At 42.1% G+C, this 102,703-nt stretch overlaps 8 protein-coding genes and 2 pseudogenes across 10 annotated transcripts in view; 4 read left to right on the top strand and 6 right to left on the bottom strand.

The window, feature by feature from the left end:
* The first annotated feature begins 4,038 nt into the window (after positions 1 to 4,038).
* LOC139377290 (ADP-ribosylation factor-like 14) lies at positions 4,039 to 4,945 on the top strand. Its single transcript, XM_071120297.1, has one exon. The coding sequence runs from the start codon at positions 4,067 to 4,069 to the stop codon at positions 4,679 to 4,681; it is 615 nt and encodes a 204-aa protein (XP_070976398.1). The 5' UTR covers positions 4,039 to 4,066; the 3' UTR covers positions 4,682 to 4,945.
* A 7,199-nt stretch (positions 4,946 to 12,144) lies between these two features.
* Positions 12,145 to 16,578, bottom strand: LOC139377289 (zona pellucida sperm-binding protein 3-like). Its single transcript, XM_071120296.1, has 8 exons — positions 16,198 to 16,578; positions 14,368 to 14,480; positions 14,185 to 14,288; positions 13,727 to 13,904; positions 13,429 to 13,546; positions 13,264 to 13,349; positions 12,769 to 13,004; positions 12,145 to 12,505 (listed from the first exon to the last, which is right to left on the bottom strand). Exons 1-8 carry the CDS (start codon positions 16,576 to 16,578, stop codon positions 12,279 to 12,281), a joined length of 1,443 nt encoding a protein of 480 aa, XP_070976397.1. The 3' UTR covers positions 12,145 to 12,278.
* A 1,909-nt stretch (positions 16,579 to 18,487) lies between these two features.
* LOC139377288 (interleukin-12 subunit alpha) lies at positions 18,488 to 20,164 on the bottom strand. Its single transcript, XM_071120295.1, has 7 exons — positions 20,143 to 20,164; positions 19,751 to 19,905; positions 19,567 to 19,653; positions 19,380 to 19,439; positions 19,091 to 19,207; positions 18,850 to 18,894; positions 18,488 to 18,643 (listed from the first exon to the last, which is right to left on the bottom strand). The coding sequence occupies exons 1-7, from the start codon at positions 20,162 to 20,164 to the stop codon at positions 18,488 to 18,490; spliced, it is 642 nt and encodes a 213-aa protein (XP_070976396.1).
* An 811-nt stretch (positions 20,165 to 20,975) lies between these two features.
* Positions 20,976 to 40,438, bottom strand: LOC139377287 (schwannomin-interacting protein 1). Of its 2 annotated transcripts, none has more exons than XM_071120294.1 (7): positions 40,357 to 40,438; positions 34,752 to 34,864; positions 28,842 to 28,959; positions 28,383 to 28,586; positions 22,960 to 23,083; positions 22,571 to 22,664; positions 20,976 to 22,235 (listed from the first exon to the last, which is right to left on the bottom strand). In XM_071120294.1, exons 1-7 carry the CDS (start codon positions 40,360 to 40,362, stop codon positions 22,184 to 22,186), a joined length of 711 nt encoding a protein of 236 aa, XP_070976395.1. In that variant the 5' UTR covers positions 40,363 to 40,438; the 3' UTR covers positions 20,976 to 22,183. The 2 variants fall into 2 exon arrangements, with proteins under 2 accessions (XP_070976395.1, XP_070976394.1); XM_071120293.1 differs by lacking the exon at positions 40,357 to 40,438 and adding an exon at positions 36,956 to 37,076.
* A 5,544-nt stretch (positions 40,439 to 45,982) lies between these two features.
* LOC139375965 (major histocompatibility complex class I-related gene protein-like) lies at positions 45,983 to 52,364 on the bottom strand (annotated as a pseudogene).
* Positions 52,365 to 64,760: 12,396 nt separating this feature from the next.
* On the top strand, positions 64,761 to 72,421 carry LOC139377286 (glutamate-rich protein 6). Its single transcript, XM_071120292.1, has 10 exons — positions 64,761 to 64,775; positions 64,855 to 64,983; positions 66,545 to 66,631; positions 66,894 to 67,063; positions 67,392 to 67,459; positions 67,647 to 67,813; positions 70,152 to 70,234; positions 70,331 to 70,483; positions 70,581 to 70,803; positions 72,143 to 72,421. The coding sequence occupies exons 1-10, from the start codon at positions 64,764 to 64,766 to the stop codon at positions 72,407 to 72,409; spliced, it is 1,359 nt and encodes a 452-aa protein (XP_070976393.1). The 5' UTR covers positions 64,761 to 64,763; the 3' UTR covers positions 72,410 to 72,421.
* Positions 72,422 to 82,024: 9,603 nt separating this feature from the next.
* On the bottom strand, positions 82,025 to 86,456 carry LOC139375963 (thioredoxin reductase-like selenoprotein T1a; annotated as a pseudogene).
* Positions 86,457 to 87,279: 823 nt separating this feature from the next.
* Positions 87,280 to 91,479, top strand: LOC139375964 (stress-associated endoplasmic reticulum protein 1). The gene is made up of 3 exons (XM_071117953.1): positions 87,280 to 88,079; positions 88,435 to 88,510; positions 90,225 to 91,479. Exons 1-3 carry the CDS (start codon positions 87,996 to 87,998, stop codon positions 90,263 to 90,265), a joined length of 201 nt encoding a protein of 66 aa, XP_070974054.1. The 5' UTR covers positions 87,280 to 87,995; the 3' UTR covers positions 90,266 to 91,479.
* A 1,961-nt stretch (positions 91,480 to 93,440) lies between these two features.
* Positions 93,441 to 98,959, top strand: LOC139375962 (phosphate cytidylyltransferase 1A, choline a). 2 transcript variants are annotated; one of them, XM_071117950.1, is made up of 10 exons: positions 93,448 to 93,787; positions 95,450 to 95,548; positions 96,206 to 96,326; positions 96,474 to 96,573; positions 96,767 to 96,883; positions 97,097 to 97,248; positions 97,365 to 97,443; positions 97,542 to 97,684; positions 98,360 to 98,548; positions 98,755 to 98,959. In XM_071117950.1, the coding sequence occupies exons 2-10, from the start codon at positions 95,538 to 95,540 to the stop codon at positions 98,947 to 98,949; spliced, it is 1,107 nt and encodes a 368-aa protein (XP_070974051.1). In that variant the 5' UTR covers positions 93,448 to 93,787; positions 95,450 to 95,537; the 3' UTR covers positions 98,950 to 98,959. The 2 variants fall into 2 exon arrangements, with proteins under 2 accessions (XP_070974053.1, XP_070974051.1); XM_071117952.1 differs by lacking the exon at positions 95,450 to 95,548 and having other exon boundaries at positions 93,441 to 93,787.
* Positions 98,960 to 100,932: 1,973 nt separating this feature from the next.
* Positions 100,933 to 102,703, bottom strand: part of LOC139375961 (AP-2 complex subunit mu-A-like) — a 10,624-nt gene continuing 8,853 nt past the window's right edge. Inside the window, exons 9-12 of the mRNA XM_071117949.1 lie at positions 102,532 to 102,667; positions 102,224 to 102,321; positions 101,982 to 102,093; positions 100,933 to 101,864 (exon numbers count right to left, since the gene is read on the bottom strand). Of these exons, the coding sequence (XP_070974050.1) occupies positions 101,730 to 101,864; positions 101,982 to 102,093; positions 102,224 to 102,321; positions 102,532 to 102,667 (481 nt within the window). The 3' untranslated portion in view covers positions 100,933 to 101,729. The remainder of the gene's footprint in view (positions 101,865 to 101,981; positions 102,094 to 102,223; positions 102,322 to 102,531; positions 102,668 to 102,703) is intronic.

Below are 102,703 nucleotides of genomic sequence, written 5' to 3'. Positions count from 1 at the left end.
TGAACTTCGACTTTACCTTTTTAGGCTACCAGCATACTACTGCATCGAAATCAATCAACACAACCAGGGTTTGATTGTGATGTGTCTTTTTCTCTTTCCAGACTGAGTTTGGAAATACACTCATCTATTTCTGTTTTGTGGTGGGCTGTATTTGTAGTCAGCAACTTGATGGGACCGTTTGGCATTTACAGTAATATGAAGATAGAAATTCCACCGTGCAAAAACTGGTTGAATTAACGTTGTTTCCATGACATTTCAACCAAATAATGAAATGTGATGACATTGAATCAGCGTGGGAAACGGATTGGATTTAAGGGAATTTCGTATTTTTTCACACAGCTTTTAACCTAAATCCAATGACATGGGAACATTTTTTGTTGATTTCACATTGACATTTCACATTAGTTGACAACTGCGCCCAGTGAGTATGGAAAGATCACGTGTATATTTAAACCAAGCATAAGTAATCTGGCAACACAATCTCACACTCAATTCTTGCAAATATGTACAAAAACTATTTCAGCAGATTCTGTGGGTTTTTGTGTGTCTTAATTCGTGTGAAAATACACTTTTTTGTGCAAATTAATTATTAGGAAAATACACATTTTTGTGCGACTTCATTCATAGGAAAATACATTTTTGGAGGGCAAACTTCGGAAATATCTTTTGAAAGTTGTTAGAGAGATGATGGTCAATGGTGTTCTACACTGCATTTTTTTGTGTCCCACATTTATTTATATTTTAAAAGTAACGCGTTAACAACACAATATAACGCAATAGTAACGCGTTAACAACACAATATAACGCAATAGTAACGCGTTAACAACACAATCAACCAGGTTGTCACCAAAATTATTGTAATATAACAGTAGCCTTATGTTCTTATTTTTTCTTTTATATACCAATACTGTTTTCTATGTTACAAGGCTCCACTTTTTAATTGTTTTTTTGTGTGTATCAATGAAGATACTTGATTGGGGAATGGGGATACATTTTTATGATGGGAAATGATAAAACACACACACACGAACATTTACACACATACACACACACTCACATTGTTTGTACTCATGTTATAGCCAACTCCTAGAATTTTGTATGAATAATTTATCAAACATCTGTATCTAGTTGTCATGTATTCATTATCTATAACTGGTTACATGTTTGTAGTTTGCATTTTTCTGTAATGATTAACATGGTTAAATAGTCGTAAATCTCTGCTTGATTTAGCTTTTGGTATATTTGGCATTTTTATACACATTCTGTATTTCCACTGAAGAAAGCAATAATTAACCAACACACTACTGTAAATAAATGGACACCGCCTGTTATAAAACGGAAATCGCTCTCCATAAAAAAAGCTCAGTCTGAAGCCATTCAGCTATGGGGTTCACATAATAATGATACAAGTTATATCACTTTAAAAAGGGGGTTATTTACAACCTATGGGGTATAACATGTTGGGAAGAGAGGCATAGGAGAATATGAAATGAATTAAATACCCTAACCCTAGGCTATGTTCAATGTCAGCAGCAATTTCCAGTGAGAAATTCTCAGTCTGAAAGCCGTTATTGGGATATGGGTTTCACAGGCCTATAATACTGATATAAGTTATATCACCTTAAAAAAATGTTTATTTATAACCTCAGGGGTATAAGATGTTGGGCAAAGTGGTATAGGGGAGTTTGACATATAACCCCTAACTTGAGTTCAGTCTTCACCAATTAGAAACCAAGAGGGACCTAGCTTCGTCCTTCCTGACTGGGAAAGGCTGTAGAAAATCCTACAGCCATCTCATTAGATCAGAACAGGATGGATCAACAGTGATTCATATTACTGGTTTGCATCCAATTAAAAGGATAGTTGTGTTTTGCTGCATAACACACATTATTTGTCTATCCATATGATGTGGATCATTGTCAGGTTATTAGCTCTATAAGCTTCAGTAACAACAGAACACCATGGTTTGTAATAGCACTTTAAACAGGTAGTTTGTAAATGTGTAAAATATGTTTGTTTTGGGAACACACTAGTGAGTTAACTTATTTAAATGAGACAGTCACAGAGGATTTTCTTCTGAATAACTGTTCAGGGCAAAGCACTTTCCATTCAGCTTCGGGCAACTTTGATGTAAGGCTTGATCACACCTGTAATTACTACTTTTATCCGTCACACCCATTGTTTCTTAACCATTGTTCACTAAGTATATCAATGTAATTACACCCAACACAATGTTGAAAAACAGAATGCTTCCCAACACTAGATCACATAAATAGGCATGAGCTGGACGTGATCCCACCGCTGCCACCAATGTAGCAGAAGAAAGTGAAAGCTTCAACAGGGACTTAGACAGGGCTAGACAGGGCTCATACGTGGCAAAGTGAACTCTAACGGCCATTACCATGAAAGCCTAGTATTCCTCTGGGCAGAGGCAGTAGGCCTATAATGCCTTGTTACAATAGCCTAAGTACATAACATGATTGACACGGTGGTAATAATCATCATGAAACGGCCTTGGAAGTGCCATAAGTGTAAACCAACATAATTCATTATTTTACATGAACCTGTTCAACTGCAATGATATGGCTTAATTGATCATAGTCCAGACTTGTTATAGTTGCAAATACCATGCAGCTGCACCAGGGGAATATAAACCAAACATATTTTTCTTTGCAGGTATTCTGTTTCCCCACATTTATTGATGAATTAATTTCCCATCATGAAAATGTATCCCCATCTTCAATCAAATACCTTTATCGATACCACAAAAAAACAGGCAAATACAGCTTTTTCTCCAATCTGGCAACCCTCATAAAATCTGACATAGCACCAGTATCCCAAAGCATAGAAAACATCATAGGCATAAATAAAAAACATAATGCTACTATTTTATTATAAGTATTTCAGTGATAACCTGGTCGATTAACAATATTGGGTTGTTAACGTTTTTTATATATATATAAATAAATGTGGGACAAAAATAAGCAGTGTGGAACACCATTGCCCCAAATGCACTGCTCCAATAACTTTCAAAAGATTTTTCCTAAGTTTGCCCCTAAAAAATGAATTTTCCTATGAATGAAGTCGAAAAATGTATCTTTTGCTACGAATTAAGTCACACATTTTTTTTGGTATTTTCACACTAATTATTAAGCCACACAAAAACGCACAAAATTTGCTGAAATACTTTTTGTACATATTTGCACTAATTGAGTGTAAGATTGTGTTGCAACTGAATATGACCAGTTAGTTTAAATGTAATACTAGGCCTGAAGGCTACAGGCAGCAACTGAGAACCAAGCAAAAATGTGTTATTTCTTTATTTCTCTCTCTTTCATCTAAACACCTTTGGAATTGTTCTCCATTGTTTGATATGTAACTATAATGTAAGTTATATTGCCTGCTTGATGGTTTTAATGAGATTTAAGGTATCTGTATCTGTCAGATTGAAGTGGAAAATGCAATATATTCTATATGGTGTCCTAATGGCCCATATATTATTTTAGCTATAGGCTAGGCTACACATGACATAACCAATGGTTGCCATGGCCTTAAGTACATCTGAATGACATAATGATATACTGTTATCTGATGATATAGAGGGTGCGTGCGTTCGTATCCGTGCGTACACTTTGTTCAACTTTACGTAAAGGTCAGACCATTCGAGGTGACGCTTCAATGTGTCTTTAGAGCAGGTTAAATACCATGCACATGGAGGATTTTACCATGTGAAGTGTGATAAAAACATTAGGCTATCAAATCTGCGCATGTGTCACATTGTTGTATTGTTTGTGTCAACAGCGCACTGATTTGAGTCACGCTAGACTGGCTCATTTGGTGGATAAGTTCCTAACCAAACAACAGTCATATCTTGCTTCATATAGGACCTACTTTGACCCTTGCTTATCGGTGAACGAAAGGTTTATAGGTAGCATGTAATCGCTTACCTGGTAACAGAAAGGCAACGCACTGGGTAAACACCGCAGCTCGAGGCAGAGAACAGTGATATCACTGCCTCTCCCTGACTTGCGTCTTTGCCAAGTAGTCGGCTTACGCTTTACCACACATGGGACAGCGGGGATCGAGACCCCAACCCGAGGCCCGAGTTCTCCTATTGGGTCTCGACTCAGCGGGGAAATCAACCCTTCTTTACAAACTGAAATATAACGAATCGGTCAATACCGTTCCCACCATCGGTTTCAATGTGGAGATGATAGAAGCCAAGAAGAAGAGGGAGACAGTTGCTCTGACCGTGTGGGACGTGGGCGGCCAGAATACAATGAGGCACTACTGGAAGAGCTTCTATCAGGACACTGCTGGACTGGTGTTCGTGGTGGACAGCTCAGACAGGCGCCGGTTGGACGAGGCCCGGCGGGAACTAGATCACGCCCTGAGGAGTGAATTCTTACGGGGTCTGCCTGTGGTCATCCTCGCGAACAAGCAGGACCTTCCCGAGGCCGTATCTGTCACGGAGATAACGGAGCGCTTTCACCTGAGGACGATGAGCGTTGAGCGGGACTGGTTCGTTCAGCCCTGCTCTGCCGTGACCGGTGCTGGGCTTATAGAGGGCTTCCAAAAGGTGGCACACCTGCTCAAACTACCATCAGAGGACGTTCAAGACAATATTAAAGAGACAGTGCAGTATCTACGATCAAAATCAGTCACGTCAATGGGTCTGTAATGTTTGCAATGATAGGATATGTCAAAAGTTATTGACAAATGATGATAATTTGTTTTTATTGTTTACGGATGAAGATCACATTTCACTATGATCAATGTGTTTCTTGAAAAGGTTGTCACAGTGCAATAGACTACATGGAAACTAAATCAATCCACGAAGCTATTCAATTGACTTTAAATCAGCCTATGACATTTTTTCCAAATAAGTTTAATACGTTTGTATCAGATTATTTCCTCTGAGAAATATGGTCATACATAATGTTAAGTCGCCTATAGACCTAATAATTAACATGTCATTATGGACTTTGGGGAGCAATGCGTAAAAACGCACCCCAAATGGTCAAATTCACTTTTCATCTTTTATGTAGACCTATAACCTAATATATATGTCTTGTATCTAATAAAATGTCTTCCCTACATGCTATATCTTTTTCCCACCTAAACATGTAAGGCCTCTTTCACACGTATTACATTTTTGCGTAAGGCTATATGGCACTTCTTGCGTACTAAAACTCAGGAGTGACCGATTTGATTAATCTGTGTTAGTTTAACATAATAGGCTCTAAACAACACTTGTGAGAGTTATCAAACGTCATTATGCTGACAGTGAAGGTCAGTTAGCCTGGTTCTCTCAGCGATGACATACTGTTGGAGAGGCGCAGGTGGACGTGTCCGGTTCCTGTTCTTGTCCCGCTTGCTCCGTGGTCTCCAACCGACCTCTGTCCCCCTCCCGCACGGTCTCCTCATATGTTGGCAAGTACTTCACCTCATCGTAGGCTGGTAGAGAGACAGGGGGAGCTAGGTCAGTAGCAAGGCTATGCGATGTGTAGCTCTCCAGGAGCGGGTCCTGAGATACGGTTATCCGTCCGTTCAGGAGCGGGTGCGGATCATGGCTGTCAAGCTGTCGCCTGGGTCTCGAGCAGGCAATCCGCTGGATGAAGTAGCCCAGGGCAAACAGAAGGAGCAAAAGGAGGACCCCGGAGAGTTTCCGCGTAACCATTGCGATGTTGTAGAAGGTGCTGTGAACCGTGTGCCTGCAACAGCCGACGACGACACTGTCGTTACCGTGCGTGCAGCATATTTGGTCGTCTCTGCAAAGGATCTCTCCACAGTTTCGGAGCGCATGTCCAATGTTTATAACAAATAAGGAGAAAAATGTAAAGCTCGGCGTGTGACCTTTGAGATAAAGACACATTATTCTTAAAGAAAATGCTAGAAGTCTTCTGTTTTGAATGTAAACATGTCAAGTTGGTTGGAACGACGTACGCTATAGTTTACTAGAGGCAATGTGCAATGAGCCAAAACCATAGATCGATGGCACTGGGTGAGCCGTAGCATCTGAACATGCGGTGTTGAAAAATGAATCTGGAATTGTCATCCATATTGTCTCTCCGAACGTGTTTACATAGCAAGCTCACTGAGCCAAATGCTTGTAATCTAATTTCTGTGTCTGATTATAAACGGATGACCTCCATCACTAGGGTACAAAATTGATTGTGGTTTATCAAATTAGGCCTTTTATGCATATAGAGCGTTTATTTTGGTCAATTTCTCTTTTGGTTCAAAACAACCATCGCCAGACCATTGTAGATAGTATTGACTGGAATACATATCTAGGCTATGGGCCTTTTAAAAATGTGCTTTGTTGAAATAGTCAACTCATTGCATCATCCGAAGACTAAGTGCCTTTAGAGTGCACTTCAGTGTCCACTTTCAGGGCATTAAATCCAAATGAGCAATTATCTGCCTGCTATTAAATCATTAGCGAGCACCCAATGGCCAATTGTTGGAGGGTTGTCATTAGATACAGTAACTGTTACAGGTAAACAGTTGGCGCCGGCGGACGGAGAGATCAATTTGTTGTCTGAATTGTACTCAAGATCAGTAATGATAAACCCAGAAATCGATAGGCTACAGTTTATGTTCGGTCTTGTTGTAGATGAGTGATAACTCTGGTGCAACTACAACAAGGCTATTCGATATAGGCCTACGACGGCGATCGTGAGTGACTGGCTCTCCACGGTCCTGACACCCGTTTTGGGCGTACACTGACCTATCTATGGTACTTAACAGTAACGCAGTAGTCTAATCTTGGTTACCCAGAAGTATATTTTCACAGAAATGTGTGTTGTTTTTACTTTGTCATTCTTGACAATTGTCTACCTGTTTAGAACAAGCACTCTAGCATCCAATATTAAATGGGGAGTGGAAACAGCGCAGGCCAATGTTCCATGGGGAGTGGAAACAGTGCAGGCCAATATTCCATGGGGATTAGAAACAGTGAAGGCCAATATTAAATGTGGAGTGGAAACAGTGTAGGCCAATGTTCCATAGGGATTAGAAACAGCTCAGGCCAATGTTCTATAGGGATTAGAAACAGCGCAGGCAAATGTTAAAAGGGGAGTGGAAACAGCGAAAGCCAATGTTCCATAGGGATTAGAAACAGCGCAGGCCAATGTTCCAAAGGGAGTAGAAACAGCGCAGGCCAATGTTCCATAGGGAGTAGAAACAGCGCAGGCCAATGTTCCATAGGGATTAGAAACAGCGCAGGCCAATGTTCCATAGGGAGTAGAAACAGCGCAGGCCAATGTTCTATAGGGAGTAGAAACAGCGCAGGCCAATGTTCCATAGGGAGTAGAAACAGCGCAGGCCAATGTTCTATAGGGAGTAGAAACAGCGCAGGCCAATGTTCCATAGGGAGTAGAAACAGCGCATGCCAATGTTCTATAGGGATTAGAAACAGCGTAGGCCAATGCTCCATAGGGAGTAGAAACAGCGCAGGCCAATGTTCCATAGGGAGTAGAAACAGCGCAGGCCAATGTTCTATAGGGAGTAGAAACAGCGCAGGCCAATGTTCTATAGGGAGTAGAAACAGCGCAGGCCAATGTTCTATAGGGAGTAGAAACAGCGCAGGCCAATGTTCTATAGGGAGTAGAAACAGCGCAGGCCAATGTTCTATAGGGATTAGAAACAGCGCAGGCCAATGTTCTATAGGGAGTAGAAACAGCGCAGGCCAATGTTCTATAGAGATTAGAAACAGCGCAGGCCAGTCTTCCATAGGGAGTAGAAACAGCGTAGGCCAGTCTTCCATGCAATGTAGAAACGATGGGAAGAAGTAATGCTGCATCTCCATTCGTAGGCTATCAACAACCTGCATGACAAGGACTTAAAGGTGCATTCTGCAGATCAAACAAAACAGATTCTGCGCCACCTTTTGAGTAAATAGTTTAGGGATGAAGCTGGAGAAATCCAATGTAACCCCCCAAATTCATAGATAAAGCTATGGATGCAAGGACTGACCATCCATGAGATCAAAATGATAGTTTAAACAATGTTTGAAGCTATACAGTGTTTGTTTACAATTTCATTGTTTACAAATAATGGAGTAAAACAAGATTATATTTTGGGTTCTGATGGTGTATACAGTTGAACTAATACGTCATTATTTATAAGTTATATTATCCAAGAATCAATGGCTACATATAGTTCATTAAAGGTAAAAAAAATAAATAATAATAATAATGTACAGTCATGGCCAAAAGTATTGGTACCCTTGCACTTTTTTTCAAATAATGCACAATTTATTTCGGGAAACTGTTTAAATAAAACAATATTTTGGTATCCACATACTGAATGTACATCTTTGGTTTGCAGTTTAACAAAACAAAAAAATCAGAATTTACTAAATGTTAGCTAATTACACAAAGAAATCCTAAAATGGCCAGGACAATATTTTTGTCAGTTGTGGTGAGTTGCAGGTGCCTGCAATATAAAATGACTAATTCAACCAGTTTGAATAGAGAAAAGGACTCATTCTCCTGTTTTGTGTCACTGTATGTACCGCAATGAACAGAGAGAAAATAAATAAAACCAGATAATTATCTGAGGAAGAAGTCAGACACAAGATTGTAGCCAAGCATGGACAATCTCAAGGCTACAAGTTCATCGCCAGAGACCTTGATGTGGACAGATGAGACCAAATTAGAGCTATATTGTAAAGCACACCATCTCTGTTTACACAAAACAAAATGAAGCCTTCAAAGAAAATAACACCTTCCCTACAGTCAGACATGAAGGTCCAGAGATGTTCTGGGGGCCTTCAACATGTGCATGGCATCATGAAATCAGGAGAATACCAAGGCATTTTGGAGTGCAATGTCAGAACCAGTGTCAGAAAGCTGCATCTCCGTTGAAGGTATTGGGTCTTCCAGCAGGACAATGACCCCAAACACACTTCAAAAAGCACCCAGGAACGTTTCAAGACAAAACGCTGGACTGTTCTGAAGTGGTCATCAATGAGTCCAGATCTAAATCCCATTGAAAATGTATGGAGGGATCTGAAAACAGCAGTTGGGAGAAGGCACCCTTCAAATCTGGGAGAACTAGAGCAGTTTGCTCAATTTGGAGTGGACCAAACTGCCAGTACAGAGGTGCTCATCGATGGCTATAGGAAGCGCTTGATTGCAGTTATTTTGATGCAGTTACTTGAAAAAAATGCAAGGGTTCCCATATTTTGGCTACGACTGTAGCAATCGCAGATTAATAACCTTTAATAACATATATCCAGGCGTTGTAAGATCTGGCAGGCGTCAGCAACACAACGAGAAACACGCCCTGTTACTTCCAAGTATGGGTAGAGGCGGCCCAATTTGGCGACCAGAATATGGGCGAGTGGGTGTGTCAAACTGTGTTCGTGTGTGTGTGTGTGCGCGCGCGCGCATGTATGGAAAATCAATCAGCTAATTGGGCAGAATTGTTGCCACTCAAGACCATTTTGCGTGACTGATTGGGCTGCACGACAAGTCAATAAGACTGCAACCAGTGCACCAGTGATGTATCAACCTGCCTGCCGACGGGAAGTGTTTCCTACTGGGTATTAGGCTGCGGTCGTGTCGCCGGCGGGAGCTAACGTGGCCATTTTCTTCCACTCACATGATTTATTTTCAAGTAGAATAGCAGCCTACACAAGAAATAACAAATAATGATAACCATCTAGATGTCACATTGATACATACATAGCCTACAAACTACTACTCAATGGGAAGGGCATGAACGCAACAAAACCGGGACACAGTGCCCGTTGCTCTTGCTTGACAAGCACTAGCCTACTGATGGGTTTAGTGTTGCTTCACGCATACCACGCATAAAGCAACACTACACCTATCATCGGTACCTTTTATAAAAATTAACAATGTCTTCAAAGCAGAAGTCCAAACTCTTGCGGTACGGTAGCTCAATGTACAGCAGTTCATACAAAACAGCTCAATCAAAACCATCTCATCAATGGAGTTAAGGTCAGGGCTCTGTGCAGGCCAGTCAAGTTCTTCCACACCGATCTCGACAAACCATTTCTGTACGGATCTCGCTTTGTGCACCGAGGCCATGTACTGCTGAAACAGGAAAGGGCCTTCTCCAAACTATTGCCACAAAGTTGGAAGCACAGAATCGCCTGGAATGTCATTGTATGCTGTAGCGTTAAGATTTCCCTTCACTGGAATTAAGGGGCCTAGCTCAAACCACGAAAAATAGCCCCATACCATTATTCCCCCCCACCAAACTTTACAGTTGGCACTTTGTATTGGGGCATGTAGTGTTCTCCTGGAATCTGCCAAACCCAGATTCGCCTGTCAGACTTCCAGATTGTGAAGCATGATTCATCACTCCAGAGAACGCATTTCCATTGGTCCAGAGTAGCGCTCGGCCATGGAAACCCATTTCATGAAGCTCCCAACAAACAATTATTGTGCTTACATTGCTTCCAGAGGCAGTTTGGAACTCAGTAGAGTGTTGCATCTGAGGACAGACGATTTTTACACCCTACGCTCTTCAGCGGTCCCGTTCTGTGAGCTTGTGTGGCCTACCACTTTGTGGCTGAGCCAATGTTGCTCCTAGACATTACCACTTCACAATAACAGCACTTACAGTTGACCGGGGCAGCAATTTGACTAATTGAGTTGTTGGAAAGGTGGCATCCTATGACGGTGCAACATTGAAAGTTACGGGGCTCTTCAGTAAGGCCATTCTACTGACAATGTTTGTCTATGGAGATTGCATGACGGTGTGCTCGATTTTATACACCTCTCAAACGGGTGTGGCTGAAATAGCCGAATCCACTAATTTTAAGAGGTGTCCACATACTTTCGTACATATATAGCGTGTAAAAACATGTTAAATATGTCAATTGTAATGTCAATCTGTAATGTCTTTTCCTGTGTCAACCCACAGTAAGACTAGCTGTCGCCATTGGCGTCAGCTAATGGGGATCCTAATAAATCAAATTAGTTCTGGGTCCGCTCCAAAGACCAAGTGCTAATGCTGCATTCGTAACCAAGTGGGAAGGTGGAAATTACCAGTTGGAAGTTCTAAATATCAGTTGGATACATTCACTATTGTCAATCCGTCTGCGTTGGCAGTGATACGGCCTCTGGGCCTAGCTCGTCGTGCACTGCACCGAACTGTTAGTGATTTTGTTTATACAGGACCTCCCACCCACCATCAAGTCAAAGCCCTCCGTGTAAGAGTATTGCTTCCGTCCCTCTCCTCGCCCCAGGGACCCTCTGCACACTAGTCACCCGCGGAGCAACGTTATCCATCGCCCCACAAAAGCCACGGCCCTTGCAGAGCAAGGGGAACTACAAGGTGTCAGAATGACGTCACCGATTGAAACGGTATTAGGGCACATCCCACTAGCTAGCCATTTGACACCGGTTACATCCACATTGCAACATTTGGGAAGCACACAGCAATGTGGCACTTGATGTCCTCCGAAGGTTCTGCTATGTCATCACACCTTCCCTACAGAGCCTTGAGCACATTTAAAGCATAAAATGGCTTTAATGGGCAACAAGCAGAAACCATAAACTTAAAGTACAGCCATCACATCGTCGTTCAATAACCTTAAAGCTTTGTTTCTTTCATCTGCCGAAAAGCAGGGAATTTTCTTAGGAGACTTAAGCGCTCAGTGATGATTAGTTTCCCCACTGGTATTTACTAGATGGGCATTTAAATAGATTTGCCCAGTTGTATGTGGTAAATGCCACCGTCACGCTTGGTCATGAATGCAGGGCGTCATGCATTTCATAATCTTGCAGTTCCTTATGCTACAGACGAGTCATATTTTACACCTGCTACATGACAGGAGTGCTGAGAGCAGAGGGTCAGACTAACACATGCTGGCAGCAGAACAGTGTACGTGCTCCCGAGGCAGCGGCTTAGACCGCTAAACTACCCCAGAACCATAATTTGACACACCTATTTCTTGACTTAATGATCCAGGGGCAAGCATTGATGCAAACTCAGAAATTGAAGAGCTAAAAACAAAATCAAATAAGAAAACTACAGATATAACATTTATTTGCATTGGCCATGGTAATGTGAAATGAAACAGCAGATGAGCAACATTCAAAACAATTTGAATTCACATAATTCTTTAAAAAAGGACCAAGAACTTGGTTAGTGGTTTAAGCCAAGGGTTGGTCAATTGCCATCATAGAGTGAGTTGCATTCAAGTTCCACAGTAGACTTCCTGCACAGCACCCTTCAATCCAGTGAGATGCCATCTTGTGTGACTGGAAAGACTCAGTGTTCACAGCAGTGCCTCATTCAGAAAGCGTGCATTTCCTGCCTTCACTTTTGCAAGTACCACCGGTGCCCATAGAGATGTCTGTTGTAGCCTCCTGCAGCTCTTTGGGATGGACTGCCACCGAGTCTAAGGTCTCACCCGGTGTCAATTTTGAGCGGAGTGTCGTGGAGTCCGTTGCCAAGCTGATAACTTCCTGAGTAGGGACAACAATCAGGGGCCCCAAGATGGTAGTCTTGCTCCACTCTGAAATAAAATTGTTTTAGCTAAACCTTGAGTTAATTTTAGAAAACATTGAATGTCATTGTGACAACCAATAAAACAGTTCAAGAAGTGTTCAAAATCTTTTTCCTGAATTCTAGCTAGAGCACATTGCTGGACCGTTAATCTTAACATGCAACCAAAAATCACATGGGAGAAAAGCATAGGCTGGAGCAAAAGCCAGTACATAGTAAACATGCAATGCATCTAGATTGCCTCCGATTGGCTTTGCATCATCCGTAACCCACCTTCTGTTGTGTCCGTTCCCCTCTTCCAGGCACCAGAGTAAGGCTTTTTGGATCTGGGCTCAACCTTTTGGAGCTGCTCTGTGCGCTGGCCTGGGCGAATGCGGAAGCTGGATGAATTTGGTTTGGGAGTAGTAGTCTTGGTGTTGGTTCTGGTCATGGGGGCAGTAGGCTCCGCAAAGCGTTTGGAGACTAAACAACTTATACAGACCTGGTCGTTCCCATCTGCTGACCTCCAGCTGGAATGAGAATGAAGATCTGGTTCGATTGCAGCTCAAAGTTAAATTTAAATAACTTGCCCTCATTAAGGCCATGCACAGTAAATACTTGACAGTATCCATCCTTTAACCTGACAATAATTTAAGGTATAATTCTAAAGTCAATATTGTACAGAATAAAATCCCCTGGCAGTGCTAATGAAGAAATCATTAATGTTTGCAGCCTACATACATATTTCAGTTTTAACAAGAGGCAGGATGCCAATTGTCCATCTCATACCTGTTCTCAATGAAGGAGCACGCGCGACTCCTTGATTTCCCAGAAAACATGGCGGGGACAGCTTTCAGATGGCAGGTGATGAAGATCTGTGGTGACGGAATGGATATCAGAATGGCCAAAAAGGTGCAGAACATGACAAGACTAAACACAGGAGTGGGCACTTGCCAAATTGGAATTCTCCTGGTAGAATCGGAAGGCGTCCAGCATGAAATGCAGCTTGTCATCCTGGACCCTGGGCATGTACCGTGAATTAGAGCCGGTCAGCTGGGCATCAGTGAGGCATCTAAATTAGGCAAGACAGGGAGCTAGGTGTTTAGGGAAAGGAATTAGCCAACTAGATGGCTTTCTACTATTGTTTACCCAACCACAGTTGAGCCAACAGCCAAGCATTGGAAAAAATTAAATGTATCCTACGACAAGCTGAAGCAACAATCACCAGTCAATACTTTCTAGATGACCTTACCCATAGTACTCTATGAAGTTGTGTCTAGGGTTTGAGTCTGCGTCAGGAGTTGCCGTGGCCACACAATGGTCCACATAGACGCGGAGGGGCATGTGGTTGCCCATGGTGACAGCTGCCTCCAGGTGTATGGTGTCACCCAGAAAGTAGGCATTCGATCCCCTTTCAGAGCGCCAGTCATCTGTAGAGAAGGTGGGGATGAGCATGCGCAACCAGACAGCCATTTGGGGATGCTTATACTAGTGTTTAATACCTAATGTTATTGGTTTGAATTTCATAATACACCAGTCACATTGAAAGGAGATCGATGCAAACATTATCAAATGGTTTATGCTGAGAATATGGACACTGGTCTACACTGGCAACTTGCACACTAGAGTGCATGTTTGTGTGAAAAGGTTAAGGGCCATGAATAACTGAAAATGTACAAGTTAATGAAGTGAACAAAACAAATATCCTACCCGTGATGAGGCGGAGGCTGAATTGCAGATGGTCCTCAGCAGTCACTGTTGAGGCAAAGGGGATCCAGGTGGGAGCCAGGGCAGCACTGTCAACAGCATACCTCCTAAAACACATTCACATTATTTAAGTGTTTAAAAACCCATCAAAATACTAGGCATCGATGTTTACTACAGGTAACTCACCTTCCGTAATGGCATTCGATGGGAATCACAGCCGATTCAAATCTGACGACACCAGAAGAGGGTGCAGGTGAATAGCTGAGCATATTGGAATAAACCAGCGCCGTCTCCATAAACTGTGGAAGAGGTGGAGAGGTTAGGGGTGTTATATGTGCAGCTTGAAGATTCATAATGGAAGTAGTGCAAATGTTTCCTCAAGTTGCAACTTGAGCGCTGTGTATATGCAGATATTAAACACAACTCCTGAACCACACAAACCTTAGGCTAACAATATAAACTCTGCAAAAAAGAAAGCATACTGTCACGTGCATTTATTTAAAGCAAACTTAATGTAAATCTTTGTATGAACATAAAATGCAACTACTGAGACAAACTGAACAAGTTCCACAGACATGACTAACAGAAATTGAATAATGTGTCACTGAACAAAGGAGGGGGTGGGGTCAAATCAAGTCAGTATCTGGTGTGGCCACCAGCTGCATTAAGTACTGCAGTGAATCTCATGGACTGCACTAGATTTTATTGCTGTGAGATGTTACCCCACTCTTCCACCAAGGCACCTGCAAGTTCCCAGACATTTGTGTGTGTGGAGGGGGGGGAGGAGGGGCATAGCCCCTCCAATCCAACAGGTCCCAGACCTGCTCAATGGGGATCTGGGCTCATTGCTGGCCATGGCAGACCACTGACATTCCTGTATGGCTGGTGGCATGGTCATGCTGGAGGGTCATGTCAGGATGAGCCTGCAGGAAGGGTACCACATGAGGGAGGAAGATGTCTTCCCTGTAACGCACAGCGTTGAGTGCCTGCAATGACAAGTTAAGTCTGATGCTGGGACACCGCCGCAGACCATAACAGACCCTCCACCTCCAAATCAATCATGCGCCAGAGTACAGGCCTCGGTGTAACGCTCATTCCTGCGACTAAGCGCGATTCCGACCAACACCCCTGGTGAGTCAAACCCACGACTCGTCAGCGAAAAGCACTTTTTGCCAGTCCTACGACGACGTTGTTGCCGGTGAGGACCTGCCTTATAAGCCCGCAGTCCAGCCTCTCAGCCTATTGTGGACAGTGAGCACTGATGGAGGGATAGTGCATTCCTGGTGTACTCGTGCAGTTGTTGCCATCCTGTACCTGTCCCGCAGGTGTGATGTTCGTATGTACCGATCCTGTTCAGGTGTTGTTACACATGGTCTGTCACTGCAAGGACAATCAGCTGTCCATCCTGTATCCCCGTCTTAGGCATCTCACAGCATGGACACTGCAATTTATTTCCCTGGACCCATCCGCAGTCACATTCACACAGATGAGTAGGGACTCCAGGAATCTTTCCTCTGGTGTTTGAGTCAGTAAAAAGGCATCTTTAGTGACCTAAGTTCTCATAATTATCCACCATCTGTAAACTGTTAGTGTCTTAATGACCATTCCACAGGTGCATGTTCATTAATTGTTTATGGCTCATTGAACAAGCATGGGAAGCGGCGTTTAAACTATACAAATGAAGATCTGTGTTATTCGGATTTTTAAGAATTCTTTGAGAGACAGAGTCGTGAAAAAGGGACGTTTCTTTTTTGCTGGGTTTATCATTGCCTTGCCTTGGGCCCTTTCTAGCCATGTAGCCATGGATTCACGAAACCATGTGCAGCTGCGGAGTCCATGGCCAACTTCCTTTCCATGGAAGCGTTTCAGGACATTCTTTAGATAGCCCTTTAGCTCAGCCCCCCTGCAAGAGTCCCATAGCCTTGTGTAAATTGTTTAATACGTGAACCTAATTCGCCTACATAGAACTGTGGCACGATTAACTTAAAATTTAGCTGCAATTTTCGAAAAACTTACTGCGAGTTTGGTTCCACATGCGGTCAACTGGGCAAAGATGATAAACTCTGCCTCCCCCGTTGGCACCGCACTGCAAGAATCTTCAACGCCCTTGCTACCCATTTGATTGGAACCTAGGTGCAAATCGCTGCCGTCCACCAGAATGCCTATGTCAAATAGGTCAGCTTTCACCACGACTTCAAGAGAATCTTCGTGGCACTTCACGAGGACTGTTCTCGGCCTAGGAGGACTGGTTGGCTCTTCACTCGGTTTAAAGGATTGGGCCTGACTGACATCTTTATAACTATAACCACGAGGATTAAAAGGCTGATAACAATCAGCGAGGAAAGAAATTGACAGCAGGGTCGCGACCCACCACGGAGATTTTTGCATAAACTCCATTTGTGAGCTTGCAATCTGAATGTAGTTTGGCGGCTTCGCAGACGCACTGAATTGCATAAACCGAATTACAAACATTTATATGACAAAAATCTCCAAGCGTAGACCAATCATTGAGAACAGGTGGGGTTACCGCACCTGTGTCAAATCAGCGGTAATTAAAGATGAAAAAGTCCTGTGTAACCTAATGAATTTATTTTGACAGTACCGTGCACCTTCCACTGGGTGTCAGTGGTACATTTCCATTGAATGATAATGACTGATATTTGTCTGTGTAGGCTGTTATGGCCAGGCAGCATGTCTGTTATTCTCGCCATCTTCTCAATTTAAATTGCTGACCAACCGCACCCCTTCACCGACGGTGCAGTCTAATGTACCAACCTTGTCCTCGTGCCCATCACATAAACCTAGCATGGTTATCGTTCGAAAACATCCAACAATGCTCACAAATAGACATGTTATTCCTCGTCAACATAGTCTTTATAAATTCACACCTGTTTGAATTTATTGAGGTAAGACATTTATTACCCAAAGGATAACTTATTATTGCACCTGGCCTAGCTACTAATAATGGGAAGAACATAGGCCAATATAGCCGAACATTAGGCCATTTGTGAGCTCAAACCGAATGCAAAAATCTGACTTTCGAACAATGTGTCAGTCAGCATTTTCGACTGCATGCGGGCTCTCGAGAGTGAAAAAAGGACCAATGCGAGGGAGTCACTTGGCTGTGTTCAGTTAAAACCATACCACCCCCGAAAATAATAGAGTATAGGAAGGCCTAGTAGTAAACTACATGTCATCATGTCTGCTTAATCTATACGCCTACACAAATGTATAGTCGTTTCTGAACTTTCTCTCTGGTCTTCACTTCGGCCTCAAAATAACCGCCCACATATTCCACACAGTTACAGTAGGCTATGATTCCAAGTGAAATTAATATAATTGACCAGTGTAGGCCTACAAGAAAGAGCATATTGGGTGGTTTGGGCACCACCCAAGTCAGTGATATGGGGTTACCACTGTGTATTTTGCAAATAAATGCAAATAAATCTTACTGTTTCCCATCATTTAACTCAGTTTAATGTATTGACTATATATGGCAATACACACACACTATTTTTGTGGGGCCAAACAATTTATTCCCATTCAAAATCCTATTTTCCTTAACCCCTAACCCTTAACCTAACTCTAACCTTAACCCCAACCTTAACCCCTAGCCCTAATGCTAATTGTAACCCTAAACCTAACCCCTAAGACTAAAATAATGGGGACCGGTGATATGTCCCCACTTGTCCAAATTGTCCTTGTTTTGCTAACTTTGTGAGGACTTCTGGTCCTCACAGGGATAGTAAAAACCGCAAAACACACACACATGCAAATAGACAGAGAGAGATAGTTTGAGTAAAATACCATGAAAACAAAGAGATAAATAAAACAGCTGGCATTAGGCTATTTTAATTCACTGCTTAAATGCATTTTATTTTGGAGATGTTCAAACAAAAACTGTGTAAACATTGAAATAAGTTATGTATGTATGTAGAAAATAAATATTTTAAAATCATAAATTAGGCAAATAAATAATACAACCCATTAGGTTGATAATAAATATCACATTTAATATTATTTAGCTTTTCAAGTTAAAAAAAATCAACAAATAAATACTTAGATGAAATACTTATATTAAGTCATAAATATTTGACTCCTGTAAATTCTAAATCCTCAATAGCTTAATCAGACTGTTATTTGATTATAATATTAAAGAACACTTGTCCACAGGACAAGGCAACTTTGTTATGGTCATGGAATTGATTATTTTTCCCTTGGGAGAATGGTGATGACGACGATGATGGCGATGAGGAATAGTCTCCAACAGCATAGGCGCTTGCCAGGTCCATGATGACATGCCAACTTACTTATTGTGTTCTCCAGCATGAATATATCCAATGATTCTGTTGATGGTTACGGTGCGAACCTGGAGCCCCTTCAGCACTTTACACAAATGTACCCTTTCATCAAAGGAATTTTGGTTAGCAGTACCTTGAGTAGGCCTACAACCTTGTGTATCCTGAAAAGAAACATAGTGCACACTGTGTCAAGTTAACTTTATCTCTATTTGGTTACACACAGTTGACATACAAATGACCATATTTGGTTAGAAGATATTTTAGGGACCATTAATTCCACCACCCACATCCCAATGTAATCCCTGCTAATTTTAGTCCGTGAAAGGCCTCTTTATGTTAGTCACGGTTGCTTTTGAGAATCTCTTACCTGCTGAGAGGTCCAGACTCCCAACAAAGACAAGGGGAAGCACTTCTGTTTAAAAAACGAAAGCAAATGAAAGGGTGAGAGAAGAGGCAATATATGTCAGTAGACTTGTGTATCCTAAACCTGCAGCTACAATGACTTTCGTATACAAAACTGGTTGTGTTAGAAATATCTCGAAAGGCTATTTTTTTAGGTCATGTCCTCTCCATGCCAGTATTTTGGCATAGTTATTCCCAGATTTTACCTCCTTAATCTCTCCGAGGCTCTGCAGCACATTGGGTCCAAGCAGTTTAGGGTCAATAGCTTGTAGCATGTCACTATAACAACGCAGATCCTCCTCAATGTTCCTCAGACACTTGTCCTATGTGATACACAGGAAAAATGACATGTCAAAAAGTTACCAATATAGGCAGACAGTGTGTTAGATTTGCCCCCTTTAGACTGTAAATAAACATGCCATTTCTTATGGGAAAAACTGTTGCTCTGGGCAACAACAGTAATATGTAATTTATAGACAATAGCAAATAGCCTACCTGATCAAACTTTACATTTGTCACTCTGGAACATGTTGAGTGCTGTTGAGTGCTTTTGGTCTGTCAAACAAAGTATAGATTATTCAGCAAAGGATTTCAACATTGATCTTATATAGCCTTATATAGGGAAATTCACATTATTGTCTGAAAAAATTGAATACAGATCACAGAATGTTATTATTCTTACCTTTGGCGCACACACTTGCACCGTCTGTGTTCTCGTGTTCAACTCCATACCCTGGTCCGTGCAGTTTATTCCTTTGAACAGGTGTTCCTAGTATTGATACGAATTTAATGAATAGGCTGCAGATATGAATTAAATAAATAGTCTACCATCAAGAACAGTATTGGAAAATGTGCCTGTGTCTCACCTGTGCAAGTGCGTCCGTGATGTTCCAAAGTAGTGTTTGCGCAGTAGTAAGACAGTTGTCAGTTATCGGGCGGTTGCGTGACACCACTGGGCTGGACATGTTCACGTGCCAGAGAGAACAAGTGAGCGCGACCAAGAGCAGCCAAGTGGCAAAATCTGACAGGTTCAAGAACAACGTAGAACAAATACTTAAAACTTAAACTTTCTATACAAATACATTTGTCAATAATATGCCAATCATTTTTAGATGATTTTGCAATATTCTCATGCAGGAAAAAAATATTCTCAGATAACCTGACCTATTCTAACTTTAAGCAAATAATAAATAGGCTACCTACTTAATAACAATACTTTTGTTAGAAGAGAAAGAGATATAGGCTATAGATTACTCACAAAGCTTGGCGTTTGGCATCATGGTAGTAACAATGTATATCCTTGGTTTATCCTAATTCTTTTGTGTATCTTGCTTCATCTCTCAGTGTTTTTATACTTTCCTGAGCAGGGAATTCCCTACCACAATAACAATGTTTGAAAATATAAATTGAAAGTAAATCAGGTAACAATGTCACAGTGTGTCATTTTCCTAGATGCCAGTGATATCAATATAATGAAACGTTTTCCCAGAGTGGAACTGGAATTAACATTAACTGCAGTTGAGTTGATTGTATTAGATGTTTTGTTTGTGGCCACTATAACCACAGCAGTTTCTCACAGTTTGGTAGAAAATATGTGGTCGCCTCCTCTGCTCTCTAGTGGTTGGCTAGGCCTAGGTCTAGGTAATGATTCAGTATGGGCTTTCACTATGGCCAAAACTCAATAACATAAGTGTTTGGAGCATTGTAGTGCAACATGAGAAAGTAGGGAAGAAGCTGCCTGTTTTGCACACACATGCAACAGTCATTTGCCTATATTCAGATATGTCATAGCATTAATGCCAATTTAATTATGTAATTGTTAACACCCGTAGAAGAAAATAGCTAGTAGGCTACCCTAACCTTATCCAATTTGTAGTTTGGTTTGTATTTATAGGTTTTATGTGTTTATATATATTTATAAGGCACATGTAGGCTAATGTAGCCTTCTTAGGTCCCCCAAGCATCCTTCTGTACAATTCATTCATTCATTTGGACTGTCTCATCTACTGTCAGTTAGATCTGGTTCAGATGGCTATCAATACTGACCATAAGAACACAACATTGAACTAATAAAGACACGCACTTCAAACGTTTATCTATAATTTTAATCTCTGTACACAAAACGTTTTCAGAATGCAGCATAATACAGTTGAAGGACCTTAGTATAATACGACAGAGAATAATAAATAAATAAAAAGAGCTGATGGAAAATGACACTCTCTAAATGCTGAAGATGGACTAATCATACTGAACAAAGATGCCATCTTGAGCCAGGCCACAAGGCATCCAAGTCTCTTTCCTGCTCAACAACGGGTTCTTTATTTAGTCCAGACCGACCAGCTATCACTTTACCAGTGTCAAGAACAGTCAGCTCAGACATCTTTAGTTCTTAACCATTGAGATTTGACTTTGTCAATAATATTTTGTCTTAAAATAATTTGTTTTTCTGTGGAGTAGCATTTGGGTCACAAAGCAGGGATCGAATTACATACTGACCTTTGGTCGTGTCCTAAAAATCTGTTAATATTTTGAACATATGGGTATCAATATTAGTTAAGCACCCTCATTATTTGAACTCTGCCACAAAAAACACCAAAAGGACTCTTATCTTCCATTTAATTTAAAGTGCAGACAAAAGTAAGGTCATTGCAATCTGTCTGTAAACATTTGGCAAAATCAAGGATCAACCAGTAAAGCTTCAAAACATCAGAATGTTTAAACAGGTGGAATTATGCAACAACAGCTGTACTACATCCATTTGTGTGTATAAATTATTCATACAAGATCTGTGTAGTTGCCGCAATGTTTATACACTGGGAAGCCTAGGAGCTAATTCCTTAGCAACAGCACAAACAGCTATGTGTGTTTAGTATTCTACAAAGCACCACGACTGGCTGAGCGGGGCAACAAACAGAACCCTAGTCATCTTCTGTGATCAAACTGTCACTACCACACATGGTTTATGACTGGGGCCCGGAGTTTTGCCTGAACTCTTAAAACTCAGGACTTTGTATGACTCCCGGTTGGGTTTGGTCCATCTGTAGCCGTGGACAACAACCCTCGTTCTGGAGAGTTAAAGCATATCCAGGCTTTTGTTCCAGCACTAAAACAACCCCGAATCAACCATTTGCCTAGTCATCAAAGGTATTAATCAGTTAAATCAGGTGTGAAAGTGCTGACCTGGAACAAAACCCTGCATGCCTTATTGGTCTCCAGGACCAGGGTTGTTGACCACTGCTCTGAGTTGGTTCTGGCTGTCATGTGACATAGGTGATGATGGGGACAAGTGACTATGGGTTTTATTTGGAGAGGGTTTTCTCTGCCATGTGTCTCTGGAGGCTCTGAGCATGCCTGTGACAAGAGAGAACAACAAATAACAGGTACATTAAAGAATGCATGAAAAATCATCATTAGATTAGATTAGATTGTATTTTAGCGTAGACTTTCCATGGCATTTGACCTCCAGAACTAAGGTTACTACAGAGGCCTAATGGTGGTGCTATTAGTGGTGTTGGTGCGCAAGTGTGTGTGTGTGTGTGTGGGTGTGTGTGTGTGTGTGTGTGTGTGTGTATGTGTGTGTGTGTGTGTGTGTGTGTGTGTGTGTGTGTGTGTGTGTGTGTGTGTATATGTGTGTGTGTGTGTGTGTGTGCTTCTATGTTCACAGTACTGTACAATATGATCTTCACCTGGTCAGGTCCTCTATGTCCACCAGCATGGCGTCCTGCTCCACATGGAGCTCATCTCTCATTAGCAGCAGCTGCACCAGCTCCTCATTCAGGCCTGCAACGTCACCACAACGTTATCTTAACATCCTCATAGCCCCTGGAACAACAGAGTTATGATTGTGGTGATGAAAGGTAGATTGGGTGTGTACCACAGGTGGCTGGGGCCACCTTAATTGGGGAGGACGGGCTCATAGTAATGGCTGGAAAGGAATTCATGGAATAGTATCAAACACATGCATTCTATGGGTTTTAATACCATTCCATATATTCCATTCCAGACATTATTATGAGCCGTCCTCCCCTCACCAGCCTCCGGTGGTGCGTGTGCATACGTACATGTGTGTACTCACTCTGTATCTGCGAGTGCAGGTCGTTGGTGATGACCTGAAGCTGGCCCAGGCTCATGTCCCTCATGTCTGCCCTCCTCAGACTCCTCTTCATCAGACCCTCGCTGATATGGGGCAGGTGGGGCAGCTGCACACAAACAGACATGGGGACAACGTTAGAACATTAACTAGACAAGCAGGGGAACATTAGGTACAGTCATGTTTAGAGAGAAACAAGGCAACATACAGTGCAGCCTTGAGTTTCTCCACATTTTGTTATGTTACAGCCTTATTCTAAATTATTTAATTTAAAAAAAATCCTCAATCTACTATACCCATAATGAAAAAGCAAAACAGTTTTTTGGGGGAATTTTTGCAAAAAAATAAAATAAATAACAGATACATGTATACCTTATTTATGTAAGTATTCAGACCCTTTGCAATGAGACTCGAAATTGAGCTCAGGTGGATCCTGTTTCCATTGATCATCCTTGAGATCATCTTTGAGTTATTTCTACAACTTGATTGGAGTCCACCTGTGGTAAATTCAATTGATTGGACATTATTTTGAAAGGCAAAAAGCAGTCAATATAAGGTCCCACAGTTGACAGTTAATTTCAGAGCAAAAATCAAGACATGAGGTCAGAGACAGTATTGTGTCGAGGCACAGATATGGGGAAGGGTACCAAAAACTTTCTACACCATTGAAAGTCCCCAAGAACCCACTGGCCTCCATCATTCTTAAATGCAAGAAGTTTGGAACCACCAAGATTCTTCCTAGAGCTGGCCACCCGGCCAAACTGAGCAATTCCTCTGTGGAGATGGGTGACCCTTCCAGAAGGACAACCATCTCTGCAGCACTCCACCAATCAGGCTTTTATGGTAGAGTGGCCAGATTGAAGCCCCTCCTCAGTAAAAGGCACATGACAGCCCGCTTGGAGTTTGTAAAAAGGCACTTAAATGACTCTCAGACCATGAGAAACAAGATTCTCTGGTCTGATGAAACCAAGATTCAACTCTTTGGCCTGAATGCCAAGCATCACGTTTGAAGGAAACCTGTCATCATTCCTACAGTGAAGCATGGTGGTGGCAGCATCCTGCTGTGGGGATGTTTTTCAGTGGCAGGGACTGGGAGACTAATCAGGATCAAAGGAAAGATGAACGGAGCAAAGTACAGAGAGATCCTTAATGAAAACCTACTCAGGACCTCAGAATGGGGCGAAGGTTCGCCTTCCAACAGGATAACGACCCTAAGCACACAGCTAAGAAAACGCAGGAGTGGCTTCGGGACAAGTCTCTGAATGTCCTTGAGTGGCCCAGCCAAAGTCTGGACTTGATCCCGATCGAAGATCTCTGGAGAGACCTGAAAATAGATGTGAAGCGACCCTCCCCATCCAACCTGACAGAGCTTGAGAGGATCTGCAGAGAAGAACGGGAGAAACTCTCCAAATGCAGGTGTGCCAAGCTTGTAGCGTCATACCCAAGAAGACTCAAGTCTGTAATCGCTGCAAAAGGTGCTTCAACAAAGTACTGAGTAAAGGGTCTGAATACTTATGTAAATGTGATATTTCAGTGGAAAAAAAAATATATATATATTTTTAAATCGCACAAATTTCTAAAACGTAACAAAATGTGGAAAAAGTGAAGGTGTCTGAATACTTTCCGAATGCACTGTATTTGGGCCTTTGGGGTTAGGGTGATTACAGTGCTTTCAAAAAGTATTCACACCCCAAACTTTTTCCTCATTTTGTGTGTGTTAAAAAGTGGGATTGAAATGGATTTAATTGTATTTTTTTGTTACACACAAAATTCTCTAATGTCAAAGAGCTTTGCACACCTGGATTGCACAATACTTGCACATCATTTTTCACATTATTTAAAATCTTCAAGCTCTGTCAAGTTGGTTGTTGATCATTACTAAACAGCCATTTTCAAGTCTTGCCATAGATTTTCAAACCGATTTAAGTCACAACTGTAACTAGACCACTTGTGTTTTAGGTTATTGTCCTGCTGAAAGGTGAATGTCTCCCAGTGTCTGTTGGAAAGCAGACTGAACCAGGTTTTTCTCTAGGATTTTGCCTGTGGTTAGCAATATTCAATTTCTAAAATACTCCCTAGTCTTTGCTGATGACAAGTATACCCATAACATGATGCAGCCACCAGAATGCTTGAAAATATGAAGAGCGGTACTCAGTGATGTGTTGTGTTGGATTTGCCCCAAACACAATGCTTTGTATTCAGGACATTAAGTCATTTTCTTTGCCACATTTTCTGCAGTTTTACCTTAGTGCCTTATTGCACACAGGATGCATGTTTTTGAATATTTTTTTCCAGTCCAGGTTTCCTTCTTTTCACTCTGTCATTTAGGTTAATGTTGTGGAGTAACTAAAATGTTGTTGTTTCATCCTCATTAAACTCTGTAACTGTTTTAAAGTCACCATTGGCCTCATGGTGAAATCCCTAAGCGGCTTCCTTCCTCTTTGGCAAGGGAGTTAGGAAGGACATCTGTATCTTTGTAGTGACTGTGTGTATTCATACACCATCCAAAGTGTAATAAATAATTTCATCATGATGAAAGATATTCAATGTCTGATTTTTATTTTATGTTTTACTCATCTACCAATAGGTGCCCTTCTTTGCGAGGCATTGGAAAACCTCCTTGGTCTTTGTGGTTGAATCTGTGTTTGAAATTCACTGCTTGACTGAGGGACCTTGCAGATAATTGTATGTGTGGGGTGTGGCGATGAAGTAGTCGTAAAAAAATATGTTAAACACTATTATTGCACACAGTGAGTCCATGCAACTTATTATGTGACTTCTTAAGCACATTTTTACTCCTGAACTTATTTAGGCTTGCCATAATAAAGGGGTTGTATACTTATTGACTCAAGACATTTCAGCTTTTGATTTTTAATGAATTGGTAAATAAATAAATAAAAACATAATTCCATTTGGACTTTATGGGGTATTGTGTGTAGGACAGTGACACAACATCTCAATTTAATCCATTCTAAATTCAGGCTGTAACACAACAAAATGTGGAAAAAGTCAAGGGGTGTGAATAATTTCTGAATGCACTCTATATGCAAATAATTCAATCCTTTCTGTTGTCCTGATCTCAGAGCAGTTTCTTTAGACCGGGGCAACTTAAATGCCATCATCTCACCATTGTTTGTTTAGGTACTGACACACACATCAACAAGTTCAGTAAAACTCCAGTCAGGGGGGAATTCACTCGGTCTGACACACAATGACTGTATGGTCGTATTTACAACTCATTCACCACAATCTTTGGGGCGGGGAAAATATAAAAAATTACATCTAGGTAGCTCCCAATTTCTTAGAAGTGCTAAAGCTTGTTCCAAAAAAGCACTAAGTCGACTACCAAGTTTATTCCAGTAAATTACTAGGTCGACCAGCTGAGGCTAATAAACGCACTGTCCCGCCACGGCTGCCTGTCAGGCCTCTTGCACGCACACTGTCATAGTCACACACACATAGTCACACACACATAGTCACACACACACTGAGGACGGAGGACAATCCAATCCGGATGCCATATCCTAATTATCTTTGTTTGCAATCATAATAAGAGTAACCTGCTTGCTCATAAGTTAATTGCTTGCTCATAAGTTAATTGCTTGCTCATAAGTTAATTGCTTGCTCATACGTTAATTGCTTGCACATACACTACCATTCAGACGTTTGGGGTCACTTAGAAATGTTCTTGTTTTTGAAAGAAAAGCATGTTTTTTGTCCATTAAAATAACATCAAATTGATCAGAAATACAGTGTAGACAATGTTAATGTTGTAAATGACTATTGTAGCTGGAAACTGCTGATTTTTAATGGAATATGTCACGTATACTCCCTCTCTGGCCTCTAGGTCATCAGGGTGCTGATTATCCCGCACACCTGTCCCCATCGTCAAGCGCACCAGCACCTCATGACACTAACCTGGACTCCATCACCTCCTTGATTATCTTCGCTATATCTGTCACTCCCCTTGGTTCTTTCCTCAGGTGTTATTGACTCTGTTTCATGTTGGGGCGTTGTTTGCGTTTTGTGTTTATAGTTTTATTTATTAAAACACTCACTCCCTGTACTTGCTTCCCGACTCCGAGCGTAGAAGGCCAGCAAGGCCAGCATCCCGGAGTCGCCTCTTCACTGTTGATGTTGAGACTGGTGTTTTGCGGATACTATTTAATGAAGTTGCCAGTTGAGGACTTGTGAGGCGTCTGTTTCTCAAACTAGACACTAATGTCCTTGTCCTCTTGCTCAGTTATGCACCGGGGCATCCCACTCCTTCTATTCTGGTTAGAGCCAGTTTGCTCTATTCTGTGAAGGGAGTAGTACACAGCGTTGTACGAGATCTTCAGTTCATTGGCAATTTCTTGCATGGAATAGCCTTCATTTCTCAGAACAAGAATAGACTGACGAGTTTCAGAAGAAACTAGTCTAAAGAAGGCCAGTTTCATTGCTTCTTTAATCAGTACAACAGTTTTCAGCTGTGCTAATATAATTGCAAAAGGGTTTTCTAATTATCAATTAGCCTTTTAAAATGATAAACTTGGATTAGCTAACACAACATGCCATTGGAACACAGGAGTGATGGTTGCTGATAATGGGCCTTTGTACAATAATGTAGATATTCCATTAAAAATCAGCCGTTTCCAGCTACAAGTCATTTACAACATTAACAATGTCTACACTGTATTTCTGATCAATTTGATGTTATTTTAAAGGACAAAAAATGTGCTTTTCTTTCAAAAACAAGGACATTTCTAAGTGACCCCAAACTTTTGAACGGTAGTGTAAGTTCAAATGGTTTGAAGTACAAGTGTTTTTCCATCACCCTGGGCCTCAGATCACACAGGAAAGAGTTCTCAAAGGCCTCAGGAACTCATGACAATCCAATCTGGAACTGGCTGAGACGGCAGAATTTCACTCTCTGTACCAGGAAACATGAAAAAGTCTCATTGTTCTCATTGTTTGACTGAAAGTGGTATCAGTTTCATTTCAACCAACATCTGATCTTGAGAATAATTGGCTTCTTAGCCATTACATTATAGGGCTTTTTAGCAAGTGCTTTTAACACCAACAACTGTAAACGGAAATACCATGCTATTCATTTTGTACTATGCCCTTGCATCTAAGATGTAACTTGATCTCGCATCTTGCATATTTAATGTAAATGCATGTACCCAGAATAATTCTAAATACATATTTTTCTGACATGGGGAAAGATAGAGGTTGTGTCAAAGGGCAGTAGCCTTAATTCTAAGCTATGTCAACACTAGACATGTGTGCCTTAAGCTGCGGCTTAGACCGCTACACCACCCTAGGTATTAAATGTGTTATTCTGACTGCACCATGGCCTCAAGTGTCCTCTCTCTCCAGCCAAGTCAACTTATCAGAAATGACAGGTCTACAACACACACACTGACCAGGTCGGCGACAGGCGAGCGGCGGTGGATCTGGATCTGTCTCTCCACCTCTACCTGCATGCGGGCCATAGGGCGAGCCAACGCCAGGGCCACCCGTGCCTCCTCTTGGAGCCGCCGCTGCACCCGCCAGAAGCCACAATCCTCCAGGGGGTCTGAGTCCTCCTCTCCCGTGTCCCGGTCCGACAGGGATGAACTCTGCTTGCTCTGGATGGACGCACACATACATCACAGTAAGTACACATACACATGCTAGTTATACAGAATCATAGATTGTAATGTAAATACATGCATACTTCATAGTCATCAAACCCAAACACATTGGTGTGTGTGCTCACACACACATTCCACAGTCAATTAGCTTATTTTTCTCCCGTTAAGTCCTGTTATGTCAGGTTCCAAAGTATCAGTTGTGTGAATGAGAACACACGCCACACACACATCTACATCTTTAGCGTGTACCACAGGTGACAGCGGCGTGTCCAGGCTGGTCTCTGTCCTGCTGTCCTCTGCATCGCTGTCCTTGTCACTGTTGCTGTCATTCACAAAACACACCTGCAGATTCACACCGCTTTGAGGCCTGACAGTGAGAGAGAGAGAGGGACAGGAGATAGAAAAGGAGATAGAAAAGGAGAGGGGGAGAGATAGATTGAACAATCAAATCACAGCCTGAAAAAAGGGGAGCAGGAGGGAGAGGCATACAGTTAGATGAAGCAAGGGGGCGAGATAATCGCTCAATTCCAAATGTATCCATATAACCCCACCCCTGATCCATATAACCCTACCCTGATCCATATAACCCCACCCCTGATCCATATAACCCCACCCCTGATCCATATAACCCCACCCCTGATCCATATAACCCTACCCCTGATCCATATAACCCTACCCTTGATCCATATAACCTCTACAAATCCTGGCTGCATTTCATTCACTGTCCTTCGCTAACCTGAGGTCTGACTTTCAAAAAACATGAAAGGTGGAGCTATTGCTTTTACACCAGTAACCCAGTTATAGAGGCGGCAGGTAGCCTAGCTGTGAAGAGCATTGGGCCAGTAACCGAACGTATGATATTTTAGGAATTCCCGAAATGTTGTTGCTAACATTAGCTAGACCAGGAGTTAGGGTTAGTAGTTAGGTTAAAGGGTTAAGGTTAGGGTTAGGGAAACGGTTAGCTAACATGCTAAATAGTTCCAAAGTGGCTAAAAAGTAGTAAGTTGCTAATTAGCTAAACTGCTAAAGTTGTCCATGATGAGATTCGAACACACAGCCTTTGGGTTGCTAGAAGTTCGCTGTATTTACCTTCTGTCTTATGCAACCATACCAACAGTAACATATTATACTAACTTGAGTGTCCCGGATTTTTGTTTACTATGTTACCTTGGGCATTGTGCGGTTTCGTTTGGTAACATCATATATCGTCACAAGCAATAACAAAAAGGTAAATTAAACAACCAGACCCATAAAATGACATAATAATTTCAACCATTGAAATCTCTCAGCCACAGTGATGACGAGTCAAACAGACTCTCAGTCACCTTCAGTAAGCAAGACTTTTCAGTCACCATAACAGTCCATACGTCATTCATTCAAGAAGCTCTCACTAAACAAGATGTGAGAATGTGGTAGAAACCTAGACTCCTTGCTTCAAAGTAGGAATAGGAACCGCACTCAACCCCTAAAAGCCTGTTAGCAATGCTAACATTGGAATTTCCACCTTACAATGTACCGGTAGGTACACTTTGACCTCAATTACGGGTCATGTGACTAGAGAACGTTCAATAGGAACAGTGGACAGAAAGAGGCAACACTTCTTTATTTCCAGTAGCTTTACCACAGACAGATGAGCACTTCCCTAAACTGGACTGAAAAGGGGCGGTCCCCTTTATTTAGGATAAACACCAACCCCTTTTCCAGGAAAATGTGTAGGTGTAGGTACTCAAGTTCACTCGTCAGAGAGACTTGCCGTTTCTGAAGGCATGGCGTAACCTTGTGTGTCTATACTCATAAACCTAGTGTGTGGGTGTAGTTTGCTTTGGGTTTGTGGGTTCAGTGGTGTGAATGCACAGTATTTTAGTGTGTGACATTTGTGTCATTTGAAGTTTGAGTTTATTTTATTTTTTACAGGGACACTGCACATTAATCAACGTTTCAGTAAAAGTGCCGGTTTTAGCCAGCTGGCTAATTTTCAACCACAGTCCCTGGGCAGGTTATTAAGTGACATTGTGCATTTGTTTTTGTGTGTTTGCACTATGCTATGAGCTGATGAGTATTTATGAGTCAGTGTGAGAAGATTACATTGATCAGTGTGTGCATGTGCTGTATGCTTATTACATCTGTATGCTTCCCCGTTCAGCCATTTACAGTCAATGACTCTCATCTTGCCCTTTAGAATGAAGTTCTGGTGTTACTGTTACTGGGTGAAAAACAGAGAAAACAATGTAGCTTTCCGGGAAGCTCTTTCTCTATACATTTTCTTGTCTCCCCCTGTGGGATTTCCTCCGCTTAAATGACTCATTTCAGGGAGGATAAACTAACACTCTGACATGAATATAACATTTTAAAAAGGCATCTGCTGCTTCCAGACAAAGGGCCAATCCCAAACATCCCCCTATCCCTTAGGCCAGTGGTTCTGTTGTTGCCCGGAAGTAACTTGCTCAATGGCTTGGTAATTATAATGAACACAAATATAAAAGCAACATGCAACAATTTTAACGATTTTACTGAGTTACAGTTCATATAAGGAAATCAGTCAATTGAAATAAATTCACTCGGCCCTAATCTATGGATTTCACATAACTGGGCAGTGTCACAGCCATGGGTGGGCCTGGGAGGGCATTTGGGAGCCAGGCCCAGCCAATCAGAATGAGGTTTTCCCCACAAAAGTGCTTTATTACAGACATAAATACTTTTCAGTTTCAACAGCTGTCTGGGTGGCTGGTCTCAGACAACCCCGCAGGTGAAGAAGCCCAATGTGGAGGTCCTAGGATGGCGTGGTTACACGTGGTCTGTGGTTGTGAGGCCAGTTGGACGTACTGCCAAATTCTCTAAAACAACGTTGGAGGCGGCTTATCGTAGAGAAATTAACATCCAATTCTCTGGCAACAGCTCTGTTGGACATTCCTGCAGTCAGCATGCCAATTGCACGCTGCCTCAAAACTTGAGACATCTACGGCATTGTGTTGTGTGACAAAACTACACATTTTAGAGTGCCCTTTTATTGTCCCCAGCACAAGGTGCACCTGTGTATTGATCATGCTGTTTAATCAGCTTCTTGATATGCCACATCTGTCAGGTGGATGGATTATCTTGGCCAAGGAGAAATGCTCACTAACAGGGATGTAAACAAATTTGTGCACACAATTTTAGAGAAATAAGCTTTTGGTATATTTCTGGGAAATTTTATTTCAGCTCATGAAACATGGGAGCAAAACTGTTGTGTTTATATTTTGGTTCTGTGTACTGTGAGCATGCTTTTCCTGTATGTTTATGGATCCTTCATAATATCTGGCATGCTCACGTGAGAGATGTAACACCTGGCTCTGGTCTACTTAGGGAGGGATCGGAATTTACAGCATGGTTACCTGGAGGAAAATGGGCGAGGGTCATCGCTTATTACATTTCAGTCAAGGGGAGGGTTTAGTATTTTGTAATTGTAATTGATGGAATGTCTATATTTCTCAGTGTTTTAGAATTAGTTGCTTATTAGGATATTTATATCGATGTGTGCCCGATGCCGCCCCTCATCTCTGATTCTCTGCTATCATGTGCGCCTATAGGCTATTTAGTGTGGTCTCAATCAAATGATCCATAGCCTATAGGCTACGAAGTGCATGCTCGGAGAAGCACAGAGCAAAGTTGTATTTCTAAGATAGCTGCTAGGATGGTGTAAATAAAACTAGGCTGCATTGGACATTACAACCCTGAGCCCTGGCCTGTTTGCTCTTCCTGATCAAAAAAACGTTTTTCTGTACCTAACCAATGGCTGTGCTTTGTAGGCCTACGATTGCAGTTCAGGAGTAGAGTCAAAGGCTTCTCCCGAAAATAATTGATGATTAGGCCTAGTCTAAAAAAATGTACTCTTGCGTGCAGACTAGTCTAAAGCCTATGTTCTGTTCAGTTTGAGAAGGAGAGGTGAAGATAACTACTTTGATAGCTTGCTACTAACTAAAACTGATTTGAATAAAAACAATATGTTTCTTGCCATTGATGTATTTATCAGAGTTATTCTCTTCACAATTAAGCCAGATTTCAGTAACGTACATTGTGGTGCTGAAACTTGAAGCAGCAGCCGCAGCACAATGAATCCGAAATGGACAGCTCATGGTGCTGAAAGTAGTCAAATTCCAGTAGGCATAATTCATTTAAACTGTCTTAATTTTAGACTTTAGACTTTACTAACGACAAGAGGGCTTTGTGTTGGAGCCTGTTTCTTCCTATTTACGAAATATGAGGTCGGTCTACCTGTTTTACAGATTAAATTAGGCTATAAACTGTTATATCCATAGATTTGTCGGTCAATTCCTCCACCCGCCATACACTCTTTAAATGGCCTTCCTCCTTGTCGGTGAAGGGCTGTAAAGTTAAAGAGCATTTTAAAATGTACAGGCCTACCCCTTGTTAGTTGTGAAGAAAATAAAACAGATCTCATTAGTGCTTTAGCCCGCAATGCTTTATGCTAGAAACAAGCTGTAAAAGACTCCGGTAAGACGTGACTCGGATGCATATGGGGATATTTTGTTTTGTTTCTTTCAGATGCAGAGCTACAACCTTCTATAGCCGAGGAGACAAAAACATGGACTTTGCTTGGGAAGTAGTATAATTATGTCACTATCAATTGATTAAGGTATTCACTTCCTGTACAACAGGCCTGGAGTATGTTTTAACCCAGACAGCTTTTAGGGAAACACTTGTGACCTTCTCTCGTTGGGTTAAGCAACAGAAGAAGAGTAACGTTAGCCAGCAGTTAATGCTTACATTTGTTTCCGTCATGAGGCCTACTCTGTGTGGGGTGGAAAGATAGGCCTCATTTGTTTCCGTCAGTAGGCCTACTCTGTGTGGGGTGGAAAGATAGGCCTCATTTGTTTCCGTCAGTAGGCCTACTCTGTGTGGGGTGGAAAGATAGGCCTCATTTGTTTCCGTCAGTAGGCCTACTCTGTGTGGGGTGGAAAGATAGGCCTCAGTTTTGAAAGTACCATGCTCAGATTCCTAATGACATTTCAGATTAAATTATTTGCAAAAAGGGACAGTTTCGTTGCAAACACGACACACTGATTTGGCATTAAGAAATATGATCAAATGAACACACAGGCCTATCTCTCTGTGCATTCTTAGCCTGTAATTTCGGTAATTTGTGTGGTAATAAAAAAGATTCAGCTAATATGTACATGGCATAGAATTGCATGACATTTTTATAAAAGGCCATTTTTTCTCGGACCTGCAAACATGATGATAGATTCAAGCAATGCTTTTACTATAAAGTAGATATTTCCACCCCTAATCTTGTCCATGGTTTGTCTGCAAACCCAAAACCTTCTGGCCCGCAGTTCTTTGCTCTATCAAAATTCATGCGCTGCCATCTAATGCTTACAGGATAAAGAACAGTTTCTAAAACTGCATATCTAAGGCTCTGGTCTGTCCAAGAAGTGAGGTTAAAAGGTAAGCATGTTCTCTGCTATCCACTTTATGTTTTATTATTATTTTTTGTATAGGGGAGGGTCATTTGTTTTTAAGCTTCAGGGAGGGTTTAGGGAAAATATATTTAGCTGAAGGGAGGGCTATCCATTTCTATTTCAGAGAGGTCTGATTTTCTCCATGTAAACCTTATTATAAATAACGTTCACTCTCTTATTGTCCCCCCTCGTTCGCCAGTGAGATGTTTTGACCAGGGGAAATAAGTAGACCAGAATGGTCCCGCCCCAAAAAGAAAAAATAGGGAGTGGGGTGTATTGATTTCTCTACCCTCTCTGCTCTCTATTCAAGGAGTAGAATGAGGCTACCCCTAGAGACGATGATCAGTTTTTAACAGAAGGAATGCTGATCCTAGACCTGATCCTAGACCTCAGCTAGAAAGTACGTCAAACACTCACTGAGCTCCACAGCATCACACCATCTAGTGGTGGAAAGGATGCAACACAACTGACTCAATATTTTTAGTATGGCGCTATTATCGCATGCTGATACCGCAGCAGCTAAACCTGTCCTAAAACTATGGGCGATCCCATATTTCGTAATAGTACAACACACACTAAATTAAACTCAAAATTCCAAATGAACCTACCTATTTCAGATAAAGAGCACAAGCAAGCAGACAGACACATGCACGCACACTATCTGGTATACTAATGCATTATCACCATCAGACAAACCCACCGGGAGGAAATGCCATTCTTGCTGCAGCTGGTGTAGATGGCTGGCTCCTCGTCGTCATAGAAACTGCCAAAGGCTAGCTTCTGCCTGATGGACTCTCTGTCATTCCTCTGGGCCTAGTGGAGGCATATAGAAGAAAATACAACAATACCACAATAAACCTGAAGTAAAAATCCTGATGATAAAAACAGGTATCAACCCAATGATAAAGATGAAGGATTTTAATTCATTGGCATTTTTAAGAGGCATAGAAAACTAAGATGACTGGACAACATTAAAATATAGCCTACAACATTAAAATATATAGTAGGTGGGCCAATTAAATAAAATGTGAAAACTATAGTCAGTATAACAACGAATAGCACTTAGTATACTATTGCTTAAACCAAGGGAATAGAGAGATGTAGAGTTGGGGTATGGTCATACAAGCACACAAAGAGAAGAGATGGGTGGAGGAATGGAGGGAGGATGAAGAAGAAGGGATGGATGGAGCGTTTTAATGGAGTCTGACTTGCTGGGATGCTAAATCACTGCGGACTCAGTGAGTCGTGGAGAGAAGGGAAAGAGCAACGCAGCCAGGCGGAACACACACACACACAGATAAATGTCCAGTCACCTCGCATTGATTTTATCTCATCTTTCTTTGTCCTCGTCTTTAATATCTTGTGTCATCTTAACTCTCATATACTCTCTCCTCTACTCTTCCTCTCTTTACCTGGTCTGTCCCATCTCCCATGTCTGACTACTTTTTGATCTACCTGTATCTCTATTTTTTTGTTCTTTCTGTTTGTACTCTACACCCACTACATCCAAAGAACATTGTGTCCTGGGCAGGTTGTTTGTGTCATATAGCTTTTAGGTTGACATACAGATCCTTTCTTCATAGAGGCCTGCTTCTGCAACCACACAGATAGAGATCCAAGGGAAACATGACTTTCCTATCCAGATTTTATGTTTACAGTCTGTGACTGCACCCACATCCCTCAGGGCCACTCACAGTTTGGGACATCACACACGTATGCACACATGTATGTTACACACACACACACACACACACACACACACACACACACACACACACACACACACACACACACACACACACACACACACACACACACACACACACACACACACACACAAACACATTTAGACTCTACCCAAACTTCCTCAAGCCCACTTGTAGACTGTGCCACATCAGCTGTGTACACACACACACACACACACACACACACGCACACACGCATAGTGATTAGATGGTGCTGTGATGTAACGTCATAAATCACAGATGGACGCTCCCATTGTAGAAGAAGCAGCCAACACTACACCCCCTCTAGTCTCCTCACACTGGAGACCGAGCCAGCTACTGTCTTACTGGGTAGATAGACCATCTACACACAGCCAGGTACTGTCTTACTGGGTAGATAGACCATCTACACACAGCCAGGTACTGTCTTACTGGGTAGATAGACCATCTACACACAGCCAGGTACTGTCTTACTGGGTAGATAGACCATCTACACACAGCCAGGTACTGTCTTACTGGGTAGATAGACCATCTACACACAGCCAGGTACTGTCTTACTGGGTAGATAGACCATCTACACCACAGCCAGGTACTGTCTTACTGGGTAGATAGACCATCTACACCACAGCCAGGTACTGTCTTACTGGGTAGATAGACCATCTACACACAGCCAGGTACTGTCTTACTGGGTAGCTAGACCATCTACACCACAGCCCATATGAAACATAAACAACACACACTGTATGATGTTTTCGGTATCTTAACTGTAAAAAGCATGGCATTAACATACTCTCAAACAAAGTCTCACGCATTGTACAAAATGTACACACCAAAATGTACACACCACCTAGGCGAAACACTAACATACCTCACACGTACACATACACCTAGCAGCACATACGCAGAAATGCACACCTCCAAACAACGTAAACAGCAGAAATGTACACAGACAGGATGGCAATCCAAAAACTACAGGCTAATTAATATATGTAGTCGGAAATAGACGTGCAATCTTGTAAAATATACGCACGGACACACCCTGGTGTGATACAATCACACACACATAAATACATAACGCACAGATTCATCTAACATACCTATATGAACCTAACATACAGTATTTCAATACATGTAAACACATTATACTACAAGAACATACACACACCATACAAACACACACCTGGTAAACACGTTTCTCCTGGTGCACCATTCTTCAGCACATTGTACAGGCAGCAGCCCTACCCTTCCATACACTGCAGTGAGCCAGACCCAGGAGACCCACTCATATGCCTCAGCTACATGCAGAAGGGAGGAGGAAGAAGAGGGAGAGGGGGAGGGAGCGGGATGGATAGAGGGAGGGGAGAGATTCTGCTCAGCTGATGGAAAGACGTAGGCGCTCTCCACTACTCTCCTCTGATGGAAAGACGTAGGCGCTCTCCACTACTCTCCTCTGATGGAAAGACGTAGGCGCTCTCCACTACTCTCCTCTGATGGAAAGACGTAGGCGCTCTCCACTACTCTCCTCTGATGGAAAGACGTAGGCGCTCTCCACTACTCTCCTCTGATGGAAAGACGTAGGCGCTCTCCACTACTCTCCTCTGATGGAAAGACGTAGGCGCTCTCCACTACTCTCCTCTGATGGAAAGACGTAGGCGCTCTCCACTACTCTCCTCTGATGGAAAGACATAGGTGCTCTCCACTACTCTCCTCTGATGGAAAGACGTAGGCGCTCTCCACTACTCTCCTCTGATGGAAAGACGTAGGCGCTCTCCACTACTCTCCTCTGATGGAAAGACGTAGGCGCTCTCCACTACTCTCCTCTGATGGAAAGACATAGGTGCTCTCCACTACTCTCCTCTGTGTGACTGTTTAGCATGGCTGCTGCTTTCTATACCTGCTATCTGCTCCTCCGTCTCTCTCTTTCTCTGTATCCTCCATTCCCCTTTCTCTTTCTTTCTTACATTTTTTAACATTACAAAACATACACAAGCAAAAGGGCTCACGAGTGGCGCAGTGGTCGAAGGCACTGCATCTCAGTGCAAGAGGTGTCACCACAGTTCCTGGTTCGAATCCAGGCTCTATCACATCTGGCAGTGATTGGGAGTCCCATAGGGGGGCGCACAATTGGCCCAGCGTTGTCCAGGTTTGACCGGGGTAGGCCGTCATTGTAAATAAGAATTTGTTCTTAATTGACTTGCCTAGTTAAAGAAAGATATAAAAAAATACAATTGACATACATCAAACCTACCCAGACCCAGCTGTTTTCACACCTATCTCCTCAAATTGCACCATTTTGTTCCTCTCCGTCGCCCACACCCTTTCAATATTTAGATAATGAAGCATATTATTTGCTAGAGTTACAGTTAAGTATATAGATTTTGTATAAAGAGAATTGACGAGAACAGAATCGTCCAACCCATCGGGTATCTCACTGCACCCTCATACGCCATGTCTTGAAATATAACGACAGACGGATTAAAAGTAGATTTACATTGGAATACTTCTGACAGACAACTTTCTAACTCGGCTCATAACTTTTTGACTTTATAGCATTCCCAGAAGGCCATGGATTATTGAGTCATTGTTAGTTTTACAATTAAGACATGACTCTGCCGTCGTCTCTTCTATAATACATTTTAAACATGAATGCATACTGAACTAAGCTTACGTTTTCTGTTAACTGTAATTTCGTTATTTATGTTCCAATTTTCCCTCTAGATTGTGCCATTATTAGAGATTTTTAAGTCTTGATTCCAATAGTTTATATTTTTTTCTAAGAGATTGTCAGTTACATAGAGGTTTTTATGTATCTTACCTATCATATGAATATCCTTTTCTGACTCAAATCTCTCTGTCTTTCTATACCTCCATCTTTCTATCTCTCCATTCCACCATGGGAACACCGTGATTGATAGAGTGTGACACGGAAAGATGGCATGATGGAGAAATGTGAAGGAAGAAATTCAAGGACATGTTGAGATAGATAAAGAATTAGGATGGGAGTGAATGGAAGACAAACAAAATCAATGGTGGCGAGACCAGGCTAATAGGTGTGTCCAAACTTTGGACTGCTCCTGTATGTTTTTGAGTGTACACTTTGCTTGTTTTCCTCCTGGAGAATTGGTCTTCTTTCTTGACCATCATTCCTCGTGTAGTGAATCATAAGACACATAGAAGGCAAACACGCACGCACGCACGCACGCACGCACGCACGCACGCACGCACGCACACACACACACACACACACACACACACACACACACACACACACACACACACACACACAGAGGCTGCTGTGTCACTATGCAGCAGTGGCTCACTGTGGCTGATTAAACGAATTAACCTATGAGTCATACTCCATCACTTCCCCTCATCTATTAGCGATATACTGTGACTATAAAAGAGTTTTAGAGGAAATACTAGTGGTACATGGTACAATTGAAACCCAGTGACAAGATAAATGTGTCACAACACTCTTTAATGGTACCCCACTTCCTCATGACCTCTGATTGGTCAAAGGATGGATCAGTTTCCAGCTAATTGCTTACTCTATTCTATCACTGGCTGGCTGAGGTATGCTGTGTTATATTCAGTCTGTGTTGGAGTGGAAGGGACTAAAGAAAAACAGTGCCATCAACTGGACAATCCGTTCACACACACACACACACACACACACACACACACACACACACACACACACACACACACACACACACACACACACACACACACACACACACACACACACACACACACACACACACTCTATCTTTCATCACCACCATCATAACACAGAGATAAAGAGAGAGAGAGAGCACTTACAGTAATGTTTAATGATCTGCTTGTTCTCCTTTGACAGTTAGCCTCAGCCACAGGAATGAGAATGTCCTGCAGCTCATCAGCCCAGCTCAGACTGTTAACCATCCTGCCTCTGCCCTTTTCTCTTCTTCCTTCCTCCATCTCCTCACATGCATCTTTGTTGCACTCGCACCACTGCCCTGTGACCTTCTTCCTGTAGCCCTCTTCCTCTACATCCATGTCAAAGTCCTCCATTAAATGACCCTGACTGTGGAAAGAGCCTGGTTCAAGCATGGGGGTGGGGCTGAATTCTTGGTTGGGGCCTGAGGCAGGCCTGGGATAGAGGTCAATTCTTATCTCCATCCTTTCCCCCATTTTCCTGAGAGGAAGAGGATGAAGATGGATAAAGGAGTGCTTTTGGTATGCAAATGTTCTCATTAGGCAACACAGCAAAGGTTTACACTAGGCTCTGATGTCATTTGTGCAACATCATACGTCGCTCACAAATAGGCCCCCATACGTGATTACATCTAATGTGACGTTGAGAGAGCAGCAAAAAGCTGACCGGATCTCCATCTGAACATACTGTATTTAAACATCCTTTCAGAGTGATGGCTCACAGAGTACCGATAGTGTTGCTACGACAGTGTTACTCAAAGACAGAGAACGGTCAGCAAACAATCAAATTACCATGTGAGTATCATGGAGCCATATAATGTAATTCTGACATGCCATCACATATCTATTACCCATGCCAAAAATAACACAAAAAATGGTACTTACAGTCATTGCAGAGACACACTTGCTTCTGAAGAGACTAGTGATCGAAATGCCAACCCACCGAGGGACAGCGATGAGCCGAGAGTGAAACCATTGAGCCGGATGTAAAGACCGCTTCTGGACAATACAGGGAGAGATGTAGTGTGATCGCCCAAGGATATTAGTCATCTCCAGAATCCGTCGTGGATCACTAGAGCCGGAGACTCAAAGCCCTACGGCAACTAACCAGCTGACATTCAAGACTTCCAAGTAAAGATACATGAAGACCAAAACCCCTGATCTATGCTAGACTTTCAAAGACGCTGACACTTCATGTTCCGTAGTTCTTGTGACTCAATTCCAGGGATGACGACACAGCGATGTTCAATTGTCTGTGTGTGTGTTCTGTAGAGTAGATATGAAAATATATAGTGGTGGACAGAATGGGGTGAACGAGAGGGGCCTTCGTGTAGTCAAACAGTATCGTCAGGAGGGAAATGATACGACTGGAGGTGACAATGAAGACAAAGAAGAGACCGGTGTCCTTTCTTCTCACCTCCTCAAAAGGAAATGAAAAATCCAGAAGATGAGAAAATCCATAGGTCCCGCCCCTCTGACCTTCTCCTTCAATGGGTTTTGAGAAGGAAGCAAGGCGAGAACATGCGAGGAGTATGCAATTGAGATTCTCCCATAGTGGACAAAATGTGGAATTGAAGCAAGGGAAGAGGGAAAAGTCCAACCGGGTATAAACCCAGGTTGTTAGTGTAAAACATAACTGTGTAAGTCTAGGCATTATTTTGGCAAAATAACACAAGCATAATTCACTGAACAATTGACTAAACCACCTCCGAGTGATAAAGTCAAGACCAGAATGGTATAAAAATGTGTGTTGGAAGTGTATCATGTCATATACACTTGGAGATCATTTTTATTTATTTATTTATTTTTATTTAACCTTTATTTAACGAGGCAAGTCAGTTATGAACAAATTCTTATTTACAATGACGGCCTACCAAAAGGCAAAAGGCCTCCTTGCTGGGACGGGGGCCTGGGATTAAAAATAAAAAACAAATACAATATAAATATAGAACAAAACACACATCACAACAAGAGAGACAACACTACATAAAGAGAGACCTAAGACAACAACATTGCAAGGCAGCAACACATGACAACACAGCATGGTAGCAACACAACATAACAACATCATGGTAGCAATACAACCTGGTAGCAGCAAAATATGGTACAAACATTATTGGGCACAAACAACATCACAAAGGTCAAGAACGTAGAGACAATAATACATCACACAAAGCAGCCACAACTGTCAGTAAGAGTGTCCATGATTGAGTCTTTGAATGAAGAGTTTGAGATAAAACTGCCCAGTTTGAGTGTTTGTTGCAGCTCGTTCCATTCGCTAGCTGCAGCGAACTGAAAAGACAAGCGACCCAGGGATGTGTGTGCTTTGGGGACCTTTAACAGAATGTGACTGGCAGAACGGCTGTTGTATGTGGAGGATGAGGGCTGCAGTAGATATCTCAGATAGAGGGGAATGAGGCCTAAGAGGGTTTTATAAATAAGCATCAACTAGTGGGTCTTTTTATTTGTTTTATTTCACCTTTAATTAACCTTTAATTAACCAGGTAGGTCAGTTAAGAACAAGTTCTCATTTACAACTGCGACCTGGCCAAGATAAAGCAAAGCGGTGCGACAAAAACAACAACACAGAGTTACACATAAACAAACGTAGAGTCAATAACACAATAGAAAAATCTAAGTACAGTGTGTGCAAATGTAGAAGGGTAGGGAGGGAAGGCTATAAATAGGCCATTGAGGCAAAATAATTACATATAGCATTAAATGACAGATGTGCAGATGATGATGTGCAAGTAGAGATACTGGGGTGCAAAAGAGCAAGATGATAAATAACAATATGAGGATGAGGTAGTTGGGTGTGCTATTTACAGATTGGCTGTGTACAGGTACAGTGATTGGTAAGCTGCTCTGACAGCTGATACTTAAAGTTAGTGAGGGAGATATAAAATTCAAGCTTCAGTGATTTTTACAATTCGTTCCAGTCATTGGCAGCAGAGAACTGGAAGGAAAGGCGGCCAAAGTAAGTGTTGGCTTTTGGGATGACCAGTGAAATATACCTGCTGGAGAGCGTGCTACGGGTGGCTGTTGCTATGGTGACCAGTGTGCTGAAATAAGGCGGGGCTTTACCTTGCAAAGACTTATAGATGGCCTGGAGCCAGTGGGTTTGACGATGAATATGTAGTGAGGGCCAGCCAACGAGAGCATACAGGTCGCAGTGGTGGGTAGTATATGGGGCTTTGGTGACAAAACGGATGGCATTGTGATAGACTACATCCAGTTTGCTGAGTAGAGTGTTGGAGGCTATTTTGTAGATGACATTGCCAAAGTCAAGGATTGGTAGGATGGTCAGTTTTACAAGGGTATGTTTGGCAGCATGAGTGAAGGAGGCTTTGTTGCTAAATCAGTTTAATTTTGGATCACCAGCAGCAAGAGAATTGAACCCTGTGGCACCCCCATAGAGACTGCCAGAGGTCCGGACAACAGGCCCCCCGATTTGACACACTGACCTATCTGAGAAGTAGTTGGTGAACCAGGCGAGGCAGTCATTTGAGAAGCCAAGGCTATTGAGTCTGCCGATGAGAATGCGGTGATTGACAGAGTCGAAAGCCTTGGCCAGGTTGATGAAGACGGCTGCACAGTACTGTCTTTTATCGATGGCAGTTATGATATTGTTTAGGACCTTGAACATGGCTGAGGTGCACCCATGACCAGCTCTGAAATCAGATTGGCATAGTGGAGAATATACGGTGGGATTCGAAATGGTCAGTGATCTGTTTGTTAACTTGGCTTTCGAAGATTTTATAAAGGCAGGGCAGGATGGATATCGGAGCTATTCGATGCTAATGCAGAACGCCACATGTTTTTGTGCTGGTCAAGGGCAGTCAAGTCTGGGGTGAACCAAGGGCTCGATCTGTTCTTAGTTCTACATGTTTTGAATGGGGCATGCTTATTTAAGATGGTGAAGAAAGCACTTTTAAAGAGCAACCAGGCATCCTCTACTGACGGAATGAGGTCAACATCCTTCCAGGTTACCCGGGCCAGATCGATTAGAAAGGCCTGCTCGCTGAAGTATTTTAGGGAGAGTTTGACAGTGATGAGGGGTGGTCGTTTGACCAAGGACCCATTACGCATGCAGGCAATGAGGCAGTGATCTGTGAGGGAAAAATTATGTATTCACCTTATTTGTTGGATATGTAACAATTATTTACTTAACGAACAGTAAGATATTTCTGTCCTGCTAATGCTGTGTTTTATGGTCTCCACTCTGCACCCTGCAGCTAGTCTGGGCGTTGAGGACATGGGTTCTACTAGAGATAGCTTGAAGCTGACAATTGACTTGTGTTGGTGATAAAACGTAAAAGCTAGCATTCTGTAGACAAGATGTGGTGTGTGTGGCTCTAGATAGAGAGAGCCTGGAAGAGTTAAGAACAATGCCTCATTGTCTCATCTTCTGGCATCTTGGAAACGAAGTAAAATACCATCCTGTGTAGATAACCAAGGTGGTTTATGGGAAGGTTAGAAGTGACTGACTAAGCAATCTTGGTATCAGCTATATAAAACTGTGCATCATCTGTAAAGTCTAGACTCTCAGCCTGACAGCAGTCAGTCAAGACTGGAGGACTGACGGTCTCATTATTGCAATAATTAATCTATATTAAATAAAGATGATTGATTGAAGAAATTACTAAAACCAAGTCTCTCTCAGTACTGAATTTCCACTACATTTAGCTGAGATCCTGATTTAAGACAGCAGAGGTATATTTAGAGGGCAAATTGGTCAGGATGATATCTAAGAGGGTGCCCATGGTTATGGATTTAGGGTTGTACCTGGTAGGTTCCTTGATAATTTGTGTGAGATTGAGGGCATATAGCTTAGATTGTAGGAAGGCCGGGGTGTTAAGCATGTCCCAGTTTAGGTCACCTAACAGTACAAACTCTGAAGATAGATGGGGGTCAATCATTTCACATATGGTGTCCATGGCACAGCTGGGGGCTGAAGGGGGTCTATAACAAGCGGCAACAGTAAGAGACTTGTTTCTGGAAAGGTGGATTTTTAAAAGTAGAAGCTCGAATTGTTTGGGCACAAACCTGGATAGTATGACAGAACTCTGCAGGCTATCTCTGCAGTAGATTGCAACTCCGCCCCCTTTGGCAGTTCTATATTGTTGGAAAATGTTATAGTTAGGGATGGAAAATTCTGGATTTTTTGGTGGCCTTCCTAAGCCAGGATTCAGACACGGCTATGACATCTGGGTTGGCGGAGTGTGCTAAAGCAGTGAACAAAACAAACTGCCCGTCCAAGTGTTGGACGGGCAAGGAGGCATGACTGAGTCAAATAGGAATCCTGACTTAATGAAGTGGTGATTAAAGGCCATCTACTTCTTGTCAGTAATAACCAGATCATCAACATTAAGGAACATGGGCAGCTGTGAGGAGGAGGGTTTATTCTCCAGGTCTTTAACCGTTTTCCAGAACTTCTTGGGTTTAGACCCACAGAGAGAACTGGCCTTCCAGATAGCCTGAGTGCACTTATTTCTCATTTGCCTGAACGATAGCCAGTCAGCCTGAGTATGCGTGTGCCAAGCCTTTCGCCAAATGCAATTCTTAAGGTGGAGTAACTCTGCAAGATCACGGTCGAACCAGGGGCAGAACCTGTTTTTAATTCTTATTTTCTTTATGGAGGAGTGTTTGTTGACAATACCACTCTATCTTCGACAGAGGGGATCAAGCTGATTCTATACCATTTTACCGATTTCAGTTCATGAAAGGAAGGCTTGCTCATTAGTTTTTTAACAAGAGTCTATTTCAAATCAGGACAGGTCGTTTCACTGAGCAGCCATTATGAACATAGGCTGTAAAACAGTGATCACTAAGGTCATTACAGATAACACCAGACTGATACCTATCAGGGTTATTTGTGAGGATAACATCGAGGAGAGTAGCCTTTCTGGGTGTTTGGAGTCATACCTTGTGGGATTGGTAATAATTAGTACTTGGTCAGGTGGTTTAAGCATATCCCCGTTTAGGTCACCTAGCAGGACAAATTCAGACTTAGTCTAAGGGGCCAGGAGAGAGCTTAGGGCATTTAGGGTGCAGGCCGGTGCTGATGGAGGACAATAGCACCCAGCAACAGTCAACAAATAACTATTTGAAAGTTTAATGCTTAAAACCAGCAAATCAAATTGTTTGGGGTCAGACTTGGTGGAGACAACCGAGCACTGAAGGTAATCCTTGGTAAAGATTGCCACTCCCCCACCTTTGGAAGATCTGTCTTGCCGAAAAAGGTTATAACCAGAAAGGTTAACAACACTCTTCCTTAACCACGTGTCAGTAAGCCGGTAATTAGATTCACGGTGTAAGCCGGTAATTAGATGACTTATGACATTATAAAAAGGGGGAAATCATTTAATGAGAATTAACTTTAATGCATGAACAAATCTTTATTATACTGGATGGTGGTGGGTTAAATAAATGTATGTATTCATTGATGTGAAAAGGTCTTTGAACATATAGTTAGTTTCCTTCTGGTAGGTCAGAGATAGTGTCAAAGATCGGGAGTTTAAAGCCAGACAGCATTTATTTAAATTGATCATAGCAGAAAATATATAAATGTTACATGAATTTAGTTTTTATGTGTTCATTAACCAATTCAATTTAAAATACTCTGTCCGTTTCTAAGAATTTGTAAGATCCTTATTTGCATAAAATGGACAGAGACCAGTCAACCGAAATTAGCCAAAAGCATTTATTCTCGAGAGCGCTGGTCATAATGCCATGTACATTGCTTAATATACCTCACATTTCATCATAGTTTTTAGATGTCCCTCCTCTTCTCCGACAAAGCAGCTTCAAAAGTCCATTCCAACCCACTAACGCACACACTATATCTGGATTATCTCCTAAAGTCTCAGCACAGTTTATTACCACTTAGCTGACAGTTCCAGTCCCCCCCCAGATACGGAAAACCCAGAGGAGCTCTCGCTGTCTTATTTTATGTCCACAGAGTTATAGCTGGGTCGGTTCAAACATAGGTTCATTAACCTCTTTGCTTACTTTCGACACACACATACATTCCTTCTTCCACAATGGTTACCATTTCCAATTACCCCTTGTCCATGCTACATAACCTCTAATCCTAATGGTTACGTTTCTGGGTAGAATTATTTAATAATTTATCTTAAACCTTGATAAAATATCTTAACAATACATTACATGAAAAAGTAGAAAATTGTAACTTCTATTTTTGACACTTGATCCCTGAGCTGTCCCCAAGTTGAAGAAGTTTGGGACAATTACAGCATGACTTGTAATTCCGAGTACATTTACAAGACAAGAGCGGCTTACAGAAGAAAGTGCATATATTTTCATACTTCATAATGCTCCCCCGTGGGAATATAACCCACAACCCTGGCGTTGCAAGTGTCATGCTCTACCAACTGAGCCACACAGGACGTAACTAGCCTGCTTTACAGAAACATTACAAATACATAGTAAAATATCTATCACCATAACATATCTATCACCATCTTAGTAATGAGCTCTGTGATAACAGCCAGACAACGATCAGGACACATGGAAATGTCTCTAACAAGCCCTTCATTTCCTCAGTATTCTTTACTGTATTGTGTCAGTCCATGTTAGCGTTGAGCGTCTCCTCTTGTAGTCAGTTACTTCTGGTAACTTGATCCCAGGCAGAGGTAATGCATAATTATAAACTCTGGGTTATCTTCAGTTGGCACGTAAAACACTTGGAAATTGACAATCGGATAAGAGTGTTTCAAAGTACCTACTTAAGACCCTGTACTAGTTGTCAGCTGGGTCTGTGTTGAATTCCAATAAGGTTCGTTGAATCTGTGACAGGTCTGAATCTGTGAGAATGGAAGAAAGATTTGTTAGTGGGCTACTATAGCACTAATATAAGAAATAGGACTGTCAGTCAAAAAATGTTTGTTGATGATTATTTTATATTTTGAACTGTTATGATTGGCAGCATGGGACAAACATCTACATTTGAAAACACTTTTCATGCAAAGATGTGGTGTATTTAATTGGATGGGAACACTATGTTCCCATCCAACCATTTTTATGCAAGTAAAGAATAACCTGTCAGATAAAAAAATTCACGACAGGCCTGATGGAAAACAGCAAAACTTTGTCGCTGTATATTTGCAGTCACGTGATGCTATGTTGTGGTCCTCCCACTATGACTTGGAAAAGCATGAAGGGTTAAATAGGCTACAGATGAAATTAATTAAGATGAACTTCACAGGATTGTGAAAGTGCATGGCGATGAGCTTGATGGTCATTTCCAATAGGTTAAATATCAACGATTATTATTTGTAGGCTATGCTGGTGACATGATAGTCGGTGCTTGGCTGATAATTGACAAATAAAAATTATCTTTGTCTTATCCATAACCTCATCGTGGCTGCGTTCACACGGGCAGCACAATTCTGATATTTTGCCACAAATGGGACTTTTGACCAATCAGATCAGATCTTTTGCCCATAATTGGCAAAAGATCAGAATTGTAGCACACGCTCTCCGCAAACTGTTGTCTAGTGAGCATGCACCAAGACCAGATTGGGCATGTTTGCTTTATCAGAACACAATTTGTGACAAAACCATCAGTATAGTTGAAAATGCAATGGAAACACATTGAACTTCGTTTTTTTATTTGAGACATGAAGACATGATGCAAAGTTCTTTATATGTGCACTGCATCATTACCTACGCATTTTATCTGCAACAAGACAATTTGATGGAAACACACCTCCGCTGGTAAAATGTGCATCTTTTTTTATGCAGGTAGAAGATAAATCACATAAATATTTTGACAAGTGGATGGAAACCTTGCTAGTGCTGTAATACTCACCAGAGCTTCCACGACTTCCATAGGCTTCATCTAAAATGACAAGCAAAGGCAGAAATCAATATTAGTAGCATAGTACAGTAGTATTATAGTAGTATAGTGTACTGTACTGAAGGAAAATCATGGGCTTAACATGCTGACTAGACCACCTTTGCGAGCAGGTTTATTTTGTCCAACCACTCTAGACGCGATCAGGACACGCAGGTTGAAATATCAAAACAAACTCTGAACCAATTATATTAATTTGGGGACAGGTCAAAAAGCATGAAACATTTATGGCAATTTAGCTTGCTAGCTTGCTGTTGCTAGCTAATTTGTCCTGGGATATAAACATTGGGTTGTTATTTTACCTGAAACGCACAAGGTCGTTCACAGATAAAAGGGTAAACCGAGTTTGTTTCTAGTAATCTCTCCTCCTTGATATGGCGGTTGGCAACAAACTTTAAGTTGCATTACCACCACCAACTGGACTGGCGTGTGGACCTCAGTTCATCTTTCAATCACCCATGTGAGTATATGCTCCTAAAAACCAATGAGATGGGAGAGGCGGGACTTGTAGCGTATCAAGCGTCACAAATAGAACCAAGTTCTATTTTAGCGCCTGGCTGCGCAGATGCTATGCAGATGCTCGTTGGCGCGCTCGAGCAGTGTGGATGCAATGATTGAATAACATGTGTGTAAATTTATTTTGCGGTGTGGTCAGTATGTTAGGGCTTAAATAAAGCCATTTTTTGTTTAGACGCAAACGTGACAATGCATCAAAAAGCCCTGTAGGAGAATACTATACTCTGACGTCAGGACCTTGACAAAATAAACAGTGAGTGATGGCCATGAAAACACACATGACTTATGGCTATAGCTATGTTCAGTAAGTATATATTATTCTGTCTTTATCTAGCTTTATTTGTGAGAGCTAGATAACCTTTCATTACGTGGCCAGGAAGTTATGATCTCACCGTTTTCACCTTCAGGATCGGGTGCATTTGTAAGATCTTCTCTCTCAGAGGACAGATCGACTACAGTAGCCAAGAAAATAAAACATTTTATGCCATTATTCTTTTTCGGAAACCCACATCTAATAAAAAATGAAAATAGTCAGGGGAATACACACATCTATTTAATTTGCACCACTTGTTAAGAGTTGTTGATCATTTTCTAATTGACCTCATGTAATAATACTGCACATGAATTGAATACTTACCAGAAGTGGTTTCACCTCCTTGATCTAAAATAATCAATACACAAAGACATTAAAACACAATGATTATCATGCATCAAATATAAAAAGCGGTCCTGGAAACGAGACACCTATCCCAAGAATGAAACTCACCAATCAAACTCCCTCCATCTTTAACTACCAGGGCAGCATTCTCTTCAGGATTAGCTGGGGAAAATCCTTTCACATTAGTCTAGAACCTAAGTTCTATGTACAGTATCATACAATGTTTGGTTCCACATGGAGAAGAGTCTGTATGGCTCTGATCAAGGCAGTGTTTTAACACTTCTAACAAAATATGAGTCTAAATAAAGAGAATGTCATTAATCAGCATGGTTAGTACCTTGGTTAATATAAAGCACGGTATTCATTGGTTGAGCACCCTTGTCTCTGTTTAAGTTGGGCTGACATTCATTTGGCTCAGATCTCCATTTGTATTTGAAAAACCATACAACAACCACAACCACTAAAACAGCCAGTAGAAAAAACGATGGTCCAATAGTCCAATAGAAGCTGGATTTGATCCCTCCACTTGACTCTTCACTTTTTTTCACCTCTGTAAGCACACAAGAACACAAAGAAGTCATTCCATTGGTTTCTGCATAGTTGTTATACAAGTGTTCAAAATCCAACAATAATCTTTGAATGGTGTCCACTTAATTTATCCAACATTTACTCATTCTGACCTTCGAGACCATTTGAATTGCTCATAAACATCATAGTGTCCATGCTTTGAAGTCATTTCAAGACAATGAATTGAAAACAACATTTTACCCCAAGTGTTTTTGCGTGTTCCGGGAAAGCTTTTATGATTGACCACACATTGATACACTTCAGACTCGGAGGCGTTAATCATCACTGTCTTTCTCAGCTGGTAGGTATTGTCTTCGTTAGGTCTGACCCCTGATGACCGGACACCCTCCATCTCTGTTAGGTTTACATTATTCCTAAACAGATTCATCTCGATGGGTGAGGAGCTGGGATAGGTTCCGGTTACTAGACACGTCAGGTTGTTGTGCCCAGGTTTTAGAGAGCCACGAGGGACAGTGTAGATAAGTGGATCAGCTACAACATTGCAGAGACATAAGAATACATGGTTAATTACAGAACATAAATATGAGACCTGGAAAAAAAGGTTATAAATACAGATATGATTGACAGTGGGATAGGTGATAAGAATGTGATTCATACAGTTGGTGATTGCATGACTTGATATACAGTAGTTGAATGCACTGACTAAGTGGCTTTGGATAAGAGTGTCTTCTAAATGACAAAATGTAAATGAAAATGTTCTGAAAGAACGAACATACATCAGCTTACAGCTTATGAAATTATAAATATACAAAACCAATGACAAACCAACAGTTACACTCACATGAGTTATTGTACTGAGTTGCATTGAGTTCAAATTTCTGAAAATTATAGAGTGCCTGATAACATTCCACATTCAGAAAGTTGGTTATTTGATATTTGATGCTCTTTTTTCTGTTCCAATTGTCTATAATTAACTGAGCAGCAAAATCTACTGGAGTCCATTTATTTGTGTTATGAATGAAGTTCATTGTTGTTTCTCCATCATAGGCAAACTCAGCAAACAGGGTTTCCTCATCGTGAACAGGGTTGCGTTCAGGGATGTTCTTACAGCCAAACCTCATCTGCACAATATCACCGCCTACAACAAAGATGAGAGGGGTGAAAACAAGGCTGATAAAGGAAAGATGGTAAACTATGAAGTAATAGCTGCAACTCACTTTGATTTTTTGTCATGTGCATTTTCAGGTCTTCAGCTCTGGATAAAAAACACTTATCAATCTTCTGTCGACTTGTAATATGGTCTTGCCAGTACTGATTCCCAAAGCTTCTCTCCTTTTCATTCCAGATCTTTTTAGGTACAGGGGACTTGAGAACACTACTGTAGAAATCCACTGGTTCCCCATCCAACAAACCAACAACTTCATAGTGGGAGGAATTAAAGAAGGTGTACATGTACTCAAGTATATGTTCCTCTGTGAGCAGAGGATGTTGGGAGAGAAAGGGAGAAAAATTATGAGAATTAAAACTATTTTAATTAAAAAACAGAACAAATAATAGGCTATATTTACATTTTAGTCATTTAGCAGACTCAGTCTTATCTTGATCGACTTACAGTTAGTGCATTCGAGAAATTGAAAATAAATGTAAGTGATTTCTTGTCTGAATAGATAAACATCTCGACAATATAAACTGTTAGAATAAGGTTGACTATGATAACATAAGCGTGAAATAAAACGTATGCAATTAATGAGTTTGTTCTAGGTTTCATTTTCGTTTTACATTAATGGATATTTCGCCTTATCAGTTGAGAATCCAATGTTTTGTAGCCTAAAGGTGATGCAAAAATGTAATTTTTCTAGTTTTTCAGTTGCCTACTATACATATAAATAATTTAAAGATACCGAACCCGGTATTTCGGGTAGCTGATGGTGTAAATAATGCAGTGGACAGTAGCCTATGTGAATAGACGAAAACATAGTATATTTATAGAATCCATTCCCTTCCGTATCTAATTCTATGTTCTAGATATTCTGTATCGTATTCCTTATAACGAACAAGTTCAGTTAAAAAGTTACATAGACTATCAGAACAGAACCTCAAAACAGCCCTAGCCAATTAATTTTGTAAAAACATAACTTACCTTCAGAGCCTAACTTTACATCAGATTGGGAAATTAACGAGAAAAGCATGAATATACATAAGTATCGGAACATATTTTTGTGGGCTAATGATGGCAGGGTTAGATTCTTACGATCAAACCACCCTCGCGGATAGAATATTTTTTTGCATTGCAGTCAATTCCCCTCCTAACATATTTATTTTTCTTCAGTGAGTTTGAGCCAATTACATGTCAACAAATATGACAGTCACGTGTTGTTAGGTGAAAATCCTTGCGATAGGTACCATCCATCTCCTGAAATAAAGAAAGTTAGGCTACAATCTTCGGAAAAATATATTTAATCACTTGCCACACTAATATATAAAACCCTTTTGTAGGATACATATAACCTTTTTCTGAAAGTTTATAACATTTCGACCAAATAACCTAAATGTTCTATATAGCCTACAAAAGGGTTTTATATAGAACCTTTTAGGCTGCCATATGTTGCAACCTGGTCTCAGAGCATTTCTTATTATTCTGTATGTAAATCTGACGTCCTCCATTCAGTACACTATGTTATGTTTCGTATGGTATGTATTAATTTGTGAATGTCCATCATTAATTTTGTATAATATGGTACAAATGACAATTTTTATGATATGTTTTGAATTGCAAACTGTATAAAGGTTAAGAATTTACAAAACGTACAATATGTTACGACTTTGCAAAAAGTATGTAATAAATTCCAATTTGTTGTTGCTAACGTTAGCTAGTTGGCTAAGTTTCTAACGCTAACGTTAGCTAGGCTAGGGGTTTGTGTTAAGATTAGGAATTTGGTTAAAGAGTTAAGGTTAGGGTTAGCTAAAAGGGTTGAGGTTAGAAGGGTAAGCTACGACCAACCATCCTCCTAACCATACCAAATGTAACATATTATAGCAAGATGGCGCCGTACTGGATGGCTGCCGTTTTGCAAACTCCGACCCAACTTTGCTATTTTGTGATTATTTTGTTGTTTATTTTTACTTTATTTTCAAGAACAACCAACAATACATTTTGAACATCAGAGCAGCAGTTACTTACCCAAATTCCGGCTTCAACTTTGACTCATCTGCCCTGAGCACTCTCTGTAATTTCGACCCAATTTTCGGGCTACCCAAGAGGAAACTCCAGCATTACAGAGGCAAGAGGGGGGATCCTGGTGAGATTAAGACGAAGAGAAAACCGGCCACCTCCTCCCTCCATTCTACTGGCTAATGTACAGTCACTTGATAATAAGATGGAGGACCTTCGATCGCGGATCTGCTACCCACGGGACTCTCGAAACTGAAATATTCTTTGCTTTTCTGAAACATGTCTCTCGGACAATTGGCTATCCAACTCAATGGATTCTCCATTCACTGAGCAGAAAGGACAGTGGAGTCGGGGAAATCGAGGGGGGGGGGGTCCCTTTTCATCAACACCAACTGGTGTGCCAACTCCAGCATGTGGAAGTACCGACCCACTGTTCACCCTTCTTGGAATACCTGATGGTCAAATGCTGACCCTTCTACCTCCCAAGGGAGACTTCAGCTGTTATCCTTACTGTTATATACATTCCACCTCAGGAAAATAAAAATAACAAGCTGGCACTTAAACTGTACAAGACTATAAACAAGCAGAAAAACTACATTCAGAGGCTGCTTTTCTGGTTGTTGGCAGATTCATTTAAATCTGTGTCACTAAGACACGTGATGCCCAACTTCCATCAACACGTCTCCTACACTACTAGGGGTGATAAAGTCCTATACCGCTGTTATTCTACCCACAAACAAGCATACAAGACCCTCCCTCATCCGCCATTCGGCAAATCAGTTCATGACCCCATACTCGTGCTTCCTGTTTACAAGCAGAAGCTCAAACAGGAAGTACCCATGACTCTCTCCGTTGAGAAATGGTCACCAGAATCAGAGATTGTGCTACAGGACTGGTTTGCTAGAGCTGATTGGAATATGTTTCAAGACTCCTCCGATAACATTGATGAACTATCCACCTCCGTCACTGGCTTCATTAGAAAATGCATCAAAGACGTTGTCCACACAGTGAGGGTTCACTGCTTCCCAAATCAAAAGCCCATTTTTGGCGCTAAACTGAAGGACAGGGCTATCGCACAGAGCTATTATAGACAACCCTGAGGCTACGGCTGAGGACAGGAATAAGTACAAGAAGTCCAGCTATGACCTCCGCAGTTTCAAAAGGACAATATAGGAATGAGGCACAGGAATGTGGCAGGGGCTGCAGCGGAAGACCCAACAGTGATCTGCATTGTATGCATTCTTATGCATTCTTTGACAATCACAACATTGTGCCAGGTGTGAGGGCCACTCTCCGAGGCTGACGTGAGAAAGGTCTTTAAATCAGGTCAACACCCGCAAGGCCCGACGGTATTCCAGGGCACGTTCTCAGACATGCGCAGAACTGGCAGGCATATCCATGGTAATTTTCAACCTCTCTTTTCCCAGTCTGTAATCCCCACGTTTTAAGATGACCACCATAATTTCTGTTCAAGAACTCTAAGGCTTCATGCCACGTCTACCTCCCTGTAGCACTCACTTCTATAATCGCGAAGTGCTTTGAGGTGCTGGTTATGGCACACATTAACCCCACCATTCCAGACACCCTACACCCAATCCAATTTGTATACTGCAATAGCAGATCAATAGAAGACACAATCTCAATCTGAACACCTCCCTCTGCAATTGGATCCTTGACTTCCCGACGGGCCAACCCCAGGGTGTAAGAGGAAGGAACATCACCTCCGCCACGCTGACCCTAAACACAGGGTCCCCACAGGGCTGTGTGCTTACTCCCCTCCTTTACTCCCTGCTCACGCATGACTGTGTGGCCACGTATGACACCAACACCACCATCAAGTTTTCTGACGACACAACGGTGATAGGCCTGATCACCGGCGATGATGAGTCAGCCTACAGTCAGAGACCTGGCAATGTGGTGCTGGAGCAACAAACTCTCCCTCTATGTCAATAAGATCAAGGAGCTGATCGTCCCAAAACACGCACCCAGTCTTGAAGAAGGCTCAGACAGCGCCTCTTCCCCATCAGGAGGTTGAAAAAGTTTGGCATGGACCCTCAAATAGTTCTACAGCTGTACCATTGAGAGCATCTTGACTGGCTGCTTCACGGCTTGGTATGGCAATAACACCGCCCTCGGATGGCACTACAGAGTGGGGTGCGGACAGCCCAGTAAATCACTGGGGCCGAGCCTCCTGACATCCAGGACCTCTATATCAGTGAAAGGAAGGCCTGGAAAATTGTTAAAGACTCCAATCACCCAAGCCATAAACTATTCTCTTCCGAATGGACTAATATTTCCCTGTGTATAACTGCAGTTAAGCTATTCTGCAAACGAAAATCCTCAGTCAAGCAATCCGCATTGTAGAATTTCCTGCTCACATGCACTGCACATTATGGTAGGCTTATCAAGTAGAATATGCTTGACAGGACACTACTGCATCATGGGCAGCGCCATAGAAGCAGCAAAGAGGTCAATCGAACTCAACCGGGTGGGACTTCAAACTTCATTGGCTGATCCCTCCTAGTGACCATGTTTGAGTCATGTTCACCTGGGTCATCAGGAGGGGTCAGTCAATGGCAATTCCATTGTTTTGGTTGAGTTTGATTGACCTCTTTACCGCATCTATGGCGCTGCCCATGATGTCACAAAGGCTATAATGGCACACATACAAAGAAGAGTTGGCATTTAGCAGTCACTACTTCTAAACCTGAAAAGAGACAACTTCTACATGTTATGCAGGGAAAACAGCTAAATATATCAAAATCTGACTTGAGTAACCACATTGTGGGCCTGTTACAATATATAAATCATGACTGATTTAGCAAATATCCACTATAAGATCAGATTTGTTGAATGTACGCATATCCTTTACCCCATCTATTGAGCATCTTCAATTTGAAGTAGTACAATTTCTTCTTCACGATTGCCTGACCCCTCCTGATGACCCAGGTGGACATGACTCAAACAGGGTCACAAGGAGCCAATGAAGTTGGAAGTCCCACTCAGTTGACTATGTAAAATAGTGAAAGCCCTCAATGGCGCTGCTCATGCTAATACAGCCTTTTGGCCGCTAGAGGCCTCTATCATTCTCTATTGTATTAACCAATGATTTACAGTGCATTCGGAAAGTATTCAGACCACTTGACTTTTTCCACATTTTGTTACAGCCTTATTCTAAAATGGATTAAATATTTTTTTTTACACACAAAAAAGAATACAATAAAAATACCTTATTCAAATCAAATCAAATGTTATTGGTCACATACACGTGTTTAGCAGATGTTATTGTGGGTGTAGCGAAATGCTTGTGCTTCTAATTCTGACAGTGCAGCAATATCTAACAAGTAATACCTAACAATTTCACAACAAATGCCTAATACGCACAAATCTAAGTAAAATAATGGAATTAAGAATATATAAATATATGGATGAGCAATGTCAGAGCGGCATAGAATTGTGAGGGTCGACGCTGGAGACAGGAAGCGGGTGCAGGGAGAACATTTAATAAATAACAGACGAAACAGGACAGGAACAGCGTCTGGACAGGGGGAAAATAACGACATCAATGCAGACACAGGGAACAAACGGGGAAGCAGACAGTTATAAACAGGGCAATCAACAAACGGAAGGAGTCCAGTTGAGTTCAATGAGTGCTGCTGCGCGTAATGATGGTGACAGGTGTGAGTAATGAAGGGCAGCCTGGCACCCTTGAGCGGCAGAGATGGAGAGCGGGAGCAGTTGTGACAGTACACCAGTAAGCTGGTTTTGACATGAAAAACATACAACAACAGACAATCACAAGACAAGTGAAACAGATCGGGGTGTGACAAGGGAAAAACAACAACATCAATGCAGACATAGGGAACAAATAGGGAAGCAGACAGTTATAGACAAGAAAATCAACAAAGAGGAGTCCAGGTGAGTCCAATGAGCGCTGCTACGCGTAATGATGGTGACAGGTGTGCGTAATGAAGGGCAGCCTGGCACACTCGAGCACTAGAGTGGGAGCAAGGGGTGACAACACTAAGAGACAGTATATACATATGAGATGAGTAATGCAAGATATGTAAACATTATTAAAGTGGCCAATGATTACAAGTCTGTGTATGTAGGCAGCAGCCTCTCTGTGCTAGTGATGGCTATTTAACAGTCTGATGCCCTTGAGATAGAAGCTGTTTTTCAGTCTCTCTGTCCCAGCTTTGATGCACCTGTACTGACCTCGCCTTCTGAGTGATAGCGGGGTGAACAGGCAGTGGCTCGGGTGGTTGTTGTCCTTGATGATTTTTTGGGCCTTCCTGTGACATCGAGTGCTGTAGGTGTCCTGGAGGGCAAGTAGTTTACCCCCGGTGATGCGTTGTGCAGACCGCACCACCCTCTGGAGAGCCCTGCGGTTGTGGGCGTTGCAGTTGCCGTACTATGCGGTGATACAGCCCAACAGGATGCTCTCAATTGTGCATCTGTAAATGTTTGTGAGGGTTTAAGGTGACAAGCCAAATGTCTTCAGTCTGAGGTTGAATAGGCACTGTTGCGCCTTCTTCACCACGCTGTCTGTGTGGGTGGACCATTTCAGTTTGTCAGTGCTATGTTCGCAGAGGAACTTAAAACTTTCCACCTTCTCCACTGCTGTGGATAGGGGGGTGCTCCCTCGGATGTTTCCTGAAGTCCATGATCTTCTTCTTTGTTTTGTTGCACGAATGACAACTAATGCTGCAACCAGGGGCGCAACTTTGGATTTAGAAGTGGGGGAGCATAATTATTATTATTATTATTATTCCCGTCGGATAAACACTCAAACAGCCTATCCAACCGCTCGAAGGCATCTACATGGTCCTAATACACACCGTTGCCTCATTTTGAATCACATTATCACATCACAATTGATAAGACCCAGATGCAGACAGTTTGAAGTAACAAGAGTTTATTACAACAACAGGGGGCAGACAAGCGACAGGTCAAGGGCAGGCAGAGGTCAGTAATCCAGAGCAGTGTCACAAGGTACAGAACGTCAGGCAGGCTCAGGGTCAGGGCAGCCAGAATGGTCAAAACTGGGAAAACTAGAAAACAAGGACTATAGAGAAAACAAGAGTACGGAAAACCACTGGTAGGCTTGACGAGACAAGATGAACTGGCAACAGACAAACAGAAAACACGGGTATAAATGCACAGGGGATAATGAGGAAAATGGGCGACACCTGGAGGGGGGTGGAGACAAGCACAAGACAGGTGAAACAGATCAGGGTGTGACATCTGCAAAACCTGCAGAGCATTAGATTATAAATGGAAAGACAGGATAGACAGCCATCTGAAAAAATACACAAAAAAAATAAAAATACACTGCTGTTTCATCCTTAGGCAACATAAGACAATGTCAATCAACAAAAATATTTCACAACATATTCATTGTCTGTTCTTAAAAATGCCCATCATACCATATGTTATATGGTATGATGCCGTTCTGTACCTTTTGGACTCTGCTCTGGATTAGAAAATGTAGCGGGGGGAATGTATACTATTTTGAGAATGGAATAAAATGCCTATTATTCCCATATAATGTTGATAACAGACAATGAATAAGTTAAATATTTATGTTGATAATGTCCTTAAAATCAATAATCCCTGTATGATCCCTACACAGGCTCATGAGTCTGGGAGGGAGGGCGGCACAGCTTCTGTCACCCATAACCCTTCTAAATCTTCCACTATGAATTCCTGAAGTCCCAGATACTTTTCTGCCGCAGCCACAATCACGTCCAATTTGTTTGAGCTGTGCAGTTTATCACAGTTGCAATGAACGCCACAAATCCAATTTCTTTACATACAGCATGTCCGCTTCTCTTGGCTGACAAATAGGCTTATTCACTCTGGGCATTGGTGCAACCACTACCATTTCATCAACTTCACTTGCAGTCTTTGATTTTTTATTAACAACAAATCAATACAAAAGATACACGGGGAATACAATTATATTTAAGTTCCTAGGTGGCTGGTAGCCAATCTAGTACATAGTGGGATCGAATGGAGGACATGAAGGTATTTTAAACTTTGTAGCTTTTATATGATTCATTGCTGAATTTTTATTCACACCCTAGTGGGTGTGAAAAGGGGGATTGTGAGGTTCTGTGTTATGCACTATAGCCCGTTACCATATCATAGGTGATTGAATATTATTTGCTGTTGGCTTGTGTGGGTGTATGTGTTGTGCAACATAGCTGACTTGTGACATTATGTAGCATAGTGTGAATTGCAACTAATCTAGGGTGTCAGCAGTTTCAGGGCCATGGGCCTTTCTCGTGATGGAAAAATACAGAATAACATAAAAACAGGAACTGTGCAATGAGTTGTGGAGGCACATACAGAACAGAGTGTTGCGAGAACAAACGGTATTTTGTTAGATAGCAGGAGCCAGATGTGTGATAACTGTATCGAGAGTATGAGCGCACAGATATTCTACACAACAACGCCTGACCGCTGAAGCGCCTAGGGGCTGGGACCAGCTCGTGCGCCAACAATCAACGATAGGCTGAGTGAGTTTAAACCACGCCCAGTCTCTACTCTGACTGGCCAGCTCGAAAGCAGGAACTACTTCTGTCAGAGTATTTTAGAAGATAATATTAGTGTGTTGGCTAGTTCTCTGTTCTGCCCAGCGTGGTGTTACAGCGAACCCGTATATATGAAAATTGCATTTACCATTTATTGCTTAAGCTAATAAAAGTACATAGCATACAATATGGTGACTCAGTGTCATAACTTGTCCTGATACCAGATTCGAATTGACGCAACCCAAACAATACTCATTAAGTATATAGTATACAGTATGTTAGTATGGGTATTCAACACAGTTATAGTGTAGGCATTCTCTTGCCAATCGAATTCTGCCGGGATAATCATTCTCACCTGTGTTCTTAATTAATTGTCTTTGCACAGCTTGAAAGCGTGATTAACATGTTATCTAAATCACGTGCAATTACACTGAAATTAATTGGGGTGCAGGTTGTGGCTAGATGATATACAACCACCTAAAAAAATAAGAATTGCATGTTCGATTTGCGTTTTACCTAACCCCAACAGTCAAACGGTTATTTTGACACAGAGTAGGTGTCACACCCTGACCATAGTTTACTTTGTATATTTCTATGTTGTGGTTGGTCAGGGTGTGATCTGAGTGGGCATTCTATGTTACATGTCTAGTTTGTCTAGTTCTATGTTCGGCCTGATATGGTTCTCAATCAGAGGCAGGTGTTCGTCATTGTCTCTGATTGGGAACCATATTTAGGTAGCCTGGGTTTCACTGTGTGTTTGTGGGTGATTGTTCCTGTCTATGTGTTTTCACCAGATAGGCTGGTTAGGTTTTCGTTACGTTCATTACGTTCTTTATTTTGTAGTGTTTGTATTGATTCGTGTTTTACGTTTGTTTATTAAAACATGGATCGCAATCGACACGCTGCATTTTGGTCCGACTCTCCTTCTCATATAGAAAACCGTTACAGAATCACCCACCACCAACGGACCAAGCAGCGTGTCAACAGGCAGCAACAGCAGCGTAAAGAGGAATGGACATGGGAGGACGTTATGGACAGCAGGAGTATGGACTATACTACTTGGGAGGAGATCGACAGGTGGGCGGCCGACCCAGGGAGAGTGCCGGAGCCCGCCTGGGATTCGCTGGAGCAGTGCGAGGAAGGTTATCGTAGAATGGAGGCGGTGAAAGCAGAGAGGCGCTGGTATGAGAAGGCAGCACGGCGACGCGGATGGAAGCCCGAGAGGCAGCCCCAAAAATTTCTTGGGGGGGGGGGGGGCTAACAGGGAGTATGGCTACGCCAGGTAGGAGACCTGGGCGGACTCCCTGTGCTTACCGGGGGGCTAGAGAGACCGGACAGGCACCGTGTTATGCAGTGGTGCGCACGGTGTCTCCAGTGCGGGTGCATAGCCCGGTGCGGTATATTCCAGCTCCGCGTGTCGGCCGGGCTAGATTGAGCGTCGAGCCTAATGCCATGAAGCCGGCTCTACGCAGCTGGTCCCCAGTGCGTCTCCTTGGGCCGGCTTACATGGCACCAGCCTTGTGCTCGGTGTCTCCGGTTCGCCTGCATAGCCCAGTGCGGGCTATTCCACCTCGCGGCACTGGCAGGGCGACCGTGAGCATTCAACCAGGTAAGGTTGGGCAGGCTCGGTGCTCAAGAGCTCCAGTGCGCCTGCACGGTCCGGTTTTTCCAGTACCACCTCCACACCCCAGCCCTCCGGTAGCAGCTCCCCGCACCAGGCTTCCTGTGCGTGTCCTCGGCCCAGTACCACCAGTGCCAGCACCACGCCTGTCCAGCGCTGCCAGAGCCTTCCTCCTCTTCAGCGCTGTCGGAGTCTCCCGCCTGTTTAGCTGCTGTTAGAGCCTTCCTTCTCTACAGCGCTGCCGGAGTCTCCCGCCTGTTCAGAACTGCCAGTTTGCAAGGAGCTGCCAGTTTGCAAGGAGCTGCCAGTTTGCAAGGAGCTGCCAGTTTGCAAGGAGCTGCCAGTTTGCAAGGAGCTGCCAGTTTGCAAGGAGCTGCCAGTTTGCAAGGAGCTGCCAGTTTGCAGGGAGCTGCCAGTTTGCAGGGAGCTGCCAGTCTGCAGGGAGCTGCCAGTCTGCAGGGAGCCGCCAGAGCTGCTAGTCTGCAAGGAGCCGCCAGAGCTGCTAGTCTGCAAGGAGCCGCCAGAGCTGCTAGTCTGCAAGGAGCCGCCAGAGCTGCCAGTTAGCATGGAGCAGCCAGGGCCGCCAGTTAGCATGGAGCAGCCAGGGCCGCCAGTTAGCATGGAGCAGCCAGGGCCGCCAGTTAGCATGGAGCAGCCAGGGCCGCCAGTCAGCATGGAGCAGCCAGGGCCGCCAGTCAGCATGGAGCAGCCAGGGCCGCCAGTCAGCATGGAGCAGCCAGGGCCGCCAGTCAGCATGGAGCAGCCAGGGCCGCCAGTCAGCATGGAGCAGCCAGGGCCGCCAGTCAGCATGGAGCAGCCAGGGCCGCCAGTCAGCATGGAGCAGCCAGGGCCGCCAGTCAGCATGGAGCAGCCAGGGCCGCCAGTCAGCATGGAGCAGCCAGAGCAGCCAGTCAGCATGGAGCAGCCAGTCAGCATGGAGCAGCCAGTCAGCATGGAGCAGCCAGAGCAGCCAGTCAGCATGGAGCAGCCAGAGCAGCCAGTCAGCATGGAGCAGCCAGAGCTGTCAGTCAGCATGGAGCAGCCAGTCAGCATGGGGCAGCCAGTCAGCATGGAGCAGCAAGAGCTGCCAGTCGACCAGACTCTTCCAGATCTGCCAGTCGACCAGACTCTTCCAGATCTGCCAGTCGACCAGACTCTTCCAGATCTGCCAGTCGACCAGACTCTTCTAGATCCAACTATCTGCCTGGGCTTCCTCTCAGTGCTGAGCTTCCTCTCAGTCCCGAGCTACCCATCAGTCCCGAGCTACCCATCAGTCCCGAGCTACCCATCAGTCCCGAGCTACCTCTGTCCCGAGCTGTCCCTCTGTCCCGAGCGGTCATTAAGGAGGGTAACCTATCTAGGGACGCTAAGGAGGTGGACTAAAACGATTATGGAGTGGGGTCCACGTCCAGCGCCAGAGCCGCCACCGCGGACAGATGCCCACCCAGACCCTCCCCTATAGGTTCAGGTTTTGCGGCCGGAGTCCGCACCTTGGGGGGTGGGGGTACTGTCACACCCTGACCATAGTTTACTTTGTATATTTCTATGTTGTGGTTGGTCAGGGTGTGATCTGAGTGGGCATTCTATGTTACATGTCTAGTTTGTCTAGTTCTATGTTCGGCCTGATATGGTTCTCAATCAGAGGCAGGTGTTTGTCATTGTCTCTGATTCGGAACCATATTTAGGTAGCCTGGGTTTCACTGTGTGTTTGTGGGTGATTGTTCCTGTCTGTGTTTTCACCAGATAGGCTGTTTAGGTTTTCGTTACGTTCTTTATTTTGTAGTGTTTGTCTTGATTCGTGTTTTACGTTTGTTTATTAAAACATGGATCGCAATCGACACGCTGCATTTTGGTCCGACTCTCCTTCTCATATAGAAAACTGTTACAGTAGGACACTAAAGTTGGTAAGCCTACTATGTAATCAATTTAAATGTAGCCTCACTAGTTTTTATGAAGTGTTTCTACACCTGAAGCTAAATTCAGGTAGGTTACTTTTCCCACCAAAAAATTATGCTAGTTTGTGAATGTGTCATACAGGCCCAATAAATCACAATTCAATTGAGTACAGACTTAACTATTATGAATAACAGGGACAGAATGTAATATGGTATTTTATTCAATAGTTTGGGTATGGCCTCCTCTCAGGTGAATACTCAACGGAACCAGATGCTGATGACAGGTAACCCTTTTGCAGGGAAGCTGGCATCGAAATCCCCCTGCTAGGGTGAAGGAGTTCCAAATGTGGGCCTTAAGTGTAGTATTGGTGGGGAGGTGGATGGTTGTCAAACTGTTGTTGAAAAACGGCAAGTGAGAGAACATGGGTAAGATGAAACTTGCACAATTGGTGGCTGACTAAATACTTTCTTGCCCCACTGTAAATACATCTGAAGGTTTACACCCATTGGTTGAAAGAGGAAAGTAATAATTGCAAGAATGAGCCCATAGGTTAAATGGCAAGCATACAGAATGTGCATTATTGTGCTTATAGGCTAAAGATAAATAGGTGAATTACATTCTGTACATGGCTAATGGAAAGAGGAAAAGAACGAGACGCTATCCTAATGATACCTTTGTATGTCCTGTATAATAGAAAAGAGCGAATTATGTTATGCTGCTTGACGAAGTTTAACGAGCATTCAAACCAGCCTTCCTGATTTAACTTTCATAAATTACATTACAACAATAATACACCTAACTTTTACCCACCCACCTGCTAGGACTAAGCATGCTATTGCTGTCTCTTATTTTGGAATGTATAATGTCAGGCAATATGGTTAGATATTAGGTCCAGAAAGCCCCACGCAACCATTTAATCTCCACGGTTACTGACAACATCAGCAAGTTGAGCTACATGCTGTCTGAACAAGCACAACACTGCGGTGAGTGTATGAATTTGTTTAGGCATATCCATGACGTGTGTGTAAATGTCTACCTCTGTGATCTGTCTTTTTCTGAAAAGGAAATAATGGAGGCTGAAGTTGCAGGTGCCCCAAATCAAGGCTGGCATGTGGACGGTGATGGTGATGTCACTACTCTGCCCAGTGAGGGAGAGAAGCAAGTGCGAGACACAGAGACAGGTGGAACAGTTGTTGATATCCTTCGATGTATAGTTCTGGGCTTAGTTTTAACTTTGATCAATTGAGTGGGTGAGATTATAGCAGGATGCATGAGAATCAATGTCACTAATTGAAACCAAAGTCGCAAGAAGACATCACTCACAATTTGTAAAAAAAAAATTAAAAAAATTAATGGCAACATATTTACACTGTGTATGAATGCTGTCTCATGTCATACTGAATGAGTTGTGTTGACTATTTGTCTATTTTTCAGATGATGAGTCTTCTAGGTTAGAGCAGAAACCCAGTGAAGTATTTTTGCTCATGGATGACCATGTAAGAGAAATGTACAATTTAAGACAGGTCTTGTTATTTTCTCCTTCTCTCCCTGACTACTTATTTTCTCTCCCTATAGGGGCTGCAAGATGAATATGTACAGTCTTTTGATTGTCCACCAACTCCCACTTCTGGTTTTCTGGGAGTTCTTAGATATAAGAGGGAGTCCCAGGACCAAGCACCAAACCCAAGGAACATCCTCCCAGAGGTACAACACCTTACCCACCTGTCTGCTACCACACCCTAGTCTCCGTAATCTCTTCATAGTCCACTTTATTAGTTCCATGTGTCAGCCAGGTACTAATGATCAGAATATGAGAGGTCAAGTATCGCCCCTCAAACCCAGCACTTCTATCTCGGAAGATGTTTTCCACTCAGGGATACAACTGGCATTGTGATGTTATGAATATAATGTGCAACCCATATGCAATAGAAATTGTGAATAGCACAACTGAAAATAAAAGAGAGCCGCACACTCTAGCAGCTCAGATGCAAAAGTGTAATTACCAACGTTTCGACAGCCAAGCTGTCTTCATCGGGGTATAATCACTAACACTGCGGGATGACTCATTTATGTAGTGTCAAAAGACACAGGTGTCTGTAATCATGGCCAAGAATGGCCTAATATCATTGGGTAATTATCAAATATTAAAATGTCATACAAAGAACAGCATACAAACAACAAATGGATAGCATACGATCATAAATTAATTCGACTACACAACCTTACAAACAATTACAATGGCAAAGTCACAATAATCACAAGAATGGCTTCAGATCAAAGTCTACGTTGAAACCGAAGGTAGCAAGGGTCTTTAAATTAGATCCAGGCAGCCTCTCGTTTTGACAATAAATTATCAAGGTCACCCCCTCTCCTAGGGAGGGTGACATGTTCGATGCCAATATAACGCAGAGACGAAATCGAGTGGCCTGCCTCCAAGAAGTGGGCCGCAACTGGGTAAGTAAAGTTTTTGCACCTAATGGTGCTACGACGCTCTGAGATTCGTACTTTTAATTCGCGTTTTGTTTTACCCACATACTTTTTACCACAAGGACAAGTTATAAGATAAATAACTGCCTTAGTGGAGCACGTAATAACACCTTTGATTGGGATCGATTTCTCTGTTTGTGGGTGTTTGAAGGATCTACATTTATAAGTGCCATTGCATTGAGCACAGCCATTACACTTGTAATTTCCATCCAGTAGGGGCGCAAATAGACGTTGTTCAGGAATATCTTGGTGGTAAATCAGAGTTCCCTTCGGTCTCAACGTAGACTTTGATCTGAAGCCATTCTTGTGACTTTGCCATTGTAATTGTTTGTAAGCTTGTGTAGTCTAAAATGAATCTATGATCGTATGCTATCCACTTGTTGTTTGTATGCTGTTCTTTGTATGCCATTTTAATATTTGATAATTAACCAATGATATTAGGCCACTCTTGGCCATGATTACAGACACCTGTGTCTTTTGAAACTATATAAACGAGTCTTTGTGATTAAACGAGTGTTTGTGATTATACCCTGATGAAGACATCTTGGCTGTCGAAACGTTGGTAATAAAAATTTTGCATCTGAGCTCCTAGAGTGTGCGGCTCTCTTTTATTTTCAAGTTTACTCCGCTAGCCAGCACCTCGCCTAAATAGGTGTTTCTTTTTCTTCTAGAATAACACAACTGAGACATTTTTGGAGACTGTGTATAACTCTGTATTATTGTAAGTGATCCATTGTGTGATCATCTTTGACCACACCCCCCTGTTGTCCTGCCCCAGCCTCTCGTGGACTCTCCAGTGACGTGTGAGTACTGTGGAGAGAAAGCAAGGCCTCCACTTGGACCAACATTTGCAGAGGACCCTGGGGTAAGGCTGAATGTCATGGACGGTAAAATGAAACGCCCTGAACCAAGCATCACCTAAATAGGGGTTTGGGAATATTAGTGTGAACAAAGCATGACACATGATTTTTATGATATGCCCCTCCCCACACTCCATATGTCCCTCCCCACACTCCATTTGCCCCTCCCCACACTCTGTATGCATACACACACACACACACACCCTACCCTACTCTATTTCTCTCTTTCATGATCTATCTCACGCACATGCCCTCACACACACACAGATCTTCTGCTGTGCCCAGTACCAGCAGCTGTGTGACATGCTGGCCCATGAAAGGTGGCTTGCCCTGCAGAGACCTGATCAGGAGGATGACGCAACACTCCCACCTAACAATCAGCCAACCAGAGAGGAGGAGGAGCTGCAGGCCCAGGCCCGGGACAGAGAGGAGCACAGGTATGAGGGGTCATAGATGAAAGGTCAAAATAAGGGACAAATCTGCATCTTATTCTCTGTCTAGGAAACGGGTGACACTAAGGCAGCTTGCTGCCTGAACATGATTGGATCATTGGTTTTCCTTCCTAATGGATCATCTGCTATTAGTTTCTTAGTGTCTGACTCTCTATTGTTCTCCACGCGTTGGGATTGAGAAGAATAGTCTGCAATCCCATAAGCATAATCAGGTGTGCTTGATTGAGCTTGCCTTGTGTGCCGGATGGGTGGAGTTTGAATTTAGGACGGAAATCCAGCACATCACTAGCAAACTCCACCTCTTCCTCCTCAGAAAGCAGGAGCAAGAGCGAGAGCGACTCTACCAGGACACACAGTCAACCCTCCGATCTGCAGATACCTGTGAGTACGCAACAGTTTATAAACACACATTTAAATATGAGTCTGTTTTCTGTGGAAATGGTCAATTAATCGCTTTAAGTTCATTCAGGATGTTCATTTTTATAGATATATTTTAAAAGCCATATATTTCCATTAACTTTTAACTGATGTAGTTTTAATGTCATTGACCTACTGTCCTGTTTCATAGACACGCCCTTCTCTAGGACCATCAGCTACCAGCTGTCCACCTGTACAGCCAAAGAGGGACAGTGGACTGTTACACAACATCCTGGGATTGAGGAGGACCTGGAAAAAAAAAATGGAGACACCCTTTATGACCATGAGTCATTTGAGTTTGGCATTTCTCCGCATCAGGTACAAATGATTTTGAACCTTTATTGCATTTACTTTGAACCTAACAACATGATGGATGAGGCAGCTAGACAAGTGAGAGATTCTGGTGTGCAGGTTTGCATGAGGACAGTGCCATCATGTGGTCACCAGTAGAGGTGCGTGTGTAAAATCCCTGAGGAAGCCAAGCCAGTAAAAAAAGCCATATTACAACCTCTGTTGTGATAATTGTGTTTGCTCTATAACCCTTTCGTTCATACGCCACCACGATATACAATAAGGCCGTGACAACAACACAGTGGCGTAATAAATTCAACTACACGTGTGTTTGTTTAATCACAAAACCAGAGAGCAACATCTGTCCGGTGAAGTCCACAAAGCAAATGATGCATATGTTAGACGTTCACCTAGGGGTCATGATTGGGGCTGTACAAATGTTTGATGTATTAGAATAATTGATTATGCTTATGTTATATTAAGGGGAGGGGTTATAAGACCCCTTCCTCATATTTATATGGTCCTAGACTACAGATTAACTATATATGTACCTTTTACTCCTGAGACCAAAACCATGCCTACAAAGCTATATAAACAAAGCTTTTATAATAAATTTATTATAAAAGCTTTGTTTATATAGCTTTGTAGGCATGGTTTTGGTCTCAGGAGTAAAAGGTACTGACGTAGTGACATCACTAAAGGCTGGACTTCGGTTTTGATAAAATAACATGGGACCTTTTCTTTGATACAGAACTTACTCAGAAACATGCGTGCTATGTTCCTGATTTGTCAACTTCTGTCTGCAATTGCATTAAAGGTTTTTGAATGATTTAATTAAAGATATTGTCATAATGCTAATTTTACCAATGATTGACAAGGAAACAGGAACGAACACACAGTTATCACTTTTTTTTGTTATTTTGTTTTGAACCTTTATTTAACTAGGCAAGTCAGTTAAGAACAAATTCTTATTTTCAATGACGGCCTAGGAACAGTGGGTTAACTGCCTGTTCAGGGGCAGAACGACAGATGTGTACCTTGTCGGCTCGGGGATTCAATCTTGCAACATTTTGGTTACTAGTCCAACGCGCTAACCACTAGGCTACCCTGCCAACCCACTTGAAGCATGGTCAAGCAAGTTTAATGTTTGACAAGTTTACTAAACAACTACTGGTTGAGAACTACAGGGTTACCACAATCAGCACAAAGACAACAGACATTGCCTCTGCTATTCCAGCACCAAACATTTAAAGACCATCAAATCAATAAGGCTATATATGGTTTGTTTAATACATACAATTTTTTTTAAATTAAGAAACCAAAAACAATTTAGTCCAATCAATGTTTCTAAATATCATCTGGCTGTCCATTGTACTGATTTCTCTGTGTGTGTGTGTGTCCACGCTCGCGCAAGTAAAACAAAACATGTTGACTCGCCCTACTCGTAGACTAGTTGAATGCCAATACCCTGATCCTCCTCTCTTTCATGTTGTCAAAACGGTCTATGGCTCTGTCATACAGTGCACTTTTAGGTTTTGTTGTTATAGGCTACCTAGCTAAAATGTTTGCTAGCCTGATGTCCTTGCATGGGCAACAATGAACCACTAAGTTAGCTAGTTAATTTAGCTAGGTAGCTAGGCTACATATTGAGCTTCAATTGTCTCAGTCCAGTGGCACAACATATTCATTTATGGTTAGATCAGAATCACCGTCAAAATCATTGGCCTGTACAGAGAATTAAGTCAAAACCACAAGTCCAAATCCCCATCTCCATCCATGGCTTAGGAAAGGGCTGATTTAGCAAGCTACCTACTGCAGGACATCAACACTCTAGCAGACCAGAAACTGACACTTTTTCTGAAAATTACATTTGGCAAAGGAAGTGATTTGATTGGTCTGAAGCCAAATCCAAAACTGGCCTCCCTTGCGGGCATTTTGTTACACCAGGACAGCCCACAGTTGAGCCTGTGGGCTACACAGCCCACAGTTGAGCTCAGCTCAATGCTTATTGGCTAATTATTTGGGTTTTTTTATCGAGGGAGGCCAAATGCTAGTTGGCATCAGTCAATCAAATGGTGCGGTGGCAACATGTTACACTCTTTAGGTCCAGACAGCATTAGATACATGGTTACCCATACTAAGACAGAGGGGGTGCTGTTTCCTTCACACTGATTTCTCTGGTGAGATTCAGCCACTTGCGAATTGACTGAAAATTATGGTCAAATATTTTGGGGAAGCCTTGCTTCCCTTGGCATCAATGACTATACGCCACTGGTGGTCACATCTGAAAATACTTATGAATACACTTGTGAATACAGGTTATCTTAACTGATCCGTGCGTTTTGTATATGGATTGTGTTGGCAGGATGGGGCACAATTTCTGGAGAAGTATTATGCCTGTGGGAGCAAGTTTCTCACAGTCTTCCCAGATGGTTCTGCCCAGGTTTTGTATCCTTTCACAACATAAGTAAACTCATTGTTGGAGATTTTAACTATACGATCATGTAATTTTGTATTGTCCATCCTTATCATTATGCCAAACAGCTATCCCTCTGGCTTCTTGGCCCTGGTCATAATCTCTGATGGAAGAGAAAGGGTATGTATTGTACATGATGACCACTCCCTTGGGCAGCCAATCAGGGCCCTATTCCAATCTGATGGCAGGGCCACATGTTACCATGGCAACGGTAATGTCTGGTAAGACGGGGACACTCTTTGTGATTAGTAATTTGTAATAAAAAATGTGTACTTATTCAGGAAAATGTCTTGTCCGTAACTTCAGTGTCTGTCCCAGGCTGAGCTTGGACGCGTCAGGAGGTCAGTGTCTGGATGATGCGGGGGCCAGGATCAGAAGGTGGAGTTGGAGAGGCCACAGCCAGACGCCCACCCCCCTGCGGCCGGTCTTCCTATCTTTAAACCGCAGCCTGGGGGTGAGGGTCCTGGGACAGGAACACATGTTTGTGTCCTTCCTTTCTGCTGGCCAACAGGCCAAGTTCAGTGTGGGGGCCTGTTTGCAGGTAAGCATACGCCAACTCACACTGACAAATGTACTCATTCCTATACACCTGTCCACACCAACACATATCCTCTTAGATGTATTTGGGGGACTTTGAGTGGTTCTGACTGACATTTTTGTGTACAAAGTGCCCTGTGAATGTTGTAGGGTCCCGTGTCTTATAGTGCAAGAAAGCCCCACCTCTCTGCCCTCCTCTCCACCGGGGATGACTTGAAATGTCAGGTTTCAGGCCCGACATTTGCATAGGCAGAGATGTCATATTTTCTGGCCTATCGAGACAAAGGAACGATTTCCTGTGTCTGTGAAACTCACAGCTGGGCTTGCAGTAGAGCGTATGAAACTGTGGAATATAGTGGATGTAACAATACTAGTTTCATCTCGCTGTGATATTTTCAGCCACTAGAAAAACACTAAAAAATAGTACATTTATTAGAATTGAACTAGGATCACTTTCTCTTAGTCACAGATGGACGATATCACTGAGTCCTTAAAGCTGAAGTTGTAATGAGTCAACAAACATTTGAATGGTGTGTCTGCATCGCTCAGTGGACATTTAGGAGAAACTGATCTGTTGGCAGTTTGTCAAAGATAAAACAAACAGCCAGATTTTTCACTGAATGTAAAAGTCTGAAGCATCCGGTTGGAATTTCCACTCACCACCAAATATGGTGATGAGAGGAAGCCCAGTGGCCGGCAATGGGAGAAGATGGAGCGAGATGGATTTTGTCCAACATTATGCAATTGTTATCATTGATGAAAATGTTGATCTCAATTCAGTTTTCTGTTCCATAAACTAGAATCTGTTAGTAACAGTTTTGCAGACTTTACCCTTTGCCAAAGTTTTAAAAAATTGTGTTAAGGAGTGCAAGGGCGAATTGCATAATTCCACAAGCGCAATTCAGAGTAGGCGTTCTCTAATGGAAATATGCAAATACATGCTAGAATGCGCCAATGGGATCTCTCTAGATCATGCTTGGCTCTGCCCACCTCCTTTCTTGTTCTGCCCACTATTATTAATTTGCTCCCACTGTGGTTTCTTGGGTTAGTTCTAAAATGTATTTGGTGTTATGAAATGGTGCCAATATTGTACTGACCATATTTAATTTACACTTATGTGAAATCTTAAATCATTTATAATTAGATTATTACTATATTTAAAAGCATGTCAGTCATGTCAAGTGCTATTGCCCTACTTTTGTTGAATAGGGGAAAAAATATGATTTTTCATAATATTTTGCACCAGAAAGGTGAGTGTCTATTTAAGCGGAAATCAACATTTTGCCCAATTATTCAACTAGAAATCTTATAAAATCATTTTTACAAATTATTATTCTTAACAGCCAGTGGCTCTGGGGATGATTCAGGCTCCAGGTCCATCCATATCCAAGGAGGAGTGTATTCTATTGGCTGGACGGATAAGGGTCCATCAGGTCATTAGGCATCTCCACCACTGCCTGCGCTGCCCCTCCAACCCAAGGCCTCTGAGGGCTGGACTAGCTCCTAGCCTCCTCTCTCTGGCCAAAAGGTTACTGGACTTGAGTTGCTCTCTTCAGCTTGAGGAGCGTGAGAGGGCCTTTGTCCACAGGTGTCTCCAGGATTGCCTGTGATCTCTATACCAAAACATCATTATGTGGAAACATTGAACATTTCAGCTCATTATGACACCACACAGATTTGACAATAGTGATCCTATTAAATGAATTCCTAATTATATGGATTTGACTTACATCACAGCCTACAGTGCCTTCCGAAAGCTTTCACAACCCTTGACTTTTTCCACATTTTGTTGTTACATGGTGGGATAAGAAAAAAATAGTCAACTATTTCACAAAATACTCTGTCAAAGTGGAAGAGAAATTCTAACATTTGTATAAAAAAAATAATTTGTCTCCCAGTGTTTGTTGGGATGCAGACTGAACCAGGTTTTCCGCTACGATTTCCCATGTGCTTAGCTCTATTTTGTTTATTTTTACCCTAAACAACTCCCAAGTACTTGCCGATGACAAGCATACTCATAACATGATGCAGCCACCAACATGCTTGAAAATATGAAGAGTGGTACTTAGTGATGTGTTGTGTTGGCTTTGCCCCAAACACAATGCTTTGTATTCAGGATATGACGTTAATTTCTTTGCCAACTTTTTAGAAGTTTTACTTTAGTGCCTCATTGCAAACAGGATGCATGTTTTGTAATATTTGTAATCTGTACAGTCTTCCTTTTTCATTCTGTCGTTTAGGTTAGTGTTGTGGAATATCTTCAATGTTGTTGATCCATCCTCAGTTTTCTCCTATCACAGCCTTTCAACTCTGTAACTGTTTTAAAGTCACCATTGGCCTCATCCTGAAATTCCTGAGCGGTTTCCTTCCTTTCCGTCAACTGAGTTAGGAAGGACACCTGCATTTTTGTGGTGACTGTGTGTATTGATACTCCATCCAAAGTGTAATTAATAATTTCACCATGCTCAGTGATATTCAATGTCTGGCTGATAAATCATTTTAAAAAAGCAATAGGTAGAACCTCCCTGGTTTTTGTGGTTAAATTTGTGTTTGAAATTCACTGCTTGACTGAGGAACCTTACAGATAATTCTGTGTGGGGTCTAGAGAAGAGGTAGTCATTCAAAAATCATGTTAAACACTATTATTGCACAGTGAATCCATGCAACTTCTTATGTGACTTGTTAGGGTGTGAAAATTTGCTTAACTTATTTAGACTTGCCATAACAAAGGGGTTGAATACTTATTGACTCAAGACATTTCAGCTTTTCATTTTTAATTAATGATAAATGTATATCAAATACATAATTCCACTTTGATATTATGGGGTGTTGTGTATAGGCCAGTGACAAACCTCAAGTTAATCAATTTTAAATCCCACCTGTAACACAACAAAAACTTGGAAAAAGTCTAGGGTGTGAATACTTTCTGAAGGCACTGTACTTGTACAAACTTCCATCCCATTATGACATCACACAACACCCCCATGGTCCTTATTAAACGATCAGCTCATTATGACCTCACACAGCACCACTTGCATCATATCACATGCAGTGAACACTCAGCTCATTGTGACATCATAGTGCCATGAGACTGTGCCTACTGTGTAATATTGACTGTAATAGAAACTTTTTTTTTATTACAGTTGTCTGATACTTTTTAGACCTCTGCAATGCATAATTGTGAGAAGCTTGATTTAATTTTAAACATGAAATGAGTTATGTGAAACTACTCAATAGTGTCACAATAACTGAACTTCATTTCAATATTAATTTCTGACTTTCAATAGATATTTTCTGATTTATTTTTTCTAGATTCATGAGTGTGTATCAAATGTACTAGATCAAATAATGTTATTTGTAGCAACATACAATAAACAACACAGGTTGGTGGAACCTTAATTGGGGAGGACTGGCTCGTGGTAATGGCAGCCATCGTCATGAGCCATCCTCCCCTCAGCAGCTTCCTGTGATAAACACCTATGAGCAGGGTCAATAGTAAAGTAGTCTTGAATTGTGCTATGTGTTAATCGTTGTAAGGATGGCTCATAATAATGGCTGGAACGGCGCAAATGGAATGCCATCAAACATATGCAAACCATGTGTTTCATGTATTTGATGCCATTCTGCTCCAGCCATTACCGCAAGCCCGTTCTCCCCAATGAAGGTGTCACCAACCTCCTGTGGTTGTAACACTAGCGGGGATAGTAGGTTGTACTATGTCTTTCACTGTGGATTAAAGAGTCTGGTGTAATCCAAGATGGGACGGTCTCAACCAGAATTGTTACCGTCCAGATGAGACTCGGCTTAAGCTCTTGCTAAACCCCTTAATCATTTAACCTAATTAGAAGATATGCTCTTGTAGACATGCTTCTCTTTATGAGTCTAGGTAGCATTTTAGACGGTTATGATAGCAATATTCTTTAGGCAGCAATATTATCCTATTAAGTGGCATGTCAAGAAATGGTGGTACACTGAACACAAATATAAACCCAACATGTAAAGTGTTGGTCCCATGTTCCATGAGCTGATATACACTACTGTGCAACAGTTTTAGGCAGGTGTGAAAGAATGCTGTAAGGTAACAATGCTTTCAAAAATAAACATGTTAATAGATTGCATTTAGTTCATTGATAAATATAAAGTGAGTGAACAGAAGAAGAAAATCTAATCCATATTTGGTGTGACCACCCTTTGCCTTCAAAACAGCATCAATTCTTCTAGCTACACTTGCACAAAGTCAGGGATTTTGTAGGCTTATTGTCAGGTGTATGATTAAACAATTATACAAAACAGGTGCTAATGATCATCAATTCAATATGTAGGTTGAAACACAATCATTAACTGAAACAGAAACAGCTGTGTAGGAGGAATAAAACTGGGTGAGGAACAGCCAAACTCCGCTAACAAGGTGAGGTTGCTGAAGACAGTTTACTGTCAAAAGTCATACACCATGGCAAGACTTAGCACAGCAACAAGACACAGATGTGCTGTCCAAGCTCTTTTGAAGATGCACAAAGAAACGGGCAACGTTGAGGACCGTAGAAGCAGTGGTCGGCCAAGGAAACTTACAGCAGCAGATGAGACATCATGCTTACTTCTCTTCACAATCTGAAGATGTCCAGCAGCGCCATCAGCTCCGAATTGGCAGAAAACAGTAGGACCCTGGTACACCCATCTACTGTCCGGAGAAGTCTGGTCAGAAGTAGCCTTCATGGAAGACTTACGGCCAAAAAGCCATACCTCCCACGTGGAAACAAGGCCAAGCGAGTAAACTTTGCACGAAAAACACAGGAACTGGGGTGCCGAAAAATGGCAGCAGGTGCTCTGGACTGATGAGTCAAAATGTGAAATATTTTGCTGGAGCAGAAGGCAGTTTGTTCGCTGGAGGGCTGGAGAGTGGTATACAAATGAGTGTCTGCAGGCAACAGTGAAGCATAGTGGAGGTTCCTTGCAAGTTCGAGGCTTCATTTCTGCAAATGGAGTTGGGGATTTGGTCAGAATGAATGGTCTCCTCAATGCTGAGAAGCACAGGCAGATAGTTATCCATCATGCAATACCATCAGGGAGGCGTCTGATTGGCCCCAATGTATTCTGCAGCATGACAACGACCCCAAACAGTTCTTAATGACTTTTGCTGTATCGTCAGCGTAAAGAAGAACAAGGAGTCCTGGAAGTGATGGTATGGCCCCCACAGAGCCCTGATCTCAACATCATCGAGTCTGTCTGGGATTACATGAAGAGAGAGAAGCACCTGAGGCCGCCTAAGTCCACATAAAAACTGTGGTTAATTCTCCAAGATGTTAAGGCCGACCTACCTGCCGAGTTCCTTAAACTGTGTACCTAGAAGAATTGACGCTGTTTTGAAGGCAAAGGGTTGATTTGATGTAGATTTTTTATTCTGTTCACTCACTTTGCATTTTGTTAATTGATAAATATAAACTATTAACATGTTTATTTTTGAAAGAATTCTTACTTTACAACATTTTTTCACACCTGCCTAAAACTTTTGCATAGTACTGTAAAAGCGTATTTCTCTCAAATGATGTGCACAGATGTGCTTACAACCTGGTTAGTAAACATTTCTCGCTTGCCAAGATAATCCATCCACCTGACAGGTGTGGCATATACAGTGCATTCGGAAGGTATTCACACCTCTTGACTTTTAACACATTTTGTTCCGTTACAGCCTTATTCTAACATGGATAAAATAACCATTTTCCCTCATCAATCTATAACACAATACCCCATAATGACAAAAATCTGAAATACTTTATTTACATAAGTATTCAGACCATTTGCTGAGACTCAATTGAGTTTAGGTGCATCCTGTTCCCATTGATCATCCTTGAGATGTTTCTACAACTTGATTGGAGTCCACCTGTGGTAAATTCAATTGATTGGACATGATTTGGACAGGCACACACATGTCTATATAAGGAGCAAAAACCAAGCCATGAGGTCAAAGGAATTGTATGTAGAGTTCCGAGACAGGATTGTGTCGAGGCACAGATCTGGGGAAGGACACCGAAACATTTCTGTGGCATTGAAGGTCCCCAAGAACACAGTAAGCACCAAGACTCTTCTTAGAGCTGGGCAATCGGGGGAGAAGCGCCTTGGTCAGGGAGGTGACCATGAACCCAATGGTCATTCTGACAGAGCTCCAGAGTTTCTCTGTGGGCAACCATCTCTGCAGCACTCCACCAATCAGGCCTTTATGGTAGAGTGGCCGGGCGGAAGCGACTCCACAGTAAAAGGCACATGACAGCCCGCTAGGATTTTGCCAAAAGGCACCTAAATGACTCTCAGTCCATGAGAAACAAGATTCTCTGGTCTGATGAAACCAATATTGAACTCTTAGGCCTGAATGCAGAGCGTCACGTCTGGAGGAAACCTGGGACCATCCCTACGGTGAAGCATGGTGGTGGCATCATCGAGCTGTGGAAATGTTTTCAGTGGCAGGGACTGGAAGACTAGTCAGGTTTGAGGGAAAGATGAATGGAGAAAAGTACTGAGAGATCCTTGATGAAAACCTGCTACAGAGTGCTCAGGTCCTCAGACTAGAGCAAAGGTTCACCTTCCAACAGGACAACGACCCTAAGCACACAGCCAAGACAACACAGGAGTGGCTTCGGGACAAGTCTCTAAATGTCCTTGTGTGGCCCAGCCAGAGCCCAGACGTGAACCCGATAGAATATCTATGGAGAGACCTGAAAATAGATGTGCAGAGACGGTCCCCATCCAACCTGACAGAGCTTGAGAGGATCTGCAGAGAAGAAAGGGAGAAACTCCCCAAATGCAGGTGTGGCAAGCTTGTAGCGTCATACCCAAGAAGACTCGAGGCTGTAATCGCTGCCAAAGGTGCTTCAACAAAGTACTTAGTAAAGGGTCTGAATACTTATGTAAATGTGGTATTTCAGTTTTATTATATATTTTTTTGTTGCAAAAATGTCTAAAAACCTGTTTTTGCTTTGTCATTATGGGGTATTATATGTAGATTGATGAGAAGAAAATAAAATCCATTTTAGAATAAGGCTGTAACGTAACAAAATGTGGAAAAATTGAAGGGGTCTGAATACTTTTCAAATGCACTGTAAAGAAGCCGATTAAACAGAATAATCATTACACAGGTGCACCTTGTGTTGGGGAGAATAAAAAGACTCAAATGTGAATTTTTCATACACAACACAATGCCGCAGTTTCGAGGGAGCGTGCAATTGGCATGCAGACTGCAGGAATGTCCACCTGAGCTGTTGCCAGATAATTTAATGTTAATTTCTTTACCATAAGCCGCCTTCGACGTCATTTTAGATAATTTGGCAGTATGTCCAACCAGTCGTGTGGTCGTGTGGGCGAACGATTTGCTGATGTCAACGTTGTGAACAGAGTGCCCCATGGTGGGGTTATGGTTAGGCAGGCATAAGCTATGGACAAAAAAAAAGTGTTTTTTATCAATGGCAATTTGAATGCACAGAGATACCGTGGCGAGATCCTGAGGACCATTTTCATGCCATTCATCTGCCGTCATCACCTCATGTTTCAGCATGATAATGTCGCAAGGATCTGTACACAATTCCTGGAAGCTGAAAATGTCCCAATTCCTCCATTGCCTTCATACTCACCAGAAGTGTCACCCATTGAGCATGTTTGGGATGCTCTGGATCGACGTGTATAGCCGTGTGTTCCAGTTCCCGCCAATATCCAGCACTTCGCACAACATTCCACAGGCCACAATCAACAGCCTGATCAACTCTATACGAAGATGTCGCACTGCATGAGGCTAATGGTGGTCACACCAGATACTGACTGGTTTTCTGATCCTGATTTTTCTTTAAGGTATCTGACCAACAGATATGTATTCCCAGTAGTGTGAAATCTATAGATTAGGTCCTAATTATTTTATTTCAGTTGACTGATTTCCTTATATGAAGTGTAACTCAGTAAAATCTTTGAAATTGTTGCATTTTGTATTTATATATTTTTTCAGTATAGATAGCTTTTGGTGTGAAGAAGAATGATGGGAAGGGGCATCTTACCATGCAACACACTTAGTTATTTCGTTTTGACTATTTACATTGTTAATAGCTGAACAGTACAGAAGCTTCAGTTGTGGAACACTCTAACGGAATTCTCTCATTAAAGGGATTTGTTAAGTGTGGCTTTCCACGCATTTCTAGGAATTGACTCCTGGCGTCTCCGCCTAAAGCCGGATGTACACTACAGGACATGGGCCAGGACTTAGCTGCTCAGATACATTTTTGAGATTCGAGACAAAATCCCCATGTGGTTCACCGACGCTCGTTTAATTTGAGCGGGTCAAAGACTCATCCTGAAGAACTCTAGGTCCTTGCGATAGAGTACAATTACTGCTGCCTAGAACCCAGAGTTTTTCCTGGTCAAGTCACATGGTCAGAAAGAATCCAGGGGCCCGAACTGAAAGTGTTACTGCAAAGATTATTCCAGCCTTTTCAACTGTCAGTGATTAGCTAGGAAATCATTTTATTAGATGGTATTGGAACATTGCCAATGGTGTGTTAAGAGTAGGCTGTTCCACAAACATCCCTGGCAAAGTACTGCATTAGATTAGAAATCATTAATTTCATGCTTTATTGTAAGTTTGGAATACTTTTATTTGATATAGGAAATGCTCAGAACTTTTGAGCTAGAGCAGAAGAAGGAGGAGTCGTTAGAGATGGCTGAGGGACTAAAACCAGAGAGCCCTGAGTCTGTCTGGATGTTGATGTGGATACATTACCCTCACGTATGGGGACACCTGCTCATCGAATATCTCATTCCAAAATCATGGGCATTAATATGGAGTTGGTCCCCCCTTTTCTGCTATAACAGCCTCCACTCTTCTGGGAAGGCTTTCTACTAGATGTTAAAACAATGCTTTGGAGACTTGCTTCCATTCAGAGCATTAGTGAGGTCGGGCACCGATGTTGGGCGATTAGGCCTGGCTCGCAGTCTGCGTTCCAATTCATTGCAAAGGTGTTCAATGTGGTTGAGGTGAGGGCTCTGTGCAGGCCAGTCAATTTCTTCCACACCGATCTCAACAAACCACTTCTGTATGGACCTCGCTTCATGCACGGGGGCATTGTCAAGCTGAAACAGGAAAAATACTTCCCCAAACCGTTGCCACAAAGTTGGAAGCACGGAATCATCTACAATGTCATTCTAAACTGACTTGTTGGAAAGTTGGCATCCTATGACGGTGCCACGTTGAAAGTCACTGAGCTCTTCAGTAAGGCCATTCTACTGCCAATGTTTGTCTGTGGAGATTGCATGGCGGTGTGCTCTATTTTATACACCTGTCAGTAACGGGTTTGCTGAAATAGCTGATCCACTAATTTGAAGGGGTATCCACATACTTTTGTATATATAGTGTATGTACATATAACTAGGAATAAAGTGACTAGACAACAGGAAAGATACACAGTAGTTACAGTGTATGAGATGAGTCAAAAAAGTTTGTATATACTTTTATACACTACCGTTCAAAAGTTTGGGGTCACTTAGAAATGTCCTTGTTATTGAAAGAAAAGCACATTTTTTGTCCATTAAAATAACATAAAATTGATCAGAAATACAGTGTATACATTGTTAATGTTGTAAATGACTGTTGTAGCTGGAAACAGCTGATTTTTAATGGAACATATGGAATATAATATAATCCAATATATAATAATCATTTACAACATTAAAAATGTCAACATTGTGTTTCTGATCAATTTTATGTTATTTTAATGGACAAAAAAATGTGCTTTTCTCTCAAAAACAAGGACATTTCTAAGTGACCCCAAACTTTTGAACGGTAGTTTATATAGTGTACCTTGAATATAATTTCCTCCATAAGTACTGAAGGGTGCAAATTCTAAATCAATACATTTCCAATACACTTTACATCTCCTAAGTTATCGGTCTCCTGCATTTACAAAGAACTTTAGGATGAAACTGTGATCCTGTTTCTTACACAAATGTATCCCCTCCTGGATTTATCTGTTCACGTAACCTTTGAAAAACAGCTGGTGGGGTTTTTCTCTTGACCTCATCCGCCTAGTCACTTTAGAAAATAATTTACTTATCGTCATACCAACAACCGAAACCAGTTGACCTTGTCCGAGCTCACCCAACTCTTTCACCATTAGACAGACAAATGATTAATCTTCTTAGCTCCACTTCCAGCTATGCAAAGAAATATACAAATTACAATCATTCTGAAATGCTATTTTAAATGTTATTCAAATGCTCATGATCAGATGATGTAAAATGTTTTCCGTGTAGTTCACTAACAATGGTTATAATATAAATAATGGCTGAAAAGAAAAACGTCATGACTATGAGGCGTGTGAGTTAAGTTTGGGGAAGCACATTTTCACCATAAAAATGCACCTTTAAAATAAAGCATTCCATGCATCATCGCATTTGTACTTATGCAAGCCTACTATTCGTAATGTGATGAGTAGATTGTATTGTCATAATTTAGGCTAATAATATAACTCAATACCTGTTGGATGTAATGCTGAGCATGTATAGCGTACAGTAGGCTTCGGACAGGGCAACTGGCGGCCCTCGGAATAGTAGAATGCACAAGGAGCAATTTCGAAATTTGGTTTTACATCAGCATTTTTTTGGGGGGGGGATTGCTAAATGAGTTTAGCGGTCAGCTATCTAGACTTGTTGTCATGGTCAAATTACCAGCCACTGTTGATTTTGTTAGTCTCATTCATATATTAAACTGCAAGCATTTCTCTCCTCTCGATGGCAAAAAAATATATATTATTGCAGGGAATGAATTGTAAAACAGCTAATTTTCCTTTCTGCCCCACAGCAAAATGTGTAGAATTATAGGAAACTAGCTTTAAAACAGTAAAATATTCTCTCTGCCCCACAGAAAAATGTGTAGAATTGGAGGAAATTAACTCTTAAAACATTTTATTTTACTCACACCGCTGTCAAGATGGGGTCCACTAGCTCAATTAAGTTGATAATTGTTATAGTAAAAGTCAGATTAGTCTTTTCATTGTTTTCTCCTGACAGCAATAAAGGTTTACTTCTCAAACTAGGTTTTCTTCGATTGTATTTTGAAACGCCTGGCTGAGCCTTTGCTTTTCAATGACAGTAACAACTAAACAATCATGCATTTGGTGTATGCCGTGTGCTGCCTTTCCTTCCGACTGCAGGCAATGCTTATGACCCGCTGTGGGAAATCATACTTTAGTAGCCCATTTTAAATGATTTTATTTATTTCTGTATAGACAGGAAAAGGCTAATTAGGCTATTTCATTTTGGCCTTATGGACACGCCACCTATGGTCATGCCTAACTCACATGGATCGATGTGTGGCTAATTAAAGACCTGTGATCTGGAAGGGCGGGGGGGAGGGGATCTATATTAATCTCTAATATCTGACCATTCACATCAATATTGTTGTGCTTAAATTGATCCATGTGAGCATAAGAGACAAAACTGAATGTTTATTGCAACAAGATGAATGATCTGCAGTAGTAATAGTACAAGAAAATGGCTGTTGCGGTTGCCATAGATCCCAAGCCAGCATCAGGGGCAGGGCGTCTAAGGGGCGTGGTGAGGAGCAATGGGGACATCCAGTCTGAGCTAGCAGTCTTCCTGCCTTCAGCGCAGACCTTCATTAACATCACCTCACAGTCCATTGAGAAACCCACCTCAAACCTGCAGAGGAAATAGAGACAAAAGTGAGTACGTCAAGCGCATCCAAAAGTCCTTGAAGTTCTGTCAAAAAAATGACACCCTAACTTTTGATGGAAGGTTAGGTAGGTTCAGTATTCCTAAACTATGGTCATGTGAATAGAACATTTAAGCACACAAACACCATACCACATTGTAAATAAGTCTGAGATATTGTGTGTGTGTGTGTGTGAGAGATGGTGGTTCTTTCCACTGTGCAGACTGAGGTGGATAGAAGACGTGGAGGAGGGTTCCGTACGTGGAGGGGTTTATGGCTCCATCCAGGGGGATGAGACAGGGTTAGGAGCGGTGGTGGGGGAGTGTGTCCATGGGTACATTCATCTTCATCTCGTTCTCCAGGATCTGGACCAGCTGCTGCATGGAGGGCAGGTGACCTGACTCCAGCTTGGACCACACTGGCACATCTGCCCAGGTAGGTACAAACAAATCAACTCTCCGCACTCTTTTCTGTGTGATGTTTTACAATGATGCAAGGTCCGTGGAGGATTTGTGCATACTCATGCAAACAAGTAATGTGGCAAAGTGAGCCTTACCGTTTAACGTGATTTCAAACGCTCCTGTTGACATACACTGGTTTTCAATCATGTTGCTGAAGAAGAACACCATCATGCAGGCATAAATCTGAAAGAGACACAAACAGAAACTCAATATCAAAACCAATCGATGAGTGTTTTGCCAGGGATTCCATCTTCTCTGGTGTCTAACATGACACATAGATAAATGATGTCTACACATCAGGATTTGAGATTACTGGGGCAAAGTTCACTGGTTGTCAATTTGAGTTAGAAAGTTTGCATATAACATGTATATAAGTATAGATAACAATCTCAAATTGTTCCATAGCCTGTGTACCCCAGCTCAAGGATAAAACAGCAACATGTTGTAGCGGTAGGCAGAGGAACACACAAGAGTAATATAGTGCTCCAGTGTTACTGCTTACATAACCCAAGTACATTCTTATTTGCCCACAGTGTGTTTTGCATATATTGTAAGCACCAAAACTATTGGGACTGTTGTTTCGGCTCTGTACTCCAGCGCTTTGGATTTGAAATGATATAATGACAATGAGGTTAAAGCTTTCATTTGAAGGTATTTTCATCCATATCAGGTGAACCCCCCATTTTAGGGTACCAAAAGTATTGGGTAAAATTCACTTGTGTATTAAAGTAGTAAAAAGGTTATTATTTTCATCCCATATTCCTAGAACGCAATGACTACATCAAGACTGTTATTCTATAAACGTGTTAGATGCATTTGCTGTTTGTTTTGGTTGTGTTTCAGATTATTTTGTGCCCAATAGAAATTAATGGAAAATAATGTGTCATTTTGGAGTAAATTTGATTGTAAATAAGAATAGAATGTTTTCAAAACACTTCTACATTAATGTGGATGCTACCATGATTACAGATAATCCTGAATGAATCATGAATAATGAGTGAGAAAGTTAATCATAATTAATCATAACTATCATAACCCCCCAGTAGAGCGAGAAAGTTAGACGCACAAATATCCCCCCCCCCCCCCCCCAAGACATGCTAACCTCTCACCAGGGGTGGGCAGCATTTTTTTGGGGGGGGGGGGGTATTTGTGCATCTAACTTTCTCGCTCTACTGTTGGAGCTCAAGGTATATATGGATGGGATTTCAATACTGCGTGAACTCTACTTCAGCACCACTGGCTCATGTTACCGTGGAGATCCAGGTTCATAGCCAGGTAAAACAACAAACAGTTGTTACGAACTCCCATGGTTAAGGTATGAGAGTGTGTGTGTCTCTCAGTAGTGACTATGACTACTCTTACATTTTCAATGTATCTCTTAAGGACTGAGTTAAATAAACACATATCAACATGGCTATACTTAAACTATAGAGTATTGTTATACAATAACATACGGTATGCCTGTGATGCTAACACCAAGTGTCATGTAGCATTTTTTACCTAAGAGAGTCTCACCTTATTCTCCTGTCCCCAGACCCAGATGCCTGGGGCTTGCATACCGCAGAGGGCAAAAGGGTCCTTGCCGATGATGATCAGTCCGATCAGTGCCAGCTTGAACATGGACAGGAAGGAAGCAACATGTCTGAGGACAGCAAACAAGATGTCAACTTCCAGAGAGAGGGTAGAACACAGTGGCAGATATCAAGGTGTAAATCGTCAACAAAGAAAAGGATTTTGCACCCGGCAGTATGTAGTGTGTTAGCCCTTAGGCCCAGAACAGATGAAGACCTGAGGGTCAATTTGTTGTTAACAACCACACATGGAAGAATACATTGCAATACACTTCAAATGTAAGTGTCAAGTGTTTCCATGGTATGGTGGCACACAGTGTAACCAGTTCTTTTGATATACACAAGATGTCTGATAGGGAGCGCTGTGTTGAAGCCACTGTGCCTCCATCTTAGCACTCCTATAGAAATTAATGTATTAATGTCTACATTATTACAGACACCTCAATGCATATTGTAATGACATTATGCATTATTACATTGTAAGCTAAACATAAAAATAAAAGGTAAAAACATGTCAATTAAAGTATAATTTTTTGAGATGACTAATGTCCCCACAACAACACAAATATGTAAATACATGTAATTTAGTTCTTGAAACATTGAACTGAAATACTGTAGAATTACATTCATTCCTATGGAGGACTGCTCCTACTGGGGAGTGCCAATATGGCCGACCGGTGGCTTCAAAGCCTCTCAATGGCCAATACATAACATCAGCAACCCAGGGTTTATATACATCATTGAGTATAATTTACCGGTAGAGGGGTAGAGGAAGGTAGTTCTCTCCCTCAATGCGGATGTCTGGGTACCGCTGGTACAAGACCTGCATGTACTCCTCAAACACCCTCTTATACCCTCAGGAGATGCTGAGAGAGAGTTGGAGAGAGTCAAACAGGGCCAGAGTCAGGGGAACAGATAGTGGGGCACTCAGAATAACACACAGTCCTCAGAGGCAAGGCTAGATACACTTGGTCACAGCCAAACATATACACAAACTAAAGTCATCTTTGATTGGTTGTTGCGACTTCCATGCTAATACTGGTGTGTTGCCAGTAAAGCATGTAAAGCACATTTCATTGTATGGCACACGGTTACTCTATTGCACAAATGCATCATTAAACTACTGAACATAACCATTTCACATTCCAAACACAAATCTCCCTTGGTTTGAGTTAATACCATGCTCTTGATATGGTATAAATTAATCTAACAATTATTGCCTACAAGGGTCGCAAATCACAGGATTAACTATTTGACAGTGGGAGTAGCTAACTAGACGTTTTTTCAAACTCTCACCTACAGATGATTAATTAACAACAGACAAAACACGGTTGTCATTTAGCTACATAAACATGTGGATGTTGTTAGCTAACCAAAAATACTGCGCTGATTATGGTTTTGTCTGCACCCACCCAACTTCCTGAGCAGAATTAGTTAAATCCTATTAGGTAACTAGCTAACTACAGTAGCTTTGCACTGCCGTAGCTAGCTCGTTACTCCTAGCTAAATAATAAATTCAAGAAAAATAGGTTAGATAATGTTTTGAACAAAAATATGGGACGCTACACTAGTTTGACAGTCAATTCGATTACATGGAAATTATAACGATTCTTGTTCCGAGACAGGAAATGCAAATTCGGTTTAGACACACACAGGCAAGTAGCTAATGCTAACTGAACAACAGAGGTCTACTCAAAATGTATTGTACTCCCTTACCAGATTTGGAATTTAAGAAGTGGCCCTGTTGCAAATTGCATCTTCATCTTCTTAATGCCGCTGTTATCAGCCGACGCAGCACAATACAAGGAGAGAACTCCTAGAAATATGATCGAAAAAGGTATCCACCTCTCCGCCATTCTGCTACGATTTCTTCACTACTGCATCAGTCCGGTGCTCCCGTCCCCCACTCTGCTCTGTGAAACTATTGCCAGGTTCACGTTCTAGACGGAATTCAGAAATACTTACATTTCCGACTTGCTAACTGATTGAACGCGGCATGTAATATAACTGCAACCAGTTAGCAAGTCGGACATGTCAGAGTTCCGACTAGTATGAACGCAGCATATTGCCCGAGAAATTGAGTTAAGTGAAACGTCACAGTTCAGTGAAAAATTAAGCACATGTATAATAAATTCTGTGATTTTTCTGAGTATGAATATACATGACAGTACACCTTCAAAGCCACTTACAAAAAACACGTTAACTAGACAATTTTAAGGCTCCTGAGGGTCTAAAGCACTGCATCTCGGTGCTAGAGGCGTCACTACAGACCCTGGTTCGATCACGGGCTGTATCACAACCGGTCGTGATCGGGAGTCCCATAGGGCGGCGCACAATTGGTCCAGCGTCGTCCAGGTTAGGGGGTAGACCTTAATTTAAAATAATATTTTTTTCTTAACTGACATGCCTAGTTAAATAAAGGTAAAATAAAAAAGAACGTTGCTCAACCAGAGAAAGCCTGTTTAGACTTTTGTAGACTTTACCCTTTGCAAAAGTTTTTTAAATGCCGTTGTTTACTCAGAGTAGGCGTTCCTTAACGGAAATATATTAGCACACGCCAATGGGATCTCGCTAGCTTTTGCGTGTTCTGCCACTATGACTCATTTGTAGCTAATTGAAATGACAAGCTGTGGTCTATCTTGGTTTAGTTATAAAACTCTTTGGCATAGGTAAATAGATACACGTCATCATTAAAGACCGCATCACAAGAACAAACGCTTTAAAATTGATGCGCAACGAGCATGAGTAGGTGACCGTTTACCTGTACAATTGAATTATCAACAACAAAAAATATGTCAATTGTAATATTGAATTATCTTACTGCACACAACCAAGTGCAGTGCCTTGCCTGTCATCTAACTGTGGATTGGATATATTAGTACTGTAACGACCCTGGGTTTATAAACGCGAATATCGACTCTGCCGCTTGAGTACATTCTGACCATTGTTTGTTTGGGTAACCATTGTCCTTTCTACCTTACATGTTCCCATATACAAAAATGAAGACAATACTGAAATGAATTTAAAAAACTACTGAAATGAATTTGACATGAACATGTCTCTGTCAATGCAGCAATCGAAGTCAAGTGCATTAGGTTTGCATTTACTACATATATCAAAGTCGAAAGAGCTGAAGTACTAGAATTGTGAAACTACACTAGGAAATGCAATAATATGGTAAGCGATAGTTTGTAATGATCAAAGTGGGAAGAACTATATCGCCACACAGTGAGCGGCGGAAAGATATAGCAAATATACATTGCACGTTCGAAATGCGGTCTTCCTGTGTGGGCGGGCTTAAGACTTTGCATACGTAGACATTTGCCCTGCTTTTATTCTCCCTTTTGAAACATTTTGTACTGTAGAGTAGACGAGTGCCAACTGCATACCAGTGAGCCAGATTAACCATATAACTAACATTCCACATTTTTGTAAAATAATTCATAACCTACTTATTTGGAAGATGGTCGCCAAACAGAGGATTCGTATGGCCAACGAAAAACACAGCAAGAATATCACGCAAAGAGGCAACGTAGCCAAATCTACGGTAACATTTGAACCATTTTATTTTGGTTTGCAAACGGGTTAAGGAATATGTTACTTAAAATGAGTAACTAGCAAATGTTTAATTTTCTGATTGTTTGCTAGTTTTTTGTTTCGTTTTTGTCTACATTTACTTATGCTTTGCCCATAGTATATGCAAATTGCCAAGTTGCCCAGCTCAAGCTTTCAATCTTTGGTCAGCTTTTGCGATAGTATCCATGAAATGTAACATCATACAAAGTTGTTTACATTCTATTTAAACAGCTGTATGTTTCTGATTACCGGTTTGAGAATGATACATGTTTGACCGTTGCCATGTTAGTACAGTACCATGACGTGTACTGTATTTGGTTTCACAGAGAAACCCTCAAGATGATAAGGTGGCTGTGGGACCATGGCTGTTGGCCCTCTTCATCTTTGTTGTGTGTGGATCAGGTGAGTTCTGTTGACTATTTTACTAATTACCCAGTGATGATGAGCAGAACTCTGAAATGGATCCATACTTTATCCCAGACGCTTTTGTTGATCTGAAAGGATTGGAAAGGTGTATCCAACATTCTGCCGAGCTTGTTATAAGGCCAGATGAAACCAAATTGCTTACCTATCTATACCTTTGAGGTCTACAGGTGTAGATTTGGAATGTGAAATCGTAGTGCTGGGGCAAATTGTGTCCTCCCATTGCTTCTTTCTTCATATCTGAAATGAGCATGTTTTCTCTCTCAAGTGTGTGCAGGTGTTCACATTCCCACAGATGTGATGTCTTGTACAACTTGTTATGGTGCTGAATATAACGTTGAAATAAAAAACATATCTCATAACCTTATCTCACAAACAGTCTTTGAAGTAGACCAGGGGTGTAATCATTAGTCCAAACTGTAGCAAATGGAAAATCTTTTGCAACAAAAATTAGTTTCTATTGGACAAATTCAGGTAGGTCCCTCCCTGTTTGGTTCCTAGTATACACCCACGTCTACAGTATGAATGTCCCGCCTACTTCCTGGATCATGGACCACTCAGTTTTTGAATGGCCTTCAAGACTATATCATCAAATTCCTATTAAAGATTATATTCATATTTGTGGAATCATTTACATTTACCTGATGCCTTTCATTAAGGTTTTTCAATTACATTTTATTTTTGTGTCATTGAAAATGTTCAAAGGCATTGGGTAGAATTAAATTAATCCACAAATACTAATAGAATTGTACATATACAGTATCTTAAATGGTCACGGTTTCATGATGCTATAATAAGGCCATTGAAAAACAGTGTGGGACATGATCCAGGAAGTAGGCAGGACCTTCATACCGTATTCAAACCAAGCAATGGTCTCATTAGGGGTTTGTTAGGCTCTTTATTATATGCCATATAGCAGACGCTTTTATCCAAAGTGACTTACAGTCATGCATACATATATTTTACGTATGGGTGGTCTCTGGAATCGAATCCACTACCCTGGCGTTACAAGCACCATGCTCTTCCAACGGAGCTACAAAGGACCACTATATCTCCTCACAGCCATAGGGTTGTCAGCCTCTGCACATCTATCTTTTTGTCAATATTTGCTTTTTGACAGGCAATATCAATGCGCTTGTTGCCTCTCTCAGCTAATATTAGGGAAAGACCCGTTTTGATAAGTGTTCGAAGAACTCCGCCTGCTAACTGTTGGGAGTCTGTTTTCGTCATTTATCCTGGGTCAGACAGAATGTTTGTACTGTTTCTGTGTGGTCTGATTTGACATTTTGGCTTACTCCCTTGTCCTCCCCTCCCGCTGTTTGTCCCAGTCCAGGCTTTTAGTAGTCAGTGGGTTTGGCAACACTTTCAGAGATTCCAGCAGAACATAATAGAGCAATTACATTAGTCACCTTGGAAACATAAATTAATACTTTGCAGGAAAGGAGGGATATAGTCACACTGGCAAGTTAAAAGAAAGGAGAAAATGTAAACTATTCCAGCAGTACATTCTGGTAAGTTCCCAACAGTGTTCCGAGCTTCAATGACGACTGCTGTTGTCAGTGAATAAAAACCTTCACTTTGGGTCAGGGTTTTCTAGCATCATCTGAGGGGTTCTTTGACTCAGCTAAATTCCTTGTCAATGAACTCCAGTGTAGATTTGTTTTCTTGACATTTGAATTATCTCTCTCCACAGCTATCTTCCAGATCATTCAGAGCATTCGGATGGGCATGTAGGATGAAATGTCCACCCCGTTCATTCCACTCAGTATCCGCCCAACCAAGTTCCACCTCTCTCAGCTCGATGACGTCCCATTATCCTTCACTCAACATTCTCAGTCTTCTTAAGTTGCACACAGCTAGGCCAAGGACGATGAGCCACTGTCTTGCACTTTGTGACTTTCTGTTCTTAATTTGTATTATTTTGTTCGACCTTTGTTATTTGTCGCTGGTTACTTTTGGCAAGCTCTGTCAAGTCATTCCTACCTTGTGCCTTAAATAATAGAGGTTAACAATTTTCAGCACACAACAAAAAGCCATCAAGCTGCATTCCAATAGTGGGGTTTCTGAAATAGTAAGGTGATGGGCTCTGTCAATCTCAGGCAAGTTGGCCATCTTGTGGAATTGTGAGCTCTGTTTTTGGTGGTCCTTTCTAGAAGTCTTATTTGCCACCACTTTGTTGTAATTTCAGTGTGTAAAATGAACTACAATTTCTACTTTAATTTAGTGTATTGAAAGAAATGTTCTGTTTTGCTTTGAACATGTTTTCTGTTTGGTAGAATGGCCAAATGCCTTGGTCAGACTGGAAAGAAATTCAGCAACACAAATCTTAGCACAAGATTTGAAGCTGGATATAATACTCATGCCAAAAGAACAACTAAATGGTAGAAACCAGAGCCATGTATTTAGAAAGTTAGGACATTGAAGTTATGGCATTATGATGCATTTACATGACACCTTATAATCAAAGAGTTCCTGAATGTCTATAATTAAAAAACTTGTCTTACAAATGGAATGCTCAAAGCCGTTGGTTTAAGAAGTTGGGCAAACTATATGGTTTTGGTAGAAATTAGTGGTACGTAATGATAAGCAGTCCTATTGTTTTTTGCGGTCTAGTCCTCATCTACTTTTTAAATATTTTGTATCTATTGATTGGCCCTGCCTATTCTTGCGGCTTTGGGATTGTCAACTGATCCACAGTCAGTTGAATATGGATCAGTAAAAGTAAGATAAGGACATCTTCAAGCTTTGGTAGTTGATCTGACGTCCTGTCCTCATGTTTACGGAAACAGTTCAAGGCTCAAGATTACTGGATAAAATGTAATTATCTTCACTAAACCAGTGTTTAGAAGTAAATATTAAGGGCTGGATGAAAATGTCAACCTGGTTATTTTACTGTGCATAAAGTATGCTGGCAATGTAAGAGCGAAATTAATAAAATATGATAATTGGTACATTATTTTGTGCTTTTCTTATGTAAGATACCAATCATCACCCAGAATAAATACTAACATATTTGCATGTACAGTTGAAGTCTAAAGTTTACATACAATTTAGCCAAATACATTTAAACTCAGTTTTTCACAATTCCTGACATTTAATCCCAGTAAAAATTCCATCTTGGGTCAGTTAGGATCACCACTTTATTTTAAGAATGCGAAATTTCAGAATAATAGTAGAGAGACTGATTTATTTCAGATTTAATTTATTTCATCTCATTCACAGTGTGTCAGAAGTTTACATACACTCGATTAGTATTTGGTAGCATTGCCTTTCAATTGTTTAACTTGGGTCAAACGTTTCAGGTAGCCTTCCACATGCTTCCCACAATAAGTTGGGTGAATTTTGGCCCATTCCTCTTGACAGAGCTGGTATAACTGAGTCAGGTTTGTAGGCCTCCTTGCTCTCACACGCTTTTTCAGTTCTGCCCACAAATGTTCTATGGGATTGAGGTCAGGGCTTTGTGATGGCCACTCCAATACCTTGACATTGATGTCCTTAAGTCATTTTGCCACAACTTTGGAAGTATGCTTGGTGTCATTGTCCATTTGGAAGACCCATTTGCGACCAGGCTTTAACTTCTGACTGATGTCTTGAGAGTTGCTTCAATATATCCACCCAATTTTCCTACCTCATGATGCCATCTATTTTGTGAAGTGCACCAGTCCCTCCTGCAGCAAAGCACCCCCACAACATGATGCTGCCACCCCCGTGCTTCACGGTTGGGATGGTGTTCTTCGGCTTGCAAGCATCCCCATTTTTCCTCCAAAGATAACTTTGGTCATTATGGCCAAACAGTTCTATTTTGTTTCATCAGACCAGAGGACATTTCTCCAAGAAGTACAATCTTTGTCCCCATGTGCAGTTGCAAACTGTAGTCTGGCTTTTTTATGACGGTTTTGGAGCAGTAGCTTCTTCTTTGCTGAGCAGCCTTCCAGGTTATGTTGATTATAGGACTCGTTTTACTGTGGATATAGATACTTTTGTACCTGTTTCCTCCAGCATCTTCACAAGGTCCTTTGCTGTTGTTCTGGGATTGATTTGCACTTTGCGCACCAAAGTACGTTAATCTCTAGGAGACAGAACGCGTCTCCTTCCTGAGCGGTATGACGGCTGCGTGGTCCCATGGTGTTTATACTTGCGTACAATTGTTTGTACAGATGAACGTGGTACCTTCAGGCGTTTGGAAATTGCCCCCAAGGATGAACCAGACTTGTGGAGGTCTACAAACAAATTCTTGGCTGATTTATTTTGATTTGCCCATGATGTCAAGCAAAGAGGCACTGAGTTTGAAGGTAGGCCTTCATTTTCTGTAATTTTCCAAGCTGTTTAAAGTCACAGTCAATTTAGTGAATGTAATCTTCTGACCCAATGGAATTGGGATACGGTGAATTATAAGTGAAAAATTCTGTCTGTAAATAATTGTTGGAAAAATTACTTGTGTCATGCACAAAGTAGATGTCGTAACCGACTTGCCAAACTATAGTTTGTTAACAAGAAATGTGTGGAGTGGTTGAAAGATGAGTTTTAATGGCTCCAACCTAAGTGTACATAAACTTCCGACTTCAACTGTATGTACACACACACACACATCAGTGGAGGCTGCTGAGGGGAGGATGGCTCAAAATAATAGCTGGACTTATATCAAACGCATGGTTTGGATGTTTGATTCCATTCACTGCATTACAGTCATAGCACTTCGTTCCATACATTATTATGAGACATCCTCCCCTCAGGAGCCTCCACTGGCATGCATACATACATAAAATTGTAGTTTCCTAAAAAGGAATTTGCCTGAATAGTTAGTTGCCTCAAGGTGGCAGAATAATACCGTTCTCCGACTTCAGAGATTTCAGCGGAAAATTCACCGGAAACGTCAGGCCATCCATTAAAAAATAACGTCACTTCCTGGAAAGATGTTCTGGTTGTTGTAGTTCCTATGTGGAGTAAACCTGTCAATCCGAGGATTGCAGAAGTACTATGTTGATAATCCGTCTGCTCTTCCCCTCTACATATCGAGCTGCTGGCACAGTTCGTGACATTGGACTAACGTTACCTGCATGTTGGGAGTCGGTAAATTGTTATACTAGCTAGTTATTACATTTAGCGTTAGCCAACAGCTAGCTAGTTAGCAGCAGAAAGCGCACCAACTTCACAGTCAGTAGGTAGCAAAGATTTTCCTAGAACACTGCCTATGAGCTAGTTTTCAACAGTAACGTTAGCTACTTCTCCACTGCAAAACCCAGGCCAGGCACAACGGTAAGTTCGTGAATCATATTACAGTAAATATTTTTAGCTAGCTAGCTATAGTGTGATCAGATTGCTTTCCCATAGAGTTATACTTGGTACAACTGGCTACCTAGCTAGCTACGTACTTTGTTGGATTGTCAGAGATAGTCAAGCTAATATATGTAAGACAGCTTGTTATTAAGACTGGACATCTGCACTTCGAGGTCACTCTCTCCTTGTCAGTTAAACGAAGCTAGCTACGTGTGATAACCCCTACCTCCGTCTTTCTCTCTACTATCAGATGACAATCGATTGCTGTAGATTGTAGCCAGCAGATACGCCCCACACAGCTTTGCTTACAGCTGCACAAGGTCGGACAGGCTTCCCGTGTAAAGGCATCCATTGGCATACTTGCATCCAAACAGTTTGGTACAGTTAAGCATATATAACGACAACATATTGTGGCGTTTTGGTCTTCGGCTAGGTTTTTTTTTGGCTGGTCGTGCACACACTTTTTTGAGTCTATGCTCCTTTATTGGTGATTGTTGTCAGTCAACAAGAGATTACTAATTTTCATGCAAATGTTTTCACCTATGAAATACTGCACCAAACATCCCCGTTTGATGTAAAATTGCGAGACTGGCAAAAACGTCAAACTTAAATGATTTCTTGAGTTATCTTAGATTCATTCTGACTTCATTCTGACTATTTTGAGAGTGGCTACACAGTAACTCAAGATGGGTAAATAGTAATATTGCTGCTTTTTTTCCATCGTTATTCAAGTATAGGTACTTTCAAGTGAAGGTCGAAGGTTCGTCTCGAGAAAATATTTTGTGTGCATGAACAACCGGGAAAAAAAACCTTGCCGAAGACCATAACGTCACAAAGTGTCATCATAATATATGCACTGAACTGTTTTGGATAGTAAGCATGTGGACGCCTTTACTCGACACAGGAAGCCCGTGAGTGAGTGACAACGTTGGTGATACATACACCCACCATACGTTTTACTATCCGTGTGTGGACCTAAAATTGATTTAAATAAAAAAATCATATTTTCAATAACCCCGAACTCGTATCACTATCCCCTAACCGTAATTGTAACCCTAAACCTAACCCCTAAGCATAAAATAGCCTTTGTCCTCTTGGGGAAGTGGGAACTGTCCCAATGAGGGAGACTTTTCCTTGTTTTTCTATCCTTTTGGGGATTTTCGGTACCCATGAAGATAGTAATACAAGCCCACACAGTCACGTTGCTAGATGATGTAGACTAGAATGGAATATTCTTTTGTAGTCTAAAGTCGCTAACAGGTCCCATATGGAACATACACACGGGTAAATAATTATGGGAACGTTGTGTTTTAACTGTTTCAGTTTGGCAACAGTTTACATTTCAAGAAGCCTATCACTTTAATCGCATGTATCGTCCTTGGTTTTCTCCTTATCGCAACCAATTTCAGACATGACATGTGAATCTCTGAAACAGTCCAAGAAAGGCCGAGTTTGTTGCGCAACAAGCGCCCCCCCCCCCCCCCTTACATAAGTGATTAGTGTCGACTTCAAAGTGTGAGTGATTTGAAAGGCCAGTGAACGTGTTCACTGAGAACATGCCTGGGTTATTATGTAACCGCACCATTCGACCCTGCCGGCATACGCAGAAACACACCACTCGACCTTTCTACCTCCTTGTAGTGCCCAGTGGATGGACGCCGCCTTGTGGTGGATAATGGAATTGGCGTGAATTGCATTCAATGTAGACTCATTGGGGAGAGACTGATCTATGACAGACAGGTAACTGCCAAAATAAAGGAAACACTTGAGTTAATGAGGGATACAAAGTATATTGGAAGCAGGTGCTACAACACAGGTGTGGTTCTTGAGTTAACTAAACAAGAAACATCCCATCATGCTTAGGGTCATGTATATAAATGCCCAGTTGCCCATTATTTTGACTACCATGGCTAGAAGAAAATAGATCTGTGACTTTGAAACAGGGGGGTTAAAGGGTGTGTGTCTCAGTCACCAGATTTAAAACCAATCAAACACTTATGGGAGATTCTGGAGCGGCACCTGAGACAGCGTTTTCCACTACCATCAACAAAACAGCTGATGGAATGTCTCATGGAAGAATGGTGTCACATCCCTCCAATAGAGTTCCTGACACTTGTATAATCTATGCCAAGGTGCATTGAAGCTGATCTGGTGGCTCAAAGCCCTATTAAGACATTTTATGTTGGGGTTTCCGTTATTTTGACAGGCTTATTTCTTACAAAGGTATAACCTTCAGTAGCTGCAATAAGACTCCTTGTTTGCACATCCCGCTACAGGTGAATGTTGTTTTTGTCCATGCAGACAGCAAATTCTCTTTTTTGGAATAGTGCATCTTATTGCTTTTTCTCTTTAAGCAAGATGATAGCTGTTACTGTGTGTGTGTGTGTAACATTTCAGCCCCGGGATGGAGGCCCACAGCTCAAGCCGGTCCAGCCTGTCCAGGAAGAGGAGGAGAGATGGGTCTAACGGAGAGACCGAGGAGGTAGAACGGCCAGGGAAAGTCCCAAGATCCACCGTGGTGAGTGAGGAAGAGGCTTTATGTGTGTGAGCAGACTTCATTTACAGGGAGTTGATGTGGTGGTTAAGATAAGATAATGAGTCATGATTCTTATGAAGGAAACCCTTCTCATGGTTGTCATGGTAATAATGTGTATTCGTACACTAGGGTTTAAAAGATCCCGCCCCCTATGCTGATGAGCTGGAGTCGGCTGAGGACACTCCATACCTGCGAGTCAGTATGGACGAGGCCAAGAGGGGAACTCCATGTGAGTCGCACACACATCAACACACACTACACTCAGAAACACATCTCAATCACTCTCAAACTGTAGCAAGCAGTACCATTCAAAAGACATGAACAGTTCTGAGAATATAAGGAATGTTTCTCTATTGACGTGACCTGTTAATGACGTGACCTGTGATTGGCCGTCATCACCATCATGTCCCTCTCTCCCACAGTTGATAGGCCAGTTCGGGTGTATGCAGATGGCATCTTTGATGTGTTCCACTCAGGCCATGCCCGGGCCCTCATGCAGGCCAAGGGCCTCTTTCCGAACACACACCTCATTGTGGGCGGTGAGTGTCTCACTCTGGTTGTGTCAACCTTTCCTCGCTCAACATGCCTTGAGTGCCCTCTTGCTGGCTTACTGTCTGTCCATTTATTTGGTTCTTCAGAGGAAATCGTTTTTCGGAGGCATAACGCCAAGCACCCTCTATGTAAAGTGCTAGAACTAATTCAAGTTGACTCACTTCCCCTGAACCGCCATGCTTCTTTTCCTCTCGTCTCAGTGTGTAGTGACGACCTGACACACAAGTTCAAGGGGTTCACGGTGATGAACGAGGACGAGCGCTACGACGCAGTCAGCCACTGTCGCTACGTGGACGAGGTCGTCAGGAACGCGCCCTGGACGCTTACGCCCGAGTTCCTCTCCAAGCACAGAGTGAGAGAGAGGAAGGATGGGGGGGAATGGAACGCAATGTCGTGCGTTCAGAGTGTATTTTGTCTGTGCGGTGTATAATGTATTCCTTCTCTCGTTCACCCCCCTCACCCCACCAGATCGACTTTGTTGCTCATGACGACATCCCATATACATCAGCAGGCCAGGACGACGTTTACAAGCACATCAAGGAGGCGGGTGGGTACCATAACAACCAGCAGGAATGTCCATTATGAATGTCCTGGGACCGTGTGTCACGATGACATCTCTCACCTTTTGGCCCTTTGTGCCTACAGGCATGTTTGCGCCTACCCAGCGGACGGAGGGAATCTCCACCTCGGACATCATCACGCGCATCGTCCGCGACTATGACGTGTACGTGAGACGCAACCTGCAACGCGGCTACACGGCCAAGGAGCTCAACGTCAGCTTCATCAATGTAACACTTCATGTTACTATCATTATTATTAGTAGTAATGATGGTATTTGGTTGATGACTTTTGATGAGTCATAAGGAGCAGTAGTTGTGAGAGGTAGCTAGCTATTGGTCTATTTGTCATTGCATCGCAGTGCTTAAGGCGTAACTACAGACCCGGTTCAATGCCAGGCTGTGTTACAGCCAGCCCATGACCGGGAGACCCATGAGGCAGCGCACAATTGGCCCAGCATCGTCCAGGTTAGGGGAGGGTTTTACTGGCCAAGATTTCCTTGTCCAATCGCACTCTAGCGACTCCTTGTGGCGGGCTTACTTCAATCGTCAGCTGGACGGTGTTTCCTTTAACACATTGGTGCGGCTGGCTTCCGGGTTAGGCGAGCAGTGTGTCAAGAAGCAGTTCGACTTGTCAGGGTCGTGTTTCGGAGGACACATGGCTCACGACCTTCGCCTCTCCCGAGTCCGTAGGGGAGTTGCATCGATGGGACAATTGGATACCATAAAATTGGGGAGAAAAGGGTGTGAAAGGTATATTTGTCATGGAAGACAGTGGAATCAGAATTCGTTGTAGTACTAGTTGTATTTGAATAAAAGCTGCTAGGAAACATGATTTGTTTACTAGTTTAGTGCAGCCTCACTTGCCAAGGTCTGGCGTTATGACACTGTGTCCCTGTCTTTCAGGAGAAGAAGTACCACCTGCAGGAACGTGTGGACAAGGTGAAGAGGAAGGTGAAAGATGTGGAGGAGAAGAGTAAAGAGTTTGTGCAGAAGGTGGAGAACAAGAGCATTGACCTCATCCAGAAGTGGGAGGAGAAGTCCCGGGAGTTCATTGGCAACTTTCTGCAGATGTTTGGCCCTGAGGGAGCACTGGTGAGACCTTTTTTTGTTTTGTGTGTGTATTTTAATGTAGACTAGAATGTCTTTTGTGGCAATCCTAATTTACTGCTCTGGGGAATAATATAGTGAAGCGTTCAAAGGAAGATGTCGTGCTGTAGATCAACGTGGATTTGTTTTATTGCCTAAGAACAACAAATTAACTTGGAATCTAGACTGAGATGCTGCCTCTCTCTCTCTAGAAGCACATGTTGAAGGAGGGCAGAGGGCGCATGCTGCAGGCCATCAGCCCCAGACAGAGCCCCAGCAGCAGCCCCACCCGCGAGCGTTCCCCCTCGCCCTTCTTAAACAAGGCCTCACCTTCCCCTCCATCCCACCACAGCGCAGCACGGGGATACCACATCAGCGAGGATGATGATGAGTCTGATGAAGATTAAGGCTCACTTTTATTTTTATCTTGGTCTGTTAATCCCGCCCCTCGGTCCGTCAACAATATCAGCATTCAACCCCTCCAAACAAATCATCAGTATGTCCACTTATATATGTATAGCATTGTCTCTCACTTCATTTGCTCTACCCATTTAATTTTTTCACTCCCTTTTTCAATTGGTGTCCATTTCTTATGGACTGTACTACTTTGTCAGTCCAAGGAGGGTTGATGCAGTGTAGCGGTCACATCTCTTAATTTTATTCAGTCAGTAACCACTACTCACTGGAGGCATTTGGAGCTGTGTTCATATTACCCTTCACGTCACTTTTTATTTCACATTATCAATAATTTCTCTCTGATGCACGCTTCCTACTCAAGATGTCAATCTTAGCGAGGTGATTTTCTTGTTAACCTTGAGTTTAGTGGGGAATTCAAGTGTCCCCCCTTATTGTGTTGAGTGCACTGTTGAATTCCTTCTCAGCAGAGCTGAGTCTTTTTCTTTGCAATGTAGGAACCATCAGTCCCTTGCTCTCCCCTCAAAGTGTTATTGTGCATGTATGTGTGTAAACTGCTAGTTGTGTAGGCATGTCAATGTCCTCCATCCATGGACTGACCTGGATTCAGCTTGACTTTTTTTTTGCACATTGTAATAATGCTTAGTTGGTTTTGATGGTCAGTCTTTGGACAGTGGATTTAAGTATAGTGCCCAGCGTTTGAACTCCAGAACTAGATCTTGTTCAGTAGGGCTCAAAGGAGGTTCTTGTCAAACCCCAAAAAACAATGTGCCCAATAACAAGACTTCCTTTTAAAAACGACTGGGGAATACAATTGTCCCATCTCTCCCTCCTGTAGTTGGGCATTGCTTGTTTTTGGCTGTTGGCCCATCCCTTACTGGGCTTCGTCTCCATGGTGGCAAAGCAGGATTTAAAAAAAAATGTATTTCCTATATACAGTAGGCTAGCTGAAATATGGGATTATTTTAAGCATAGTATTAGATTTAAGAATCAGTCCATTAAAATTGCTTCTCATTAGGGGCATGGGCTATAGATCACTTGGTGGCAAGACTTGTCTAACTATATACATGGAAACAAGAACATTGTTTTAACTATTATTGTTTGCGTTGAATTTGTAGGGCTAAGAGAAACCAGTAGAACATGAAAATGGAATTTTTAAAAAGTTAACCACAACCATGTAAAATTTCTTTAAAAAAAAATCTGAGTTGAATCCTCCTGCTTGATTGTGAAACTCAATGCTTATTGTAATAGCCGAGTGATCACACAACCAAGACGCAGTTACTACACACCAGACACACATTAAATCAGAACCCTGCTCAGTGCACTAGCTGGACCTATCCTTCAGGTTTTGGGCGATTGATTTGACAAGGGTCACAGCCCAATCAATGCACGTTCAGAAACATTTCCAAAACTAGTTTTACTTGGCAAGGCAGACACAGCACGTATGTGTTATCAAGAGAAACTATGCAGCTATCCTAAGTCATTACTCTACGTGCTTGACATAGGTCACTTTGTTGAGTGTCCTGGCTTTGCATTAGTTTTGAAATTTGTTCAATCACTTCTCACCCGGTACAAACTTGGGCCAGCTTAATCAAATCCCCCATTGGCTGCGTTCCAGTATGACTACATTGCAGATTTTACAACACCTAGAGGTGTCGGTCATATCAGGTAACCACATATAGCAATTTGATGACATGGCACACAACTATTGGTTGATGCAAAGACTAGAATGTAGTCTGCCTGGAACACAACCTATCCTTTACTAGCACGTGTTCATGTAAATTGCAATAAGGCACAAGGGTTTGTGGTATATTTGCCATATACCACAACCCCCGCGGTGCCTTATTGCTATTATAAACTGTTTACCAATGTAATTAGAGCAGTAAATAGTTTAACATCCGTGGTATACGGTCTGTCAGACAATCAGCATTCAGGGCTCCAACCATCCAGTTTAGAAAAAGACAATGACAGGCAGAGCTGGTTACATGATGGGATTTTACTGGACAGTCACCAGGTTTTACAAACAAGGCAATGTGACCAATGTGGGGCGACCTCATCACGGGCTCTGAAAAGGCAGGTCAGCGCCAAGCCACTGTAGTGCTCAGGTTGTATTCCACCCAAAGAAACAAACTACCATTTACAAACAGCCAATTATCAATAAGCTCACTAGATGCATGTCACAGGTAAGAGAGGATGTTGGACTGAAAAGGCCATTTAGAAAAACGGTGGATAACAAGTGGACGCTTCAAAGACCTTGACCCTTTAATAAAAACTGCAGACTGGACAGTAACACTTAACCCGGACTTTCCTCCACATTATGGACCCTTCAACCCCACCAGTTTTCACGTTATTTGTATTCTTTCTATACAGGGGCAGCTTGTTTGCAAGTTGAAGGTAGACTCATCGAAATGATGTTGCCATGAGCAGCACTGGCTATTGAAATGAGCAAGATGCAACACTTAGCTCTCACAGTGCAGGGCACCAAAATAGCAGAGAAGTTGAGCTTCAACGCTCTTAGTTGCTGCAGAAAACGACCCACTATGCTGTTTACTTTCTACATCATATCGCTGAGTCTACCTTTAACCATAGTAAGAGATGCCATACTATGGTTCACATTTTGCATATACAGTATCTGTACGTTATGCCAGTTTTTTTTTTTAATTCATCCCTAACATTGCAGAATAAAGGGAAGAGAGATGGAGGGAAGAGAGAGGGACATAAGAAAATATGTAAAGTGTGGAGGGAGAATGTTAGGTATGCCTCAACTCGCGCTCTAACATCGAGTCTCGTAGATGCCGCTTCGGCCAATGTAGCGCACCCATTTGACAACATCATGATCACTGTAGTTCAGCTTGGACTCAAACACCTTCAAGTAACGCACCTTCAGCCCGGAGGGGGCAAATGGAACCTGAGGGGTACAAAGACATCCAGGTTACAAGTTCTACACAACTGCATATTAATACTGTATGCTAAAATGCTACATTTGTCATTACTGCTGAGAGGGTGAGTGTGACTGCAACCTTACCTCAAAGTTCATGGAGATGGGAGGACGGGCCCACTTCTTCTTATCGTTGGTGGGCAGCAGCTCGATTTCAGCACTGATCTGAGATTCCTTCATCCCAGCCATGCGCTTGATCCTACATGCAGGAAACACACAACAATACAACATCAGAAAGAGACATTCACAATCAAGGAAGGGGATACAAAACAAGAGTGTGATCTTTGGTACGGTGATGGGAAGAAGCAGAGGGTTGAAATAACACTAACTTCCATACGATGGCGTTCTCGCTGGCCTTGTACTTGGCCTTGCCTTTCATGCAGATCACCTGGACACCGCTTGTGTTGAGCGGCGTGGGAATGCGCACCTGGAGCAACAGAAAACAAGTCATAACATGATAAACAAATTCTCATACAGCAGTCTAAACCTAAACTTTCTAGAATAACAATAGGTGAAATTCACAGACCAAGAAAATACAAGGTTTATGAGACCAAACATAATATAAATTCAAAAGAAGAACAGGTTTACCCCAAGGTTACTAACCACAATGTAAAAAGACAAAAGGCTGAATAGCTACCTCAATTTTCTGGGCCAGGAGCGAGGGTTTGAAGTTGGACTTGATGACCACTTTGACCTCCAGTTTGGTGCGGCCCACCTCCCTGACCAGTGGAATGACTCGGAAAGGTAGGATGATGTCTTTAGTGGTACGGTACCTGGTAAAACCCACACCAAACTCATGTCAAAGCAGA

This window comes from Oncorhynchus clarkii, chromosome 20, assembly GCF_045791955.1.
Source record: "Oncorhynchus clarkii lewisi isolate Uvic-CL-2024 chromosome 20, UVic_Ocla_1.0, whole genome shotgun sequence".
Classification (NCBI taxonomy): Eukaryota; Metazoa; Chordata; class Actinopteri; order Salmoniformes; family Salmonidae; genus Oncorhynchus; species Oncorhynchus clarkii.
The sequence above is the reverse complement of the archived record's forward strand: the minus strand, read 5'-3'. Positions and strand labels throughout refer to the sequence as shown.

Excerpts from the sequence above, each read along its gene's own strand:
- LOC139377287 (XM_071120293.1), bottom strand. The coding sequence starts at position 36,985 with ATGGTGCACCAGGAGAAACGTGTTTACCAG. Across the intron at positions 34,865-36,955 it reads AGGAGAAACGTGTTTACCAG|GCCCAGAGGAATGACAGAGA; the intron begins GTGTGTGTTTGT and ends TGCCTCCACTAG. Across the intron at positions 28,587-28,841 it reads ACACGCCGCTGTCACCTGTG|AGCAAGCAGAGTTCATCCCT; the intron begins GTACACGCTAAA and ends GCGTCCATCCAG.
- LOC139375962 (XM_071117950.1), top strand. Across the intron at positions 96,327-96,473 it reads AAGTCCCAAGATCCACCGTG|GGTTTAAAAGATCCCGCCCC; the intron begins GTGAGTGAGGAA and ends TTCGTACACTAG. Across the intron at positions 97,249-97,364 it reads AGTTCCTCTCCAAGCACAGA|ATCGACTTTGTTGCTCATGA; the intron begins GTGAGAGAGAGG and ends TCACCCCACCAG.
- LOC139375964 (XM_071117953.1), top strand. The coding sequence starts at position 87,996 with ATGGTCGCCAAACAGAGGATTCGTATGGCCAACGAAAAACACAGCAAG. Across the intron at positions 88,080-88,434 it reads GCAACGTAGCCAAATCTACG|AGAAACCCTCAAGATGATAA; the intron begins GTAACATTTGAA and ends TTGGTTTCACAG. Across the intron at positions 88,511-90,224 it reads CTTTGTTGTGTGTGGATCAG|CTATCTTCCAGATCATTCAG; the intron begins GTGAGTTCTGTT and ends CTCTCTCCACAG.
- LOC139377288 (XM_071120295.1), bottom strand. The coding sequence starts at position 20,164 with ATGATGCCAAACGCCAAGCTTT. Across the intron at positions 19,906-20,142 it reads GATGCCAAACGCCAAGCTTT|ATTTTGCCACTTGGCTGCTC; the intron begins GTGAGTAATCTA and ends TGAACCTGTCAG. Across the intron at positions 18,644-18,849 it reads GAGTCTGGACCTCTCAGCAG|GATACACAAGGTTGTAGGCC; the intron begins GTAAGAGATTCT and ends GTTTCTTTTCAG.
- LOC139377290 (XM_071120297.1), top strand. The coding sequence starts at position 4,067 with ATGGGACAGCGGGGATCGAGACCCCAACCCGAGGCCCGAGTTCTCCTA.
- LOC139377286 (XM_071120292.1), top strand. Across the intron at positions 67,064-67,391 it reads CGGGACAGAGAGGAGCACAG|AAAGCAGGAGCAAGAGCGAG; the intron begins GTATGAGGGGTC and ends CTTCCTCCTCAG. Across the intron at positions 67,460-67,646 it reads CCTCCGATCTGCAGATACCT|ACACGCCCTTCTCTAGGACC; the intron begins GTGAGTACGCAA and ends CCTGTTTCATAG.
- LOC139377289 (XM_071120296.1), bottom strand. The coding sequence starts at position 16,578 with ATGGAGTTTATGCAAAAATCTCCGTGGTGGGTCGCGACCCTGCTGTCA. Across the intron at positions 14,481-16,197 it reads CATGTGGAACCAAACTCGCA|TTTATGGAGACGGCGCTGGT; the intron begins GTAAGTTTTTCG and ends CCTCTTCCACAG. Across the intron at positions 13,005-13,263 it reads TGCTCCTTCATTGAGAACAG|CTGGAGGTCAGCAGATGGGA; the intron begins GTATGAGATGGA and ends TTCTCATTCCAG.